The following is a 121,896-nucleotide window of genomic DNA, read 5'->3' on the forward strand; positions in this document are numbered from 1 at the left end:
AATTCCCAGGACACGAGGATTCACCCCTAGCTAGGACGGCTTCTGGAACATGCTGCTAAGTTTGTGACTCTGTAGACATAACCAGACAATTACCTTCTCACCAGTAGGTGAGAAGGTAACAAACTCCTGGAAATTTCCTTGAGCTCGAGGTGATCCTGGGACCTCCCTCCCACAGGGGAAGACCTGGGCACCCTTTAATCTTCTTAGAGCAAAATCCACTGGGTAAAATTATAATTTGATATGGATGCACTCAGCCAATAGAAACTCATAAACCGTCTTAACATCATAATGCATCGTGAAAAAGAATCGCTAAGTACCAGGAAACATATGAGAACCCCAGGCTTCCATTCATCCCATCTCTAGCTTTATGCGAGGGCAGCATATTAAAGTGATTTCAACTTCAGAGCAGAGCTCCCTGAAGAGTGCTCCAGTCTTAATTAAAATGTCAATGAAATACAAAAGTGCATAGGGGACATTCTCAGAAATCATTCCCTTTTAACTTCCTTCTGGCTGGCCACTCCTTCCTTCGAGCCTGCTAGCTTGGTCACTCAGTACAGGTACTCAACCCACCCTTGTATTCTGCCATGGGGGAGCCCTGGTCCAGGCGTTCCCATCCCCCCGGGGAGACCAGAGGGAGGTGGCCCGCAGATTCTGCTTGAGGCTTTCCTGGATCTTGAGCTGCCCCGCGTGGAAAGCATGGAGTAGCCTTACTTGGGTGCAGAGGTCAGAGCTGCAGAATAAGGGTGGGCTGGAAAGGTGGGGGGGAATAAGAGAAAACATCAGCCTCAGACCAGCTGGGTGCAGCGTCAGTGAACTGAGAGAAACAAGAGGGACATGGGGATTTTTTTTTTTTAACTCAGGAATTGAAAATGCAGATATCTATGGTGACATAAGGGAGGCTGTAGAGAAGGGGCAGGGGAGGAGGAAGGGGTAGAGATGGCCACGAGCTAGAAATCACTGTCCTCTCAAAAGGGGTCCCTACTCAGCTTCAAGACGTTTACGTGTGGGAGTGCTAACCTGATATCACTATACCTTCTGAGTGTTTTTTAAGGAAAAATCCAGAAGTCTGCATTTTGCAAATGTGAAATCTCATGATTTTGTATTGGCTACTTATTAAATATTTAAATAATATTTATATTTGTTAATATTATTCAGAATTTAAAATCTTTGCATGGATCAACGTATGACCAAAAGGCAACACATGTGGACGACTTTCTGTCCTGGGAGTGAGCTATTAGGTCCCAGGGATGTCCCTTCCTTAATCTCTGTGCCCATCCATCCATCCATGTATCCGTCCTCCAGTGAACAGTCACCCATGCCTCCAAGTTCAAGTGTATACAATAAAACAGAAATGATTCTAACCACAAATTCAGTCTTCTCTCCAGTCCCATTCTGATCCTGTCTTGGCTTGAGAAAGGGAGGTAGCCAGATATTGTATTTAAATAATATTGTGTGTGTTTTAAGCACAGACCAGGAATTAAAAGGCAAACTTTTTTGATATACCTGTCTTGACTTCTAAGTCGCCTATGACCTTGGGTTCATGCCTTCCTTTCTTTCTCACAGCACAAGCTGAAGAATCTTTTATAAGACTTTTCCATTGTCAGAGCGACCGTTCCTGGTCTGGCTCATGACCTCACTTCAGGCTCCAAGCCGATGGTCACTTTTCTGTTGACATCCCCTCTGGCAAGCTGTCCTTCAGAGGCTTGCATGTCTGAATCATGACTTCCATGTCCCCGCGGGTCCTTGTGCATGGTGGGGGAGGGGGAGGGGTGGGGTTCTTAATAGCAGGAGTAAGGCAAGCCCTTCTCTGTAGGTGGTGGCCTTCCTTTTGGTTGAGGTGAGGGCTTTGGGAAGAAGCCTGTCCTAATTATCCCCCTAATTATCCCGCACCTGATGTCAATGGTGCCTTTCGAGGGCAGGGACCTCCACTTCTAGGGACCTCACTTCTACAACCCCAGTGCCCAGCACAGAGACTGCACAGAGCAGGTGTGTCCTTGGCAGGGGAACTGGCTCACTGGGGTGGGGCGGGGGAGAATACCATTTTGCTGAAGGGGAATTAAAGATCAGAGAAGACAAGGGACTTGCCTGAAGCCCGTTCCTCTCTTGTCCCTCACACCTCTGTCAAAGGAACCCAGATCATGCTAAATACTTAACTGTCATTCGACTGCCCCTTTGGGAAAAGTATCCCTGTTTAGCACGATCTCTACCTGGAAAGACAGTTGCACTGACTGAGGGCGAGGGAGAGGAGGAGGATTCCAGTCATTCCTGAAGTCCCACCTTTAAGGAAGCATTTAACTTCCCTTGAGGCACAAGGAGGGAGCCCAACCAGCCTTGACCTTGGGCTGTCTAATAATGCATCAGCTCAAATATGTCTGGGGTTGCAAAACCGCAACACCGCTTCTGGGCTATTCTGTAGGAAGAGCTCAGAAAGCTGCTGCTAGGTCACGGACGCCTGCTTTCTCTGTGCCTGGTTTGCTGAGTCCAAAGTTCCTGCTCTCCTTATCTGCTTGTCTTTTCCTGTGTAGCAGGGACTGGGGGCCACATATTCTCCTGCGCGTATTCAGGGGGCTAGAGCCTTTCAGGCTGTGTTTTCCGATCGCCCAGCCTGGGATCTTTATTCAAGTGTTTTTCCAAATGTGTGGGTCTGCCTCTTCTTCAGCGGGTAACTTGGCTGAAATTGAATGTGTGTGTTCTTTCCACTGTGTCAAACACTCTCCTTTTATGGGGCCAGCCATGCTTTTGGAGAGGCAGAGCTGGGGACAGAGGCTTAGGTTCACTCTCCCTCGTATGTGCCTGTTGCTGAGAACTAATGTATATTTTCTTCATCTTATCTGTCTTTCCAGCTTTTGATTGATAGGAGTGGGTATGTTTCTTCTGTAAGAGCGAACCACATTTATTCAACAGATTACACTTTAATTTCACTGCCAGGACATCGTATGAACAGATAATCTCCCCCCCCCCCAAAAAAAGTTCTGGATTTCTTAAAAAGTGAATTTAATTATAAGTAGTAATGTGTGCTGGAGAATTATAATTATGAGAAGTCATGTTCTGTAAGTCTGAAATGACAGATTATGTTTCAACGACTTATTGGGGAGGAATTAAAGGACCCCATTTATTAGTTGTAAATGTATGATTATTACGGCTTTGCTTGAACACGCGCACACACACTCACACACACACACACACACACACACCACTCACAGCATATTCTAGCTGGATTTAGCATGCCTAATCCTTTCGACAAGAATCATATTTTGCACCAAAAGCTGCCACTCCGTTAATTTGTTTGTGAGACAGAAGCAGGCAAGTAATCTTTGTCTTCTGATCCCTGAATGGCAATAATTTCAAGTCCTTTGTGGGCATGTTTTTCGGTGTCTCTCCCTCCCTCCTTGCAAAGTGATTACAAAGTTGACATGGGTCAGAGAACAGAAAGGCTGTTGTTACGGAGGAAATGAAGAGGGTTTTGTGGGTATTGGTGGGGAGGATGGGGGTGGGGTATTGGTGGGGCAGGAGGCACGTGGCAGAGGCTGCAAAGGGCCTGGGACGGAGCTGTGCTTCTTCCCAACCGCAAAATATTTACTGAGCATCTACTACACTCCAGGCAGCATACCAGGCACATTTGAGGGGTTATCTCAATTAAGCCTCTCGGAACAACCCCCCACGGTAGATATCTGGTGAATTTATTTTACAGGTGGGGGAAAACTGAGGTTTAGAGAGATCATCGAGCAACTAGTCCAAGGTAACTGAGTTTAGGGAGCAGGCATTAGAAGGGCCAAATTCTGCATGGTCGGCACAGCTCCCCGTTCCCTGCCCCGGGTGAGACACAGGCTCACTGGGGAGGGAAGAGAGTTGTGGCCAGTGGTATAAGCTGAGGGTCTGTGTGTATAGTGCTCTGGGATACAGGAAGAGAAGGAGGGATTCGTGGTGCTGGGTCAAGACGGGGAGAGTGGTGGGGGGCTGGGGAGATCCAAGATGTTCAGGCAGGACTCTGGAGACCATGACATCCAGCCAACACCTGAAGGATGAGAAGGCTTCTCTGGGCAAGGAACACCCCATGCAGTAGACAAATTCTTTTTTTTTTTTTTTTTTTTTTAAAGATTTTATTTATTTATTTGAGAGAGAGAGAGAGCACAAGCAGAAGGAGAAGCGGGCTCCCTGCTGAGCAAGGAGCCCAATGTGGGACTCGATCCCAGGACCCTGGGGTCATGACCTGAGCCAAAGGCAGACACTCCACCGACCAAGCCACGCAGGCATCCTGAAATAGACAAATTCTGAAGTGTGCAAAGAAAGGGGCGTGTGTTTGCAAACGTGTGAGGAGGGCTTATGGTAAAAGGAAAAGCAGGGAAGGAGGAAGGAGAGGCAGAGACAGGACGTAACCCTGGAAGAGTCACAAAAAAGGGCCTCTAGCACCCAGCTAAGGGGCTTAGACCTTCTCCTGTAGACAGTGGGAAACCATCGGTGGTTCACGAACATGAGCTGGTCTTGGGGAAAGACGTAGGCAACTCTTTCGCCTACAGGTGGGTAACATAGGCCTGGGAAGGCTGTAGAAGCCAGAGAAAGCCCACGCCATCCAAAAGGGCAGCCACTCCTTGGGTTCAATCCACTGTGCACCGAGAACCCGGAGCTCCCAACTTGTTACCGGAAGCTAGAGACGCGGTAGCTGGATTGCAGAAATAGTCCCCCCTTTTTGTAGGTTCGTGCCTTGCACAGTGTGACTTGGTCCCTCTTCCCACCGCAGGTTGGAACCTTCCTCCCCAACCCTGGAGCTGCTCACGGACGTCTCCTCGGCCATAACAGAGCCTGGCTTCTGGGCGCCAGTCCGCCACCCACACACACATCGAGGGACCAGAGACTCAGTAAACGTTTCTGGCTCACCAAACATCCGAAAGGGTTCTGTTCTAAGTTGCTGGGGTCTGGGAAGGGGAGGAAGCCCAAGAACAGGTCACACCCTGTCACACCCGCCCTGTCCTTGCTACAGGAGGCGTGGTCCACCCCCAAGGCCGCTGTGGCCTCAGCCCTCAGTGCCCCCAACTCATGCACAACCACAGGCCCCAATGCCACCATGTCTCCCTCAGCCCCAGCCCCCAGGGCCATAGCTGGGGCTGTGACACCCAAGGGCTCTGAGCCCCAAGCATTTGAATCTAAAATCTCTCCCTTTGGGGTGCCACCTTGTTTGAACACTCTGTGGACCGAACAAGCCCTCGGGCAGGCCGCAGGCCGCCCTCCAGCCTCCAGTGGGCCTACGAAGTTCTTACTGCAGGGCCTGCGTCCTGGGTCAGTGAGGCCCAGGGGCTCCGGGCAGGCTCTCAAGCCAGATCCTACAGCTAGATCTTTCTCTGTCCCCAAGGTCGTGCTGTTGCATGAATTGGAAATACTCTCTCTGGGCAGAGGCCCCTCCAGCAGCCGCGGACAGACACAGCAGGTCAGGGCTGGTCTTAGCGGGAGGTAAGCCCCACTCAACCCCCAGCCAGGGTCTATGGTTTAAGGCGCCATGTGACATACATCAGAACTTGATCAGCCCAAGGTTCCTTCCCCCTCTTCAGCTTTCAAGACCCCACTCCAGTGATGCCTCCTCTGGGAAGTCCTCCCTGATGTCCTCCCTTGACTGAGATTGCTCCTTCGGAAACTCTTAAAGCCCTGGGAGCCCCCTTCTTCAGCTTCTGCCTTGTCCTGGGGGGTCCCTCATCACCTCCCAGTCACCCCCCCACACCATGTGACCAAGGAGGGATGCCCAGCTGCCACCCACATGGGTGTCCACAGGCTCTAGGGCAGGAGTGGGGGGAGAGGCAGTCGTGCCTCTGAAGGAAAGAGGGGTTGCATGGAGGGGTCCTCTGGGAATCTGAATCAAGGGCAACCTAAAGGTGTCCAAGGAGGCTGGCCTCTCTCTCTCCCACTCTGCTTTGCTGCAGGTGGCGTGCCTCGCAAAGGTTCCCCAGGGAGACGGGCATCGCCTACAAGGTGCATGGTGGACACCCCCCACCCCATCCCTTTCCTAGGTCTCCCTCGTAGCTGCTCATCTGCATTCCCACCATAAATCCTCCTCAGAGTCTGGCCCAGAGGCACGTACTCCAGCGAACCTCCACCAGGTGAAGGAAGGGGCTTGTCAACCCCTTCCTGCTGGTCACCGAGCGGGGAAGCAAGGACTAGGCGAGTTTGACGAGCTGGAACAGCACCTGGAGAAAGTTCCAGACTTGGAGACTGACTTGGGCATCCCAGTTGGGGCTCCAGGAGCCTGGATGGGTCTGTGGGTCTCTGGGCTGTGGCGGGGAGGACAGGGGACTGAAGTCAAGCTAAGGGGACGGAGGGAGCTGAAGCCCTGGGGAGCAGAGGGGAGCCAAGTGGCATCTGTGGCTAACCTGGGGGAGGGGGAGGTCGGGGTGGTACTTACAGCAGAGGGATTTTCTGGATTCTTAGAAAAACAATAGCCAGGGCTTGTTGCTGGGACAGAAGGATTGGGGTCACCAGCTGGCTGTTAGGTACCGTGATTGGTTCCTGATGCTTCGGAATTCAAGGACAAGAGGCCCTTGGGGACTCCGGCTGACCCTCAGTCTCCCTAGCCTTCTCCCCAGCCCTCACCCGGGGCCCCACAGTATGTAGGATGTCCCGATTGTCCATTCCCCTCTCCTTCTCACTTTGCTCTTCTTCCCCTGGGGCGTGTGGTGGGGATGAAGTCTTAGAGGTGTTTCTCTGAGACCACACAGGCACAGGAAATAGACAAATCATCTCAAAGCCATGGGCTTCTTGTCCTTTGCCTGGGCACCTGCTGAAGGCAATTGCTTGCTAGGCATAGAGTGGGGTACAGGCCTGGGCTTGGGTGAGGAAGGGGGACATTCTGGGTGGGGGCTGGTGGAATAAGGCCATCCCTGAAGGTAAGGGACCAACAACCCCGAGTCCTGGGATCTCAGAAAGGTGTGACAGAGGCATCCCCGGGTTCCCATTGCCCTCAGGGCACAATCCAACTCCTTAGCTCAGCCAAACAGCATCATCTGGCCCCACAACCCCCCCACCCAACTTCATCTACCTTTATTTCCACAATGAACCCTTCCAGCCATTGGGGTGCAAGCAACAGGAAGATATCCTGACTAACTTAAGGGCAATGGGGGTCATTGGGGGTAACACCAAGCAAGAGGCTCACAAGCGAAGCAGGGGTCAAGATGGGGATACCAGTCCATGAGGCCCCACAGCCAGCATGCTTGGGCTGCCAGAATTCTCTATATTTTTCTGTCACTCAAGATCTCATGGGCATCTCATTGGCTGAGCCTAGATCACAGCCCAGCTATAGGGTAGCCAGAGGAAGGATCTGGCTCAAGAAGGCGTCAAGGACTCACTTGGCTGCTGAAGAGCGAAGGCAAGTGCCCCAGTTTACCGTCTCAGCAACAGTCCTCAGTGGGAAGGACATAATTCCCCCAGAGGAAGAGGGGACACGTGTTTGGTGATCAAACCCACAAATGTCCGTTGTGCCTTTCACTCGCTTTGCAGCAGCCCCAGTGCCCTGCTTTTTGTTCCTCAAATACAAGAAGCTTGCTCCTACCACAGGGCCTTTGCACTTGGCATGTTCTCTACCTAGAACACTCTTCCATCTGTTCTGTACATGTCTGGTTCTGTTTCTTTCTTTCTTTCTTGGAACTCAGATCTAAAGTCTGTTCCCCTCAAAGTCTCCCACCCCACCACCCCTTCTCAAGATTTCCCCATCAGATCATCTCGAGACCATCGTCCAAATATCTTCCCACCAGCCCAAATCACTTTATCTGTGGCCATGTCTGCTTTGTGTTGCCTGTCTCCTTCCACTAGAATGCAGGCACCATGAAAGCAGTGACTGTAGTTAGTCATTAAGCCTTTACCATGTAAATAAGCAAATAGGAACAAGGAGACCCAGACAAGGGATGGGCAGCCAGGCCAAGGAGGCCCAGAGAGGAGACCGTGATGGCATTCAGGGTGCAGAAGCCAAACTTCGTCCATGCTGGGACACTGGGTATAGGCTGGCTAGGAGGATGGGCTCCACATCAGATTGCCTGGGTAGGTGCTCACTGATTGTGCCTCAGTTTCCTCATCTTGGAAATGAGAATCCCAGATGTGAACTGGGTGACGATTTTATTGCTGAACAAGCCGGGAGAGGCTACAAAAAAAAAAAAAGAGGACTTCCACGGAAGTCCCTTTAAAGGCATGCTTCTCCAACTTCACCTTTACCAGAATTATAATAACCTGGAATGTCGTCAAAAGGTCCTCAAGGAAGCGTCCCTCCTACCCCAAAATTCTGATTCAGTAGCTCTCAAGAGGAATCCCGGAACATTTCCAGGAACAGCCTCCCACGATTTTCAAGTTGAAACCAAGAGATTATAATTGCGCCTTAATGACACTAGATGGAGCAACGAGCCCAGAGAAATGGTCCGACCCAAGCCGCGCAGAGCTCTGTGGCTGCTTTCCCAAGAGTGGCCACCAGATGGCGTAGGCTGCTTACAGAAGGAGCCGCACTGTGTGCCGCGGGGAGAAAAGGCTTCCCTTGCCTTACAGAATGAGATGCAGGAGGGAGACACACACACACCCTTCCCTGCTAAGGTGGGTTTTAGCCGCAGGGAGGAGCCCTGATAATAAATAAACTCGTCTGTTTATTTCAGAGTGATGGATTTGACCCCTGTCCCGATCAGATCAGTGTCCCATCCGCCAATAATCTCTGCAGTTCTTCCCAGGGCAAAGGCTTTGCATTCAGTAGGTGCTCAACAAAGACCTGATCACTTAAACAGATACGCACACATGCACACAGGCCTGCTTGGTGAGCCCCGTGGAAAACAATTAGGTAGTGATCATTTCATTATTAAGTGCCTACTGCATGCAGGCCAGGCACTGTGTTAAGTGTTTAATACACACTAACAGATCCTTCCCCATAGCCCTGAGAGGCGGCTGTTATGATTACTGGACACAGAAGGGGAATGAGGCTCCACGGGGTTAATCACAGTCAGAAAGCCGTGGGCAACCCTCAAGTGTCGTTGCAGAGCAAGAGCTCTGAACCAAGGAGGGCTTCTGGGGGTGAGTTCAGAGCAGGCTCCAAAGTAGGAGAGAGTCAGGGACTAGCAAAGGGAGGGCCTTGAGGGAACACCCCTGAGCAAAGGGGAAACCATTGGGCTGAGAGAGGTGGAGAGGCCGGTGTTCGGCTGCAGAGGTGCTGGAAGGGGGTGGAAGCCAGTGGGGTGGGGAGCCGGCTGATAGAGGACCCAGTGGCTAGGGAGGCAGCTGCTACTACAGGGGAAAGAGTCAATAGACTCAGGTTCCAGTGCTGTGTGTCCTCAAGTCAAGTTTCCTAACTTCCCTGGGCTCCCTTTCCCTCCTATTCACAGCCCAGTCACAGGTTCACTGGGAGGACTGAGTGTAGCCACCTATGAGAAGGTGCCTGCCACAGTTCCCTGTTCAAAGTGAGCCCCCCGGGGTTGCCGCTTTTCTTTCCCTTATCATGTGACCTAAGCAAATCTTTCTCTGTGCCTCAGTTTCCCCCATCTCTCCAGGGTGGCCGGGTAGAGTCGTGGTTGGGGGCAAGGGGTCTGGTGTCAGAGAGCCCCGGGGGTGTCCTGGTGCTGATGTTGGGTGTATGAGGCATCCGGCTGGGGCATGGGGATGGAGGCTATATGATCGAGCATCAACCAGTCATGACTGCTGTTCCAGGAGGAGGACATGGCCTTGGGAGGGCAAGGATGGGGTAATGAACTTCTGCTAAGCCAGTTCCCAAAGTGTTGACCGCTGGCTCCCAGCATATCAGCAGCTGGCGGCACAGGTCCTCTGGTCCAAGGCGGATGCAAGCAGCACATCAGCCTACCCATTGCAGAGGACAGATTACAGGAGTCCTCTCCGCGGCCTCCCTGACACCAAGATCCCCAGACTTCTTGAATGCCTCCAAGCACAGGGAGCTTACTACCTCCTGGTATTCTGTGCTTCTCTTTGCCTGCTCAAGCAATGGCAGGAATGGGGCCCCTTCCTTGCTGATGCCCTCGTGAGGTGTAAATAAAGAATCAGGCGGACAGACCAGCACCATCAAGTCCATAATCCGCATAGTCTCATCCACTGAGGATGTGAACCCCACCCCACCCCCAGCCCCCGGCAGGATCCTGCCTGCATTAGCAGGCTGGTGGCAGACCCTTCCCAGGTACCACATGCATCACCCAGGACGATTTAAGGTACGAATAACAGAAATGCTACTCAAATTGGATTAAGTCTAAAAGGACTCATCAAATGGAAAAATCCAAGGCAAGATTGGTTTCAGGTAAAGCTAGATCTGGGGGTCTCAACGAGTGTCCCCAAGTCTGTGTCTCCTGCTTCCCTTTCCACTCTCAGATAGAAACTTCCACTCTCAGATAGAAACTTCCACTTTCCACTTTCAGATAGAAACTGCCAAGTGGCTCCCGCACCTCGAGGGGACTCGAGGCTCCTCAGGCCTGGCCTGTGCCACACGGGAGGGAGAAGCCCTATCCCGAGCCAAGCTAAGCACACTGTGAACTCAAGAACAGAGCAGAGTGCTGAGCAGGCAGCCAGAGACCACACATCTGGACAAAGACAAAGGCCGAGGCTGTGCTAATGGCACAGGGGAGAGCCAGGGGGGTGTCGTGGCCCGCACGACAAATCGACCAGGAACATGAGAGTAAGAGGATGGTGAAAAGAAATTAAGAGACAAAGAGATGGGGGCAGGAGGAGCACCAAGGGGGTGTCCAACAGTGCCCATTGTATTCAAGGCTGTGAGGCATTATACAGCTAACAGAAACAATCGTAAGAAAAGTATCTATTTTCAGCTGATTTCTAAAGAGTTTGCAACATGCACAGAAAATCCTTCAAGCTTTCCCATTATCTATTTCCCAAGCACCAATAGCAGACCTTCTAGCGCCAGATGTACTGACTTCAAAGCCACTCAAGACATAGTTTGTGCAAGCACAGCACCGTCTTACCGTGATGTAGTCTATGGCCCCTGCAAGGGCAGCAGGGACCAGCCAAGAACTTCTGACCCCGGCCAAATCATCTCTATCTGACTAGCAAATGTGTGGGAAGTCACGTAGGTGAGTGCGCAATACAGAGCACAGACCCTTTCTCAGTGCTACTCGACTTGATCGACCTAAGCCTTTTGATCGGCTATTCAGCCTTTAAAGGAGGCGCAAGTCTGGCGTGGTTTGGTCCTCATCTCAAGCCTTATCGTGGCCTCCCATATCTCCCCTTTTCTTTTTAAATAAATCAAGCATATGAATTTTGTGCTTGAGTGTGCAGTCGTCGTTGTCCTGCACGAATCTGTACAATGTACCATATTAAAACAAAAGCAAGTGGGGCGCCTGAGTGGCTCAGTGGGTTAAAGCCTCTGCCTTTGGCCCAGGTCATGATCCCAGGGTCCTGGGATCGAGCCCCGCATCGGGCTCTCTGCTCAGCGGGGAGCCTGCTTCCTCCTCTCTCTCTCTGCCTACTTGTGATCTCTGTCTGTCAAATAAATAAAATTTAAAAAAATTAAAACAAAAGCAAGTAATAAAATGAGGAGTCCAGTAAACAACCAGAAAGAGTGTTACTAGTGCTGCTATTCTTGCTATCAACAGACCCAAAAAACGTTCGATTGCAACTGCATTTTAAGGGCAAACTGGTAACCATAATTAGCATACCAAGGTCCTTCTACTTCCACAGGTAATAACATATATGGAGGTTGTATAGTTATAAACACTATCATGGGACCTGTGCCTGACGAAAGCAGGGACATAGGTAGACAATTTATTAACACACAATGGTCACAATGGGTATTATACAATAGACGTCCCCCTTGGAAAGAGGTGAGAACTATTGATCCCGAGCCCGCTACCAGTAAAAAAGGTCTAGGAACATAGGTCCGCAAAGTCAGATTGAAGTCTTTTGTGGCAGTATAACCATTTCTGGCTATTTGCACTCCAGCTGGTCCCAGGGCAGCCATCAGTTTCCAGAGTTCTGCATGAAACATCCCTCTGGCTGTAAGGGGGAGACGTCTTCTTCTCCTCCGCTGATTTCTCTGACTCAGGGTCAGTGTTGCAATTCGTTGCCGCAGGGGCGAGGAGTCGGCACCATCTCTCTGGTATCCAGCGTGCGGTGTCCTCATCCTGTGGAAGAACACAAACCAAACCGCGTCCTCTGCGGAGGACAGGGTCAGGACCCTTCCAAGTGCCCATCAGGGGGTCTTTCCACCTAGCCTAAGGAAGAGGAGAAAAGTCTGGATGCCAAAAGCGTTCAGCTGCTGTGCGACCTATATCATCGACATTCAAAAAATTTAAAACATAAAGAGTTAAAATTAAATGCATATGAGGAGAGTATTTCATTGTTCCCTGTAGTATCTCCCCCTCTTTTAATTTTTTGAGGTAAGATTTAAGGGTATCATTAGCTTTTTTGACAATGGCTTGTCCTTGTGAATTATAGGGGATGTCCACTGAATGTTCTGATTTGTTTGTAAATAAATATTTTTACATTTTGTAAGTTACAGACATCTTAAGAAAAAAAATATCCCTAGTCTGGAAGAGCAAACATTAGAGACTCAACAATGTTTAAAATAAGACAAAGTATTAAGAGACACAACACTATAATCTTTTAGTTTATTTAGTTCTATGTTACTAAATCTGGTTTAGTCCGAATGTAGTAGCCCTTACTTCTGTAAATTTTTACCCATTTTAGTTCCCAGGATTTTAACATATCAAAGACCTGTATTTGTCCTGAAATTTTTCCCATATGAATTTTTTTTAAGGCGAATGTATCTTACAAGAGAACTAAAACAATTATAAATGACAAAACTCAGAATAGATATGGTTAATTTATCAGGTGATGACTTTATCAAAATATTAAAACTTAGGAAATGTATAGAACTCTTAGAGTAGTTACAGCATTTATCCAAATGTAACCCAAGGTTTATTATTGGTTTAGTAGTACTTACTGAGTATTTTAGTATACCAAGGGAAAGCCTTATGAGTCAAAGAGATCTTATTTATAATTTAAATCTTGTCGGCAATTGTTAAAACCTTAGAAAGTTTTAAAATGCATACCTAAATATAATTAGGGATGTTAAACATCTGATAAAACAAAACATAGAAACTGGGTTTTTTGGGCAGGCAAAGAGAAAACCATAACAGATTAATTAACCTAAGAAAACTTTGCCCTTCTAAACAGAGAGACAACCAGCTTTTCTATATCAGTGTCTTTTCTTTTATTATTATTAAGCATGTAGTCTTAAGAGAGTGGGTTTACTGGGTTTCCCTCCCATCATGAATGATGCCGCAGACAAAGGGAGGAGGATCCTTTAGATGTTGTCCTGACCATGCCTAAAGTTCCCTTCCTGAAGATTTCCCCTCACAAACCTTCTACAACTTGCTTTTGTATTCAGGCTTTGTCCCAAGTCATTTTCTTCCAAACAACCTTTCATTTAAGACAAAATTACCTTCTTTTACTTTTAACAAAATGCGATCTCATTCCTTAAATCGTTCTTACATATTTCTTACTTTCTACATATAGGGTTGCTTTCCTCATTTCCACCAGCCTTACAGTTAGCAGAATTTTGCACTCTTAGAAATATCTTAATCTTTAGTGAAGACAAAATATAAACCAATTGTGAACAGTTACAACAGAATTTTTTAGAAGGCAAATTATGAAACAGTTAAGTATAAAACATGTTTATTCTTAGTTTCTTTGTAGTAAGAAGTCAAAAGCATAAACCTATATCAAGTACTTAATGTTTAGTATTTTATTTTATTTGGTTAAGGCCTAGATGTTCATAATTTAATTCTATTTGTTACCCAAAGGCACTCCATCCTCAGAGGCGTTTAAAGGGTCTGATTGTGAACCAGTGAGACCAGCGATTAACTTAGGAGAGGGAGGAGGAATATCTGTGTCCCAGGGCTCATTTATATCCTCATGCTCATCTACTACCAAATCACAGGGGGAATCCCGAGAGGCTATAGATATTAAATCTATAGAGTGTTGCGGATCTAAAACCTCCCAAATATCCTCCCAAATTTTCATTGTTCCTTTAGGGCAAGCACATGACCCCCTAATTTTTAATTGATTTTTAATCTTTTGCCCCACTTTTTGCCATGCATCTAAACTTACAATTCCTTCCTTTGGGAACCACGGACATAACACTGAAACAGTTTCAAAGAACTGCTGCAAGGTTCGTTTAGTCACCTTGGACCCCTGCTTTTTCATTAGGGCCTGCAATGCTGTCAAAAAGAAAGTTTGTTGCGCTGACGGACCTTGCCCCATGTTATTTTACTCCTGTTGTGGCCCTGAAAAACCGGGCTCCTCTTACCTGGCTTTGGTAACTACTTACCTATAAGCGTGCACCTCCTGAAGGTGCTCAAGTCCCTGTTTGGGCGCCACTTGTCATGGCCGGCGCGACAAATCGACCAGGGTAAGAGGATGGTGAAAAGAAATGAAAAGACAAAGAGATGGGGGCAGGAGGAGCACCAAGGGGGTGTCCAACAGTGCCCATTTTATTCAAGGCTGTGAGGCATTATACAGCTAACAGAAACAATCATAAGAAAAGTATCTATTTTTGGCTGATTACTAAACAGTTTGCAACATGCACAGAAAATCCTTCAAGCTTTCCCATCACCTATTTCCCAAGCACCAATAGCAGACCTTCTAGCGCCAGATGTACTGACTTCAAAGCCACTCAAGACATAGTTTGTGTAAGCACAGCACCGTCTTACTGTGGTGTAGTCTATGGCCCATGCAAGGGCAGCAGGGACCAGCCAAGAACTTCTGACCCCGGCCAAATCGTCTGTATCTGACTAGGTCACCTACTAGTCACATAGGTGAGCGCGCAATAGAGCACAGACCCTTTCTCAGTGCTACTCGACTTGATCGACCTAAGCCTTTTGTTCGGCTATTCAGCCTTTAAAGGAGGCATAGGTCAGGGCCTGGTTTGGTCCTCATCTCAAGCCTTATCGTGGCCTCCCACGGGGTGGTGGGCAGGGAGGGAGCCCCAGAGGAGGCAATGACTCAGGGACTTAGAGACCTCAAAGTCGGCATGGTAGGGAGAGAACCAAGGGACTACAGGCAAGGGGGGGAGGCGCAAGGAAGGAAGCCAAAGGCCCATTTGTCTGTCCCTGCCCAGACAGGATCTTTAAGCCATCTGAAGACCTTTGTGTCCACCCGACTAGTCCACGAAAGGTCAAACACATCTTGCTGTCTTCTGCCTTGGCCAGTTAAGGAGGCCACTGTCTCAGTCTACCTCGTGGACACTTTAAGGTCTCATTCCATTTTTTCCCTCCTGTTGGGAAGTTCTACCTGATGTCTACCCTAACTTTCTCCTGCTCTTGGTCACAAATGAACAACTCTGCCCTCAGACTCCCTAAAGTCTAAAGTGGTCTGTCCTCACCTCACGCCACGTGGCAGGAAGGGAAAACACAGGACTCAGTCCTGGCCTTTCTACCACAAGAGAAGACGCAGAGGTTTGAGTTATCCAAAATGACTTCGAGACAACCCAGTTCAGAGCCCTCATGTGCTCCTTCTGGCCTCTACTTTTACTCCAGGGACACCCCATCACTGTCTCCCATGGTTACTGAACCTTTTTTCCCATGTCCCCACATCTAGGGGAAAATAATTAATTAATTCAACCGTTTATTTGACACATATAGTACCTTCTTTGTGAAAAACCCTATTCCAGTGCAGGAGTCAAGAGACAAATGAGAAATTAAAGTAACACCTTTGCTTCAAGGCTATTGTAACTTCCAGGAAGGAAATAACATGGGTGGGGGGTAGTATCCTTCTGGGGGATGGTCAGTCCAGGAAGGCTTCATAGAGGAGGCAGCATTTGAGCTGAGACCTGATAGAAAAGAAGTGTGCAGGCCAAGAGGGATGGGTGTGTCAGTTGGGTAGTCCAGGAAGTACATTCTAAGACGGAGTTGGGAGTTCTGTTTGCCCCTGCAGAAGGCGCTCCAACCGCCCACCCCTATGCGCCACCCCTTCCCAGAATGCATGGCCCCAGCTCTGTGACCTTGGCTTTGGGCTGCGGAGCCCAGCTAAGGGCTGGAGGGAAGAGAACAAGATCAGGGAATTCGTTCCTGGGTCCCTCCTCTCCCCAACACCAGAGAGGTTTTTGGGCACCTGTTCTGTGCAGTTCTCTCTCCTGTTGGTTTCCTGTGACCCCCCCACCCCCCGTCCTGTCACCCCTCTGGGCCTGCAGTGGCCACAGCCCTGGAGCTTCTGGCCCAGGTTCCTGTACCTTGGGCTGGCTTCCCTAGCACCCCGCCCACAGGCTTTGGATTTAATCCCTTGGTCAATAAGCTTTCCTAGAATTATCCTCCTTCAGGAGGGCCATCTGCCCCCTCCCGGGTCCCTGACTCCAGGGGAGAGGCCATGGCGGGTCAGGGAGTGTTCCCCAGGCCGTGGCAAGGAAGTGGGTTTTTTTCCTAGTGGGTTTCAGTCGGCAATGAGTTTTAAGCAGAGCATAGCCAAACCTTCCGAGCCTGGCAACCACAGGCCTGGGTCTATTGACCGAAGGCTTACTGATAACATAAACAGCAAGTGAAGCTCTTTTGATGGTATATGTATGTATGATATGCTATATTCTTACAACAAAAGAAGCTAGAGACAAGAAAACGCTATTAAGAAAATCATAAAGGAGGGGCGCCTGGGTGGCTCAGTGGGTTAAAACTTCTGCCTTCGGCTCAGGTCATGATCCTGGGGTCCTGGGATTGAGCCCCACATCGGGCTCTCTGCTCAGCAGGGAGCCTGCTTCCTCCTTTCTCTCTCTTCCTGCCTCTCTGCCTACTTGTAATCTCTGCCTGTCAAATAATAAATAAAATCTTTAAAAAAAGAAAGAAAATCATAAAGGAGAGAAAACACATTTATAGTCTTGAATTGTATTTATGGAAAAAAAAATCTGCATACAAGTGGACCCACACAGTTCAAGCAAGGGTCATGCTGTTCATGGACCAGCTGGATTTCCCAAGGAGGACACACTGACTACAGATCCTGGGGGTTAGGGTTTGATCGTATCCTGTTGGTAGAGGGTGGGTCACAGTTCTCTCCACTGTACAACCCCTTTACGCTAACCTATATTAGGATTGCCTAAAAGATGCTGTGGTCCCAAACATAGCTCCAAATCTTGGCGGCTCTCATGCAAAAGTTTGTCTGGTTGCTTTTGTTTTGTGGTTCCACCACACCAACATGGGGCTACCAGGATTAGCACGGTGAAAGGGGTACACAGGGAGCTCATGTGGTCACCAACAAGTTCATTACCACCAGACCCAGCCTGTGATCTCCAGGCACCTTAGGCCCGAGTCGCTGTGGGGCACGGCCACTCCTCCCTCATTTCCGCAGCTGATGCCATCTCTAAATGGGCACCAGGCGCCTAAACTGAACACCTTGGAATGCCAAAGCCACAGAGGGGTCAAAGGCACATTCATGGCACCTGGGTGGCTCAGTTGCTTAAGCGACTTTTAGATCAGGCCATGATCCCAGAGTTCTGGGACTGAGCCCTGCGTGGGGCTCCCTGCTCGGTGGGGAGCCTGCTTCTCCCTCTACCCCTCCCCATTCTCTATCTTACTCAAATAATTTTTTTTTTTTTTTAAAGAGGCACAGTCAAAGCTACTCTCTGCAGAGGAGCCCCAAAGCTATGTTGTTTAGGCCCCCGTGTCTTAAAAAGCCTTCTAAGAAATGATCAAACCCTGAATGGCGCCTGCGATGTAAATGAGCACAGCTGAGCACGCGGAGCCCCACGTGAGGCAACAGAGAATGGTGGGGACTGTGGCAAACCAAAGGCCACACCTCATCTAAACCGGGCAGCTGTGATTGAGCTCCAGCTACTGGCTGCCATGCGAAAGTTGGCACCAAGGACTGCCAGATCTTGGGGCATTTTTAAAAGAAAGCCAGAAAGTCAGATTTCTACATGAAGTTACCCAAGTTTCAAAATGCTGTTCAGGCTGGATTCAGCCCACAGGCCACGAGCTTGCAAGCCGGCTTTAGTGAGACAAGTTTTTCCATCTCCCCAGCTCTCCACTCTACAGCCTGGCTCTCTGACTATCCACAGGACATGGACCAGTGTCAAACAGGGGCAGAGCCAGCAACAATCCCCTCCCCTGCTGACCTCAGACTCACCCTCCCTCAAATAGCCAGGGCCTCTCCCGGTGGGTCAGGCGGATGGGTTTGACTCCCCCTCCCCCAATTCTGGGACTAAGTCCCTCCCCAGGGCCTCCTTTCAGAATGAGAACTGGCAGGCTCGCAGCAGCACCGGGCCTCCAGGCAAGCCTGTGCATGTCCGAAGTCCACTGGCTTTTCTGGTTCTCAAGAGAAAGTCCAGACTCGTCACCATGACCCCAGAAGGCTCTCACTGGCAGATGGTTCCTGACTCTTGCAGCCTGTGACTTTGTCCCTCAAACGGGTCCCTGCTGACCCCAGTGCCATTTCTTCACCCTGCCCCCTAACCCCAACCCCCAACCGTATCCATTTGGGATAGAGGGAACTTCTTGATGTCTGTCTTCCCTCTGGACCTTTGCAGGACTGTGCCTGAAACATCCCTCCCACCACAACCTCCACCCAACACTCCTGTGTTTCTGTAGGTAATAGCTCAGAAGCCACATGTCCCTTCTTCCAGGACGCTTCTTCGACCATGTGTACTAGTTTAGGGGCAGAGGACAGATGTTCCCACAGCCTGCTGGAGTTTCCCCTTAGGGCTTAATTCTCTTCCCTGAGACAGGGAGAGGACAGAGACAGTAACTGCTGTGTCTCCAAGTGTCTTCCAGCATCACGCCCGAGGCCAAGCAAATGCTTCAGTATCTGCAGTAGGAAGAAAGGACGGAAGGAAAGAGGGAAGGAAAGGCGGGAGGGAAGAGGAGAGGGAGCGACTTTCCCTGTTTCCATCTCTGTCTCGTTCCTTTTCTGTCCATCTCTCTCCCTGCTCTCTGTCCTCATCTCTGAAGTTCTGAAATCTCCCCTGACAATGCAGCGGATCATCTGTTTCTGAGTGGGCCTCCCCATCTTGGCCCAGCAGGCCGTCTTGCCCTCGCCACCCCCACCCCACCAAGGCGTCCCTCCGGGAACGCTGCTCTTCAGCCTCAGGACGGAGCGTCTGGGGGGGGGGGGGGGGGTCGCTCCAGATGTTTCCCCGCAGGGGGTCCTGAGGCTGGACCGCAGGGGTGCAGAGGTCGCGCATGGGACCGGGCACGCCACGGCCCCGGAGCAGCGGGGCTGGCGGCGGGCGGTGGGGCTCAGAGGCGGGGAGAGGAGAGAGGGGAGGGAGGGCGGGGCGGCGCGGGGCGGGCCTGAGCTCGCCCCGCTCCCTGCGCAGCCCGCGCCCTCCCACCCCAGCAGGCCACATCTGGCGGCTGCCCCCTCCTTGTTTCCGCTGCATCCAGACTTCCTCCGGCGGTGGCTGGAAGCTGCGCATCTGGGGCTAGAAACATACAAAGGGAGCTGCCAGGACCGGCGGGAACGGGCTGCGGCGGCGGCGCGGGCTGGGGACTCGGGGGCCGGACCATGCGCCGCTGAGCCGGGCCAACCCCAGGCCACCGAGTCGAGCGGCCCCTCGGAGCGCAGCGCAGCGCCGCGCGGCGGAGCAGGCGCCAGCCAGGCGGCGACGCGGCCACACGCACCGAGCCAGCGACCCCCCGGGCGACGCTCGGGGCCCGGGAGCGCAATGACCGAGGCGCGAGGGGCCCGGGGCGCGCTCGCCGGCCCGCTGCGGGTGCTCTGCCTGCTGAGCTGCCTGTGGAGCCGCGCCGCCACCGCGCCGTCGCCCATCATCAAGTTCCCTGGAGATGTCGCCCCCAAAACGGACAAAGAGCTGGCTGTGGTGAGTCGCAGCGCCCGCCGGCGGGAGCCAAGTTCGGAGAGACTTCGGAGGACAGGGGTCTCCCGAGCGGCCGTCCCCGCGGTGGGCACGCGGCGTGGGGAGGAGCTTCGGGAAATGGCTTGGTGGGGGGGCTTTCTTTGGGCTGGCTGAGGGAGGGATCTCTGGCAAACTGTAGGGGAGCCTTAGTAACTGGAGAAGGCCTTTGATAAACAACTTGGCAACTGCGGAGACCGGCAGGGTGGGCTTCTCGCTGGTGGTGGTAGGCAGGGGACGCTTTGGCAAACAGCTGGAAGGGAGCTCCTCGGTAAATAACGGCGGCATTGTCTGGTATCTGGGGGATCTGGCACGGGAGCCGCTCCGTAAACAACTTTTGGACACATCTGGGAGGTTGGCTAACAGGCCCTTGGCAAGCGTCTTCCTAGGCCTTTGGCCAAAGGCCTGAAAGGGGTCTCTTTTGAAAACGGAGGATCCTTTGAACCCCTGTGAGATTTTGGGAAGAGGGTCCTTTGGCACACAATTTAGGTTAACTTTTGCACACGTGTGGCTGGGAACTCAGGGCAGAGCAGAGCTTGGCCAACGTCAAGGCACCTTTGGCATACATCTGGAGAGAGGCCCTGAAGCGGATCTCTTGGCAAGTTTGGGAGGCAGGAGGGAAGCAGAGAGCGCATCTTTTTCACCTGGCTCAATGGACCAGTTGGCCAGAAGGGTCAAGGGTTGCACCTCGGAAAGTTTCCTCGAACTTCTGCAGCGGGGGTTGGAGAACCAGAGGACTGAACTGGCCACTGGCCGGCCAGGCGCCGGGAGGGGCGGGTGCACAAGGGCCCTGGCGCGTGGGGCGGGGGCGGATGGAGCCCCGAGCTCTGGAGCTCTGGTCGGAGCGCCGCCAGCCCGCCCTCCCTCCTGGCGGGGCTCCTAGCTGTGGCTCAGAGGTTGTTTTGCCGCAAGCTGGGATGCAGGCCGGCTGGCTGGAGGAGCTCCCCACTGCCCTGCCACAGACCGCAGAGATACACAAGGGGGCTGGGGGCATCAGAGGCGCACTTCCTCTCACCCTGTGAGCGCCTCAGGGGCAGGGACCCCTCCAGATGTGCCTTCCAGCCCTCGAGACATCTACTTCCTTACTCCTTCAGCCACCAGAGAAATCTATTCTCCTGCATCCTTGTCCCCAACCAGCCTAGGACAGGACTTTCATACTCTCTGGTCACCCAAGGAACCCCTTCTTTTTTTTTTTTTTTAAAGATTTTATTTATTTATTTTGTCAGAGAGAGAGAGAGAGAGAGAGAGAGAGCACAGGCAGACACTGAGTGGCAGTCAGAGTCAGAGGGAGAAGCAGGCTCCCTGCCGAGCAAGGAGCCCGATGTGGGACTCGATCCCAGGACGTCAGGTCATGACCTGAGCCGAAGGCAGCTGCTTAACCAACTCTTCCTTGCATACAGGGCTCTGTCCCTGCTGGGCAAATGGGTGGGGAGACCTTACATTTTTAGGGGGCTCCTTATTTCAGGGGCCTGAAGCTGGCCTGCGCCATGAGATGGCTGTTGGTAGAGGGTGAGCTCCGGAGCCTTGAAAAATCTTGATGGGTCCCCACACTTCCTACAGCATGGGGAAGTTGGTGTAGCCTGGAGGCCATGCAGGAGGAGGCTTGAGGAGCCTTTTCTGGACTTACATTGCCTGGCTTCACGTCGGGGAATCACGAACAACTGGCCTCCTTGGGGAATGCACTTCACTTCTCCTCAGCTGCTTCTGCAAACAGCATGATGGTGGGGTCTCGGGGTTAAGGGGAAGGTCATCCGGGACACCTTGAAGGGTACCTGGGTCATGGTAGACACTCAGCAAGAGATATATTTGTCATCATTCTCATTGTCGCTATTATTATGGTCTCTATTCCCCTTTCCTAACTACCCCCCCCCCAAAAAAAAGGTTAGGACCCCTGTAATAAAGTCTCTGGGTTCTTTTCATTATTCCGACATGGCACACATCACACATCCCATTTTCCATTGACTGTGGTCCATCTGCCTCCCCACACGGGGGTCTGAACCCTGGAGACTAGAAACTTCTGCCGCGTTCACCAGTTTCTCCCCAGTACTGGCACAGGGCTTGACACACGGTAGGAGCCAAAAAGCATTTGTTGAACAGATAAATGAGCTCGTTCGTCCCTGAAACTCCCTAGAGGCCCGTTTGCTTTAGACCTCAGCGAGCACAGAGGACGGGAAATTTTCTTTTTAGAAAGGACCTCTCCAGGATTTGAACCCAGGTCTGTCTGCTCCTGGAGTCCAGACACTTAAGTCTTGAATCTCTTTATAAGGAAAGTGAGGGAACCAGTCCCGCCGTCATCAGCTGTGGGGTGAATTAAAAGAGTGGGCAGAGGTAAAGAAGAGAGGCAGAGAGTTAGGAGTTCCCAGCATGGGCTCCGGAACTGGTTGGCTTGGGTCCTAATCCCCTTCTGCCATAGGTGAGCTGTGGGTTCTTAGGCAAGTTTCTTAACCTCTCTGTGCTTTAATATCTTTCTCTGTATGAGGGAGGTAGTATGAGTAACGCATTATGGAGTTGCTAGATGGGGCATAAAGTAAACACCCACTCCGTGCCCTGTGTTACAGCTTTTCTGTCACTCAACTGGTGGGCGACAGAGCGGGTTTGGGATCCCGGGAGGCTACCCAGGACCGCTGGGTCCCAGACCACTTGGGTATGGGGGCGTCCTCACCCACCTGCTGGCCTCGTGTGTTCATTTCTTCCAGCAATATCTGAACACCTTCTACGGCTGCCCCAAGGAGAGTTGCAACCTGTTTGTGCTGAAGGACACACTGAAGAAGATGCAGAAGTTCTTCGGGCTGCCGCAGACGGGGGAGCTCGACCAGAGCACCATCGAGACCATGCGGAAGCCACGCTGTGGCAACCCCGACGTGGCCAACTACAACTTCTTCCCCCGCAAGCCCAAGTGGGACAAGAACCAGATCACATACAGGTGCCAAGGCTGGGTGGCTGGAAACAGGGCCCCGGAGCTGCGGGACACTGGGTCTCTTTGTGCCTTGACTTCTCCCTTCTTGGGGTCCTGGGGAGTAGTTGGTGAGGGCCTGGCCCCTTAAGTTCTGTCAATAAAGTTCTTAGGAAGTGGCGTCAGACCAGAGCTTGAATCTCACGCTCTTGCTGGCTTTGGGGCAGTGGGCTCCTTAGGTTGCGGTGCGTTGAGCCTTGACTTTCCAGTCAACAGAATGGGGCTAAAACCTAACCTTTTTTGTAGGTTCTCTGGGAACTAAGCTTGGTCCCATGTATAGTGGGATATCAAGACAGACATCAGCGTCCAGCATACAGTGAGAGCATAAGGAATGCTAGTCTCTCTTGTTCTTAGACAGGCTCGCTAGGGCAGGGTGGAGGGAGATGACTGGCTGCCGACTGAATTTTATATTCTGTCATTGAGTTGTTACCACGGGTCGTTGGCTGGGCTGAGAGCTCTGTTCTGTATGGCTCATGCCGGATTCCAGGGGTGAGCTGTCTGTCCCGTAGCCTCCCTGCCCACCAGCCAGAGGTGAGAAAGGAGACTCTTGAGCTGGGGGCATGGGGTTGCGGGCTGGTCTAGGGCTCCACAAAAGCTCAAGGCATTCTGGGCGGGCTGTTCTCCCAGTGAGCTCTGCTCCACATGCCCACATACACCTGCCCACGTGTACACACACACTCATGCACTCAGACTTGCACACAGCAACTTGTGCACTCCTCACATACTCAGGCACATAGGAGCGGCACGTGGGCATGCACATTCACACCCGTTCCTGCATGGTCACACAGCGGCACACACACGTTTGGTCACGTACGTGCATGCTTATGTGCGGGTGCACCCTCCCATTCCCCCGTGCACACAGACACACTCGCATGCATTTCTACGCCCTGCAGGATCATTGGCTACACACCGGACCTGGACCCCGAGACGGTGGATGACGCCTTTGCCCGTGCCTTCCAAGTCTGGAGCGATGTAACTCCGCTACGGTTTTCTCGTATCCACGATGGGGAGGCGGACATTATGATCAACTTCGGCCGCTGGGGTAGGCAGAAGAGGGGTGCAGAGACAGAGGGGCAGTCTGGCCATCTGGGGGGCCTGGGATACTGAGCAGAGCTTAGACAGGAGAGTAGAAGGCGTAGACACTGGGCAGCCACACTGATATGGGGTCAGGTGACGAGACAGTGGGTACAGAGGGTGTAATCCTGAAGGCAGGCAGTCTGTCTGCCCCGCCCAGCATGGTGGCCACTAGGGGCACAGGGCCATTCACATTTAAATTAGTTAGAATTAAACTGAACTGGAAATTCCATTTCTCCATCACACTAGCCACATTTTGGCTTCTCAGTGGCCACATGAGATCAGTGGCTCTTGAACTGAACGGCACAAAGAATACCCCATCATCACAGGGAGTTCTCTTGGCGAATGCTGGAGGACATTGAGGCATTCTAGATGCGAGAGTGAGTCAGGAAGAGTGGAGCAGTGTAGACTCGGGAGGAAGTGGGGCTAGATGCAAGGACCGAGGATGCCATGTGGGTTGGTCCTGTGAACGCTGGCGGCAGTGTGGACCTGAAGGTGGGTGGTGTGGACATTGTGAGTGGTGGTAGCGTGATGTGGGTAAATGACACGGGCACAGGCAACGGTGTTGACACGCGGGTGGGCGGCGTGCTCCTGGGTGGCAAAGCAGAGCTGAAAGTTTACATTGTGGATTTTGGTGATGGGATGACTTGAGGGTAAGCGACAGGGCTGGATGGGCAGTGTGGGTGTGGGGTAGGTGATACAGACAACGGTACAGATGAGGGACAGTGGAGAGTGGCGAGGACATGGGTGGGCGTATTAGTCTGTGGGTAGGTATGATGTCGCCGGCCGTCGTGTGGACAGTGAAGGTCAGCGGTAGAGATAACGGGGAGCCATATAGACTTGAGGGGACAGCGCAGACCATCGGATGGTAACAGTCAAGTCAGGAACAGAGATGCTCTGTTCCCGGGATTGAATAACCACACCGGACAGGGAAGGGGACGGATGTCAGGGCAGCTAAGGACCCACGGAGGGGAGTGTGGCCGGGTTTCAGGGCCCAGCTGGGGCAGTTGGAAGCCGACACCCTGTGTGTTGCAGAACATGGAGACGGATACCCTTTCGATGGCAAGGACGGGCTCCTGGCTCATGCCTTTGCCCCTGGTCCCGGCGTTGGGGGAGACTCCCACTTTGACGACGATGAGCTGTGGACCCTGGGAGAAGGGCAAGGTAAGAGTGAATATCTGGGTCACGCCCGGGTCTCCTCTCTGGTCCCCCGCATGCCTCGCTGTCCCTTGACCACAAGGACTGTGGCTTCTCTGGCCACCTCGGAGCCCTCTATCTGCTCTGATGGGACCAGGGAGCTAGCCGTGGGAGGGAGGTCCCATAACCCGGCTGAGTCAGAATCCCAGTCTCCAAAGAAGCGCCCGGAGGGGCTGACCGCCCACCCTGTGTCGCCCTCAGTGGTCCGAGTGAAGTATGGGAACGCCGACGGCGAGTACTGCAAGTTCCCCTTCCTGTTCAATGGCCGGGAGTACACCAGCTGCACAGACACGGGCCGCTCCGACGGCTTCCTCTGGTGCTCCACCACCTACAATTTCGAAAAGGACGGCAAGTACGGCTTCTGCCCCCACGAAGGTGAGCGACCGCCTGGCCCCAGGCTTTCCTCCTCAGCCTCCACCTCCCTGGGTCGCCCCCGACTCCCATGTCCACTCCTCCATAGGCTTGATGCTGCCCATCAGCCAGCATCCCCCCCCACTGCCTCATTCACTCAGCTCCCCCCCACCACACGAGCCACAGCTGTGTCCTTCTTGTCCCCGCATTTACGTGATGCTGTCATTAAACCAGTTGGTTCGTTGGTTTGTTTTGCCGTTAGCAGTAATAGTTGTGAAATCACAGATTTGATGTGCTAATTATGTTTTTTCTAGTATGTGTGAGAATGAACTTGGAACTATTCAAATGCCCGGTGGTTCTCTGTAGAATCACTTTCTACCCCCAGACCAGGATTGGGGGGTGGGGTGGGTGGGGGGGGTGTGCCTCAAGGACATGAGGAGAGGCTGGGGGATGGATTGAAAGCCCAGCAGTGGGAGTGAGAGGCAAGACTCAGACACGAGGCTGGTACCCAACCCGGCTTGGGGACTCTGGCCCTGGGAATGTCAGTGATTGTTCCTGGTCCTGATGCTGACTCTTCTAGTGTGTGTGTGTGCATGTGTGTGTGTGTCACACACACATGCACATACACACACATCTGAGTGTGGGAGTGGTTTCATATTTGTCTGAGTCTTTGTCTTTGCTTGTGTCTGCATCTCTGTGTCTTGGCAAAGGAAGTAGGCCTGACTCAGTATTCTCGTACGTGTTTTTGCCAATGCTCGGGACACGACATTTTCAGATATTTTGAAACCATATAGAGGGAGAAGTTTTTTTAAAGGGGTAAGGTACTGACCTACACACTCAATCCTTTTTTAATATATTCTTCACAGTGAGACACACTCCGTAACCAGAAATCATAAAAAGACAGCATGTACATCTTCATACGTGGTCACGTTATTAGATTGGATGATTCTAGAGGTCAAAAGCCCTGAAAACTGGGGGGGACACGGGAAAAAAACCCAAAAATTAATTTTGTGGATATGTGTTTCTTCTCCATCCTGTAAAGACTCTTTGATCTATGCCTCTGTCTTTTCAGCTGTAATTTGACGAGTTTGTGACTCTCTCTGACCCCACTGCAACTGAACGCTGAGCACCAGCCGTCTTAACAGAAGGGAGGGAACAAAGAGCTAGTTAATCGTGTTCCTGTTTACACTTTTAATACCACATCTCGCACAATACTTTGTATTAAGTAAGAGGTCAAGCCATTGACCATTCATGAGTCAGAAACTTTTAAACAAAAGTAGTTTATGTATGTGGCTTTTCCCTGGAGGGATTCAAGCAGCCTTAACCCTGCCATGTGTCAGTCCCTGTGATTAGAACAGAATGCCTTGATCGTGCAAGTGGAAACAGCTGTAATTCATAAGTCTGGTTTTCCCTGCACTGGCCATTAGCCATTTACTTGGTCTTTAGCCAGATGCAAATACGTAGAACACGCACGGGTTTGGGTCTTGGGATAGATGTTCTGGTTACTCAGGCCCTCCTGACTGCTGAGTCAGTGGCTGTTTGTCTTTCTCCTTGTTGGGGGCTGGATCTGAAAGGAGATGGGGGCTTTCCTGGGGGGTAGACCTGCAGCTGTCGGGAGGCCAAGGGCAGAGGCTGGCCTCTGTGGAGGTTAACACTTTGCCTTTCCTTCTCTGAGGCCACCAAGGCATCTGGCTTCAGTTTGGGCTCTCCCCGGCGTCTCATTGTTTCTGGCCTTGCGGGGGAAGGTCTCCTGGTTGGGGTGAGGGGAGTAGTGAGGATATGGGGCCCTGATCCTGTGATCCCTGGCCCCCATTTTGGTCATGGTGGAGTTAACGGGGGCCGATGAGGTCACTTCTGGCGCCTTTGCGCAGACTGTCCTTGTTACGCACTTGTGGTTTTGCTCATTGGCAATTCCGGAGACACATCATTTTGTAGCTTTGGGGTGGATGAAGGCACGGGGGAGTGGGGGGAAAACCCACGCAGACGAGCCCAGGCTCTGAACGCAACTCTCCCCCCAATTCTCCAGTCCTAGCCTCTGTCCTGGGGAGATCAGAGAGGGAGCTCAGAGGGCGTGTTAAAAGGTTTCTGAAGATACGACCTCCCTTCCCTTCCCTCTGTCCTCCTCTGCTCCTCCTCTCTGTCCTGCAGGACCACAGCAGGCCATCCAGGAAAGCCCCTGGGTTTGAAAGGGAGGTGAAGCTTCGTGCGTGCGCGTGCGCGCACCCGCACGTGCCCGCGCACTCACATGCGCACATGTGTGCACACGAGTGTGTGGTAAAGACTGTGATCAAGTGAGAGAGGAGGACCAGGAGCCTTCTCAGAACTGTTTTCCTATCTCTCCAATGGAAAAACTCTTATGGTCCTGCCAACCGCAATCTGCATGGCGTGGGCACAGCCAGTTATCTTGGACCGTGACCTTGAGGTGTGGGCCGGGCTCTGCAGACCCTGTGCTGTGTGCCAGGTTTTAACATTTTCATTATTGGGAGGAGGGGGTTTGGGTGCATTGAGGCAGGCATCCCTAAGGTCTCTGGGAAGGGATGGAGCCATCCTGGGAGGCAGGGATGCTTTCCAGGAGCCCGGAGAAGCACCAAGTCCCCCACCACTGGAGACGGTTTTGAATATTCTCACGATACTGTAATCTCGCTGGTGTGACCTGGCCGCCAGCGCCATCCCCACGCAGGCGCCCAGCTGATCCCCAGCCAGGCAGGCGGGTGGCCTCTCACATTCATACCCTTCCCCTCTCTCCCTGCCTCCCCAGCCCTGTTCACCATGGGTGGCAACGCTGACGGACAGCCCTGCAAGTTCCCGTTCCGCTTCCAGGGTACATCTTACAACAGCTGCACCACCGAGGGCCGCACGGACGGCTACCGATGGTGCGGCACCACCGAGGACTATGACCGTGACAAGAAGTATGGCTTCTGCCCCGAGACCGGTGGGTGTCGTTGCCTCTTCCTGCCCCTCGGGGCCGGCAGCCTGCCCTGCGAGAGAAAACCTACCAGAGCCTCTTCCCCACCCCGACCACCTTTCCCCAGGACTGGGGTGCCAGCCAGAGTGCTTAGCGGTTGGGACAGCATGGGCACCCACATCAGGACAGACAATGCATGGGCACCAGTAGCCCGTTGAGCTGAGTTGGGGATGCCTAACATCCGTCCAGCTCAGAACCTTGTCTGAATGGTCCACATTCCCTCAGCTTCCCGGGTAATCCTCTCTCTCTCTTTTTCTCTCTCTCTCTCATTCTTTCTCCAGCTCATCTTCAAGTTTTTCTTTCCTGCCTTTCTTTGCTCTCATCCGCATCTCTAGCCTTCAGTTTCTGTTTTGCAGCAAGGACTCCCTGCTTCCTTTCTTCCTCCCTCTTTTCCTTGCTTCTTTCTGCTTCTTCCAGCAGATCTTTACCGAGCACCTGCTTTCTGCAGGAGACCCAGGTAGGTCCTCCCCAGGACCCTGCATGAGGGCGCTCACTGTCGAAGGAAGTATGTGGGCACCGTTAGCTCTGCCCGGCCCCTTCTGCCTCGGGTCTCTCTGGCCCCATCCATGGGAGGCTGAATAAAGCTCTGGAATCTGGCTGTGTGGGTTGAGTCTTAGCCCTCACACTTCTGGCAATAACTGCTCAGGCAAGTTTCTCTACTTCTCCGAGCTCCATTTTCCCATCCATGAAATGGGGGTAATGAATGGTCCCTACTGCCCAGGGTTGTCGAGACATGTATAAAGTGCTTGCTTCAGGGCCCAGGGCTGAGCGAGTACCCCAGACTCGTGACCCATTGAAGTCCGCATTGCGTCATTTTCTGGTGGTGGCCACAGATGCCTTACTGCCCCCTGACCCATGTCCCTCCCTCCACAGCCATGTCCACCATTGGCGGGAACTCAGAAGGTGCCCCCTGTGTCTTCCCCTTCACCTTCTTGGGCAACAAGCACGAGAGCTGTACCAGCGCAGGCCGCAGCGACGGCAAACTGTGGTGTGCGACCACGGCCAACTATGACGATGACCGCAAATGGGGCTTTTGCCCCGACCAAGGTACAAGGCTCTGACCACTGGGCAGAAACACCAGACACCGCCCCGCCCCTGCACCAGAAACCTTCCAGGGCACCCCCACCACTTATGGCATAGACTTGTGCTGGTTGAGACACGGTGGTGGCGGAGGTCCTGCCCAACCATGGAGATGCTGTCTTTCCCCTCCGGTCTTGACCACCCTTCCAGTCGGGTTCTTACTACCCCACACATTCAGCACTGGGCACAGGGTACCCTATACCAGAGAATGATTCCCCTATGGGACAGCCCCACCTTCAAGGGGCTGAGTGGGCAGGGGAAGGGAAGAAAACGGAGGTAACCTCATTCTCCAATGCCACTGTCCACACAACACAAGAGAGCCCTCCGACCCTTCCTTGCCCCTGCGACACCATCCTTGGCCAAGTTGTGAATGGGGTTCTCTGACAGTGCTGAGTGCTAAGGATAGAGCCACCTGAGACAGCTCTCAGCCCTCCAGAGCACACAGGCTGAGGCAGGAGAGTGACCAGGAGGTAGGCCATGACCTTACCATGTGGTCAGCTCAGTGAGGAGGCTGCCTGGGGGTCCGATCTGATGGTCCCGATGGCCAGGTGACAGGGTTGGTCCGTGGCTGGTCAGAATTCGATCAGCCTCTTTTTCTGTGACTTTTCTTCTGTTTTACTCACAGTGAGGTGGAGTTTGGATCATGCTAACTGAGAGAGGCTGGACAAAGGAGTTTTTTTTAACCCCTATCAAACAGCATGTTGGGGCCTAGCATCACCCGCTCTGCCCTGGTTTCTCCTTAGAGGCGGGAGTCTCCCTCTGCTGGAAAATGGCGTGAGACTCTGGAGCTGGTGTGACACCTTGGGGTGGACGTTAGGTTCCCAGGGCTGCCTTAGCCCAGTGCCACAACCTGGGTGTCTTAAAACGATAGGAATTATTCTCGTGCATTTTAGAGGCTACAAGTCCAAAGTCGAGGCACTGGTAGGGCTAAGTTCTCCTGGAGGGCTGCCTCTCTTGTCATGTGGCCTTCTATGTATCTTCTCTTAGTAAAACGGCACGGTCATTTTGGATTAAGGACCCACCGTACCCCAGAATAACCTCATTTTCACTGAATTTATCTGCAAAGAAGCTATTTCCAAATAAGTTCCCATTCCTAGGTGCTCAGGGTTAGGCACCCCACAATTTGGGCTGCCTTCTCTCTTTTTGGGGAGGCTCAATTCATCCCACAGCAGTGTATGACATGGGGTTTGCTTTCTGTGGCCGAGCCTGGGCAGCCACTCCAAGGGAGAGTGGTTTTTACTGCTTCCTGGGGGAGATATGGCAGACCCACTCTCTTACCTCTTTGGAGACCCGGCATGCAAGGTTTATCCCTACTCTTTGTAGAGAAACACATAGAGCCAGAGAACGGGGTTTTTAACAAACGGGACTTGAAATCGAGGATTTGCAGCTGCTTCTTGCTCTCCTTCATAGCTCCCAGGAGTCCCACCCTGGAAGGGGACAAAGGGACTTTGGCTGACCTTATACTTGAAGGCAATGGGCATAGTCTCTTGGTCCCGGAACTCTTAGGAGAAAGAAGAATGGATATGAGCCAACCGCAGAGCTCTCAGCCCTGCTAAGGTCCCCATTGCTGGGGCCAAGGCCTCGCTGCTCTCTTAGCTCTCTCCCTGTCTCTCTGCCCCTACCCCCCCGTTCCCTCCTGCGGCCCTCAGGGTACAGCTTGTTCCTGGTGGCAGCCCATGAGTTTGGCCACGCAATGGGACTGGAGCACTCGGAGGACCCTGGAGCCTTGATGGCGCCCATTTACACCTTCACCAAGAACTTCCGCCTATCCCAGGACGACATCAAGGGCATTCAAGAGCTCTACGGTAACTGTCAGCATGGGGGCCTCCAGGTGGGGGTCTGGGGCGGTCATGCAGCCTGGGATGGAGGCCCAGGGTTCTCCAGAACTGCAGGAGACAAAGGCAGGTGGCAGGAGCGTTGGTCTGGCCTGGGAGTAGCAGAGCTACTCCCCCCACCAGGTCCCCAAGGGTTAGCCCCTTTCCTTTGGATGGTCCTTTTCCTTTCCAAATAACACCAGCGTTCACACCCCTCTTGGCTTCTCAGAGCCACTGCATGAGGTCGGCAGGGGAGAAACTGGTTCCCCATTTTCTAGGTGAGTAAACTGAGGCCCAAGGAAAGTGACCCTTCTGTCAGGGTCACCAGGTTTAGAATCCAGGACAATCCCGGGCAGAATTGCCCAGTGTATAGAAAGACCCTGATGATACAGGGAATCAAAGTGCCTGGTTTTCATGCCGATTTTTTTTCTTCTCTTTTAAGACTTTATTTATTTATGTGAGAGAGAGAGAGAGAGAGATAGCAAGAGAGAGCATGAGCCAGGAGGAAAGGGGGAAGCAGGCTCTCCACTGAGCAGGAAGTCTGACTCGGGGTTTGATCCCAGGATCCTGGGATCATGACCTGAGCTGAAGGCAGACACTTAACCGACTGAGCCACCCAGGCACCTCTGATTGTTTTTTGTTTTAATGTGTAGTAAGCACAGTTCCACCAGAGCTAGAAACCAGTGCTAAATTTACTAACACTTATAGTGAGGTTAGAGTGGGCCCATTTAAAAAAAAAGAAGGTAGCTATAAAATGGTCCTGGACCAAGTCACAGCAGCAGGAGCGGTGCTGGGTAACAGGGCTGGGGGCACATGGATTTGGGAATGAACACCAGATCCAGGGATAGACGCCCGGTGCGCATAGTCCACCACTCACCAGCAGCAAGAGAGGGAGCAAGTCTTTACCTCCCTGGACTTGTTTTCCTCATCTCTAAAGCGTGGCCCGTTGCCATGAGGGGCAAAGGGATGAATCCTGGAGAAAGTTCCACACATCCAGTGCTGGACACAGAGGTGGCCACGGATGTCCCTGACTGTCCTGCGGGCTTGAGAACCTGAGCGTGGGGTTTGAATGGTTGGGCGAGTTACTCAACCTCTGTGGGCCTCAGTTTCCCCATCTATAAAGCAGAAGTAATAACGGTAGTAATAACGGTGGTGGGGACTGGTCAGGGTGACATCCGCAAACAGCCTCTGTCAAGACTCAGGTTTCTCTTTACTGTCCTCCCCGTGCCACGTCCAGGCGTCCTCTCTGTGTCTTCCTCACGCTCACTCCAAGGCCAGAATACTATTTTTTCTGACCTTTCGCAGGCAGGGGTGGGTGGTCTTGGGAGCTCAGCCTGGTGGGGATAGTTGTTAGACCTGGGAGGGTCTGAAGTCACGTCCTCCTTCTCCAGGGGCCTCCCCTGACATCGACACGGGCACTGGCCCCACTCCAACTCTGGGACCCGTCACTCCTGAGATCTGCAAGCAGGACATCGTCTTCGATGGCATCTCTCAGATCCGTGGGGAGATCTTCTTCTTTAAGGACCGGTGAGTGCGGGAGCATGCTCCTTGTCCTCGCCCTCTGCCCATTCCCTGAGCAGATTCTTGCCTCCCCAACCCTCGGTCAGGGAGCCTATTGGGGTCTTCATAGAATGCCCTGTAGAGACACTTTGTCCCATGTTATCAGACAGCCCCCAGATGTCAGTGGCTTATGGCAACAGACACCTCTTTCGCTCTCTCCTAGTCTCTGGGTCTGCTCTGTTTGCTTTGGTTGTCTGGGTTTCAGTCTGCGGTTTGGGTTAAGGGATGTTCAGCACGTCCCTCATTCTCCTGGGGTTAGCAGCTGCTCGTGGCAGATGACAAGCACAAGAGGCCGAATCAAACCACGTGAGCACATTTAAAGCCTCCACTCACATCACGTCTAAGAATTTTCCATTGACTGAAGCAGATCACACGGCCAGCCCCAACCCCTGCTGTCGAGGGTGGTGCTGTGAGGTCACCTGGGATGTAGAATTTTGAAATAGGGGTGGAGGGAAGAATGGGGAACAACAATCCAGGCTCCCAAAGGCTTTCTCCTGGAATGGCCTTGACCCCAGACAACCAGATCGTTCCTTGGAGGGGGAGCAAGTAACCACAGGGGAGATGTGGTCTCCTTTGTGCTAGAGATAAAGGCCCCAGCTCAATCAGCCAAAAGCTGAGACTCACCCAGCCGCCCTAGCCCTCCCAGAGAATGGCAGACATAATGTAGGACTGCATTAAGGCGTCTGTCCATCATCCATCTGTACATACATACATGCATACATACACCATCGTTTATCTATTTGCCCATCCTCTATCCATCCATCATCTTTTTATCTATTACCCATTGGTCTGTCATCATCCATCCGTCATCCATCCACCCATCCATCCACACACCCAGCCAGCCAGCCAGCCATCCATCCATCCACTCATCCATCCATCCACGCATCCATCCACTCATCCATCCATCCATCCATCCACCCATCCATCCACTCATCCATCCATCCACTCATCCATCCATCCATCCATCCACTCATCCATCCATCCATCCATCCACTCATCCATCCATCCACGCATCCATCCACTCATCCATCCATCCATCCATCCACCCATCCATCCACTCATCCATCCATCCACTCATCCATCCATCCATCCATCCACTCATCCATCCATCCACCCATCCATCCACTCATCCATCCACCCACTCTCCATCCATCCATCCATCCATCCATCCACTCATCCATCCATCCATCCACCCATCCATCCACTCATCCATCCATCCACTCATCCATCCATCCATCCATCCATCCACTCATCCATCTATCCACTCATCCATCTATCCACTCATCCATCCACTCATCCATCCATCCACCCATCCATCTACTTATCCATCCATCCACCCATCCATCCACTCATCCATCCATCCACTCATCCATCCATCCATCCATCCACTCATCCATCCATCCACCCATCCATCCACTCATCCATCCACCCACTCTCCATCCATCCATCCATCCATCCATCCACTCATCCATCCATCCATCCACCCATCCATCCACTCATCCATCCATCCACTCATCCATCCATCCATCCATCCATCCACTCATCCATCTATCCACTCATCCATCCACTCATCCATCCATCCACCCATCCATCTACTTATCCATCCATCCACCCATCCATCCATCCATCCATCCATCCACTCATCCATCCATCCATCCACCCATCCATCCACTCATCCATCCATCCACTCATCCATGCATCCAGTGTGGTAATTGACAGAATGGGCTCTGGACCCAGATTGCTGATCTGGGTTGGAATCCAGGATCTGTGGCTTACTGGTTGCGTGAATATAGGCAAGTTAATTATGAGTCTTCTGTGTACCTCGATTTCTTCATCTATAAAATGGGACTAGTATTCTTACCTATTTCATGGGGCTGTTTTTGGGATTCGAGGCTGTAAGATTAAATGCTTAGAATAATGCCTGACACGGGGTAACTGTATGCGATCACACTAGCTAGGATTGTCAGCAATGAGCCATCTGGGACCTACGGTGCCAGCTACTTTGCTTTAAGAACTGGGGTGGAGGTGCTGTGCTAGGAGCGGATGGGACGCCTAATTAGGGGACACCTAATGCCTAGAGGAGCGTTCTCAAAGAGAGGTCCAGAGATCTCCTATGGCAGAGCTCCCTAGTGAGTTGGGTTGCTGCCCCTGCCCGCAAGCCCTCTGGCTGAAATCTCTAGGATTGAGCCTGAGCATCTCCATTTTTGCAAATTCCCCATGAGTCTTAGGCGCACTGAAGTGTGAGTAGCAGCGGTCAAGTCTGGGAAACAAAGGCAGGGAGAGCTGACAGCAGTCCGTAGCCGAGTGAAAGGATGGAATTGCAGAAGCATTTGGGAAATGCTTGCCTGGACAGCCTCGAGTCGGGAAAGGCTCTGAGTAGGAAGCAGCACCTTAGCGGGCCTTTAAACTAGAAGCAGATCCAGGGGGAGTGATGAGCTCACAGGTTGGGAGGGTGTTTGGGTCAGGGGGCCCTGTAGGACTAGAGCCGCAGAGATGTGAGAATTCCTGGCTTGGGGGAGGGAGAGAGGGAGCCTGATGAGGCTAGAAGGTGTTCTGCAAACTTTAGTGAAGGACCTCCTCCTCTGGTCCAGGCCCTGGGCTAGGTGCTGGGGGACAAGTGCCCTGCTTTTTCCAGAGTCTTCTGGCCCACAGGGAGATGGCCAGGATGCAGAGAGAGAGACAGGGGAGAGACTCAAAATGCAGTGAGAAGTCAGGTACCATCGGGCCCCCCACCCCAACAGACTCCTTTAACCTGGAGCCCTTCCCGCCTGGGAGGCCCTGACCACATTCAGAGCTGAGACATGCAGACCTGGGAAAGTGTGCAGAGTACAGGCCTGGGTTTGGAGCCATCCCTGGCTTGACAAAGCGTCATTTCATAAGGAAGTTGATGCGTGTTTGATGGGTTCATTGAATTAGCCAGTAAATACTTAAGCACCGCCCATGTGCAGAACGAGTGGTAGGCACTGAATTGGGGGCGGGGTCAGGGGAGGGGATGAGAAGGGTAATAGGCAAGAAAATTAAATTCAAATCTTGGAGTCAGATCTGGGTTTGAATCCTGGCAATACCATAATCTCTCTGCGTTTCATTTGTCGGGTAAAGATGGTGATACCTTCTTATGGTATCAGGGTGCCAGGAAGAGGGAACCCTAACTCAAACCAACTTACACAGCAGAGAGAAACTGCTCTCATGTGGTATGAAGTCTAGAGGTAGGGCTGCCTCGCAGGATGGAAAACGTTTTCAGTGATTCAGTGATGCCTTTGTCCACTGCTATCCTCTGCATTGATTTTCCCTGAGGGCTGGGTCCCTCATGGTCACACAGTGACTGCCAGGGGCTGGAGTGGGGGTGCATGGAAGGGGCCACAGGCTTCCTTGGCCACATCCAGCAGGAAAGAGTGAGAGGTTCCCCAGCTGTGAATTCCAAGTCTGTTCAATCTCGTGGGCCCACATGAATCATACAATCACTGCTGAATCAATGCCAGTTGCCAAGAAATGCTGATAAGCTTAGACCAGCTGTTCTCAAACAACGGCATGAGTTAAGATCCTCTGGAAGGCATGTTAAGACAGATTGCTGGGCCCCAAGCCCAGAGAGTCTGGTGCATAGGTACCTAGTGGGACCCAACAAAGTTGTGTTCCCCAGTTCCCAGATGATGCCCAAGCTGCTGGTCTGGGGATCATACTTGGAGACCAGTGGCTTAAGCTCATCAGAATGGGGATGGTGTCCAAAGTTGGGCAAGCTTGGATCATAAATATAGGAGTGGGGTGAGGAAGGTTGATAGGGAAACAAACGTATCACAGATGCTGGTAGACTACCAAGAGCGCATATTATCTTGTCGTGAAGATTGCATTTTATAAGACACACAAAGTGCTTGGCACTTAGTAGGCGCTCCATAAATAATAATAGCTCTCACCCTTGCCAAAGTGCACGTTTCCATTCCACTGCAATTCAGGAAATATTTTGAGTACCATCTGCCCCTGCCTCAGTGGACTTCTGGTTCAGAAAGAGACATTTTAACAAACAAACTACTATTCCAAGGCACTCAGTGTTAAAAGCCTCAGAGGAGGAAGACTATGGTAGAGACAGAGGTAGTTAGGGAAGGCTTCCTGGAGGAGGGAGCAAGATAGGGAGCAAAAACGTGGCTTCTCAGCCCTGGCATCTTGCAGAGGGGGCTCTGTCCATTCTCCAGTCCCTCTCAAATGTGCCTTTGACCTTGCCTCCCCCTCTGGAGATACCACCACTGGGAAGTTTTTGAGTGGGTTTGGGGAGGCGTATGTGGGAACAGTGCAGAGTGATGGAAGGTGTGGTTTCCTTTGTCCTCTGCCCCCCACCCCAGGTTCATTTGGCGGACGGTGACTCCACAGAACAAGCCCATGGGGCCCTTGCTGGTAGCCACATTCTGGCCTGAGCTCCCAGAGAAGATCGATGCCGTGTACGAGGCCCCACAGGAGGAGAAAGCTGTGTTCTTTGCAGGTGTGTGGGAAGGGCTCTGCCTCGCCCTCAGCTTCCCAGGGCTCTGCACCGGGGTTCCTGTGCACCTATGCATACTCCCTGTCCTTTCTGGATCTGTTCTCCCAGTCATTAGTTCCGGAAGCATGGGCTTCAGGGAGAAGGGCTCAGACACCCAGCATCAAACAGCACTAGCCCATGGAGTGAATGTTCCATTACATTGTAATTTTCAATCCTTCCAACTCCTCTTCTAGAAGTAAAATCACTGTTCAGTGCAGCGTCTCTAACACTTTTCCAGTACTAGAGCCTTCGGCAGACAGAGATTTTAGCTGGAACTTTTTAAAAGGTCGTATCATTTTTAACATTTAAAGTGAATTTATTTCCAAAAAATAAATGTCTTTCTATGGATTATAAGAATTCCTCGAAAGCAAAGAAGGAATAAATAATAGTATGGGAAATCTCTGTAAGTGGTAAAAACAACCAAGGTAGGGTCCTGTGGCCAACGTTTAGGAAACCCTACTCACCCGGGTCTCATCGGAAACTACCGTGTTACAGGGGTCCAGGCCCTGACTTCACGGAGCTCATAAGCTAGCAGGGGAGATGGAAAAGCAGGCTTTTAAGAAGAAATGCAGTAAGGCTGTGGCTGGGGAGGGAGAACCCACAGGAGCCTGCCCTGGTCTGAGACGTGGGCCCAAAGGCTCGGCAGCATGACAGGTACACGTTCCCCCAGCCAGCTTCCCATGTCCTCCATCCCAGAGGGGTCCTGGACTGTGGTGCCAGTTAGGAGAAGGTCTCATGGCAGGGGTGACACTTACGGTACGTGGCTTGGTGCATGAGCGAGGGCTGGAGGCACCCCACTGCCCCCACTTACCTCCTCGGCCAGATAAGCAGTTTGTAAAACCATATATGGGAGACCAGATTCTCGGCACTGAACCGGAAGTGAGCAGGACCCTGTGTCCCCATTAAGAATGGCCACAGCGGGGCCCCCGGCAGTCAGATGACGGAAGGAACAGGCCAGGCTCAGGGATTGCAGCTCGAGGAACCAACACAACCTTTGCTTCCGCCCCAGGGAATGAATACTGGGTCTATTCAGCCAGTACCCTGGAGCGAGGGTACCCCAAGCCGCTGACCAGCCTGGGGCTGCCCCCTGATGTTCAGCGTGTGGACGCGGCCTTTAACTGGAGCAAGAACAAGAAGACCTACATCTTCGCTGGAGACAAGTTCTGGAGGTGAGGGGTGGGCGGGGAGGGCGCCGAGGCGGGGGGCGGGGCAGTCGAATGGAGGTCGGTGCGGCCAGTGTGCAGACCTGGAGAAGATGCTCTGTGGTTTCCAGCTTCCTGTGTTAGGGTCGGCGGTTTGGGGCCTCAGATACCCCCTTTCTGACCTCTAACTTGACAGGGCTGCAGGCCCTCTGAGAGGTCCCCGAAGGATGAACAGCACACTGCTGGTACGGGGCTGGTCGGAACCTCCTTTCCTTTTCCAAAGGCTTTGGGATAGGGCCCACGTCGGCCTGGTCTGGAGCTTTCCATTTGGGGGTGACTCGCTGCAGAAGGGGATAATAAAAATAAGGCTAACAGCTGCTACTTCTGACTCTATACGCCAGATGCTATGTCAAGGGCTTTATGAGATCATTTATAGTATTGTTACTAGTATTGTTACTAATTATTATACTAATAGTATTGTTACTATTATTCCCATTTTGCAGTTGAGCCAACTGGAGTTCAGAGAGGTTAGGCATCTAGCTTAAAGTCACCCAGCCACATCATGGAGGGCTGGGATTTGAACTTTGGAATTCTGGCTCCCAGAGAACATGTTATTTATTCTTTACTGTCCAATGCTGTACCTAAGATAGCAGGGTCCTCTGAAATAGCGGTGGTGAAGGCAGGGGGAGGGCAGAGGACGAAATACGATGAAGACAGAGATGGGTGCACCAGCTGCCTGCAGGAACATCCAAATTGGGCCCCCCTGGGAAGCAGCTGGTGTGTCTGGTGTGTCTGCCACAGCCGCAGTGTCTGTGGGCGCAGACTGGCAGGGGGGCCAGTTCAGAAGCAGGTAGCTCCCTGCTCTAGGTCATCAAAAGGGAAGGGTTCAATTCCAAGAGGCCACAGTCAGGGCTACGGGTCAGGGAGCCCGATATCCAAGAAGGGTCAGTGAAAGGCCGCCCAGACTTCCGGAGTTTGATTATAATTCTTCACATTTCCCAGACAAGGAAACGGTGGCCCGAAGAAATTAAATAACATGGTCTATGTTACTTAAATGCAAGTGTGTTGACCCCAGAGCCAGGAGGATGACCGCATCTCCTGTGCCCTAACCCCACGCTCCTCCCCGGTACCCTCAGGGTCATTCGGTTAGTGGGAAGGGGTGGGGGGAGCAGGGGCTGGTTCCTGCATTCCTCCTGTGGCTGCCTCTGGTGGGCCCTTTGTCTGCCATTCCTGGAACAGTCCAGCTTCCCTCCCAGGCCTCTCTCTTCTCCCCCTTCCCTGCGCCCCTCCACCCCCGCCCCCAGCTGCCCTGCATTCAGAAGCTGTTTGCCGGTGTCAGGGAGGAATTCCAGACATATTGCTAAGACACTTAGCAACTCAAGCTGATGGATATCTCAAGCCTCAAGAAAGAACACAGTCAGCCAGAAAAGCTCGGAGCGGGCTTTCCGCCCACAGGCTCCGGAACAATCCTGAGCACAAGCACATACTACAAATGGCCTTTCTGCACGGTAGGCGCCCTGAATCCCCTCTCCAAATCTTAGAATGAGGACAGTGGGACACACAAAAACGTGGATCTCAGAATTCGATCATAAAGACAGGTGTCTATGGCTCATGGTGTTGGAAGGACTTCTCTAATCTCCCTCCAGTGCCTCCTGGGGGATTGGTAAACCACACAGGACAGATGGGGTCATGTGTGAACGCAAGGGTGTGCACGTACGTGGGCACTCGGGCTGTGCTGGTGTTTTGCTGGGTTTCGGGGAGAGTTACCTGCTTCCCGGTTCCTTTCTGCAACAAGCCCACCTTCCCAAGTTGGGGTCCTGGTGGCCCTGCTTTAGGTCAGCGACACTTACTTAAAACAGCCGAGCCAAAGGCCTTACTGGATGCTCTGGACTGGGTTTCCTGAAGAGGCAGGTGTGTCTCCCAGAAGAGGTGGTTGATGAACTTGACACTGTTACTGGAGCTGAGTCTGCAGAGGGCCCAGAGGAGAAGGACAGAGAGCCCCCGATGACAGAAGACAAGCGTCTGTCTCCAGCCTGGCATCTCCCTTATGCCAGGGAGTACTCAGCTTCTGCTTCTGGAAGCTTCCACTAAACCCACTGACATCCACTCAGCATCCCCTTTGTCCCAGGCACTTAGCTGGGTGCCGGAAGGCAGTAGTCAAGACATAGTCACACTTTAACTTGTGGAGCTTAAGCGAGAATGCGGGAAATAGACATAGGTGCATTTCACCTTTATTTCTTATTTAAGGTAGATACTATTCTTAGCCCCGTTTTTCAGGTTTAGAAACTGAGGCTGAAGTGTCTCAAGGATACACACCTGTGGAAAAGTTGAGATGCCGGTGTCTGTGTTCTTAACACCTGCTCTACACTGCCAATTCCTGCAGCTGCAGGGAAATACAGGGTGTCACAGAGAAAGAAATTTTTTTTTTAAGATTTTATTTATTTATTTGAAAGAGAGAGTAAGAGAGCATGAGCAGGGGGAAGAAGGAGAAGCAGGCTCCCTGTTGAGCAAGGAGCCCAATGCTGGGCTCAATCCCAGGACTCTGAGATCATGACGTGAGCCAAAGGCAGACTCTTAACCGACTGAGCCATCCAGGCGCCCCAAAAGAAACCCTTTAAAAGACAGCCAGCAAGAAACACTGTAGGAACCTGGGGACAGAGCTAAACGAAGAGCTCCAGATCCCTGCAGAGGCAGCACCTTCTGATGCCATGATGCTGTGTTCTTCCCCGAGAAACAGAACCTGGAACCAAATCAGTTCACTTCTCTAAGCCTTCGTTTCTGCATCTCTAAAATGGGATTGCTTCCTGCCTTGCCTGCCCTCTGCGGGCAGACTGGACACTAGCAGAAGACACATATCTCCGAGCGGGGGCATCAGGGAAGGTGACGTGGGTGGAGTGCTGAGACTCTGAGATGCACACTTGAGTTTGGGACGCCAGGTCACGAGGAAGTATGTTAGGTTTTGCAAGCAGCCTTAATGATGCAGATGGGAAGGCTTTCTGGCCGTTCTTGGGGTGATGAGGAGAGGGGGAAGCGAAGCCCCCCTGTAGAAGGGAGCCTACAGGGGACATTGTTGTTGGTGTCTCGGGTCAGGGTGATCGGGCTGGCCATGGGGACGGGGACCCACTCTGAGGCACGGCCGAGGAAAGCCTGGCTGTCACCCGAGCATCATTCAAACACAGGTCCGTCTAGACAATGAGCTCCTCAAGGCCAGGACTTTATCTTGACTAATGCAGTAACCACAGGCAGACAGTGGGGGAGCTCATTAAATATTTAGGGAACAATGGATAGGTTGAGTGTAAGTGGAGAAGCAAAGGAACCAAAGGGATCCCAGCATTTAAAAAATTCTCCAAAATGAAAAAGGTGGCGGCATAGCCAGGAAGAAAACTCTGCCAGCTAATACTCAAGGTATTTAGCTGTGTAACAGGCACAGCCCAGCATAACTACTCACCCTGGTAGCTGCAGCAGGGACAGGGGTGGTGGGAGGCCCGCCCTGTGACTAACAGGGCTTAGGTTCCCGAACCACCTTGCCCTGTAACCACCCCTGGCCATCCCGGGTGAGATCATCTCCTGGGATGGGGACTGTCACCTCCACCTGATGGATAAAGCAGCAACAGTTTGTCCAAGCCTTCAGCCTCTCAGTGAAAGAATAATGAGGCTGGAACCCGTCCTTGGGCTCCTAGTCCAGTGCTCCTCATACTGCAGCAGGGATCAGAGTTTAGAAAGGGACTAACATTTCCCAAATACCTACGAAGTACCAGATATGGAGACAGACACTTTGCCTATGTTCTCTCATTTGCTATGTTAATTAAATACATTAACTACAGCCCCATTTTACAGTTGGTAAAGTAGAGGCTCAGAGAGCAGCTCACAGCCCTGGAGTCAGACAGGCCTGGGTTGGATTACCACTTGGAAGCTGGGTGCCCTTTCGAAGTCTCTGGTCTGTGAAATGGATATTATGGTAATAACTGTGTCCTGGGATTGTCACAAGGATTGACTGAGAAAGTATATGGAAAGCGGTTAGCACATTGCTTTACACGTTAGCAATAATCACAAGACTGCTTTTATGGGACTGTTGAAGGTCATGTAATTAGTGAGTAGTGGAGTCGGGATCCAGACCCCAGTCTGACTCTCTGGCCTTCCACTCTAGCCGGCTGCCTCCCTGCAGGGCTAGGTCTGATTTCCCAGGCTCAGCCAGGAACTGGCTGCTGGGCCCTCCCAGCCAGGTTTGGAGAAGGGCTGGCCTTTAGGGAGGCCCCATGGGTTCCTCATATCCGTTTCCTTGCAGATACAATGAAGTCAAGAAGAAGATGGATCCCGGCTTCCCCAAGCTCATCGCTGATGCCTGGAACGCCATCCCAGATAACCTGGACGCCGTGGTGGACCTGCAGGGCGGTGGTGAGCTGCCCGAGCCCCTGTCCGCTTTCTAGGACGTGCCTCCCTGCCCCCAGCCAGGGCCCAGCTCCTCCCAAGCACACACTCCCTCATTGTGCAGGGAGACAGGCGGTGCTCAGGGGGGAAAAACAAACCAGCCCCTTCAGCCCAGTGCTGGGAAGGCATCCAGACCCCTGACCTCCGCTCACTCAGCCGGCTCCAGGCAGTAAGACCCAGAAAGGCCCATCACAGCTGCAGGGCCTGGAGCCAGGAAAGGGAAAGGCAGGAGGCCTGCTGGAACAGGAAACGCGGGCTCTGTGCCCTGGATTCATTCTGGGGTTTGGTCCAGGCCCTTTCAGGTTCCATAGGAGGCCTTGTGACTGCTTCTCATTAGCAGAACGATGGCTCCATTTGAGATAGGACAGACTTTGTCATGCCCTGCTGCTGATGTGGCAAAGATCTCCCACTCACCTCCATGTGCCCCTGGTCCCTCACTGAGTAAAACACAACCATTATCAGCAAGGGATAGCATTTGGAGTTTGCAAAACATCTTCCTGGGGAGGCTTCTGTGAGGTCTGCAGGGGTCTGGAAAGGGGTCCCAGTTTGGCCTTCTTAGAAGAGGTTGCATTTAAATTCCTCAAGGATTTCTTTTGAGCCCCTCTGCTACGCGAAGCCCATGGCCCTAACTTCCGGTGGTAAAAGGTCTCACACGTTCGAGAAAGACCTGTGTATTATCTAGAGGGGGCTGGGTTAGGGATTATCTTCAAGAATAAACATTTAGGGAGCACCTACTAGGTGCAGGGATTTTCAAGGAAGTAAAAGGGCTCATGTATGTCAGGGGTCCTACATTTTCAAGTCCGTGGGGGCCAGGCCAATAGCGCCAATGAGCAAGGCAGGCAGGCAGACAGGGGTCTGCGGCAAACCAGAAGGCACATGGGTTATTTACAATCACCTGCATCTCCTGGTTGCTGCAGGAAAGGTGGGGGTGTGGGAGGGGGCGTGCCGTTAAGATATTCTAGCTATTTTAAAAGGAGGTGAGAAATGTATATTTTCATGTAAAATTTCCAGATGTTTTTGGGTTGGCAGCTTACTCAGAATTCAGAACAAAACAAAACAAAAGCCTTTTGGTGTGAGCCAAATTCAACCCATCTGTAGGCCGGACAGAGCTAGAAGCCTCCTGGTGTTCCACATCTGGTTTCTGGGAAGTGCTTCGTCTGTGCCCGTGCTCGGTGGAGTGTTGTTATTTATATTTATAATAGCACATATTATCTCATTTAATCCTTGCCACAAGCTCGAAGAGGTTGGTATCTTTAGTCCCATCTTCAAGATGAAGAAACAGAGATTCCGAGCACTTACTTCCACAGCCATTCCCCTTCTACTGCTCTCCAAGGGATCTCCTCTGGTTAAAAAGCTTGTTCCTTATGGCAGGTGACTCTCCAAGCTCCCGGGAACCTTCCATGTCTCAGGACACGGTGGTGACAGCCTCCCCTCTTTCTCCTGCCAGGTCACAGCTACTTCTTCAAGGGTGCCTATTACCTGAAGTTGGAGAACCAGAGTCTGAAGAGTGTGAAATTCGGAAGCATCAAAACCGACTGGCTGGGCTGCTGAGCAGGCTGTGTCTCCCTGCCCTGCCCCTCCAACATCTGCCGACCGAGCCCTGAAGCCAGGGAAGGACCCGGATGGCCTGGCAGCCTTCAGCTCTGTACTTAACCAGCGTGCTCACCCCTCCCTAGTAATTTAAGGTTCTGGAGAGTGGCTCTGCCCTGTGCCCAAGGAACGGTGCTGATTGTCCCCCTCCCAGCTGCTTTCACCTCCCCACTCCGTATCCCACCAGCCCTCCAAAGCCACCCCCCAAAGAGATGCTTTGATGTTCTCAATGCAGCCCTGCCCTGGGCTGCCCTGGTGCTCCCACACTTCAGGCTCTCCCCCCGGCCACGACTTTCTGTGACTGACAGCACCCTCAGAGCCAACAGACAGAGACTGTCTCAAGAGGGCACTGGTGGCCCGACAGCCCGGCCTGGCAGTGGGGCAGTGGGATGGGGACATGGTCCCGCGGCCGCCCCACACACCTGGCTTCTCACTGCTGGCTGCCTTAGGAAACTCTCCTACCTTAGCAGATCGCTTTGTACGCACTTTGTTCTTTTCTTTCAGTTTTTATTTTTCCACTTTGACGTTGTATTTCTTGACAGAAGGACTCAGGTTGTCTGAAGTCACTCCACAAGGCATCTCAGCCCACTGTCGGGATGGTTCTCTCATTCGCTCTATTTAGTACGTCCCTAACCCATCACTTCCTCCACTGGCTGGAGGAAACCCCTCTCAGCCCCGTCCCCACTTCCCTTCAACAGTTCCCCATGGGAAATGTCAATGAGTATGAATAAAGACACCAACTGCGTGGCAGTGTTTGTGGGCTGTTTTGTTTTGCTTTGTTTTTTGCGGAGTCTAGAGAGGATGGAGGATAACAGTGTAAAAAGTTTACATCTCTGCTCCCTCTGGAGCTCAGGTGATCTTTGCTGCAAAGGCCAGAGCTGCCAGAATAAATAGCAAGAGACCCTCCGAGTGGGGTAGCTAGAGTCCCTCTGTCCTGTGGAAAGAGCCTTGAGATAGGGGTTCTGTCACTTTGCTGGCAGGGTCTCGTTCAAGGCTACCTGTCTTTTTGAGTCTCTGTTTCTTTGCTGACAAGAACGCCAGTTCTAACGCTGCTACTACTAACAGTGAACAATAGCAACATCCCTTCCATCAATAGAACGCTTGCTCTGTGCCAGGCCCTTGATGTGCCTCACTTGGTTTAATCTTTATGACAACCTAAAGAGGGGGAAGCTATGATCCCCTTCTCTGGAAATCCCGGAGCTGCTGGGATAACAAGTTGAAGGCCCAGGATTATTTCAGAGCCCCCTTCTGGCTTTAATTAGACTTATTGCTTCAGGCCTCTCATGGTGGGGCTGGTGGGGAAGGGGACAAGGAGTAGACACGACTCTCTGAGGGTGACCTTAGTGGGCCAAGAGTTGTCTTTTCTCCTCCCTGTGGCTTGCCCCATGGCTCAGGTCCTTGAGGGTCCTAAAGAAATAGTCTTCGGTGCAAGTTTCTGGCCAAAGAGCCATATGGGACTGCCAGCCCCTACTTGAAGACCCCCAAGGCTTATATTGTGACTGTAATAAGCTATTATTAATCTATTAATATACAATTATTAACAATTAAAAAAATTGCTTCTGCAGCCCTGTGGCATAGACATTAATCTTGCCCCATGCTTCGATGAGAGTACAGGCTCGGAGAGGTTAATCAAGGAGCTGCAAGCCACACATTTCTCTGGTGGGGTTGGAAGATTTTGAGATTCTGCAGTAGCTGAGTATGAAGCATCGCTGAGCCAGGGCCCAGATTCCGATTCTCACCATGCCCTCCAGCCTGATGTGAGCAGTTGACCTGTAACTGTAAATCATTCCCCATCTTCAGCCTCTGCTTCTCAGCACTCAGGGCTTGACCTGCTGACCTCGGGCTTATCTTACCCAGCCCCCTCCCCCCATCCATCTACGTCCAGATAGGCCCCTGAACTTCCTCAGGGTGAAATGGAGTCACAGCCCAAATCATTTCCCTTTTCAGGGCCAGGTTCCTCATCAAATGTGGAAGGCAAAAGTTGTTTCTGCCTTTTTCTAGTAACAGCATTAGGAAAGCTCAGTTTTCCTTTGGACAGCCATCTCCCAGGATCAGTCCATGTTTTGAGGGGAAGATTCCACCCCAGGTACCAATCTCTCCGTTGTCAAGGCTCTTTCAGCTGTAAATCTGAGTTCTGTATATCCCCATGTTACAGAAGGGGCCAATTGAGGCTCATGGAGACATCGATTTAGCCAAGGTCAGCCACAGAGCCCAGAAAAGGGATTGGTACTCTAGGTGGGCATGACCCTCAAGCAGAGAACTCTGCCTAAACTGTCACTGGGGGTGCCCTGCTCTGAGGGAGAAAGTCACCTCCAGGGGGCGGAGCTATATGACCAAAGAGGAAGAGCCCATACCTTAAGGGGTGTGGCTAGCGCTCAGAGGGTGGAGCCAGGCCGGAGCGCCCCGAGTCAGAAGGGTGGGGCGAGACCGGACTGTGTCTAGGTGACTCGCGCCTGCGCGGAGCGCCCGCAGCACCGCCGCGGGCTGGGACTCCGGAGAAGCCTCCCCTGGGTCTCCCGGGGCGCTAACTCCCGTGTTTCGCATCCGTCGCTGGGTCCGGTCCGACGGCCCGGCTGGGCCATGAGCCAGTGTGCGGAGGCGGCGGCGGTGGCGGCCACCGTGCCGGGCGCGGACATGGGGAAAGCCGGGCTGCGGCCGCCTATGGTGCCCCGCCAGGCGTCCTTCTTCCCGCCGCCTGTGCCCAACCCTTTCGTGCAGGAGACGCGGATGGGCGCCGCGAGATGTCTCCAGGTGAGAGCGTGGGCCAGGGGAGGGGCGTGGGTCTGACGGTGGAGGCGGACGCAGGTGAGAGATGTGGGACCGAAAGAGGAGGCAGATCCGGAGCGGGATGTGGGTCTGAAAGATGAGGCAGATCCAGGGGAGGGGTGCGGATCTGAGAGGGGAGGCGGAGCCAGGTGAGAGAGGTGAGGGATGTGGGTCTGAGAGAGGAGGCAGGTCCGGGGGCGGGGCCTGGATGGGGGGGGAGCTGTTGTCTGAGGGGCGTGTGGATATGGTGGGGAGGTATCTGGGGTGGGGGGCGCAAGTCTGAGAAGCAAAGGCCATGAGGAATAGAGATGTGGATCTGCAAGGTGAAGGCTTTTGAAAACCATAAGTCTGGAAGGGGCAGAGATGTGCGTATGAGAATTGAGGGCACTTGGAGGATGGTCCAAGGATGTGTGAGAGGAGAAAATGCAAAGAACATGTGGGTCTGAGAGGCAGGTCCTAAACAGGAGAAAGCTGAGCCAGTGGCAGAGGAGACATTCCATGCCGAGAAGGGATATCAGTCTGTGACAAGAGCTTCAACTTGAGTTTGTTAGAGTGGAGGGCTGGGCAATCTACAGGAGAGTGGGCTTGGGAAGTTTCTTTCTTTCTTTCTTTCTTTCTTTCTTTCTTTCTTTCTTTCTTTCTTTCTTCTTCTGCCTTAGGGAAGGAGTGGAGTCAGTCTAGGAGGTGAAGAGTCTAGGAGGTGGAGGTCTGGAATTAGAACAAGTAAGGCTGGGATGATCTAGCTGGAAAGGAGCAGCAAGGATAGGAAATCAGAGTCTAGGAAAAGGGATAATGTGGGTCAACTTAAGGTGTTCAGAAGTCTTCATCCTGATTCGGTCCTGAATCAGTCTTCACTCAAAAGCTTCTAGATTCAACACTTCTCCAAACTTTCTTCCACTGTTAAAAACTGCTGAATACAAAAAGGAAGTTTCCTTTTCTTTCCTTTTTCTTGTAAAACGTTCTTTTACCATTAGCAGTTACATTTGGGTCTGTGGACTTCCTCTTTGGTGCAGTTAGCGATCAAAGAACAAGATAGAGTGTGCAAGCTACGTTTGTCCTGTTGCTGTGCATGAAAAAAGAGGTTTTGATGTTGTCCTGTCCATCTCACATATTTCTTTACTTTAGATTGGAAATGGTGTTATTTTTGCATAGCCCACTTATATGCACTGAGACTTGTCCCCCGCAGTGGGTTAGAGTAATGGTAAATGGGTGTCTGTTGCAGAAGGGTGTGAGAGAGGAAGAGGAAGATAATGTAGTAATATCTCTTTGTAAAGAAACTAAATGTTTAAAAATTTAATCTTCATGTCTTTAAATGGACAGATGCCCCCTTTGTATCTTAAAACTTCTGAAACATTTGTAAATACATGGACTATCACTCAAGATTAATTTTAGTCTAATTTGGTCAAAGTAATCATTCTTAAATGTAAATATGTCTATTTGGCTTCATATTTTGGAGAGAGGACCAAAGTGGTATATTTATAAAGAGACTAATTGTTGGTGTTGGTTTTCTTTTTCTTTTCTTTTCTTTTCTTTTCTTTCCTTCTTTCTTTCTTTCTTTTTTCTTTTTTTTTTTTTTATAGCATGGCCTGTTACTATTTGGAGAGCACTTTCGCATAGCTTTACGAGAGCTATAGTATGATGGAAAGATCACTAGTCGTAAGTCAGGAAACCTGCTCAGGCTGTGCTGTTTATCAGTTCGTTATATGACTTTGGCCAAGTCACTTAACTTCTTTGAACTTCACTTTTCTTATTTATTAAATTGAAATAGTCTTACACCAAAGAGGGGTTAAAATTAAGTGAGAAAATGTGTGAAAAAATCTGGACTGTTCGGTGATTTTAATATTGATAGTTATGCTATACTATGTTGCCTACAAATCTTAAACTGTATTTAAAATTTACAATTTGTATTAAATGGAATTGAATAGGTCTAGGTTTTTTTGTTTTGTGTTGTTTTGTTTTTAATTAAAAATGTAGACCAGAGATGGCTACAACAATGGCTTGAACATCTACGCAAAGGGAAGATTTAACCAGACATGATTGAAAAACAGTATTGTCTGTATTATCAAGTTTAAAAGATCGATATGCTTTCACTTAAGTATGACTTACTGTGATCAATTCAGACTAAATTTAACCTTGAATAATGATCAATATGTTGCTTAAGGGCTGTAGTCACTTTTGTATCTCCTTGTAGGACTTAGCTTTGCCCTTCCCCTTCTCTTTTTGACAATTTAAGGTCCTGCTGCTTAGTGGCATGGAAACAAGTAGCCTAGCTTTCATTTCCTCAATAGAATATGGAATTGAAATAAGCGTTTGGTAGTAATTGTGGGTCATTTATCATACCAGAAGTATTTGTTAAATATCATTGTGTACCAGGCACAATGCTAATTTCTGGAGATATAGCAGTGGACAAGAGAAACAAGAACTCTGCCTATGAAGAAAATCCAGAGAAGAAGATTACATTAACAGAATGTTGAAAGAAGGTCTCCCTCCAAAGATGATGCATTACCAAATGAGAATATGATGGGGGATCCTCTTATTTTGTCAAAGAGTTAATCAAAGTTGGTTTATTTACTGTTAAATACTATTATTTGTTGCAGACCTGGAAATGGCACACAAAAAATTAGCCCAATATTTGACAACTTAATTAAGGTGTTCATTCACATTTTGAATGTGAGTTAGCTTATGTGAATATACTATAACCTCACTCTAACTCTATCTTCAGGATCTATGCTATGGCCCTTTCTTGCAGTAAAGATTATTTCTAGGTCATTTGCAAGGCTGTTTGCAAGGCTTATTTGACCTGCCTTGGAGGGCACCCACTGCAGTCTTTTCTCTGGGGGTGTTTGCCAAAACAATCAGAGGCAATTGCTGAACGTGACAGCTACCTGAGGCAGTGACTAATGATTGGAGCAAACAATAGGCTTAACCAAACAGCTTGCAAGAAGAAGCAAGGGAATGAGATGCCCATAAGGGTTTGACATATTCATGGGAATCTAGAAGGGTATCTACATGTATAGGTCTGTGTGTATTCCCAACAACAACAACAACAACAACAACAGACTATCCTAAGCTCTCATCTCTACCTAACCATCAGGCTTTGTACAAAGAGGAGGTAAAAGCTAAGGCAGAGCTGTGGACTTCCACTTGGCTGTGTGTTGAAGGTGTGTTCCAACATGTGCACAGAGACTCTTCACAAACATTGAGGAACTTACTGATTCCAGGCACTGAAGGAAATCTTATTTAATATTAGCTGACTCCCAAACTAACTGGTCAGAGACTTCAGTAGCCACACAGGACACATGACAAAGAATACAATCTTTATAGAATTACATCATAACAGTTACTGAACAAGCAAATAACAACAACAGATAGCAATAACAATGCACCTTGGTGATGGAAGAGAATCTGATTTTCAGAGTTGTTACATTATTTTAAATGTTTGGTTTTCAACAAAAAAATTGCAAAATATGCAACAAACAATAAAGTATGTCCCATAATAGCAGTCAATAAAAACTGTCTCCAAGGGATCCCAGATGTTGGACCTACTATCCAAAAATTTTAAGTCAGATATTTTAAATATGTTCAAATAACGAAAGGAAAAAAAAACCATGTGAAAAGAACGAAAGGAAAATATGAGACAGTGAATCACCAAATAGAGACGATCAGTAGAGATAGAAATTATTTAAATTATTTTAAAAAGAACCAAAAAGAAGTACAATAACTGAAATGAAAAATTCACTAGAGGGACTCAACAGCAGACTTGAGCAAACAGAAGAATCAGCAAATTTAAAGATAGTTCAATTGAGATTAATTGATCTGAGGAACAGAAAGAAAAAAGGTTGAAGAAAAGTGAACAGAACCTCAGAGACCTGTAAGATATTATCAGGTGTGTCAACATAAGCAGAATGGGAGCCACAGAAGGAGGCAAAGAATTTTTGAAGAAAAAATGGCTGAAAACTTGCCAAATTTAGTGAAAAATATTAACACATTCAAAAAGCTTAATGATTTCTAAGTATAATAAACTCAAAGATATCCATACCTATACATATCATAATCAAACTGTTAAAAGGCAAAGAAGGAAAGAGACTCTTGAAAGCAGAAAGAGAGAAGTAATTCATCATACAGAAAGGGATCCTGAATAAGAGTGATGTCTGATTGTTCATCAGGAACCATGGAGGCTAGAAGGCAATAGGATGATATACTCAAAGTGCTGAAAGTAGAATATTGTCAACTAGGATTTATATAGTCAGAAAAACTATCCTTCAAAAATAGAGGAGAAATTAACAAAAACAGAATTTGTCACTGGTACACATGCTCTGAAAGAGATACTGCAGGGAGACCTTTGGTTGAAATGACACTAGAGAGTAACTCCAATCCACATGAAGAAATCAAAATACTGGTAAAGATAACTACATGTATAAATATAAAAGACACCATAAATATAATTTTTATTTGTAAATCTTTTGTCTTCTATGTGATCTTTTTAAAAATTAATTAATTAATTAATTTGACAGACAGAGATCACAAGTAGGCGGCGGGGGGCGGGGAGCAGGCTCTCCGCTGAGCAGAGAGCCCGATACGGGGCTCAATTCCAGGACCCTGGGATCATGACCCAAGCTGAAGGCAGAGTCTTTAACCCACTGAACCAACCAGGCACCCCTGTCTTGCATGATTAAAGGACAACTACATAGGGGCACCTAGGTGGCTCAGTCAGTTAAGCATCCAACTCTTGATTTCAGCTCAGGCCATGATTTCAGGATTCTGGGATCAAGTTCTGTATTGGGCTCCACACTCAGTGGGGAATCTTCTTCTCTCCTCTCCTTCTGTCCCTCCCCTGACTCATGTGCACACATATGCTCTCTTTCTAAAATAAATAAATCTTTTTTAAAAAGACAATCACACAAAGCAATGTTTAGAAATCTGTGTTGATAAATATACAATGTATAAGATGTAATTTATATGACAAAATTAGCAAACAGGAGGAAGGAGGAAATAGAGTTGAGCTATTAGCGCACAATTTTTATATCCTGTTATAATTAAGTTGGTATTAATCCAAGCTAGGTTACTGTAAATGAAGTTGGGAACACTTAGGACAACCACTAAGAAAATTAATTTTAAAAGAAGTGACAAGGGAATTAAGATGGTACACTAGAAAATATTACTTAACATAAAAGAAGGTAATAATGGAGAAATAGAGAAATGAAAAAGACATAGATATGTAGAAAGCAAGTAGCAAAAGAGCAGATTTAAATCTTACCAATAATTACATTAAATATAAATGGAAGTGAGAGATGGAAGAATTGATAAAAATACACAATCCAACTCTATACTATATAAAAAGACACACTTCAGATTCAAAGACCCAAATAGGTTGAAAGTAAAAGAATAGAAAAAGATACACCATGCAAACAGTAACCAAGAGAGAACTGGAAGGGCCATATTAATATTAAATAAAAAAGACCTTAAGACAGACATTGTTACTAGAGGTAAAGGAAGACACGTTACAATGGTAAAAGGGTTACATCATCAAGAAAACAATTAGAACCATATATGCACCTAAGAGCAGAGCACCAAATACACAAAGCAAAACAAATTGAAGCAGAAAATACACAATTCAACAATAGTACTTAGAGACTTCAGTTCCCCACTGTGAATAGTGGTAGAACAATGAAACAAAATATAAACAAGAAAAAGTCTTGAACAACACTCAACTAAGAAATACATAAAGAGAGCAGTCCATCCAGCAATAGCAGAAAACACATTTTCTCAAGTGCCCAAGGAATATTCTCTAAGACAATTATAGTAGGCTATAAAACAGGTTTCAATAAAGGTAGGGGGATTATAATAATGTATGTCATCCAACCACAATGGATTGCAATTAGGAAAAAATAAGAAATTGGGACACCTGGGTGGCTCAGTGGGTTAAAGCCTCTGCCTTCGGCTCAGGTTATGATCCGGGGTCCTGGGATCAGGCCCCACATCGGGCTCTCTGCTCGACAGGGGGCCTGCTTCCTCCTCTCTCTCTGCCTGCCTCTCTGCCTACCTGTGATCTCTGTCTATCAAATAAATAAATAAAATCTTAAAAAAAAATAAGAAATTTAGGAAATTTACAAATAAGTGGAAATTAAATTACTGCTAAATAATCAGTAATTCAAAGAAGAAATCATAAGAAATATTTGTAAGTACTTTGAGATGAATGAAAACGAAGACAGTGTGTAAAAAATATGTGGCTAGCATTACCTTGAAAACAGCATCTGAAAAAATATAAGAAAGGGTTAAACTGGGGGTCCTAGCCAGTGCAATGAAATAAGAGAAGAATTACAAGACAGAGAGATGAGAAAAGAAAGTGAATTTTCTCAGTCAGAGAAAATCAAATACCTTGTGATTTCTCTCATATGTGGAATTTAAGAAACAGACAAATAACAAACAAAATAAGCAAAGGGGAAAAGAGAGAGACAAACTGAGAAACAGACTCAGAACCATAGAGAACAAACCTATAGTTGTTACCAAAGGGGAAGTGGGTGGGGGAATTGGTAAAACAGGTGATGGGGAGTAAGGAAGGCACTCTTCCTGATGAGCACTGGGTGATGCATGGAATTGTTGAATCACTATATTGCACATCTGAAACTAGGAGGACACTGTAATGTTCCCCTAACTAGAATTTAAAATAAAATTTTAAAAAATTAAAAATACAAAAAGAAAGAAAAAATTCTAACTATTTATTTCACAGATGTCATGTTTGTATATGGAGAACATTCTAAAGAACCTACAAAGTGGCTAACACCTAGAACTAGTAACTGAACTTGGCTAGGTTGTAGGACATAAGATTAAAACTTAAAACCAGTTACATGTCTGTATACTAGTACCAAACAATTGCCATGTGAAATTAAATTATCTTGTTTATAATAGCAATAAAATAACATTAAACAATTAGGAATATATTTAACCAAACCATTGAAAACAACAAAACACTGTTGTGAGGAATTAATGAAACTTTACATAAGTGGAGAGATATGTTATGTCTGTAAATTGGAAGAGTCAATATTATCATGGTGATAATTCCTCCTAAATTGACCTATAGATTCAATGAAACCCTAATAAAAATCCCAATAGACTTTTTTGTTGGGGTAGAAACTGGCAAATTAATTCTGAAATATATGTGAAAATGCAAAGGAACTAGAGTAGCCCAAAAAAAGTTTGAAGAAGAAAACGCTGCAGAACACAGTACCTGATTTTAAGACTTATTAAAATACACACACACACACACACACACAAAACTTGCAGAGTTGAGAGAATGGGGTATGGACAGAAGAGCAGATGAACCAAGCAACGAAACATAAGAGAGAGCCCACACATATGTGTTTGATTGATTTTTGATAAAGTTGTCAGGAAAATTCATTATCGAGTATCAAGTCTTTTCAACAAATGGTGTTGGGACAACCAGATAGAGGCTATGGATGAAAACTAACCTCGATCTCTAGCACATACCACACACAGAAAGTAATTTAACATGGATCATGGACTGAAATAAGCTAACACCATACAGCTTCTAGAAGAAGAGAATATAAAATATCATCATGGCCTAGAGGTAAGTAAAGATTTCTTAGAAGCGACACAGAAAACTAAAACTAAAAATTGATAAATTAGTCTACATCAGAATTAAAATTCTTCTCATCAAAAGATACCATTAAGAAAATGAAACGGCGGGGCATCTGGGTGGCTCAGTGGGTTAAGCCTCTGCCTTTGGCTCAGGTCATGATCCTAGGATCCTGGGATCAAGCCCCGCATCAGGCTCTCTGCTCAGTAGGGAGGCTGCTCCCCCGCCTCCCGCCCCCGCCTGCTGCTCTGCCTACTTGTGAACTCTCTTTGTCAAATTAATAAATAAAATCTTAAAAAAAAAAAAGAAAAGAAAATGAAAAGGCAAGACATGGGCTGGGAGAAAATATTTCAGTACATATAACGACAAAGGTCTTATATGTGGAACATATAAAGAACTCCTACAAATTGATAAGGAAACAATGAACAAACCTGTAAAAATGGGCCAAAGACTTGAACAGACACTTATGAAGAGTTAAGGGAGTGACCAATAAGCACACGAAGAATGTGTGCAACCACACTGTTCATCAAGGAAATGTGCATGAAGGCCACATGAGATATTATTTTATACCCACGTGAATGGCTACAACACCAAATGTTGATGAGGACGTGGAGCAACAAAAACTTTTTATACTTTGTTGGTGAGGTAAGATGATACAACCATTGGAAAAACAATGGGGCAGTTTCTTATAAAGTTAATCATACCCTGGGGCGCCTGGGTGGCTCAGTTGGTCACGAGTCTACCTTCGGCTCAGGTCATAATCCCAGGGTGCTGGGATTGAGCCCCACATAGGACTCCCTGCTCAGTGGAGAGTCTGCTCTCTCCATCTGCCTCTCCCCCTGCTCATGCTCTCTCTCTCTCTCAAATAAATAAAATCTTAAAAAAAAAATAATAAGTTAACCGTACCCTGACCCAACAGTTTCACTCCTGATGAAGTCAAAATCTATGTCCACACAGAGACTTGAACATTAATGTCCATGAGAGCTATATTCATAATAGCTAAATGTCCATACAAAGAAGAATGGATAAGTGAATCATGGTATATTCATACAGTGGAATAGTAACTCTGCCATTGAAAAGGGTTCACTACTGGTACATAATGACGATGTGGGAGAATCTCACATTTGAAGGGAAAGAAGCCAGACATAAAAAGAACACCTACTGAGTGATTTCTATATGACAATCTAGAACAGGCAAAACTAGGGTGAAAAGGAGCCTGTCACCAGCTTCCAAGGGCCAGGGAGGGTGTTTCGACTGCTGAGAGGCATAAAGGAACTTTTTTGGGTGATCGGACTGTTCTGTATCTTGACTGCCGTGGTGTTTGCTTAGGGAAATATATTTGAAGAACTCATAATCTGGGGCACTTGGGTGGCTCAGAGGGTTAAGCCTCTGTCTTCAGCTCCGGTCATGGTCTCAGGGTCCTGGGATCGAGCCCTGCATCAGGCTCTCTGCTCAGTGGAGAGCCTGCTTCTGCCTCTCTCTCTACCTGCCTCTCTGCCTACTTGTGATCTCTCTGTCTGTGTCAAATAAATAAATAAAATCTGAAAAAAAAAACTTCATAATCTGCACACTTAAAGTAGATGCATTTTTATTTTATATAAATTATGCCTTGATAAAGTTGATTTTTTAAAAAAGCATCCTAAGACCAAATGTTGGCAAGTGACCAAAATTATCCTACGTTGCCAGTAACACTTGGAACTATTACAATCACTGTGGAGAGTACTTTGGCAGTTTCTTATCAAGTTGAACTGTCTGTAACCCAGCAATTCCCCTCCCAGGATGAGAAAGGAAAACACGTATCTGTGAAAAGGTTTGTACAAGAATGTTCATAGGGGCTTCAATCATAAGAGCCCTCGACGGGAAACAAGCCAAAGATTGATCAACAGAAGACTAAATAAATTGCCCCATATGCATACAGTGGAATCATATTCTGCAATCAAAAATAATGAATTACTCATTTGCAAAATCACATAATTGAATTACAAAAACAATACGTTAAGTGAAAGAAGCTTAGACACATAAGAATGCATAATGTATGATTCCTTCATATGACGTTCAAGAACAGACAAAACTAATCTCTGGTGATAGAAGTCTCGCATTGGTTGCCTAAGAGGGTAGGAAGAGACCCGAGGTGACTGGAGGACAGGCATCGTCTGTGTCTTGATTGCGGTGGTGGTAGGTACAAGAGCACACATTTATGAAAACTCACGAAGTTGGGCACCTGGGTGGCTCAGTGGGTTAAAGTCTCCGCCTTCAGCTCAGGTCATGATCCCAGAGTCCTGGGATCGAGCCCCACATCGGGCTCTCTGCTCTGCAGGGAGTCTGATTTCTCCTCTCTCTCTGTCTGCTTGTGATCTCTGTCTGTCAAATAAATAAATAAAATCTTTAAAAAAAAAAAACCCTCAGCTATCTACTGAAGAGCTGTGCATTTCCTTGTATAATTTTGACTTCAAACACGCACACATGCACACACATAATTTGACAGAGATCAAATTAGATGTTAAATCGTCTGACAGAAAAGTAGGATCATTTTAGTGTTCCTCATAAATTATTTGATGATGCCCAGATTCACATTAAGGGCCAGGAAAAGCAGAAGGACAGCGCTGTTTGAATAGTGTGGTTGGCTAATAGAAGGATAATTTAGCATGCATGAAAAAAGTCAATATGGTGGGACGCCAATTAAGCATCTGCCTTTGGCTCAGGTCATGATCCCAGAGTCCTGGGATCCCGTCCCGCATTGGGCCCTTGCTCAGCAGGGAGCCTGCTTTTCCCTCTGCCTCTGCCTCTCCCCCTGCTTGTGTGTGCTCTCTCTCTCCCTCTCTCTGACAAATAAATTTTTTAAATCTTTTAGAAAAAAAAAGTCAATATGGTATAGGATTAAGAGCAAAGGCTTTGTAACCAAGCTGCATTCAACCCTTCCCCCCACTCAGTAAGTATGATCTTAAGTAGCATCACTTAAGTTCCTTTGTGCCATTCTTTTCCCATATATAAAACAGCCTAAGGTTATAGGAATCAAATGGGTCCCTATATGCCAAGTGCTTCTTGCGCCCATTATATAATAAGCATTCATGTATTATTGGCCATTCTTACTAACTTTCATTCTTATTCTTACTTGTTTTTTATTTTATTTTTTCCTTCTCCATCTTCTTACTGTCGTTAGTTATAAAGGACTGGCAGGTCTATAAAATAACGCACTTATGGGGCGGCTGGGTGGCTCAGTGGGTTAAGCCTCTGCCTTCGGCTCAGGTCATGATCCCAGGGTCCTGTGATCGAGCCCTGCATCAGGCTCTCTGCTCCGCGAGAAGCCTGCTTCCTCCTCTCTCTGCCTGCCTCTCTGCTTACCGGTGATTTCTCTCTGTCAAATAAATAAATAAAATCTTAAAAAAAAAAAAAAACGCACTTACTCGTTCACACTCTAATACCTTCATTAACACTCTTCCTTCTATTGATAGCTCTCAAAAACCAATTTCCCCTCTTACCTTGCTAGCTTCTGCTTGTCTTTCAAGACCATTCAGCCTTCAGCTCCTCCAGGAAGCTTTCCCTGACTGTGTAGTGAGATACTGCATTTCCCCAACATCCTCTAGTCACTTTCCTTAACGAACAGATAAGATGTTCTTATAGTGCCTGGTTTTCTTCACTGTTGCTTTTGCTACATTGTAGGTGGTGTACAGCAGGATATAGTACATTATTTTTCTTTGAGCTGAGATTCATGTCTGGCGCGGGGTAATATTCATTTCATCCTTTAATGAACACATGAATGACACAAAACGTTGCTCTTCTGTGTTTCTGGTTGATAGCCAGAACATTAAAATACTGTCCATTCATCTATTTTTTTTTTTTTTAACTTTGTGCTTTCAGATTTTCTTTCTTGGAATTATCCTGCTTCCAATCCGCGTCTTGTTGGTCGCATTAATTGTATTACTCGCCTGGCCATTTGCCGCCCTTTCAACTGTATGCTGTCCCGAAAAGCTGACCCATCCAATAACTGGTTGGAGGAGGTAAGAAAGAATAATGTCTAAATGTTAAGTAAATCAAATAAAGAAGAGTTTACCATAGTTCAGTCATCGATCGATAGCTTTAGCTACTGCTGCCAACTCAGTAGTCACCATTTATTTCCATTTCTCAGATGAAACGATTATTAATTAATCATTTGGAGAAATTGCTGCCTGAGCACCTTGGGATAATCTGGTGAAGCTGTAATTTCCTAGTATTAAAATGTGGTTTTCTGAGTTATTGCTGAAAAGCGATAGATCCCTTGTTCTGGAAGACCCAGGTAGTAGGCCTGAAACTATTACAGCTGAAAAATGCCTTTCTTCTGCTCTCCCTCAGTCTTGACATTGGCTTTTGTCCCTTCATAGTAACTACGTATTTTCTGCAGTGGCATAATTAGGCAGGTCAGTTACAGTGTATTGAATACTTCAGTGATTATTGTTAATCACAGTTTAATTCTTAATCAGTAGAGCCTAGCCTTTTTAAAACATCAGCGTAGAAGCAGAATGGAATTGCTTCTCAAGCATTATCTCCTTAGGGGGGTGTTAGAGAATAGACTTAGCACAAATTAACAAAGTTACTGGTCAAAGTTCACTCCCCTGGGACAGAGCCAACTTGTTGCCTTATGTTTTATCCTGAGAGTGAAGCCTTTTAAAATGTGCATTCCTTGGAATGGGAAGCCATTGCTGAGTTTTAGGGCACTGTCGAACTTTCTAAAATTGTGCACATTTTTTTTTCTTTGTACGCAGGGTCCATTCCTTCCATCCAAATCTCAAAAGAGAATGTCCTCCAAAAATTTTTGAAAACCACTGTTCTAGAAACTTTTAAAAATATGCAATTCACCATCCAGTTCATGTTCTAGTAAATAAATGTCAACATTCAGCCCAAGGCTGGTTACTGAATCCAAGGCTGGCAGTGTCCCCAGAGAACTAATACTACCTCAATCCTTGGAAATTGCACTGCTTTGTTTTAGAGCTCAAGGTTGTATGTCACTAAAAATTACTTTATGAGAGGTTCGTTTTTTGGGTTTTGTTTTTTGGTTTTGGTTTTTTGTTTTTTCCATGATGTGCCCATCCCTTTCAATTACCCCTTTGGTTTCTATCGTTAATGGCTTATGGAGCCCTATAATGATGGAGGGAATAGTCCAAGAATCCAGAAAACAGATTTAATAAATGTTAGGGGAAAAAAAAAGTTCTATTTTTGCCTATTAAGCAAGTATCTCTACTTATTCTCAAACAGGTAACATTGACGTTAATTATGCAGCACCCAACTTTTAGCCTTTTTGAAATCATTTGAGTGGAAGTGTCCAACAGCTTTGAACATGGGATATTTTAGAATGCAATTGTCAGAATTTACATCGCTGTAAATCAAAAATAGTAGGTGTGGAAATTTGGTTAACGGGGTGAGCTTTTTATTCTTAGGTAAATAGACATCTGAACTGGAAAGAGCAAGAAGGAGAGATACAGTCTTTTCCCCGTGCCCTCTGGAAAAGTGTTTTGGTTCTCTGTGTCTTACTTTCTCCTTACAGCAAAACTTCCTCAGTGGCCGGTTGCTTCCTAGCCCCTCGCTGCATTTGACAAGACTGTTGAGAGAGTTAGACAGGAAATGTATTTTTTTTTAAGATTTTATTTATTTATTTGTCAGAGAGAGAGAGAGAGAGCACACAGGCAGACAGAGTGGCAGAGGGAGAAGCAGGCTCCCCACTGAGAAAGGAGCCCAATGTGGGACTCGATCCCAGGACGCTGGGATCATGACCGGAGCCGAAGGCAGCCCTTTAACCAACTGAGCCACACAGACATCCCAGGAAGCCTATTTTTTAAGCCTCCCATTAGCTGTGTTATGGGAAATGCACATGTTTTGCTTTCCATGAAAAGCTGTATGCTTATTCACAATCTCAGATGCCTATTCTGTGTTTGCATTTCTAGAAGTGGGTTTTTGTCTTCCTACTCAGTTGAGCTACTCAAGGACTAAGACTGGGTCTTATTTGTCTCGTGTGTCTAGTGCAGGTCACCTGGGCACAGTTCAATGAATTATTTTCTAATGACAGAAATTCTTTTTAAAAAGGAAGCAATTCGATATCTGAAATTAAGTGCATCTATGTTCCAAGGAAGTGAGATGGCGAATTTACCTTCTAAAATATTTGATGATGTCTAAGAATTATAATGGTCTAGGTAATAAGGCTTTAAAAAAAAAATTACTCCGAGGACAGATTCAGCACGAGAGTTCCAAAAGTCTTTGGGGGAGATAGTAGCATCTTTATTACCCAAATGTACGTTCCCAAGGTATCTGCTCTGAAGGACTGTACTCACGTGGGCTTCTCAGTGGGAGATGTGTGTTGTCAGTGGAGTCACTTACTAGCCATACATCCTTGGGAAATTTCGCTTCTCTCTGCCTCAGTTTCCCAGCAGCAAAATAAGGGTGCTAATAAATAATACCCATTTCATAAAATTGGGCTGAGGATTAAAGAAATCTAAAGTCCTTAGAATAGTGGCTGGTGGAAAGAATGCTTCGTATGACTGCAAGCTATTCTTAGCTCATATTTTAAAATGAAGTATTCTGACACGTTTGGGTTTTTGTGTTGTGTTTTAGAGCAAAGCCCTGCTGTTAGCTGAGATTAGCAAGACTAATTGTGTCTTTTCTTTTCTTCCTTTCTTTCTGTCTTTTTTTTTTTTTTTTTTGTATTTCTTTCCAAAGGAAAATCAGTCAACCAGTTTTGAAGATTCTGGGTCATGCCATGTTCTTGTCAATGGGGTTCATAGTTACTGTGAAGGGAAAGGTGGCGAGACCCATGGAGGCCCCGATTTTTGTCGCTGCCCCCCATTCCACATTCTTTGATGGGATCGCCTGTGTCGTAGCCGGGTTGCCCTCGATGGTCTCTCGAAACGAGAATGCACAGGTTCCTCTGATTGGCAGTAAGTACTTGTAAGACAACATAGATATTTTCATGCTCATGGTTCGCCTTAAAACAAACACCAAACTATCGTTTATCAGTGGGCTTTTTAAAAACTCTCAAATAATGAAACACTTCAAAACTATTTCCTTACTTCTAGTGAGGAACTATATGAAAGGAAGGAATTTATGGTAAAGGTTAAAGACCTCCCTGTCTGTACCCTTAGAATTCTTTCAAATTCTTATTTTTGTCACCGTCCCATCACTGCTTAGTGTTTGTATACCTAGCTAGAAAGACCAGCTTTCAAGTCCCAAACGTGTTTGGTTTTTCGAGAGAGAGAATGTAACTGAAGAATTTGTGAAAACACTGGTTACATGCTATTTCACGAATTTCTCTTTGGGGTATTGGGCTGATAGACCCATGAAGTCTTTCCTCTTAACTCTGTTTGCTTATTATTGCCCCAGAGTCTCCATGAGGGACCAACGTGAAACTCTTTGAAAACTATGATGTGGAACAAGAAGTGCCTCCTGCCATAAAAAATAATGAAGTCAGTGAGATGTGTATCCCACCAGATGCTTTGGTCCCTCCCTAGGGTGCGGGTCTCTAAGCAACCGCTCCCAGTCGTCCCAAGGTTATTTCAAGCATCCAGTGGCGAGAGAGTAGGTGCGGAATTTGCCTGATGTTACCTTGGCACTCTGGAGAAATAGCATAGTTCCTGCTACTTTGTCACTCGGCTAAGAAAAACGCACATACACACTCTTTCTCTTCTTTCCCTCTCTCTGTCTCTCTTTCTTTTCCCGTTGTAAGCACCTTGCTTTGTATAATATGGCATTTTCATGAAAAACTGTTTAGCAGTAGATTTTCAATAAATTGGGACACTTGAGTGGCTCAGTCTATAAGCATCTGCCTTCAGCTCATGTTGTGATCCTGAGGTCCTGAGTCCTGGAATCAAGCCCCACATTGGGTGCCCTGCTCCCCCTGCTTGTGTCCCCTCTCTCGCTGTCTCTCTCTCTGTGTCAAATAAACAAATAAATAAATAAGCACGTTAAAAAAAAAAAGATGTTCAGTAAACTGAGGTTTATTATGCCTGTATGAGAAAGCTCCCCACTTAGAAGACTGGCGTGCTGAAAATGTTAATAAAATTAATAATTGCTCCCTACCTGTGTGTACTCTGAATTCACCTAGTCAGTTGTCAGGCTATTCCTAAAATAAAACAAGATAATCTTGTAGTATATATTCCAAAGGTTGATTGTCAGTTGAGGAAGACGACCTTCAGGGAGAAAACTGCATTTGTTCCCTTTCGTATTCTTGCCGCTAACTTCTGTTATACCAATGATATCCTTGTATTTATATAAAAAAACGCAAAACCCTTCTTAGAAACTGTGAATTAAAACAGATTTTTTTAAAGTTCTCTTTGATTTGCTATATTTTAACTTTACATAAAAATTGTTTTATGATTTATCCAGTATCATTGCTCTGATAGCTTTAGCCAAAAAAAAAAAGACTTGGCTCTGACCTTTTGTTTGTCTTAAAGGACTGTTAAGAGCTCTGCAGCCAGTGCTGGTGTCCCGGGTGGATCCGGACTCTCGAAAAAACACAATAAATGAAATAGTAAGGCGAGCAACATCAGGAGGGCAATGGCCACAGGTAAATGTCCATTTAGATATATTGCGAGTTTACTTACTGCATACGTGGAAATCATTTAGACCCACAGATGGCAGCATCTGGGGACACCCGTGCTGGGTGTCTTCAGCATAAGAGAAACAGAACAAATGAGTAAGTATTAAAAAGTCCTCTTCCCTATGAGAAACTCCATGGGATTAAATATATCATTCTCTCTTATCCTCCAAACTCTGAAACAATTTTTTTGCTTTATGTCATAAAAAGTAATTCTCTACCTCTGAATTTATTTATTATCTTAAAGACAAAATATCAAAGCTCAATTCTGCTCAATAATATGGTAGGTTTACTTATTTTTTTTTTTAAAGCGATTATCATCTTAATCTTGTCCAAAGTTTATTTAGGCAGGGTTTTTCACTTCAGGGGGTACATCAGAATCACTTATAGAACTTTTTCAGACTTTCAGACCATCTTACTAACCCCATCACCTAGAATGCCTTTTGAAGTTGAGGGGGGGCGATATTTTCTGGATAAAGGGAGCCTCCTGGGTAATTCTGGTCAGTAATACTCTACCTTGTCCTCGGTATAAGCAGGGGACTCTAGCAGGACTCATGATCTGCAGTGATCTGGCCACCCATGATGATGAGTAGATGTTAAAATACCAAGAGGAATATGTGGGTTTCTAAATCCACCAGGAGGTTTAGAAACCAGGGCATGTGAGGAATGATTTTTAAAAAGTGACCAGGAAGAAACAGCACTTGGAATAGAGGGTTCGGTTTTTCTCTTTGGATCCAGGGACTCTATCTAGGACTGGTAGGCCAAAGTTAACAAATTGGTAAGACTTCAGCTCATCTCAAGGAACTTTCTGTCCAGATGTACAATGATCTGATCTGAAATAGTAAGAATTTTCAGGCACTGACTAAGCAACCACTTGGGGGGGATATTGTAGAAAGAATTCAAGCATTGGCATACTGGATGGCTTTTAATGCCCCCTTCCAGGTCGGAGATGTTATTATTTCCACTGTATCTACTCATTAATAGAGTAGCTATAGAGTTTCCATTGAAGGAACCATATTTGATATCGTAACCAGTTGTGATAGGAAACCTGTTTTTGTTTTTAAATTGGGGGGTAAAATTGCATACACTTATCATTTTTATTTTATAAATAACCCATTGTGGTAGCACTTTTGCCTGATAATGTTTTCCCTTTCTAATTATCATTTTAAAAAATACCAAATAATTACACATACTAACTACTGTGGGTACAGGAACTTTCTGTTTTTATTTTATGTAGTTATGATTCAATCATTGCCAAATTCTAAAAGCTTCAGAAAATCCAGCTTGTTCACTTAATGGGGAAACTAACTGTACTGTGTGACTTTCACATGAAGAACAGAAAAGACTATGTTAAAAGCTAAAAATACTTTCTCAAAAAAGATACTGAATTGTATTCCATATGTCTACTAACCCAAGTAAGCATAAAGCGTGTTGTAAGTATTTTCTCCTTTTTCCCTCCTCCAAATATCCCTGAACTGTATGTTGTAGGAGTGAAGATCCTTGAATGGGAAAACAGAAACAAGGAAGTAGTAATGATTCGGTTAAGGATGAATAGCAGAAGAGGAAAGAATTTAATATCCTCTTTGGCCATGACCTAGGGCGTGCATCTTCTTTTAAGTTTATCCAAATCATTAGCATCGTCATTAAGAAACATTTATTAAATGTATTTTCTATTCAGAGATTTAATCCATTTACTAATTATACCAATTGGTCAGACAATAGTGATTTTAGAGGAAAACTGGATAATCCGATTCTAACTTTCCATAGCATCAAATATTAGCCTTTTATTTCACTTTTGTATTATAAGAATTGGCAGCTCTTTGTGAATTCATAAGAATGAGTAAAGAGGTAATCTATTAATTAGACTGAAATATTAAATCTATGTATTCCTTTTCTCCCAAGATACTAGTTTTCCCAGAAGGTACTTGTACTAATCGTTCCTGTTTGATTACTTTTAAACCAGGTGAGATCAATTAAATTATGTACTATAACAAAATATGAACGGTTTCTCAAATGGTTTGATACTAATACACAAAACAGCTTGTTTGTGCTGGGCATTTCCCAGTAGAAAGTTTTTAACATTGCAAATCCTCAAAACTCACTCCTTTACTTTCTGTTTTAGTTTCATAACCCCTTCTTCCTTGGATTGTTGTGCATATTTGCGTGTGTGTGTGTGTGTGTACGTGTGAACCATATTTGATATTGTATCCAGTTGTGTACGTGTGCACACACATGTACACACACAGAAACCACTGACAGATTTTTCTTTTCCTCCAAGGATACTCTTATAGGCACTCCAGTTCCTGCATTATCCAGTACAAAACTATTTTGGTGATCATTATAAAGCCTTCAGATGCATTCTTTGCTTTACTCCTTTTTTTATAAAAAATTATAAAGTCACTAATTTCATAGTAATGTGTAATTTCATACATAATTTCCTAGTAACTGGTAATGCTTTAACATGTTTTTGTATTAGCTACTAGAATGCCCAGAGCCAAAGTTAGAACTCACTTCTAGTAAGTGGGATAGTCTTTGCTCCCAGGTATTTGCTTTTATTTACTTTTTATTTTATTTGTATTTTATTTTATTTATTTGTTCTCCTCAGTTTCTCTTGGTCTTGTAAAATAATGAGTATTTTTTTGAATAATTATTTTTTTACAAAAAATTAAAAATTTTTATATTTTTATTATTAAAAATAATTTAATAATTTTTTTTGAATAATGAGTATTTGGAAAATGAGAACACGTGGAGATGTAAATAAATATTTTCAGCAACTTGGGCATAACATAAATATTTCGGTTTCATAACTCTGAATTTTAGAATGCTTTCGTTTTGGTAAACACCAGGGATTTACCAACCTTTAGCAAATAGTTTATGTGTACTCTTAAACCAGTAAAGAAAGGTATATCGCTTATTATTAATTTTCTTCACTGTAAACTGTATAGTCCTATAAGGAAGATGCTATAATATTTCACTGTGGTTATAGGAGCCTTCATTCCCGGAGTTCCGGTGCAGCCAATCCTCCTCAGATATCCAAACAAGCTGGTAAGCATAGTGTTTTACAGTGGCAAAAATCTCAGACGTTCCCAACAGCACAAATTTTCTAGCAAATCTTTTAACAAATTTTCTTTTAATCTTTGAATGTAGTCCTGAATAGACTTACTGTGGATGAACATGAGCAGACCCCATTCCCCTTGCCATGTGAAGGATTTAGAAGTTTGCAAGATAGGCATGTACTTGGGACACCAATATTATATTCTGTCTCTGCTGTTACTAAGCTCCAGGAAAGCATTTCCTTAGCTTCTACTCTGTTGTCAAGGTAATGGTACCAGTAAGTCTCAGATTCAAGGTCTTCTTAGACTGGGTAGCAGAAGACTTGCTTATAGTTTGTGATTTTCACTAAGCCCCAAAGGAGACTTTTCCTGATTCAGTGGTTATTGCTGAAAGGATAACTGGTGTAGCAGGATAAATTTAGGGTTGGCTTGGTGTTTCATTTCTGGCTCAATACTGACTAGCTGTGTGACTCTTAGCAAGTAACTTAAATACGAAGATAGATAGGGAAAGAACCTGTCATCCTACAGAAAGTGCATAGTTGGCTTAGGAGACAGTCTCTCTGCTCCAGCCAGGTACACTGTCGTCCTCTGGATATGGACAGTGCCACCATTTCGCTAAAGAAAGATTTTCTGGAATCTGTTTTGGTTTTTAGAGGAACTTTCCCTACTAGAGACTTTACATAAAAAGGCAGGCTATAATTAGCTACCTGTGTTATTTAAGGTCAAGAGTTCTTGCTCAAGTCAGCTTTTCTTTCAGTGGCTTCTCAAACTTTTGATATCCGTGGTTAAAAAAATTAGAATCCATCAAAATTTACTTATACTTCTGCCTATTTGACACCTACTGAAATTCTTTCACTATGTATTACTTTAATCTGTTCCAAATACCTGCCTCCCCCACCGCCTTTGGTTGAGAACGGTTATATTCTGGGTTTTGTTAGCAAATTAATTACCTAGCTATGTTCATATTAGGAGAAAGATAGCTAACATGCACATAATTTTATTAAAAATTAAGAGCAACTTAATTCCTTAAAAAGATAGGTGTTTACATATGGAAAACGGATTTTGGTATGTCGATACATAATCCAAGAATTCACAGAGTAATGCCCTGCTGATAATAGTCTCGTTTTACATTTCAACATACTGCTTTTAATTCAGAAGGAAAGTATGTGAATACCAATATTAAAATAAGATTTTTTTTAAAGATTTGGCTTTTATTTGGCATTTTTTCACTGAACTGACAGTCTAAATACTTGTGTTATTATAGGATACCGTGACTTGGACATGGCAAGGATATACATTGTAAGTCACTTCTCTTTATTATTGGTTTATTTGAATTTTATTCAAGTGAAGAAAAAAAAGATCACTTATTCCTTTTTTTTAAAATAAGCCTTGTTTTTCTGTAAAAGTAAAGATTTCTCTTTTTTTAAGCTTTTATTTGTTTATGTATTTATTTGAGAGAGAGAGTGTGTGTGGAACTGAGGGGTAGGGAGAGGGACAAGTAGACTTCACCCACTGAGCTAGAGTCGGGGCCTGATGCAGGACTCGATCTCACAACCCTGAGAACAGGACTTGAACTGAAATCAAGAGTCAGACTCCCAATGAACTGAGCCACCCAGGTACCCCTAAAAGTAAAGATTTCTAATCAGCTCCTAAAATCTTGTCACCGAGAAGTCTCTGTAGAGAGCATCACTCTCTTGCCCGTTAAACCCCCAACCCCTCCCATGTGCAGAATTTTGTCTGCCATGTCTTATGGGTCTCAAGCATGTATCTACCAATTCTTAAGAACCCGTCCAGTGACCTGGTTTGCATCCTACTTAGCTTTAATCTTGTAGTTTTATTTCCATTGCTGGCTTGACATGTTAGCTGGTGTCTCCATTGTTGTTTTACTCTATCGGTTTAAGCAGTCCAGGGCCATTGCGTCATAGGGCCTGAAATAGCCGTGATGTGTCTGATCTGAGCTGAGAAAATAGCTAAGCTTTCAGTTCCGTTCTTGGATTCTAAAAGCATGGGGATCAGCAGTTTCTATAAACATTTAAGAGAGGAGAGAAACAGCTCACCAGTAAGCCAGCTGAAGTGAAACAGGCCTTTAGAAAGAACAGAACATGTAGAAACTTACTTTCCCTCAAGACCTTTGATTGACTTCCCCCTGGATTAAGTCTGAGCCCATCCACACTGCGGTGAGAGCCTTGGATAAAATGCCTGGATTGGAGGGCTTTGCCTTGGGCCTTCCCCAGCAGTGCCTTTTGATACTGAGCACAGAGTTTACATAACATTGTTGATGCACAGACAACCACTTGGACATATTTAAAGGGAATCCTCATTTGCCTTGTGTAAGTACCCTGTGACTTCCTTAGATCATCCCAATAACATATGAAAGTCTGATTTTTTTTTCTTTTACTGCATACCGATTTTCTCCATGTGTGAATTGCACTGAAATAATAAGTTTAAATCAGAGTAGGTAACTGACGGGCCAGTTATATGCATTAGTGGTTATTAACACATGAGGCACATATGTTCCTATTATGCTTGGGTCCTTCATAGTCAAAGTAAGTGACACTCAAAATAAAGACCATCGATTGCGAAGGACATCTAGGCATTATGTGATCTTTAACTCCTCTGGAAATCGATTTATTCCTTTGGCCAGAATACATGTTTTGTGTCACTGTTGATCTTGAGTTCCTGGTTTTCAGCTTTTTAGACAAGGGCCAGTGAGGAGGATCAAACTGTATGAAAGCATTATAGAAAAGGAAGTGCCTAAAATCTGGGTGTCCTGAGGTGTGTGTCCTGAGGTGTGTTGTCTTCGTGGCCTTTACAGTTTAAGCTCCTTACGGCCACAGTGACCTGCGGGGTCAGTGTGCCTTGTGTAACTTGTGTGGCAGCACAAATACAGGAAGGCCTTCCTGGAAGGGGAATCAGGATAGAAAATGGAGTGGCTGGGTTAATCCAGCCTTTTAACCTGGGACGTGTGTGATAAAGGGAAAAAGAAAATAGAAGCCGGCGATCAAAAAAGAGAGGGAAAACATTTTTCCAGAGGTGAAGATTTCTTAGGACCGATAAACACAAAATCCTCAAAAGGCACGATTTTCTTTTGTCCAGATGCCACATGGTGCCTGCCCGGGGTGACTCTCATTTCCACTTCTATCTTCCAGTGGGTTTCAGGGCGTATTTAACACTGGGCTGTTACTGTCAAGTCCGTTTCCTCAGTTGCCCTCGCTCTAAGGGCAAGTCTAGACTGAGATTCTAAGGAAGAGAGTCTGTACTAAGGCAAATAGCCTAAGGGAGAGGGGTAGTAAACTTAGGGAGTACACTTAGAGAAGGGGAAGCTATGGAAAAGCTTTTTTGTGGGGGTCCAAGAGGTGTTTGGTTTGTGTGTAGTGTAGACAACACAGCTTGAATGAGGTCTTGTGCCTGACTCCTTCCTCCATCCTTGGCCCCCATCTCTCCCATCCACCTTGCCTTCCTTCCTGTCTTTGTCTGTCTTTCTTTCTTACAGCAGTCAGAACAGATAAATCTGTTTGAATTGCTAAATTCCAAATCTCAATTTAGATAATTCAAGAATAATTTACTTCATGGTAAATAATGTGGATTGATTTTGCTTGCTTGTGGTTGATAGTAAAAGATCGTTTTCCTCTCAGATGGAAAATTTGAGAACTGATACTTACATTCACAATTTAGAATTATATGTGGAATTGGTACATCTACCTAAATTCCTTCTTTTAACTAAATTCCTTGTTTAAATTTCTGAATCTCTTCTCTGAAGTAAGTCCTTTAAGTAATTTTTTATAGATAAATCATATTTTAGTTTCTTTCTTTCTTTCTTTCTTTCTTTCTTTTTTTAAAGAGAGAGATGATAGAGCACAGGAGTGGGGAGAGGCAGAGGGAGAGAGAGAATCTCAAACAGACTCCCCACTGAATGGAGAGCCTAACATAGGGCTCCGTCTCAGGAACCTGAGATCGTGATCTGAGCCAAAATCAAGAGTTAGATGCCTTCAGGGAAATACAAATCAAAACCACAATGAGATAACACCTCACACCAGTCAGAATGGCTAAAATTAACAAGTCAGGAAATGGCAGATGCTGGCGAGGATGCAGAGAAAGGGGAACCCTCCTACACTGTTGGTGGGCATGCAAGCTAGTGCAGCCACTCTGGAAAACAGCATGGAGCTTCCTCAAAATGTTGAAAATAGAACTAACCTATGACCCAGCAATTGCACTACTGGATATTTTCCCTAAAGATACAAACGTAGTGATCCAAAGGGCCACATGCACCCGAATATTTATAGCAGCAATGTCCACAATAGCCAAACCATGGAAAGAACCTAGATGTCCATCAACAGATGAATGGATAAAGAAGATGTGGTATCTATATACACAATGGAATACTATGCAGCCATCAAAAGAAACAAAATCTTGCCATTTGCAACAACATGGATGGAACTAGAGGGTATCATGCTTAGCGAAATAAGTCAATCAGAGAAAGACAACTATCATATGATCTCCCTGATATGAGGAAGTGAAGATGCAACATGGGAGGTGAAGGGGGTAGGAGAAGAATAAATGAAACAAGATGGGATCAGGAGGGAGACAAACCATAAGAGACTCTTAATCTCACAAAACATACTGAGGGTTGCCGGGGGTAAGGGGGTAGGGATAGGGTGGTGGGGTTATGGACATTGGGGAGGGTATGTGCTAAGGTGAGTGCTGTGAAGTGTGTAAACCTGGTGATTCACAGACCTGTACCCCTTGGGCTAATAATACATTATATGTTTATAAAAAATTTTTTAAATTAAAAAAAAAAGTAAGATGCTTCACCAACTGAGCCACGCAGGTGCCCCAATTTTAGTTTCTTAAGAGCAAAAACAGGTTGGCTGTTCTCTTAAACATGTAGATGAAGCCATTCAGCCACCTCATCTGTCTAAATGAGGTGAAATAAAAATCCCATTGATGTCGCATCCCAATAGTCTAAAGATGTATTAGGAAACCACACATAGAAACGACTGTCCCAGAAATGTTCCTTGAGAGGGTTGGTTATAATCACTTTAAAGCCTTGTCTTTTGTCTAGCTTTGCAGTGAAAGAAAATTTCTCCATAACTAAAACACTGACTATTAATTGGGAAATTATGATAAAGTTTCTGCTGTTAGTGAAAGGCCCTCTGATGTCTTTTTTCTTTTTCTTTTTCTTTTTCATATCAGAAAAGAGTTTAGAAATGTAATGTTCTACTCATAACACATTCACATAACTTAAATGTGGCCTCGGTGGTTCCTCTAGGGTCTGGGCCTACGAGCCCAAGTTGTCAAGGAGACCTCAAATTGGGGGGTTAGTGTGCTGAGCCGCAGCTCTGACTCACAAGGACATATTTGCTATTGCATTTGGTGATTTCACTTTTGAACATCACAAACACTTGTTAAGCCCATGCTACAGCGGCCCGGTGACACACATAAATGCGGAATATATATGAAGTGTGACATGACGGTGCTCGTGTACAAAGAAAGGAAAGTTGAGTAATAATATTAGTTGATACTTGTCTTACCACATAAAGATGGCCTGCTCTTTTTCTCTCTTCAGCATTCAGCTTTGTATGCTTACTTTCTGCCAGCCCTTCACAAAGGTGGAAGTTGAGGTAAGTCTGTCAACACGCAGCCTCGGAACCGGACATTTGGCCTTCCCTTTTCTTTCGAACGTCTAGTCTAGGGACCCCAGCTGTACAGAGAGGTTGAAAGTTAAACCCACCCCCTAAAATGAGCTCTGGTCTTTTACATATTGTCCACCTGGCTCTCAGATCCAGCCCTGAATACCAGGAAGTATTGCTAACTTCTGGGACCTTCCGCCCTTAGCCGCCCTTGGCTGACTAGATTTGCATAATTGTTCTCTCTCTTATTCTTTTCAATGCTGACCTCTGCCCTGGGGATTGGTAGGCTTCACTTCCTCACAGACGAGCTCTTGCAGTTGATGGAGTCCTAGCTCTAGCTCCTGGAAGAGTATGTTCTGTCAAAGCAGAAGCCCTCACTTTGTGAATCCTTGTACACGCAGAAGGCCTGGGGAAATTCTATTTGGGAGGCCGCTCATATCATCATGAACAAGGCAGTCTTTTAAGTGGAGTTGCAGTGGCAGGCAGTGGGTGGGGGAGTAATTCGATCTTCCCGAAAATTCTGACCAGATTTTTAAGACTCTGAAGGTTGGTTCCAGAACCATTCTCAGATTCTAGGAATGACGCAGACTGGACACCTCAACGCAGAATTGAGTTGGTTTTGGTCATGCTCTCAGGTCGCCTTTGAAGAGAGAGGGTCAGAGGGTGGGGCAGACTCTTAATTTCATTTTCCAGTTGCATCCATAGATTGGGTAATGGGAACGTGAAGTTTGCTATATAATTCAGAATCCTGAGTGGGGGTCCACATTCCAAGTGACGGGACTTGGAATTTAAGTCACGAGAATACTCTTCTTACTTTGCTTTATAGCTTAGTCATTTAGCCATGTAGAGGTTGTCAGTAATACCAAATGGCACAGGAGGGCAAATTTTATCTCAAAATGAGTCTCACCATGGTTGAAATTTTTCTTGAGACTTGCAGGTTGCCTGCCTGCCAGGAAAAGATGTTTCTTAATTATATGCCACACTTCCCCACATTTAAAACCAACTTAGTATCTATCAGGGTGACCAAAAAACATTCGTTCTTGAAATGTGCATAGATGTTTCTAGAGAAAAACACTAATCTGTACCCTAATAATTAGTTTAAGAAGTACCAGGGTAAACACAATGAATCAGATTTCTTTTCTCAAGAGCTGTCATTATCTTTGAGGTGGTTTGACTACAGTACCCCTTTTTCTCTGGATACCTCCTGAAACAGGTATTCTAGAGGAAACATTCTGGGGGACCCTATCACGAAGTAATATTGTATTATTTCTAAGTACTCCAAGCAGGCTTTTCCTTCTTTAACAGCTGTTCAGATCAACTAGCCCTGTGTTCTTTCTCTAAAAAAAAAAGAAAAGAAAAGAAGAAAAGAAAACTCATACTTGAAACAGCCACGCTGTCTTCTGTGCAAATTTGAAAGATACTGTATATATAGTATATATGCTCCTCCTAACCACGTACCCCTCCCCAGCTAAAACAAGATCTAGCAACAGATATGGAAATACACATACATACTTCTTTTTTTTTTTTTTTTAAGATTTTATTTATCCATCTGACAGAGAGATCACAAGTAGGCAGAGAGGCAGGCAGAGAGAGGGGGAAGCAGGTTCCCTGCCAAGCAGAGGGCCCAATGCGGGGCTTGATCCCAGGATCCCGAGATCACGACCTGAGCTGAAGGCAGAGGCTTAACCCACTGAGCCACCCGGGTGCCCCAGAACTGTACTTCTTTTGTCTACATGTGTCAGTGGTCAAATTGTTACAACAGAGGTAGGCAAAGTGCTCTTCTCTTTTTGCCCTGAACATTATTATCACATTTCCTTTCTGTGTCATGGCCGGCCTGCCTACCTTCCTACCTTTCCTTCCTTCTTTCTTTTTCTTTCTTTCTTCTTTTCTCTTTATTCCTTCCTTAGGCCTTCCTTCCTTTCTTATTACAATATCTGCTTTTTCCACCCAGTTCTTAGACCAGTCTGTGTAATATTTCCTGGCAAAGAATATATCCCTTGATAACATCACAGACAAAATGGCTACCAGCCTGTGTAGAATAGAAGAATCGGTGAGATTCAATGTATTAGAATTGTGGCACATGGCAAGAGGATGGGAATGGGTGGCCTTTCAGTTCCGTCTTCTTAGTTTAATTATATTTATTTTAGATTTACGGTGCAACCTTTCACTCTGGGCACTCCTCGCTACTTTATGACTTTTGAATATTTTCATTCCTCCTAGGTTGGGTTCAACTGAAAAATGCATCCCACAGCCTGTCAGGGGCTGGGTGTATCCACACCCAGCTCAGAACTCTGGAGATCTGGGCACAGCCTCCAGGCTTTTTGTACTATGTCCGAGGAGGCCTGGCCTGAGCTGCCGCACATGGAGCTTACATGGAAGGCTCAGTGCATTTAGTTGCACCAATGTCAGGTGACTTGGTTACTCAGAATCCCCCTCCCCTGCCCACCACCACCTCCATGTACTTTAAAACTATTGGAAATCGGGGCCCCTGGGTGACTCAATTGGTTAAGTATCTGACTCTTGATCTCAGCTCAGGTCTTGTACTCCAGATCATGAGCTCAAGCCCCACACTGGGGCTCCACACTGGGCGTGGAGCCCACTTTAAAAAGAAAACAAAACTTGGTGGAAATCCTAGTTATTGTTTTTTTGCATGTTTTTTAGAACTTCGTGAATATTAGGTAAGCCTGGTTGAAGATGTGTCATTCAAGAATTTGGTCTTAGTTTCGTGGTTTTTTAAACCACTCAAGTTAATTGAGTGGATCATTTGGTGTCCTTTTAGACTCTGTCCTGCTGAGTCTCAGGATGCAGAAGGCCTTATTCTTTGATTTTTTACAAGTCGTCCCTCACTGATGACCATTTCCAACTCTGTAGTCCCCAGAATCACTGGATCATTAAAATCTACGGAGTGTCATATTGAGGGGTGTTTCCTCATCTCCTCTCCCCGCTCCCTCTCTGCTTCCTCGACAGAGACTTATTTTCAAAAAGACCGTCATTTTCTTGACTCTTGAATGTTAAAAGTATAATCACTTCCAAACCGCGCGCCCTCTGTAATAGATCTTCCGGCATCCTTGAACAATGGGGTCACGTGTATCCACGGAAGGTTCTACTGAAAGTTATCCTCTGGGTCATAGTGGACTAGTGGGTGTGTGTAAAGTGTCTTTTAGTGGTTTCTTTTATTGGCCAGCTCCTTCCCAAGGATGCCTTTATAAGCAGGTGGCTTAGGGGCATAAGGAAGAAAGGAGATAGCTACTAGGAAGCATCCCAAAATGTGACAGAAATCAACAGCCTGCTAGTTGTATCTCATGAGAGAGGATCCACACAAAACTGGACTCTCAGGCATTATGTGAGCAGCAACTGGTTTAATGAATGGGAACAGGGCGTTCACGGCGACCATCAGTCTGTTTCCTCCTTCTTAGGCTGTGTCTCCATTGTACTCAGAGCCACCACATGAAAATGATTTGTCTTATAGTTTTGAATTTAAAATGAATGGACGTTTTAGAAAACCTTTATTACATGAACACACACACACACACACACACACACACACACGCAAAACCCATATATGCCCGTTCATGTACTTGTTCTAACAAAGCTAATTTCTTCTGGAACTTGGTAGAATTCTGAAATTTCTAAGTAGTACCAGAGAAATGGAGCGTTATATCTATATTTTCATTTTCTTTGAGAGACTGCATGATTGGGGTGGGGGAGGAGGGGTAGAGGGAGAGGGAGAGAGAGGATCTCAAGCAGACTCCGCACTGAGCACGGAACCCATCCTGGGACTCAGTCCCACTACCCTGAGATCATGACCTGAGCCGAAATCAAGAGTTGGATGCTTAACCCACTGAACCACACAGGCACCCTGAGAAATGGAGTGTTGTAAAAAAAAGAAAAGAAAAGAAAAGAGTACTAGCTAGGGTTTTGTTCCAATTCTGCTGCTACTGATCTGTATGTGCTTGAGTAAATGAGCCCGTGTTTTCACGGGGAAAATCGGATGTAACACGTCTTTTCTAGGGTGGTTAGCATTTAATAAGGCGACGTAAGTGGGAGCATGGGGTAGGTGTTCAATAAGCATGCACTTCTGTTTCCCTCACCATCTCAATTGTTCTGTCCTTTTGGGAAGAAAGCAGCAAATGTTAGTTCCCAAATACCTTCCTTTGTTCGCATTTGCTCTTTTGAAGCCATCACAGAAGAATCATGGGAAGAACCAGAAAGGCACATCTGTGGAGACCTACTCATGAAATCCTTTTCTGTTACTTGGAGAAAGGAAAGGCTGTTGGTAGTAACATCATTCATCAGTCCTTCTCCTTTTTTTTACAATCATTTATTTAGTAGAAAGGAATGTGCTCAGTGTGGTCAGGAAACAATGAATAAAGCAGCTTTTCTGGTCCCAAGTGTTCATGTGAAGGTTTGGCTCTGGATATCTGAGCGCCTTCAAAACAGGCTGAAGAATTCTGACTTTTTCTTGTGTGTAGCCTATGGCCCGAGAGATGGTGGAGCACTGTGGGACCAGAAGGGCAGAAGGGAGTGTTCCTATGGGCAACACATCCGTTAGCCGCCTCCTTATATGGGACATGATGGTGCAGAGCTGGCAGGCAGAGGACCAGCGCACCCTCGAGTGAAGAGGGCAGAGGCACTGGGGGCCAGTCTCAGGAGAGATGGAAAAGAATTAGAGACATTCACGTGGGCCTTTGTGGGGAAGGCGAGCCTTTCCTCTACCCACCTATGTTCCATAGCTGGATCTGTAAAACGATCTCACCTCAGGCAGATTCGTATACAGATTTATCCATTTTTAATATGTACACAAAGGCATCCAAGGGGATAAAAAGTGAATGCCCCAGAAAGTGGTGAGGAAGGGGAAGGAGATGTTGACCGCTCAGGGGAGAGTCCGTGACCATCAGGAAGGACAGATGGACCCTGGGAAGAATAGCTTGGGAGCTATGATAGTGCGCGGTAAAGCTTGTCTTGGTGTGATGTCACCTTCCAGCCCCATCTCCTGGGATAAGAGTCCATCCTCCCTGTTTGATGAAAGTCCCCTAGGAAGGAATTTATGACAACCGAGTTCCTTTTGGAGGAGCTGACTTGAGGCAGGTAAGGGAAGTTCAGAGAAAACCTGTCTCCGCATTTGCCATTTTTCAAGTGCCTTTACCTCAAAATAATCAGTGCACCAAAGTGGTACGTTATGAGATAGTTTGTCCTGAACTCTTTCACAATTTTCTTTCTAAAGTTGAGCGTGAAGTGCCATTAAGGGGAAAGGAGAATCGGGCCCCTAGAAGCATGGACTGTGTCCGAAACATTAAACTATGATGGCAGCAGGTCCCAAAGGCACACCCCAAGCAGCCACGAGGTCAGGTCAAGTCACGTGATCCTCACGTGTCACGGAGACATAAAGGAAACAGACTCAGGATTAAGATCCCATCTGGGGGCACATGGGCATGAGTGAGAAGATAAAGGAAGACCTTCCGCAAAACAAACAGAACCACTTTTGAATCTGGAGGCAGTATGGTCGTCTTGGAAAAATAATGTAATTTTTAAGCAGCCATGAAGACCCTGTGGAACATGACATGAATTTGTGGTAGACTCAACCCATGAGACCATGGCCCTTCGTTTTAGCACCCCTCAGTTGTCTCTCACGGTGTGGGAAGGAAGGAGCAGGAGAGGTGATCACCGGCTTGCAGTGGCGCCATGAATGTGGCAGAAGGGGGAGATCCTAGGTGACAGAAAGCTGACAGGGAAATCCAGTGAAGACAGGAAGCCAGCTGTTACCAGGAGGGAGTGGAGGAAGAGGGACAGGCCTGGTCCTGAGAGTGACCAGCAGGTTCTCACAACTGTGTGGGACCGGGTTAGAGAAGTGAACAAGAACTCATCAGAGGAGATGGCCGCCATCGTCATTGTTATTGTCTCTGTGTCCCAGGCACGGCTGAGAACCCATGTGGCCAGGTGAAGGGGCTGTGAGAGCAACAGGTCAGATGAACCATCTGTGTGGACACTCGGGATAATGAGAGAAGAGGAAGGTGGAAAGGAAAATTGGGGGTCCTGAAGTGACTAGGGTATCGAGCTATGTGTTAGGGGACAGTAGTAGACAATGGCAATCATGTTCCTCTGCCTTCAGCCGATCTTCCTTCCCAAATAAAAGATGTGGTTTTGCTGTGAGCCTTAAATGACCACATATGAAATAGAAATGTGAAAAAGAAGGCAAGATCTACTCTGAGAAGTGACTTTTTATGAGAATTTCCATTGTATTGCTTCTCAGGAGGCATGGGGGGCCTCCAAGGCCCGTGAGGGTCAAATCCAGTTTTTTAATTATTTTGTACTCTCCGTGGAATTTTCTTCGAGAACAAAATGCCGTACAATATGAGGGTTATTAAAAACCATTTTATGGAAAATATTACCTGCACTAAAAGGAATTAAACCCACAGCTCATTGTATTGGTTAACAGTTGTAGCAGCAATTTATTTTTCAGGGTTTTCTCGGTACAAATTAAGCATGTTACAAACAATCATGTGGCTTTTTTTTTTTAATCAAGAATTATATGGTGGCTTAAAACTATCATTTTATGTTGTTAGAGACTTTATGAATGTTGATTTTAACATGCCATTTTCTTCCTTGGATTTCATATGAAGCAAATACAAGAGAGGAAAATCTAGAACAGGATGGAGGGCATTTTGAGAAATACTGATTTGCAAAGATCTGTTGTGGCCCTAGATAGAGAAGTATTGTGGGGACCTCTGGTGGCTTAGTTTATTTTTCCATCTTGAAGAGTAGATCCTGAGTGAAAAGCTAGATGGAGAATTCCAGTTGGAGAGGGACTTTGAAATCATCGAGCCAAACTTTTGGATCCGGCAAGAGAGGGCACTGAGTGACCTCAGTGATTCAGACCTGATTCAGCCCTGTCAGGGCTGAATGACTTTTCCAGGATCTTATGGCAGAGCCAAGGCCACAGCCAGGCCGAGTGCTTTTTCTGCAGCATCCCTCCAATCCCGTGGGAGAGAATGTTCATCGCGGTACGTGTCACACAGCAAGCTGTCCCGTGATTCGGATCCATGTCATCCTAAAATGCCACTTGCCTCCTTGCTGTCCTCTGCGTCCGCACGCCCTCTCTTCTCTCACCGAGTGCTTGCCGTAGCTTCCCGGGCTACTCCCTGCTCTTAGCCTTTTCCTCTTTGGCTCAGCCATTCCCTACCGCGGAGATTTCCGCTCAAAAGCTTGGCCTTGGTCACCACACTCCCTTGCTCAAACTTCATCTCCACATCGCCCTTGCCCAGAGGCGTCTTAACGTGACTAACGAGATCTGAAAACAGGTCCACAGGAGTCCAGAAGTGGTGTTATTTATACAGATCTTTCTTTTTCTTTCAAATCACAGTCCTGCCACTGGGGTGTGGCCTTGGCTACATGGAGTAGCCTCTTCAAGCCCTTCTCCACCCAAGTGATGAAAGTGGTAAAGCTGGCCTCCAGGAATTGTGGAGAATTAATCTTATAAATAACCCAACATCCATTAGGTACCTAATGGATGATAGCTTTTACTGGTGGACTTGACTCATTTGTCATGACTTCTTACCCCACCTCCCTGAGGGCTCCTTGATGGTAGGGGCTTCCTTGTCCTGCCTTTGGGGCTTAGTGCAGCATCTGGTATACAGTAGGTGCCAAAGCAATATTTGTTGAATGTAAGTGGGCCATGAAAACTTGAGCAAATCATTTGATCTTTGTGAACCCCAATCCTAAGGACAAAAATTGGGAGGACTGGTGAAATGAAATAAGGTATGTAAAGTGCCTAGCACAGTGCCTGGTTCCTGGTTAGATTTCAATGAACAGTAGCTACTGGCAAGGTCAAGTATTAGCTCTTCTGTAAAGCCTCTTTGGCTGTTTTTCCCTGCCCCCCAGCCAAATTAATCATTTCTTATCCCTCGCTCTCATATTCCAGGAAGGATGGGTTAGTGGGGAAAACAAGGGTTTTAGAATCTGACCGAACTTGGGCTGAGCCCTGGCCATGTGGCCTGTATAACACTAAGCTCACTTAATGAAACTTCTGAGCCCTGTCCTTGAGGGTAATGATCCTTAGCACATGCTGTGTTGGTCTGTCTTTTAAAGTATGGGTCTTTTTTGGGAGCAGGAATGCAGTCCTGTTAATCTTGCCTGGGTTAATGGTAGGTGCTCAAAAACGATGTCGGAACTTAAATATAGCACCACAATCTCATTAATGTTCAAAAACTATAAATAAAACAAGGATGGCACCAATGAGGCACCACCAAATATCAAGTAGAGAAAAAAAAAAGTAAGATTTAAAACGATAAAGCAAAACACAGTGTTGGGCCAAAGCTAGACAGCCCATACTAAGGGTTAAAAGAAAACTGAAGAAATGACAAAACATGACACTTGAACAAACAATAAACTGCCACCTGCACGGGAGTGGGTAGGGAAGATAAACCATAAGTGACAAGCTACTACCTGTACTGACGTTTTCACACAGAGGGCTAGGAAATGCAGTGTGGAGAAGAAGGTCTTCCTACCTACAGCTTTACAGCTTCCAGAATTCTGGGCCGTGGCTCAGTTCGTCCTCATCACAACCTGGGCAAGTGGATGATCATTGCCCTCTCGTCAAAGTCCAGGCGACAGTGAAGAAGACCAGGGACAGCCTCGTGAACACACAGAAAGACCCAGGGCTTGGCTGCAGAGCCCCTGAATCCAAGCACAGTGTTCTTTCCACGATAGCATATTACCTATGGGCCGGAAGGGCGGCGGGGGGGTGGGCGGAGTTACTATAATGATAGCTAGCTTATAGATTAATATATGTGCCATGTAGCATCCGAGGCCTCACTGTTGTAATGGAAAGGAATGCTTGTCTTTCAGTTTCTACCTGTTCAGGTACCAAACGATGAAGAAAAAAGTGATCCTATCCTTTTTGCTGGTAGAGTCCGGAATTTAATGGCAGAGTAAGTGTTTATATGTAATCGCCATCAGCAAATTGTTTTTAAATGATTGGTCAATGGCATTTCATGTAGTTTTAGGATTTGGGTGTTCTGTTTTGTTTTGTTTCATTTCATCCTGACGGCCTCATTCCCTACCTCATTCTGGTAAGTAAAATAACGTGCCTGGGATATGTGGTCGGAAAGACAATCTACAAACATTTTCCCCAGATGCAGCCCCAAACTCAAAGCCCCGGTCTTTGCCAGAAGGGGAGCAGGGAGGCTTCAATAAGCAGGAGAGACCAGCCAGTGACTTCCGCAGGGTGGGTTCTTCTAAGCTGGCCTGTCTCTGTCACACATTCGTGGCTCGCCTTCTGGGTCCCCGTCTCCACAGAGCTGCCAAGGCCGGGTGTTTCAAAAGCATTAGTGATTATAGCCACACAAAGGAGAAAGTTTGCAAGGGAAGGCAATAGATGCACAGAAAAGGGAGGAAAGTCACCCCCATTAAGGGACGCCTGTAAATTTAGAATTCGTAAACTGTAAACATCAAGCAAATATTTTCCAGCACTTAAAGGAGTTTTAGCTGGCCATGATCCTGATTAGATAAATCACCTTTCATCCTGTAATGAAAGAATGAGTGTTGTACCGACCTACCACCCAGACAGCCCTAAGAGCCTTCCCAGTGTGCACCCGACACCAGGCAGCAGCTTCCCCTTCTCATTGCAGTTAGTGAGCTCCGCACGGGTAGGCCAGTAGTATGTATTCCTAGTAAAAATCCAAATGAGAAATCTGAATCTAGCTTCCAAGCGGAATTCGGTTTTATAAACAAGATAGTATATACATAAATTCATATTTCACAGCAGAATGACTATATGTTCACAACAGTCTAAGTGTTCAAATGCTCAAAACCTTTTTTTTTATTACATGTACTTGATTTTCCCAGCTTCTAGACTGGCTACAAAATTTGTTTTGAGTTGCTTTTCTTCCCTTTCTTCTCTTTCCATACCAGCTTATGTCCGAAAGTTAGGGACTAAGATCGATTTTAGGAATTGAGAGAATTCATACCAGAAAGTTGGACTTCCCAAAAGATGTCTATGAAACAGAGTGGCGGGTTGATTAGGCAGGCTTTTCCTGAATTTGGAGGCATGGAGGCCAAAAGGGCCTTGAATAAAGAGGAAGAAAGACCTCGATGAGCTCCACAACCATGGACAAGGCCGTCTGTGGCTCCTTTTCCTAGTATTTAAAGTCGGAGTTAAAGTCTTTGCCTTGCCTTTCTCCTAGTTTTGGTGATCATGAGTCTCACGGCGGAAAAGTATATGACAGAAGCATTTGAAAATAGAAAGATGCAAATCAGCAGTGTTATGTGACTCATCATGAATATTTACCCAATAGTGTGCCAGGCCATTTACTCAGGATATCTAACAAAATCTTCATAGCAACTCTTGGAGCCAAGCAAGGAAAGTGAGACTCAGAGGGAGATACCGTTTGCCCAAGATCATAGCAGGTAGTGAGGGTCTGGGCTGGGACTCAAATCCACGTTCCCTATTACCCAAACCCCAAGCTCTTAAAGGGCATCTCTACTGTCTAGGATTATAAATTATAAATTCCTGAAATATTTAAAATATTTATTTTCCCAAATAAAAATATTTATATACCAAAATATTTTTAAATCAAAAACAGCCTATAGTTATAGATAGAAAAAAAAATTGTTCTTACTGCATCTGTTGAAAATGTAACATTCTTAACAGTGATTCAACAAAATCAACAAAAATAGTTTAAGACAGAACTTTAGGATTCACACTGAATATCTGTGAATAAAAGTTCTGTGAAAAGGAACCTTCAGGAAATTATTTTGGGTACCGCTCAGGCTTTTTTCTTAGGACTTAGTGTTTTTTTCAAGTTGTTGTTAATATCTGTTTTTTTCAAATCAAGTTATTAGACCTCTGAGCAGGAGGGATCATGCCCTCCTTTGAGGATGGACGATGTTTAGGTTTGGAAGAACTAATGAGCTTATTCTCAGTTCTCTTTCATATTTTCAGAAGACTGCTATGTAGCAAGTAATGATCTCCAGGTTTGAGAGATGAAAAAGCTAGCGATTGAAGCTAGTTTCAAGCTGAAGTCAGCTAGTATCACGGTCCCAGTTAAAACACAAAACAAAATGACCAGCCCACCAAAGCTTGCAGACAGAATGGAATTAACTCGGCCACAGGAAGTCTGTGCAGAAGAGAAGTATGTCTCTTTGGCAATAATAAGCCAAAGCTACTGCCTTGAAAAGTAGTAACTACTTTCCATTTACTGATGTTTGTTGACCAGTTTAGGCCTGATGAAAAAATCATTGCCTTTAAAAAAAAAATAAATTGAATTTGTTTGCTTTTGAATGCTTCTTAGAGCTTTGGGAATTCCAGTAACAGACCATACCTACGAAGACTGCAGATTAATGATCTCAGCAGGACAGCTGACATTGCCTATGGAGGCTGGATTGGTGGAATTTACCAAAATAAGCCAGAAATTGAAGTAAGTATGTTTTTAAATTGCTACACTTTCATAAAGGCGCCCCCCAGAGATTTCACGTCTTGTTTCTTTTCTCTAGTTTCATTCATGCTCAGCTCTAGAGCATTTATTCTAGACCCTGTGGCTCTAGAACCCACGGGTTTTTTTTTATTAAGGAAACCAGGACTGTGATTTCATCTCCCATGTAGTTCACCTAGTTGTGTTTTTTTTTTCAAGAACAGTTAATTCAGGGGGTGCCTGGGTGACTCACTGGGTTAAGCCTCTGCCTTCGGCTCAGGTAATGATCCCAGGGTCCTGGGATCAAGCCCCATATTGGGCTCTCTGCTCAGCGGGAAGCCTGCTTCTCACTCTCTCTGCTTACTTGTGATCTCTCTCTGTGTGTCAAATAAATAAGTAAAAATCTTAAAAAAAAAAAAAAAATGGTTAACTCAGAAGCATGGGTGCTGGTCATAGGAGGAGCCCAAGAGATAGTCGGTGTGGACCAGCACAGATCTGCCCTTCTCAGAAGTGTCTCAGAGCAGTCAGTCTGTCCTGTTGCCCCCTTTCAAAAAGGATGACTTAATTAGATGGTCCTGCCAGGTGGCGGTCAGACCTCCTGTGAAGTCTCAATTGATTTGTGGGGGAGCAATTCTGACCCTCCGACCCCTTAAATACTTACCCTCAACCTCCTTTCTCTTCAGGGTGCATTTTTTTTTTTATGGCAAAACCCCTTCTTTGTACCTTTATAAACAACGCCTTTGAACCATCTGCTATTGAAAGGTATCACGACTGATTCCCTTATTACTGTTCATTCTGTTTTCAGCATATATGGATTTGCAGAATATATTGATTCAGTAGGTTTTGGCATCCTCCCAAGGAGAGAGCTACAGAACTGGTTATTATATTAAAGGTCAATATTGGGAGATAATATTTTGATAACTGATAGAGCAAATAGGATTCATATCTTCTAAGTAACAAGCATGGTTGATATTATATTCACAAAATTCGTGTAATTTGATTCATTTGAAAAGTTTAGGTAGTTACTGAAATCAGATACAGAAGAGCGCAGCATGTGTTAGGTCACCTGTTTAATTGGACAAGACAAAGACAGGATGTGATGTGAGCTATGGTACGTTTTCTGGCATTACGGTGTTTCAGTGTTCTAGAACTTCGCTTGGAGGAAATGTGTGTCATCTAATGAATCTCCCTATCCCAACATTTTGCGCAATGCGAATTCATCATCAGCCTAGAAACTTTTAAAAGCAAGAATTGCGTATCTTTTTTTTTTAAGATTTTATTTATTTACTTGACAGACAGAGATCTCAAGTAGGCTGAGAGGCAGGCAGAGAGAGAGAAGGGGAAGCAGGCTCCCCGCTGAGCAGAGAGCCCGATGCGGGGCTTGATCCCAGGACCCCGGGATCATGACCTGAGCCGAAGGCAGAGGCTTAACCCACTGAGCCACCCAGGCGCCCCTAGAATTGCATCTTTTTTTTAAACAACCCAATAAGTACTAAGTAATATTTAGATTCAAATACGATTTCTTACTTTCTTTTCACAAGTCATTTCTTATTTCCCCACACTGCTCCTGTTCTCAGTTACTTCCCTCTTCCTTAGGTCTTTGAGAAAACTACAGTCTCACTAATATCCTTCCAAAAAATCAGAAGCCTGTGTACACATTCCATAAGTACTCTAAAATACCCATTTTATTCTCATTTCCAGATATAACACTTAAGATATCGTTCCTTCAGACGGTGACTCAAACACCATTCTTAAAATGTCCATGTGGGTGGTAAAGGGCTGACCACACGTGTTCATGAGTCTTTGTTTGTCTAGGTTAGACTGGGATGGTGTTCGTAAGCAGTTGGACGAGTACGCAGTAATTGCAAGTTCTTCAAAAGGAGGACGAATCGGAATTGAAGAATTTGCGGAGTATTTGAAGCTGCCTGTTTCAGATGTCCTGAGACAACTCTTTGCACTCTTTGACAGGGTACGTTACAATGTCATCTCTAGTGCCCAAACATCTTTACTCTGCCGGTCTCCAGGGAGCATAAATCAGTAGGTCATTAGAAAAACTCGGCAGGTGACTGTTAGAGGAAGCAAGACTGAGCCCAAGTTTAATTTCATGATCTGGTTTTCCCTCTTAAGTTGTAGCAGCGGTAGTAATATAAGTGTGTGTGTGTGTGTGTGTGTGTGTGTGTGTGTGTGTTGCAACAATTATGATGGTATCTAGTTATTTTAAACACCAGGTCAGAAATAAATAGTGTGACCATAAAACTACATTTGTAATATAGAATTGGAAAGGCTTCTATAACTAGCAAGAATCTGTCTTTTTTTAAAAGATTTTATTTATTTATTTGACAGACAGAGATCACAAGTAGGCAGAGAGGCAGGTAGAGGGAGAGGGGGAAGCAGGCTCCCTGCTGAGCATAGAGCCGAATGCAGGACTCGATCCCAGGGCCCCGGAATCATGACCTGAACCGAAGGCAGAGGCTTTAACCCACTGAACCACCAAGGTGCCCCAAGAACCTAAGTCTTTATGTCAAAATTCATTCATGGACGACAGAGGTGGTATTAGCCTATCCTGAAGGCTTCTGGACTGCCCCCAAGACATGTGAGGACCAAATGGATTTTATTTTCAAGTAACATTTTATGACAAAGATTGCAAGTAAAGCTTGACCATTCGCCATTATATTAGAGGTATGATTTTCTGCTTATGAGGATGTAAGTACAAGCAGTTAGATAACCGAATTGTCAGAAAGTTTCCCTGAGAAAGCTGTATCAAGATTTCAAGCTCTCAATTTTTAATGTGTTTTTTTAATGTATAAAGTTGACAATGAAGTTTATCTTTTTGGTGACAGTATTATGAGTGTTCGTAAATGAACTAAGGCATGTAACTCCATTCAAGATACAGAACACCTGCAAGAAACAGCTGTAGCCACCCCCTTTGTAGTGAGATCCTTGCCCTCCCCCCGTTACCCCCAGCAATCACTTCTCCTCTGTAGCTTTGCCTTTTGTAGATGCCATGTAAATGGAATCAGATAGTGTAGACCTTTCTGAGTCTGGCTTCTTTCACTCGGCATAATGCATCTGAAATTGGGCCATGCAGTTGCACATATTAACAATGTGTCCCCTTTCCTTGCTGAGTGGCCTTCTGTTGTATGGACGCCTCATTCTCGGAGTCCCCAGTCCCCAATGGAGGAGCATTTCAGTTTGTTTCCAGTTTGGGGCCATGATGAATACAAACTATGAATATTCTTCTGTAGGTTTTTTTTTAAATAAATCTAGGCTTTCGTTTCCCTGGGGGTACAGACTTAGGATTGTGATCTTGTTGCTGTCTTATCTGAGATTGACTTGACTTTGCATGCATTCCTAAAGGATATTTCTTTTTTTATTATTATTATTTATTTATTTGACACAGAGAGGTCACAAGTAGGCAGAGAGGCAGGCAGAGAGAGAGGGGGAAGCAGGCTCCCTGCTGAGCCGAGAGCCCAATGCGAGGCTCAATCCCTGGACCTTGAGATCATGACCTGAGCCAAAGGCAGAGACTTAACCCACTGAGCCACCCAGGTGCCCCCTTAAAGGATATTTCTGTTGTGAATAGCATTGACTCGAGAGTCCTTCCCTTTCAACAGGTTAGCAATGAGGTCCTGCTGCCTTCAGTCCTCCGTGGTTATCTGTCTTACTGACTTTTCTTTAGTTTTGGCTCTCCTCACCAATCCTCCTTCTACGGCAGTTTGTCCACAGGTGGTTGCCTTTTGTATTTTGACTAGAATTTCTAATTGTAATCGAAAGGAGAGATGGGCTCGCCCGGGCTTTTTCCATCCTGGCTGGCTCCAGAAGTCTCGGTTCTCTGTGGACCACTGGGAAAAGATTTTGCAAAGAAATCATAGCTTGATGACAGAAACCAGGACACTTTTTTTTTTTTTTCTCTCTTTACCCAGAGCACTGGGTACTCATGATCCTAATGACTCATTCTCTGACCTCTGAGACGAACCATCCTTCAACCTGATGCAGGGGAGCAATCTTCTTCTCTCTGGAGTGCCTGGTCCCCTGTTCTTGGCTTGCTTGCAGCACACAGACCATCTTCCCTTGTCCCGGAAACAGTCGTGTGCCACTGCAGTTGAGCTCCTAGAAAGTGTAATGAAGGTTTAGAAGAAAGGAGAAGTAAGTTATTGGCTATAACTGCGCAAGTTGGGAAAATAGAAGCACTTCTTACTGGTACTATTACCAGTCTCTCTGTGAGCTTCATGTTGTCTCATCTTCCTTTTTGGCTCCAGAAACCAGGCAAGTAATTTTATACGAAGCTTCTATAAATATGAACTTGGTGACAGGAAGGAATATGACAGGGATCAACAAACAGGACAGGAGATAGGGGAATGGGACATGAAACGAGGGCTAAGGAGGAAACGCAGGGCATATCTCAGACGTCCGGTTCATCAGGATTTTCCATCAAAACTGGAAATTGTATCTGTGGAGGTTGCCGTCCCTTTTCAGGTGTCATAGTGTCATTGCTGGCAATTCCATGAACGTTAGGACACCTGTTCTGTCTTTCAGTGGTTGATGATCCCTGTCGTTTCTCTGGTAATCTTAAGGATGGGAAGATTTGGGAGTAGGGAAGGGAGGGCACAAGGATTGAAATAACCCCCAGTTAGCCTGGCTGACTCACTCGGAACTAGAGCTTACAGCGAGCCTTGGCAGCGAAGTTGGCCAATCACATTTCTGCATGGACAGCTTCCACCAGCACACACGCCACTTACAACCATGAGTGTGACTTTGTATAGTGTGACTTGGCTCTCACCGGAGACCGCGAGATGGTCTTTCCAGCCACTTTTCTTTTGATCTCCAACATACCGGAACGTTGAGAAAATAGGCTGGAGAATGAGGGACTCATGCATGGGACCTTCCTTCCTCTCCTTTCCTTTTCTCCTTTCTTTTTTCCTCTTTCCCCTTTCTGTCTTTGTCTGTCTGTCTTTCCTTTTCCGTCTCTAACCTTTCTGCATGTCTGTGCCTGTGAAGATGTGCTTTGTTTTGAGAAGGCAAATTATGCAATTGTTGCCACGCCCTGGGCACATACCCACATAACTCCCAGGCTAGGCTTGTTTTCTGGGTCTCTTGAAGTCATCTAGCTGGGGAATGTTCCACGGGAAAGATGAGAAGTTCAGTAATGCCAGTTTGTTTCTCTCCGAGTAGCTTATCTTGCTAAACGCTATGCTTAATGAGGGGTGGGGGGTCAGACGGGAGGAAGGGTGGGAACGAGAAAGGGCGGGGTGTTCCTGTGGGTCTTCCAACAGCTGTAAATGTTTGCAGTGCCGACAGCTGCCCTCAGCCTCTCTGTCTTCCCCCAAGACTAATGAGGTTGTGTTGGGATTTGGGGGATGGGACAAAGACCTGAAAATCTCTCCACATTCCCTAGCTCCTTCTTCCCATGTACAGTCTTGACTGGTCTAGAAAGACTTCATAATGGTCTTGTCTCAGTTTGTCCCTAAAAAATACACTGTCTCTTCGGCTCCTGCTGACATCCTGACATGTCCTTTCAGGTTCTTGGGGGAATCTGATGACAAGTAAGGTCCCACAAAAACATGACATTCGCCATCCCAAGCATGGCGTAGTTCTCTAGTTTTTAGGACCATTGCCTTTGGAGAGAGCCTATCTCTCTGAAAAAGATAAACGAACGTTTTTATCTTTGTGTTGAATTTTGCTTCTTTATTTTTTATGGACGTATCCTGAACTCTCCGCATTGGATGGGTCAGATGTCCAGATGAGTCAGAGCTGAAGGCTAAGACAATGGTTTAAAACAGCAGTGTCTTGACATTTTTTATATTCATTAATTCAGTTTTAAATACGAGACTTTTTGCCAGCACTCCGGAAGGGATTGAAGCTTCTTTAGTGGGATTAAGAAACATCGCTAACTAACCTGAAGTCATTATAACACAGTCATTTTTCTGGTTCTAACCATGTCTCAGGATGTTTGTGACAGCAAGCCTGTCCCCTGAGCTCTCCTTCAGAGCCGTGTTCCTGAGTCAGCAGTCTCCGATGTACCTGTAAGACAGAGTCCTCAAATGCTTTGGGATGCAGCTTGCCCCTGGTGCTGGCTTGACTAGGCACCGTGTTATCTGCCTCTCACCTCTTACTAGCGGCAAGTTCCATCTCCTCTAACTGTACCTCCTGATAGACTCAGTTTAACATTTCATCAATACCTGTATGCCCACGCGCTGATGACCAAGCCACATTTAGGGGTCAGCACACTCTTCCTGTAAAGAGCCAGATAGTAAATATTTTTTTACTTTATAGCACTTATGGTCCAAAACTTTCAGGGCAGCTTGTACAATCAAAGAGAAAAGTTCATCATAGCCCACTCAGAAAGATCTCTCCATTTTCCCGCAGTCACCTAAGCCACGAAAATACCCTGTCCCAACTCTCAGCAAAAGCAGAAAATCTGCACGCTATAGCACCCTGCCCTCTCCAACAGGAAGGGGCAAGCAAAGATGCTTGTTATTCTTGGCACTCAGGACTTCATGCTGGAACTAATACCAAGAACTAGGCAGGCAGGAAAGAACTTAGGATAAAGAGACGCATTCATTCCACATAATGTGAAACGGTAGTAAAAGATTTACAGAAGTTTACGATAGCCGAAGATGCTGGATTATCAAAGTGCTAAGGCACACACACTTTTCCTGCCTAACAGTTAAACAAAGGATGTAGTAAATGCCAGAAGAACTAAGTACACGTTAGAAGGCCGAGAGAGGGAGAATCGTGATGGTTTTCAAAATTATTTTACAGAATGGAGAGAACAACCACTTATCTAAATTTTATCAGGTGATGGTCTGCTTTGCAATGTTATTGGTAAAAAAGGCATGAGCTCGTGCTAGACTATATGTAGCTGAGGAGTTAGAAAGGAGTCTGTCTAGTCGGTGAAGACAGATAGTATGAGACCAGTAGAAACGAGGGAGGGTATTGGCCAGAGGCAGAGAGGGAAGACAAGAAGAAAGAGTTAGAGAATTACTTTTAAATCAGATGGGAGGTTCCCTACCAATTAAACGGTGGTCACTCTAAGGACTGACTACAGTCCATCTATCAGTCCTTAAACTTTACCAACCTGCTTTGTCTTCATCAGCTTCGGAAACAGAGCAGCAGTCTGCAAACTACAGCGGACTGGGCCAGATACCTGTTGCCTGATGCCTGTTTTGCTAATAAAGTTTTATTGAGACACACCCATGCCCATTTGTCTATGTCTTGCCTGTGGCTGCTTTCTGTCTTCAGTGGCAGAGGTGAACAGTAACCAACAGTTAAGTCTTCTATCCTTTAAGTTTCCAGTTCAGGTTTGATTTGTAATATAGTATTTCATAGTTCATGTGAAAAGAACTATTGGTTGCAATCTCAGTTCATCAGCATTTGTTATGTGAAATCTACCCATAACTTACATGAAGCAATTGACAGAAAAACGCTATACTCGTCTTTCTATGTTGTTGTATGTGTTGTCCTAAATGTTCAGTGGTCCTATGTGTCTGACCATTTCCCTGTCCATGTCCCAGGTTGACTTAGCTACTCCATTCTGCCCATTACAGTATTTTCTTTCACCGAGTGTTGTTACATGAGAAATCTCCCTCTTGAGGTAAAAATTGGGAGATGCTTAGAAGGAACAGGAAAGAGCCTGCAGGAGTTAAAGCTTAACTTTTTCTTCATAAGCACAAGTGAGCAATGTCTGTCCTCCATGAGCACAAGGGAGGATAAAACAGAGCTTTGTAAAGACCAAATTGTGTCAGACCAATTTAATTTCCTCCTATGATAGAGTGACGGTCAAAGATGATAAAGAAGAAGAAATAGATATTATCTGTATGGGCTCGAGAAAGGCTTTTGATTTCATCCAACATGACATCCTCATCAATAAATTAGGAAGGTCTGGTCCAGATCATGCCGCAGTTGGGCGAAAGCCCCTCTTGACAGAAAGGCTTTGCAGCAAGTGGGAGCTGTATTTCCTTCTGGGTTCAGTGCTGCCCCCGCCTTGGCATTCTGTTTGGAGGTGTACCATACTTGATAGGATGCCACCCAGAATAGTTGTGAAAACCAGACTCAACCAGATGATACGTCAAAGCAGGGATAAGAGTATATCCTTAAAAGGGGTGGAACCATACCCAAGAAAAAGGAAGGTTAAATTCATTCAATGTACAGCATGAGAACACTTGGGCTGGAGAAGGAAAGGAAATGCCACCACCACCATTTCAGGACATGTGAGGATCTAGACTCCCCGAATTCTAGAGCTAAAGGGACCTTTCACATCCAACTGCCCATCTTCCTCATTTTGCAGAAGGCAGCCAGCCTGAGAGAGGAAGTGAGTGCTCGAGGCTACACAGCTGGTTAGTTGTAGGACTGAGACTAGAACGGCTGGTCCGTGTCCTTTTTACTTCAACCTGCATTGTTGGCTGATACACACACACACACACACACACACACACACACACGGGTTCGTGGGGCATTTTTTATACTTCCTATCGCTCACCCATTTCAAACCTACAGTTCTATGATTTTTTGAGTAAATGTGCCAAGTTGTGCAACCATCCCCATAAATCAACTTGAGAACATTTCCAGGACCCCACTGAGTCCCCTGGTGGCATTAAGGGTTAGATCCTGCCACCAGCTTTCTTCCAGCCCAAGGCAACCACAGCAGGGTTGTAAGTCCTTTGGTGTGATTAGAGACCTGGTCTAGAAGAGAGACTTTCGGTCTCTGTGGATTTGCCTTTTCCAGACGTTTCATGTAATGGAATCGTACAGTAGATGGTCTCCTGTGTCTGGATTCTGACTACTTTGCCTAAAGTTTTTACCGTTCACCCATGCTGTACATGTATAGGTGATCTGTCCTCTTTACTTGCCAAAAAGTATTCTGTTAAGTGGACACCTTGTATTTTTTTTTTAAGATTTTATTTTATATTTGACAGAGAAAGAGATCACAAGTAGGCAGAGAAGCAGAGCAGAGAGCAGGGAGGGGGGGAAGCAGGCTCCCTGCTGAGCAGAAAGCCCAATGCGGAGCTCAATCCCAGGACGCTGGGATCATGACCTGAGCCGAAGGCAGAGGCTTAACCCACTGAGCCACCCAGGCACCCTGACATGTTGTGTTTTATTTATGCACCAGGTGGTGGACATTCAGGTTGTTTCTAACTTGAGGCCTTTATGAGGAATGTGGCTACTAGCGTTCATGTTTCTCTCTTTACTTTTTTATATTCAGTAACTTTCCCCCTTCACGTGAATCCATCAGATGTGTCCTCTTCCCCTACTCTTTTTCCATCCTAATATGGACAGTAGAGTTCCCCCAGATGGCAACCCAAGATGTTATTAATGTTCTAATAAATAGCCTCGGGGGATTCGATGGTCCAGAGAAGAAAAGGTTTGTTAATCTAATAAGAGTCTTTTATTCCAAGATGGCTTATGAGAAACTATTAGCCAAATGCCCTCCATCTCATAGGAAATAAGTGAGAGGAATTGAATTTAAACCTCAGGGAAAACCACTTCAGCTGGGCACGAGGAGGCTTGTTTTATGTGGCAGTGGTTGCTATCAAGTTAATTTGCAATATTATAAAAACAAAACCCATGTAATGTCCTCCGAGAGCAGCTCCTGTGAATGGGTTTACATCTGTCTGAGGCCTGATGACCTTGTGATCCCCTAAAAGGAGGACAGTCCTCTTGGGGTGCTTTCTTCTGTGTGGTGAAGGAAGACATTTGGCCTTTGGTGTTCACAGAGGCCATTTCATTGTGCCCAGGAGACCAGATATTGGAGTCATTGTGTCATAAAACGAGTGGTTGGAGAGTTATACACAAACCACAGGGTGTGGTGGAAGGACACATTGCTCCCGTGCCCTGAAGAGAGCAAGGTCTCCCAGCTGCTGCTCCCTCCCTAACGATAGCTACTACAAGAGTGGTTGTTTAGTTCTAGAAATTGTACAGCTTGCAGTGTAATTTCACATCTTCTCTCCTTTTGACTTCACATTCGAGCCTAGAGAGCTCCCACTGAGAGACCGACCATCACGCGGCCGTTAGTTCAAAGCCCTTTCCAGCCCAAGTCCGTTCTGCGGATCTGCCCCTCTCTGCTCTTGAGCCCAGAATGGACCGTCATCACGATGCAGTGTTTCTTAAAGACCACACATCCTTTAGCTCCTCTGCATTTTTGCTGTGCTCTCCCTTCACATTCCTTGTCTGTGCAGAAAGCTCTGGCTTGGCTCATAATCAGGCCTGCACGTTATCTCTTGTGTAGGTCAGTGTTCTCCTTGGCAGAATTCATCACTCCTTTTTGGGGTACCCACAGTCCTGGATAACAGAGCACACCACATATCCCCAGTAGCTCATCTTCCCTGACTCTTTCTTTCCTTATCACAAATACTTTGTCTTTCAATGGAATTCTGTGGAACTTAAATACCGAAGAATACTATATACAAATGTAATAGTTTGGTATTAATAGAAATGGGGGAGACTCCTGGGTCGCTCAGTCAGTTAATTGTTTGCCTTTGGCTTAGGTCGTGATCCCAGAGTCCTGGGACCGAGTCCCACATCAGGCTCCTTGCTCAGTGGGGAGCCCGCTTCTCCCTCTCCCTAGTGTTCCCCCTGCTTGTGTTCTTTCTCCCTCTCTCTCTGACAAGTGGATGGATAAAATCTTTAAAGTAGAAATGTGAATATAGATATCAGGTTATAATTACAACTAGTTTTTGGTGGGTGTTCCCAATCCTTGAGCACAGCAACCCTAATAATGTATTTGCCTTCATCTCCTAAACACTGAATCCAAGTCCTCATACTTAACAAGTGAGATTGAATTATTGTGAAGTGGGCATAATGAGATATTACCACCTCGTACACATTAGGATGGCCAGTCAGGAAGGGAGGGAGGGGTGAGAGGAAGGAAGGAAGGAAGGAAGGAAGGAAGGGAGGGCTGTTGGCTGGGCTGTAGAGAAATTGGAACCCCTGTGCACTATTCGTAGGAATATATAATATCTACTGTGGAAAACAGTATGGTGGTTCTTCCAAAACTTAAAAACCAAATTACTCTATATGATCTGAGAGTTCTGGTAGAAGCAACCCAAGCATCCACCAATAGACAAGTGGATAAACCAAATGTTTCTTATACATACAGTGGAATATTATTTAGCTCTGAAAAAGGAAATAAATCCCGACACCTGCTATAACATGGATGGACCCAGAACACATTACATTAGGTGAAAGAAGCGCATCATAAAGGGACAAATCCTATGTGCTTCCACTGATGTGAGGTCCCTAGAGCAGTCAGATTCATAGAGTCAGAAAGTAGAACGGGGCTTGCCAGGTCCTAGCAGGAGGAGGGAACAGGGAGTTCCTGTTTAATGGCGACAGAGCTTCAGTTTGGGAAGACGAAAAAGCTTCTGGGGATGGACAGTGGTGACAGTTGCACAATGATATGAATGTACCTAATGCCACTCAGCTGAACTCTTACAGTTATGACAGTAAATTTCCACGTTACGTGTACTTCACCACAGTTTCTAGACATTTTATTTATTTATTTATTTATTTATAAAAATCATTTATTTATTTATTTATTTATTTATTTATTTATTTGACAGAAGAAATCACAAGTAGGCAGAGAGGCAGGCAGAGAGAGAGAAAGGGAAGCAGGCTCCCTCCTGAGCAGAGAGCCAGACATGGCGCTCGATCCCAGGACCCTGGGATCATGACCTGAGCCAAAGGCAGAGGCTTGAACCCACTGAACCACCCAGGTGCCCCTGTTTCTCGACATTTAAATTCAAAATATTTAAATTTTTAAAAACAAGATGCAGAGAAGTCTCTACTGGTTGGTTCCATTTGTTCAGGGCACGGCAATCAGTTGATGGTGTTTGATGTTGAGATAATGGTTACCCTGGGGAAGGAAGAGTAACTAGAAAGCAGGAGGAGGTTCTAGCGTATGGCCATATTCTATCTTTTGATCTGGCTGTTATCACATAGGTGTGTATGGTATATGAACTTCTCCGAGCTCTCCAGTTGTGACTTGTAAGGTTTTCTATGTGTCTGTTATACTCCAAAAATAATTCCAGAAATGGAGATCCTTAGAGCCACAGCAGACTATAGAGTCAGACTCTGTGAGGCTGGGACCAGGGGACCCTGCATCTTAAAACCTTCCCTTCCAGGTTTTTCTTAAGAGCATTGGATTTGGGGAATCTTCACTAAAAGAAAGGGATCGGAGAAACAGCCCAAGAACCCCATTCTGCACTAATAATAAATATTCCTTAGAAAAGAAATTCTTGATATCTTGGAGTCACTTAGCTTCCCCGGTTGGGAAAACACCTATCATCTTTCAGGTGCTGAGAAATCAGTGATGTAGAGAAAGGTGTGAATGTGTATTTTAATATATTACATTTAAAATAGTATTTCTTATAATTTGTCATACGCACAATGACTCGCGAATATTTTGAGGCCCTCTAAAAACAGGCAGGTGCTAGGACCTAATGGAAGTCAGGCTTTCAGTAGGAGGGGAGACAGCACTATGGGGTGTGGTCTACCTGGAAGCAGGTACAGAAAAGCCAGTTCTTCCACCTGGAAGCTAATGAGACTCCATTTCAACTCTCTCCACACCACCTCCGAGACACCAGCAGCTTTCACACTTGCTTGTCAAACCAAAAGCATGTTTCTTGCAAAGGCTTTATTGGAAGGGGCCGATCGAGGTCTTGGAGAAGCTCTCGGAGGCCTTCTTAGAGGAGGTGGTCAGAGAAGAGGAGGAGGAGGAGGAGGAGGAAATATCGGAGGGATAGTTGGAGGAATCGTGAATTTCATCAGCGAGGCCGCGGCAGCTCAGTACACCCCAGAACCGCCTCCCACTCAGCAGCATTTCACGACCGTGGAGGCCAATGAAAGTGAGGAAGTTCGTCGGTTTCGACAGCAGTTTGCCCAGCTGGCGGGACCGGACATGGAGGTGGGTGCCACCGACCTAATGAATATTCTCAACAAAGTCCTTTCCAAGCACAAGGACCTGAAGACCGACGGCTTTAGCCTTGACACCTGCCGGAGCATCGTGTCCGTGATGGACAGTGACACGACTGGCAAGCTGGGCTTCGAAGAATTTAAATACCTCTGGAACAACATCAAGAAGTGGCAGTGTGTTTATAGGCAGTATGACAGGGACCACTCTGGGTTCCTGGGACGTTCCCAGCTGCGTGAGGCCCTGCAGGCAGCGGGTTTCCAGCTAAACGAGCAGCTTTACCAAATGATCGTCCGCCGCTATGCAGAAGAGGATGGCAGCATGGATTTCAACAACTTCATCAGCTGCCTGGTCCGCCTGGATGCCATGTTCCGTGCCTTCAGATCCCTGGATAGGGACGCAGATGGTCTGGTTCAAGTGTCGCTCCAAGACTGGCTGCAACTGACCATGTATTCCTGAAGCCGGCCCCTCCCCGAGGACAGGACTCCTGACAGCCTCGCCCTCCCGTCCCCACAGCGGCTGATGCCCTGTCCCAGAGTTGTCATTTCCTGCGAGCTCATATATCTCCCTGCAAGCTTCTGAACTGGGACTGCCCCTTGGTGCTCAATTAAAATAGTTTTTTTTTTTTTTTAATGAGAAATGTTCTGAGTGGTTTGTATGTCAGCTCTGTGAGATACTGGATGTGTAGGGATGTATGTATGGGGTTGGGGGGCGTGGGGCATAGCCCCCTTGGAATAGATTTTGATAGGGCATTGCTTATTTGGTGAGCGAATTCCAAGAAGCAGGAAACTTGTTGTCATTGAGAATGAAATCTTGAAAAAAGAAAACCCTGGAGTAAATCAAGAAAGCCCTCAAGAGATCTATTTTTCCCTTTAAAAAAGGTGAGGAGGAGTGATGTTCAGAATCTGTTTTTCTCTTAATTTCACATCTGGTCTTTCCATTATGAAAAAAAGAGAGAAAAAAAGAGAAAGAAAAAGTGTTTTCCTGGAAGCCTATTTAACTGTATAGAAACAGGTTCAGAAATGAGAAAAGAAGCAGTTTCACGTAAGGGAAGTATATATAAGTTTTTAACAATGGAGAGACTGTCTGAAATTCCAGAATTCTTTAGTCCTGTTTCTCTACTAAAATAAGCACGCAGCAAATTTGTTTTGTTTTGATGTATTTGTAAAGAGGGTCAGGGCATCGGGGAATGAAGGGTGGACCCGTAGCCCAATATGTCAGTCTCAATCATTCTTCCACACGCTTCATACAAAATCGGGCTTGCCCAACGCATGTTGGCCGGCTCTTGTCGTGTCTTGCCCTGCCTCAGAGCTAGGAATGCTTTGTTGTTGTTCCTTTTGCGAAACTGTGGACAGAAGAAGCATAAGCGAAGGAGCAAAAATAGGTGTTGGGGGGAGCATAGAGTGATCAGTTATTTGGTATATAAAGGAATCTAGAGATATATAAAGATGTTTAAGTACTGCTGAGTGTCACAGGGGTTCTCAGTCCGGACCGTGATTCAGAATCACAGGGAGAGCTCTTGAGGAATATTGACGGCTGAGTCCCACTCCGGATGCATTGAAGAACAATCTTTCGAGGTGGGGCTTGGAGACGAGTATTTTTAAAGCTCCCCGGGTGATTCCAGTAAGCAGCCGAGGTCACCAGCCTGGGCTGTCGTCCCTTGCTTGTGTATGTATGGCCCTTGGTTTGGCTCTGTCATTTTGATTCAGGCGGTGATGATGGGGCGGGCAGAATCCAGAATGCCCAGCTAGGCAAGTAGACAGAACCACGGCGGCTGTGTATGCAAGGACTCAGTAACCCTCCCCTCTCCCCACCCCACCCCTGCCCTGCTATTGAATTGGTTCCCACCACTCCCGTGCATTCCCTCCCTCTCCAAAGGCTAGTTTAGAGGGTCCTCCTGAGTTTGAAGATCAATTCTTCCTTCCTCTTTTGACCCATTTCAAGGAAAGTTTTAACTCTGGAACTGATGTCATTCTCCTGTTAACAGTCCGCAGCGGCAGGTGAGAAATCCCCAGGGCCAGTTGGGAGAGGTTGGCTTTCGGTCTCCGTGCTCACCATTGTCACCATCGTCACTCTCATGGGATATTTATACAACACTACGTGCGTATCCTTCTGCGCAGAGTCAGGCCCAGGGACCGCGTCTGCCTTCCGCGAGGGACCTGTACGTGTAAGCTCGCTCCAGTGGGCTGCCCAGCCAGCTCTGCTCATACCAGAAGGAGGCTGCTGCCAACATCCACATGTATTGATTTCAGGATCCCCATGTTAGAATCAGCCCATTCATATGTCAGGCGCGAGCATAGGCATCTAGCCAAGAAAGGGGAGAGCTGCCAAGGTGCCTTTTAAGGCCTCAGAACATTAGGTTTATTATTTAACCTTTCTACATGATGGCTGCAGAAAGGGCAACTGAGCCTTACCCTGGTGGTCCTGTTATTTCCAAATATTTTATGAAAGTTAAGGCAGTTGCATCGTGCTGGGGGATGGTAGTAAGTATTTTTCTTGCTCCTCGGGTCAGGGGATTTTCTGCTCTTACAATTCCCTTCTTGCCCGCCCAGGGCAAAAACATCCTGAAGTCACCTCCATGTCCCTTCTGTTCTCTTCTGGATTTGTATAACGTTTGTATGGGTCACCCCAGACATTAGAGAAAATGCTAGAAAATCCAGTCTAAACTCCAGACTTTGTCAAGTACTCAAAACTTTGGCATTGCAGAGAACCGAGAACCTGACGAGTAATTGAACTTCTTAGTATTTTTTTTTTTTTTTGATGAACATTTTTTTAATTTATTTATTTTCAGCATAACAGTATCAGTATCATTATTTTTTTTTACCACACCCAGTGCTCCATGCAATCTGTGCCCTCTATAATACCCACCACCCGACTTCTCACCCCCCCACCACTTCAAACACCTCAGATTGTTTTTCAGAGTCCATAGTCTCTGTCTGATAGCCATTTGTATGTCTTTTTTTTTAATTTATTTATTTTCAGAAAAACAGTATTCATTATTTTTTCACCACACCCAGTGCTCCATGCAATCCGTGCCCTCTATAATACCCACCACCTGATACCCCAACCTCCCACCCGCTGCCCCTTCAAACCCCTCAGATTGTTAGGGGAGGTGAATCATGAGAGACTATGGACTCTGAACTTCTTAGTTTTTATCCAGTAGTTGACATTTTCAAGATAAGGGGGAAGAATATTTACCTGATGATTTTTTTTTTAATTTTGTCATTTCTACATGGAAGCCTCCTTATAGGCTGAGACAAGGGTCTTTGATTCGAATCATTCCATCCCATGATCTTTGAGTTTCTAACATGAAGCAATACCATTGATGTAGTAAGTTGAAAATAATACTCAGCGATTTTAAAAAGCATGTGAAGTTGCACAGTCTCCATCTTTTAAATTTCAAAATACCCCATATGATTTCGAAAAACACCTTTATCTTAATGTGATCCACGGGATTCTGTAACCTGTAACAGCAGGAAAAAGAACGTAGGTCTGTACTTAACGCACGTATGCTGTGTACCTAAGAAGAGCAGACCTCCAAGAATATTCTAAATGTGTACATCATCTTAAAGGTCACATTTTAAATGTCTTGAGAAGTGGTGCATGTGTTTTTCAGAACTGCTTTTTTTTTTTTTTTTTTAAGCCAGAGATTTCATCAGTAATATTGCACAGCTAACCTATGCTGGGGCCTTGAAAAAATATTCACGGATACACCTGCAGGGCCCTGATATTTAACACGTCTATTGATCTTGAGGTGCTTTCAGAATTACTTCTTAAAAGTGTCTGTGTTTAATGCTAAGTGGATTAAAGCAATTTAATTCTGAGAAAATTGGTAATGCAATTATGTATGTGGGTGGAAATACGCTCTTAATAAGCGTATTTGAGTAAACAGAATACCTCTTCCCAGACTCCTCTGGAAAACTGCAGAATTTACTGGATTTTGATAATCGTACTCTTTTGGATTTGTAGTCATCTTCAAAGACTCAAAGATTTTTTTCTGTTGGCTACTGCATAGTAGCTTCTGTTTTTAGGTGAACATCCCTGAATTATTTTGATGGCATTGATTTTCTCTCCTTTGCAGGGATGATATCAATTATAACACACCAAAGACAAAATAGACCTATTCCTTGGGAGTTTACCATCTCTCAGTATATTCAGAACTGTATCCTTACGTGTTGCTGGACTTGGAAGCTTGTAAACTATATCCAGTTCAGTAAGAATGAAAATGTTGACTAAATCCAACTAGGAAAGGCCTTAAAGAATGGCTACCTGAGAATCAAACACAGGAACACCACCATTTGTTCCTTCTGGACTTCTAAATGGACCATGTCTGAACACGTGGTCTGCCTTCCCACTGGTCCAAGAAGCCAGCGTTGTGTGGTTATGGGGATAGCATGGTGCGGGGGCACTGGGAGATCACGGTGACCCCCAACTTTCACTTCTGTGCTTTTCTGATCTGCTGACCACCAGGGAAGGGGTGGGCCCCACCATCTAGAGTTCCAGCCAGGCTCAATCATCCTTTCTCTTCGCAGTGACCCAAAACAAATCCGTAGTTGCTACTCAGGGCTGTCCTGGCTTCCAGAGTAGGACCGATAATGGAGGGATTAGAGTCTCCTTCCAGAAAGCTGGGCTCCTGCTTTGAAATGTGGCCCTGCAATATTTTCAAGTCTAGATTTTTTGTTAAGTTTATGACTCTTCCTGAAAAGTTTAGTAGGTTTTTAAAGAAAAGAACCACAGATCTGAAGGATAATTTTTATCATGGAACTGATTTGAAATTTAAAAAAAAATAAAGGAGTGTGTTTTGTTGTGTACTTTTAAATTATCTGTTTTTGAATGGATTTTATTAAGCTACTTGCTTTAATTTGAATGATTTAGAGTCCAATTATCTAAATTTTCATTGGAGTTCATGGTAATAGCAAGTTTCGTGACCTCAAATAAAGCTTATGACTCATTCTTTTTATTTAAAGTCAATTAATTAACATATAGTGTACTATTAGTTTCAGAAGGAAACTTTAGTCATCAGTAACATATAAGACCCAGTGCTCATTCTATCACGTGCTCTCCTTAATGCTCATCACCCAGTTACCCCCTCGCCCTCCCCCAACCCCCATCAACCCTCAGTTTATTGCCTATAGTTGAGTCTTTTATGGTTTGTCCCCCTCTCTGATTTCATCTTACTTTATTTTTCCTTCCCTTCCTGTATGTTCATCTGTTTTGTTTCTTAAAGTCCACATACGAGTAAAATCACACAGTATTTGTCTTCCTCTGGCTGACATAGTTCGTTTAGCATAGTTCCCTCTAGTTCCATCCACATCATTGCAAATGATAAGATTCCATTTTTTGGATGGCTGAGTAATATTCCATTGTGTATGTGTATGTATGTATATATCCAGTAATATTCCATTGTGTGGTATGTATATAAATCTATACACACACGCAACATCTTCTTTATCCATTAATCTGTTGATGGACATCTGGGCTCTTCCCATAGTTTGTGGGCATCACTGCTATAAACATTGGGGCTCAGGTGCCCCTTCAGATCACTACGTTTGTATCCTTTGGATTAATACCTAGCAGTGCAATTGCTGGACCATAGAGCTCTCATTTTTTTTTATTAGTTAAAATGAATTAGTTGAATGGATTATTTCTAAGATTCCTTCCAGTTCAAAGTTTTATTATTCTGAATTGGGGAACTTAACAATGTATTATTGTATTGATCCTATAATAAAATACCTGAGAATAATTTCCATGCTGCCTTTTCCCCTTCCCATTACTAAGATGAAAACTTACCTATAATTTCCTGTGGGATTGTCAAGGGTCTGCTTTTTGTCAGTCAGAGATAAGACTGTTAATGAGTATTAGAGGTCCAGAATATTACCTTGTTTTGTGAATAGTGGTGCTATGAAGGGTTCTTTACACTTCTCTTTCTCCGTCTGCAAAATGAGTCATGGTGCTTGACTTCTGTGTCAGTGGTATAGATGAAAATTGTACATCTCACCATAGACAACATAAATTCAGAAAAGTATTTACAATCATACAATTATGATTGCATCCTCATTGTCCATTGACAATTCTTCTACTCCTTCTTCAGACCTTCCATTCAAGACTTCTGTGTTGCCTCATAGAGGAAGCCAATTGAGGAACTAGTGCGTCTATTGGGAGCAGTAGTGTCTGTGGTTCAGTGAGCTGCTGGGGCATCTCAGCCCTCGATGGTGTGTAAGGAAATGAATGACAGTGTCCCAAGAAGGAATGATGTCCTCTTAAAACTCCACCGCCTCTAAAATTGCTGGGGTCATGAAAATGTAGCTATTGACTGTGCTGGTGATCACCCTATGAATACATTTGTCGAAACAGATTAACTGTACCCTGAAGATGGGTGCTTTTCATTGATGTGAATGATACTTTTTTTTTTAATTATCTTCCTCCCCCACCCCCAAAAAAAGTGTTTCAAGAAAAGGAAGAGAGGCGCCTGGGTGGTTCAATGGGTTAAGCATATGACTCTTGATTTTGGCTCAAGTCATGATCTCAGGGTTGTGAGATCGATCCCTGCATTGGGCTCCATGCTTAGTGGGGAACCTGCTTGAGATCTCTCCCTCTCCCTCTGTCCCCGCTTTGTGTGCTGTCTCCCTCTCTCTCTCTCTCTCTCTCTCTCTCTCTCTCATATAAATAAATTTTTTTTAAGGGGAAAGAGGGGGCACCTGGGTGGCTCAGTGGAGTAAGGCCTCTGCCTTCAGCTCGGGTCACGATCCCAGGGTCCTGGGATCAAGCCCCGCATCGGGCTCTCTGCTCAGCAGGAAGTCAGCCTCCCCCACCCACCCACCTGCCTCTCTGCCTACTTGTGGTCTCTCTCTCTCTCTCTCTCTCTCTGCCAAATAAATAAATACAACTTTAAAAATAAAGTTGGTGGTGGGGGGAGAAAGGGAAGAAACCAGCTCCTTTGTAGATAACCAGACAAAAATAGAAGTCAGTTGACCTGAGTTGTTGTTTCAGGAATAAACCCTGTTCCTTAAGGGAAATCTTTAAAATATCTTTGTTTCTAAGGTCTCCGGTCGGAAAGGGAAGTTAAATTGTTCCTCCTTTTAGTTCCCACCCGCCGTAAGATAAAGGAATAATATAAAAGTGACTCTTAATCTTTTGAGTCTTGGTTGCTTTGAGGAGCATGGTCAGAGCTTCAATTTTTCTTCCCTAAAAACATGTACACACCAAAACTACACACCTTGTCAGGGGCTTCATAGCCTCCCCTTTCGCCAGGCTCATCTGTGAAACCACAGTGAAGAACACTTGCCTTAGTTTTAAAGTGAACCCAACGTAGTGTGCTAAGCAATGGAAACACACCGCCACATAAAGAAGCCAGTCCTTGCCCTGAAGGAACTCCTGATGGTGGAGATGCCGATCCTTAGTCACAGTTAAAGACTACGCTCTTACTGACGCCAAACATCATTTGTTCATCTGTCAAGTGCTGCGCTAGCTTTGTTGTTCCTAGTTCACACTTGATCTGGGAATTCATCACTTGAAGATTTGGCTGCCAAAAGGCTTCTGACACCTGGGATTATCATCACAGGGCTTGTGTGCAGGTCTCTTTCCTTCTCCCCACTTCGTCCTCAGGGTTCCTGTCTAGGTGAGTGGTTCATGTGTAGGAAACCCTGCTTTCGGTCAGCCTGACTTAGAATCATCAATGCCTTCTTCGTTGCGGTCATGAAATACCTCCTGCGGTATATAGAGAAGTTCAGGGTCTCCTGGGTCTAAATGCTTCTGTTCATTACTAAGCAGAAATATATCTTTCTTCCTTCTGAATTGGGAACAGGTGGACCCCTGGCTTGCTGTTTGCTCTTAGTGCAGAGTTTTTCCCAAGCAGGCTCAGAGCGTGATGACACTGAGCTGTGTGACATGCCTGGGTTTCACCTTTGGGGCTGTGATTAGTAGTAATTCAACTAGTGGGCCCGCTAATTGATTTCTCCCCTCCTTCCACAGAATCATGACGGCAGTATTGACTTCCGCGAGTACGTGATCGGCCTGGCTGTCTTGTGCCACCCTGCCAACACAGAGGACATCATTCAGGTGGCATTTAAGGTATAGTCAGCCCCCCCTGAAAGCCTCTCGGTCTGCCTCGTGAAGAAGCGTTGACGCGAAGCATATTCTTTGAAAATTAGTGAAATCTGATAGTCGAGTTTATAGATCCGCTGTGCCGTGTACATGGGAGTAATGTGATGACGACCGTGGCTCCCAAGAATAAAGAAAACACAGCATAGGGAAAGCATCAAGGGAAGGCATCGAGACTGGAGAGCAGGTGATTTCACAAATTAACTTTTAAAATGATTTCTGTCCAGCCTCTCCATTTTGAAGCCCCAAAGTTCAGTTTATAAATAAATACCACCTGTCACCAGCCAGCCTAATTCACCATCTGGAAAGTTCCCATCTATCCTGATTTTCTCACTCTGTGTGCCAGAGATATTTTAAGTGCTCTTTTCCAGGTGGAGTTGATGGTGTGGTGATGGGGTCCCATGAGCTTCCTAATACACGTCCCGGGTCCCCACCCTGTGTGTTTTCCCGTAGTATCATGTGTATTTCCACAGCGGCATCAGGGAAGGGGGTGGCCGATGAATAAGACCCCGTCCCTAGCAGGACTGGTTGGAGGGCTGAAATTTGAGGACTCAGATGCCTGTTTATCCTGCCCATGCCCAAGAGATAGGGGGAAGAGACACTCCCAAAATGTGTTTTTCGTTTTTCTGTGATAAATGGGGCTTCTAATTAGTCTTGGAACTAATTAGAATTAATTAGGTGTCTAATTAATATTTAGGGAGGATGTTCCTAAGGTTGTGTAGTCTGATCTCAAGTGAAACAAGACTTGATTTCCCTGCTTGTCTGTGTACCGAGTTGTAGATACAGACCCATCCTGACTTGGCTGTCTCTCCGCTTCCATCCGCCATGACACCCGAGGGCCTTCCCTCTTCCTGTTTCCTACTGTCCTCTCTTCCTGGTTTCTGAGAAGAATATCCCACTGTGATTCTGACGGGTTTTCTTTCCCCTCTATCATCTAGAAAAACCCTCTTTCTCCAAGAGTCCTTTGTCACGTTTTAGAGGCCGCTGGGGCCCGCCTCAGGAATGTTCCCGCATTCTGCCATTGACTGAGGAGTCCCCGGGCTTTCTTTTTATTTCAGATTGGTTTAAACTGAGTTCACTGCGAGGCCCGTAAAGAACTAAGTGGTTGATGCTTAGCAGATGGTCATAAGGCAAGGTCCAGAACTTTTTCCAAGTTTAAAACGTTTGGCTTTTACAGACTTATTCATCATAAAACCTAAAATTATACACATAGCTAACTTATTCCAATCCAGATATTTCTGTCTGTGTTTTGGGATTGTATTCGTAATTATAAGTTGAGCTGAGCAAACGGTCAGTTTGGGTTTACCGATGAAAGATCCGATAGAAAATTTGGCCCTCGAGCCCAGTAATTATTGTTTTTAAAGACGTCGTGAGATTTTTCTCTAGCCTAGACCTTGGTCTGGTGTGGAGGAGGGAAGCAAGGAGGACTTAAAACTATAATTAGCTCTTTTTCCAGTAAGACTAGGATCGTGCTCTACGTTGCTTCCTTTTGCCACGTTCTCTGTCAGGGGTGTTGGATGTTTTTGAAACTATTTTGGCACACTGGTATTTTTTAATGGAGTGTTGTCCTTTTCTATGCACAGGACCCTGTCACTTCCTTTTATCTGGGAAGGCCTTCACAGTGAACTCCCAATCCCTGAGCCTATTTCGTCGTCACAGAGACCTGCAGAGCTAAAGGATTAGCTAGAGTTCTTCAGCCATGAGCAATGGACATGCGCCATGGCCGAGACACCTGTCCTAAGGCCGGGGAGGGGGCTCCAGCCAGGGTCAGCTCGGAGGCAGCGAGCCCGCAGGCCCCGTGTGTGAGTGTGAGCACCTCCGCCTCTGCCCTCAGTCACACTCCAGGGAGGGTCCAGAGGGCCTGCAGTTCCGTGCTTGCTGGACAGACAGGATGTCTGGGCTGAGGGTCCCGCCGTATTCCAAGCAACGGACAGATCTCATTACCCAAAGGAAACTGGGTTCTTGAGCTTCCTACCAGGGCCCAGAGCGTGGGATTTACCTTAGATCTGGGAACCCTGTAGCCGAGAGACCATCAGGAGTGATGAGTGATGCGTAACAGAGGGAAAGTGGGCATTTCTCTGAGGGGCCCAGACGGGGCAGTCATGACGAGGCCACACATCATTTAAAACCATGAATGCCCAAAGGGAGAGAAAGAAAAAGCACCCAGTAGGGACACACAAAGGGACTTTGCACAGAAAGGAGAGCCACCAGAGCACCAGACGTGACAGACGGAGTGCAGAGGATCATGTCAGAATGGAAGGCCTCTCAGGAAAGCTTAGCGCCCGTGAGGAGTGGGCTAGGCTGGCTCGGGGAGCGGGGGGGATCTCCTGGCAGTTACTGCTGGAAGTCCAAGCCCATAGAGAGCCCTGGGCTGCACTTCGTGCAAACAAATGCTAAGCCACTTTTCACTCTGTGGCTGTCTTGTTCCTCACATGGGGGCTGGGGGACAGAAAATGAGCAAGCCCCTGCTTTCTCAGCTGGGGCAGCAAATCAACAATGTCAAGTGCTAGTGTTTTCTCCCACTCTGGTGGACAGTTAAAACACTAGTCAGTTTGTGCTTGTGGTTCTTTTTGTGATGATCACACCTTATCTAATGCCTCTGGTCGTGTGTTTGGTCAGAAGCAGAGGCCTTAATGGCCAGCGCTCTAGATGTTGCCTGCCAGCTCCACCACCGACCAGTTGGTGACCTTGGGAAAGGGACCCCACTGTCTCGGGCTTCAGCTTTCTTGTTGGGAAGCCAGGGCTAATGACGGCACCTGCCCAGCATGAGACCGTGGTGAGGATGTCATCGGGTAATACAAGGACAGTGACTTGAACACTTCCGGTCGGGGCCTGCTGGGAATCGGAGCTGGCATCATTTAAAACCATGAATGCCCAGGAGAAGATTTTGAATATGGGATAGTAATGATCTAACAACGATCAGAGTTTGGCTGCTTGACTTTCAATCCGTCCCACCTACTGCCTTTTCCTTTCGGCCTATAAACACGTTCAGACTCTCCCTTCGTAAAGACAGCCTCCTTCTGTGCTTGGCCAATGCCCCCCTTCCCTCCTTCCTGTTATTCCAGGAGCCCATGCTGGTTGTCTGCACCGCTCACCTCTCTCCGTTCCCGGCCTCCCATGACCACCTGGCCTCCCGTTCCCTGAAGCCGCGCTTCCCCAAGGCACCCGGACCTCCTAACTGCCATCCTGGCAACTCTCTTTGCTTCTCGCCCGGCCTCACTGTGGTGTTTTGCTCAGTGGGCCTCCACCGCCCTCAGAGCGTCTCCCTCTTTCCAGAAAGCCCTCCTGAGTCCCAGTGGCACACGATCCTCCTTTCCCGTTCTCTCTGAGGACTTCTTCTGAATCTTTTTATTTTTTGTTGGCCAGCTCCTCTTCCCTTGCTGCTTGAACCCACACACTTGAACCCTTGCTGCTCCGGGGCTTCCTGTCACTTTGCGCATTCTCTGCAGATAAGCTCTAGTCCCCCCCCCCACCCCCCCCCCCCCCCCCCCCCCCGCCGAGTTGGCAGTACTTACCGGAAGTCATGGTTCCAGCCTCGACCGCTCTCCTGGGTTGAGGTGCTCCCTCTCGTACCTCCCCCTGGCACCTCTGACTCAAGTCTAACCTCTCCAGGTCCAGCTTTCAATCTCCCTCTCTGGGGAGCGGACCCCCACTTTCCCCCAGGGGCCCAAGCCAGAGCACCGCAGGCCACTCTCGCCCCTTCTTGCCGTCCCCACAGGGCCCCGACTGCTAGCCAAGCCCCACCTTTGCGTCCTCGTGAATTCTGCCCCTTCCCTTCCTTCCTGCTTCTCCACCCCCGCACTGTTCATTGCTTTCTCTGCCTCTAGACTTTCCAAACTTCTGACTCTCATCCATCCTCCACACTCTCAATGCCACACTGTCATAATCCCACAGGGTGAGGTGAGGCGTCCTGCCGCCATCATGGCCTGATTCCTACTTGTCCATCCACCCCCCCGGCTGAGCCCCCGGCAGTCACTACCAGCCCTCGTCGGTTCCAGGAGTATCTCTTGGTGTTCTAAGACCCAACTCAACCTGTCAAATGGGTAGAGCTTTCCCTGACCTCTTTCAGGGGATTCATCTTGTTCTCCCCAGGACTCCCACGCCCTTGGGTCTCACTGTTGTTGAACCCCGTGCTTTCCTTCTGTCTCTTCCCACGACCAAGCCAGGTGTTTGCGAGGGCAGCAAAGACCACTCTTCCTTCAGATACTTCTCCCTCACCCCTGGCACAACTGATCTGCGAATTACTAGACTTTATTTTCTGAGATGATTCCGTACCATATTGCTCTGCTCATCCTTATGTGTTATTTTCTCTTTCCTTCAGCTCTTTGATGTCGATGAGGATGGCTACATATCAGAGGAAGAGTTTACCACCATTTTGCAGGCTGCCCTCGGGGTACCCGACCTGGATGTTTCTGGTCTCTTCAAGGAGATAGCCCAGGGGGATTCTGTGTCCTACGGTGAGTAGGCAGTCTGGTTTCTACATTAGTTGACTAGGAGGGGAACCAGAGTATGGATAGACCCTCACGCAGGAGTGTGGTTTCCCTCCCCTAATAGAATCAACCATAGAAATAGCAGGAATGCTGATGACAACAGCAACAGTAGCAGTAGTAGGGTAAGAGAAGCTAATTAATTACTGAGAACTTACACGCTGAGTACTCTTCTAAACATTTTTAAATAAATCTTTACAGCAAGTTTGTTTAATCAGCACATTTAATATTATTTTATTGAATTTATGGAATTTGACTTATCATCAGCTAGAGAATGTCTGAGCCAGGATGCAGAAACCAAGAGTCTGGTTTAGAGCCGCTGCATCTTTCCCACCTTCTCTCTCATCAGCTGCCCCTCCTGGAAGCGTCTATTCCTTTCTGCTCTCACTGTGGTCAAGCAAAACGGAGCAAGTGAACTAGAGTGGTTGTAACTCCACTAGAGGGGGACAGACTGGGACACCAACAGTCACTACAGCGGCAAACCTGTCACCATGTTTGTCGTTAGCAGCTTAAGTAAGCTTTCACGTAGGCTCGTTTTCTCCTGCCCCTTGGATAGCACACCTGTGAGGTCAGGACCATCATGGCGGACGAAGACCCCATGGCCAAATGGCAGGTCTGTGTGTCAGGGATCAAGCTTTCTCCAGATGGCTTGCTTGGTCCACACGTCAGTTTCCATGTATTTCCTGGTACAGTCGTTGAGAAAACCACACCTGAGTGGAGACGCCTAGCTGACTGTTTCCCTGTCTTAGCTTTGATGTGGTCATTCATGTCAGGTTGGCTTCTCTTCCCCCAGCCTTTGCCCTCACCCCCTCCCATAGGCTGTCGGGGGATTCCTCTGGAACGCCTCTTTCCTCATGGTGTTCAGAGAGTTTTCGCTGTTAACTTTCATGGAATGGGGTAATTAGATCACACACTTCTCTTACTCTCTGTTGTTTTTTTGGGTTTTTTTGTTTTTTTGTTTTTTTGTTTTTACTATCATTCTGCATGCCCTTTATTCTATTTGAGGTAATTAAATGCCTAGGGCACTTACTCTCCTGAGTTCATGGAAGGAAGGAAGGAAGGAAGGAAGGAAGGAAGGGGAAAGGAGGGGAGGGGAAAGAAAATGGGAAGTACACACTGAGAGAAAATGCAAGAGTCATAAACCCCATGTGCACTAATTCTCTGTCGATTTTCCTTTCACAAGTAAGACTCTTTATTGATCTGAGCTGCCAAATATGGAACACTTATTTGAAATGACTGTTTCAAATAATGTGGAAGTTACACCACAAATGATTTGTTAGGTAGGCATAACTTTACCTGTTGATTATAACAAATTTTTAGGGAAATCTGCTTTGTTTTTTGGAATTCAATCTTTTAGTTTTAGAATACACACGGTATCTCCCTTTCCCCAATATCATGCCAGTTTCCTTTTTGGCAGCAATGCTTAGAGGTGTGTCAGTAAGATTTTATGAAAGAATAACTACTGAAATGTGTCAGAATATGACCATCTAAACTGTTTTCCTTCTCAATTTTCCATTTAGATAAATTAATTGATTTCCACAATTCTACAGATTAGCCAATTCACAGCACTTCTTCTAGAAATGAGTTACCTTTTTTGGGAAATGAATTACTTCTTAATGCCACTGACATCCCAAAAAAGACAGAGACCTTGATCTTTTGAACAGATCCCAAGTCTTGAAAGACAGACTTTGTTTTCAGCAGATCAACTCTCATGTGTCATTTCCACAAAAGTCCTCTGTGCTTCCATCACTGAAACAGACTCATGCAGGTGAACCTTTATTTTGGATGTTAAGAAAAAAATATCTAAAGACCATGTTTGTAGCTTGCCTGATTTGGAAACATAAAATGGTCTTTGAATGCAAAATTACGTTGCAGTTGCAAAGAATGATTCGGACTCAGTCCAATGGCTTCCTTATTACTGAGACCTACTTCTGTCTTGAAGAGTTGTTAGTGTAACATGCTGTGAAGTAGACTCTGGGTTATCAGAGGATTTAAAAAAAAAAATAAATAGAAATAGATCATGGGGTTAAAAATCCTTTTATTAGAGAGCCAAATAGGTTGCGGATTCAAAGTCTAGGCTCCTTTTGCTGTATAAGCTCAATAAAGTTTTCTCCATCCAAACAGAAGAGGAGAGAGGGATTTCAGAGTGGAGGGGAGCAGCATGTTTCAGAAACTCCAAGGTATTGGAGGCTCGACATTCAAACTCTGCTGGTTAACTTAGTTAGCCTTCTATAGCTCTACCCTAGTTCCTAAACCTAGAACACCCAAGACAGAAAGGGGCCCACCACTCCACGTTCCCGTGATACGATCATTATATATTGTATGTTTTACTTGCCTTTATTGCTCAGAAGTCAGGGCTCAGCTTTTCAAGACTGTGTATTTGTAGACCAGAATGAAGGGTGAAAATAGTTTTAAAAACCAGTACGAAAAAGTCACAGGCAATAGCATTTTTAAACATTTTGTATTATAAAAACTGGTAGCCATTCAGTAAACTAAATGAAACATAAACACAGAGGGTAACAGGGTTTCATAAAGCAAGCAGTTGTGTTACTCCTGCTCAGGTCAAGAAATAGAGCTTTTCAAGAACTCTGGAGGCCCCCGGGCTCCCTTTCCCAGCGACAGCCCCTTCCTCTCTCCTACAGGGAGGCATGGCTGATCTGACTTTAAAAAGAATACTCTCCCTTGCGTACTTTTCAGCACATCACTGCAAAGTCTTTAAGTATTGTATGTTAGTTTTGCCTGAGTTTTTGCACTTCACAGAAGGGACTCCCATAGTGTATGTTGTTTGGTTTTTGGCTGTTTTCACTCAACATTATGGCTTTAAGGTGTATCCATAGTGTTACAACACAGCTGTTCCTTCCTCTTCATTGCTGTAAAGCCCTTATGTCCCAAGAACATGCTACAAGTCTCCATTTCTGCTGTTGACAGACACCTGAGTGGTTTCATTTCTCACCTGTCATAAGTAACTGTGGCTGTGAACTTTCTTGGGCATGTCCCCCAGTCACAGCGGGCACACATTTCTCTAGGTTATACACTTTGGAATAGAATGAACGGGTCATGGAGTATGTGAGTCCTCAGCTTTTCTAGATAATGGAAAAATCATCTTGCAAAGTGGCTGCACAGTTTCTAAGAGTGGAGTGATAATTGTATTGTATTGGCGATAATTGTATTATTAAGGTCATATATGAATCTGTCTCATGTCAAAAGAAGATTCACCTCTGTTTATTGGAGTTTGTTTGTTTTTCCCTCCCTTTCAGAGGAATTTAAAAGTTTTGCCCTAAAGCATCCAGAATACGCTAAAATATTTACAACCTACCTAGACCTCCAGACGTGCCATGTGTTTTCATTACCGAAGGACGTCCCACCAACTCCCTTGTTCGCCAGCAATAAAGTCAGCCCCGAAAATCATGACGAGAGCCCCTCAGACAAAAAAGATGACTGAAAGCAAATATTCACAATAAGGGAAGGATTTTTCCTTGAAATTGCGAAGGCATTTGTTGATAGTGTTTTCAAAGTGATTTCTGAGTAATGGTGTTTAAAATGAAGAGCTTTTTTAAAAAAATAAAAATGGTAGCTTTTCTTATTAAAATGCTTTTATCCACGTATGTGTATTATTAAGTAATATTCCCTTTCTTTTATGTTCTATTGTGTTGTACCGAGGGGTTTCCTGGTGACAAAGATGTTTTTATGGATTTTCCAGTTTAATTTGCAAATGCAAATGAATGAAATGATCTCATTTATTTACTGATGAACATTAATCAGTGCTGCAGAGAGTTTTAAAAAGTGCGAACACTCTTTAATCTACTTCCCTCTAAGGACATGAAGTGGGAGTGTTATCTAGAACCCCTTCCCATTCCGGAAATAGGAACGCTGCGGGATCTTATGCCTCTAACTTCCCAGATGGATTCTTTCATTTCTAGTTCAGTTTCTTGGATGACGGAATATGATGGATTGGAAGGGAGAGCTCCCGTTAATTCGATGAGACTTCTTAGAACTCATGTCCTCTTAATTGCAGATTTCCTTACCCACCTGCAAAGGAAATCATATCGTTCTACAGTTTAGATCTTTGTGTTAAAGAGCAAGGCTCTGGCCAAAGGCTAAGTGGGAATTGCCTTATTGCAGGTAACCATGACTGCCTGCCTGGTGAGAACATGAATCACTTGCCACGGAGGTGGCAATTCAGAATGCAGGGCTTCCCGAGGAAGGTGAAGCAACAGCTTAACCTCCTGGCAAGAAGCTAGGCAGTGACCCCTTTCCTTCAGGTGACACAGTAATCTCCCCCAAGTGCCGTTTTTATTGGATGTCACGCATCATACCTATTGTTAATGTCACCCGCATTTGAAATTTTGGGAACAGAGTATCAATTTATATAATGCGATGTACAAAAAGAATAGTTGGTTCATTTCCGAATTCTGTCTTTGAATTCAGTCTCCTTGTATTGGTGGTGTTTCTGAATATATTGCCGATTTACCCCCAAACTCATTTTTTAAAGCCATTTGTGAAGCAGAGGGGGGACTCGTCACAAGGGGTGAGTCATCATTTCAAACTAGTTTTACACATTAAGCTATGAGTGTTCTAATTTAATGAATGAATTTGGATGTTAAATGTGTTATCCTTCCGTGTACAGGGCTGTTTGCTTTTTCTCTGTCTTAAAGCTGTGTAGACAGAATATTGAATGAGCTGAAAACAGTTGCTTCAGTAATTAGAAAAATACCTCTTTATAGTAGTGTCTGCATATGCAGTGAGAAGGATGTACTACTCAGGTACCCTGATTGCTTTTTATCATAGAAAAGCCACACATTACTCCTGTGACTTATGAAAAAGTAGCATTCTAAACCAAAAGTTTTCTATGAGGCTCTTGAAAACGATCCCTTTGTTTTACTGTCTTAAAATAATACCTTATGCTCTTGAAGTCCACTTCTGCCAATGTAATATTCCTATTTTATTATGTTACTTGAATAAACAAACTTGCTACATAAAATTTTTGGCAATTAAAAAATTCTGTTTTTGCCATTTTGTCTCAAAGGTAATATTACCTTTTTAATATCATGGTTTGAACGTGTTTGCATATTTATGACTGTGATTCATCATTCTTGTTTGCATTTAAGCTTTATGAAATGTCAGGCATGATATGACTGTAATGAAAAACTCAAATTTTAGCCAAAGTTGTAATAGTTAGTATCCTTAAGGCAGCTGACTTTCAGCTGGTGGGGCGTGTGTGATAACACAGTCAAAATCATTAAGGTCCCTGTAGCCCAGGCCTCTCCTTTAGATTTCCTTCCAAGAGGCTTTTTTCTCCTTTAATTAGGAATCAAATTTCATTAAATCAGGTCAGTACACTATGGTTTCCTATCATCGCTTAAAAAAAAAATAGGTTACTCTTTGAAATGAGAAATACTAGATCCTAAGTCCTATACACCATAAAAATTTCAATCAGAACAGTCCTGTTGCAGGGTAATGACGTGCTACATGCTTATGGACCCAACGGCTAGCATTATGTGTATTTCATACTCCTCTGCCACTGTTTCTAGAGTTTTGGAAGGCTGGCTATGACCGCTAGCAGTGGTCCCTATCACGGATACGGAAAAGAGATGCCTCCCTTTTAGAATTCAGGTGGGCTGCCGTCTGCGGGAACACTGGCTCCAGACTGGGAAACTCTCCCCTTCACACTACTGCAAATGCAAGGTGGGAAGTTGGCACTCCAGGCAGGGTGGACAGGTAGGCTCCCTACCAGAAAAATCCTTGTGTAGGGGTGCCTGTAGGGTGGCTCAGTCGGTTAAACTTCCGCCTCTTGATCTTGGCTCGGGTCATGATCTCAGGGTCATGAGATTGAGCCCCGGGTTGGGTTCCGTATTCGGCACAGTTTGCTTAAGATTTTCCTTCTCCCTCTCCCCCCTACCCCCATGTGCTCTCTCTCCCTCTCTATAAAATAAAATAAAATAATAAAAATTTTTTTCAATCCTTGTGTGTTTGTTTATATTTAGCAATCGCCAAAGAGGATTAAAAAAAATCATGAGAAGGGAGTTGGGGGAAATTGGAAGGGGAGGTGAACCATGAGAGACTATGGACTCTGAAAAACAATCTGAGGGTTTTGAAGGGATGGGGGGTGGGAGGTTGGGGTACCAGGTGGTGGGTATTATAGAGGGCACGGATTGCATGGAGCACGGGGTGTGGTGCAAAAATAATGAATACTGTTATGCTGGAAATAAAAAATAAAATAAAATAAAATAAAATTAAAAAAAAAAAAATCATGAGTCAGAAACCATTCCCTAGGAAAGGAGACATAGTCAGAGTCTCCCCTGCCCCGGGGCCATTTCTGATCTCTTAGATAAAGTTCCATTTTTTTGTTGTTGAAGGGTTATACGAGGGGGTAAATCGGCGCTGCTTGTGATCTGATAGAGGTGAAAGCCCACAGAGTTCTTGATCCAGTATATAGCTCACAGACTTGAGCAAATACGGTCATACCCCCCAGACCTCGTGTCCCTTCCGGCCCTTTTTATGTAGCGCTTGTTTCCAGGTGACCCATAAACCTCTTGAGTGTGTGTGTGTGTTGGGGGGGAACGTGCTCTAACAAGTGTCTCCCCTACACTGGGATGCCAGCTTGCTATTTTTTCTAACATGGGAACCTCAGCATGTTCTTTTCATGCTGATGAAAGAGTCTGTGTGCAATAGAAAAGATAACAAAGAAAAGAACAAACAGAAGAATCGTGGTTACTTCTACTGCCCCAAATCTACAATTACTAATTTTTTGCAATGTTTCATTGCACCCTTTTTTCTAGACACTCTTACATTCTCAAGGTAACGATATGCCTGTTACTTTATGCTCTGCTTTTTCACCTTTTACGAGGTCATTTAAAAGGTCCCATAAAGGTACATTTTACACTGTCCCTAATATTCCATCAGATAGCTAGAAGATAATACGTGTGTGATATTCTCCTCAGACTGAACACGAGAGTTTGGTTTTCATTTGGGGATATTACAAAGATCCGACTCAGTACTCCATAATGGTTCATAATGAGAAATAGTTTGTCGATGGACTTATTTTTGATTTCCAAATTCTAAAACGAAGATTTCACTAAAGATATTATAATTATTAAATTTCATCTTAAGCTAATTTTATTGCAGGAAAAAATTGATATTGTTATCCCAGATTACATAGAGTTTGGTCATTTTGACGTCATGTAGGGGTTCACAAGTTCATGTCTTTCAAAGGTAAGTACGGGGGTGCCTGGGTGGCTCAGTGGGTTAAGCAGCCTACTCTTGATCTCAACTCAGGTCGTGATCTCAGGGTCATGGGATCAAACCCCACTTGGGCTCTGTGCTGGGTGTGGAGGCTGCTTAAGAGTCTTTCTTTCCCTGTCCTTTTGCCCCCACTCCCCAAAAGGTAAGTACATTTCATCTTTTTAAAAATATTTATTTTTCCCTTTGCAAAAGTAACAGACTTACTAATTATTGTAATAAGTAATAACAACAATGGCCACCAGTCTGGAGTGCTTACCATGTATTAGGCATTGTGCTAAACGATTTACAAGTATAATTCATTTAAAGACTTAATGAAAAATTGGCACTGAACAAAATTTAGAGCAATCTTTAAGTCACTCATTTAATGGCAGAGCTTGGAATTAAAACTGATTTTGTCGGACTACAAAGGCCATGATTCTAATCATTTACATATAGCATCACCGTTGCCATATCTATAGAATTTATAGATTAGTATCTGCTATATACATTTTCCTACTTGTGGGTCTTAGATACCAAATTTTGACTGAGTACTTAAAGGGAAGAGTGACAGAGTTGGTTCCAAATGGCTCTGGGCAATGGTTGATATTGGAAAAGATGGGTAAACTGAGGCCCAGGATAGGGCAGCTGAAAATCCAGAAACCTTCCCATATGAATAATCCAAGTTGCTGTAAATCAATGGAGAGGTCAACTTCAGGATCCTATGGTCATCTTTTCCTTTGTGGATAGTGAAGGAGCATGGGTGCTTTCCTTCTTATGGGTCCCTCTGTTGTGGGTCACTTTTTAGTCACGTCTCTGCTCTCAGAACAATGTTACATGACCAGTAAGGTCACGTTGGAAGGAACTGAAGACCAAGTCAAAATAAAAATACCTTCATCCTCGTTGTTCTGGAGGCTCCCCTTTGCTGTTCTCCTCACTTATACCTTTGCCCTCCTATAAATTCCCTTGCCAGACCGAGAGCACCATGATTGTCCCAAAGCATAAACTAGTTACCACTTCTCCGGTAAATGTTTTCAAAAGCCGCCCATTGCAGTTTGGACACAATCCCAAATATTCAACATGGCCTTCAAGGCCCTACATGGTCTGGCCTCCCTTCTCTGGAGGTCTAGATCTTGACCGTCTTCTGTCTCTCCCTCACTGAACCCCTACTACCTGCTCTTTCCTTTCCTCAAACTGACTAAAATCCCTTCCAGCCTTAGGGGTCTGTGTAACTGGTTTTCTTTCTAGTTACAAGGCTGCTCACCTGCCTTTTTTTTTTTTCCACCCAGATTAAAACAAAACAAAACAAAAAAAGCTTCATTGAGATGATTCACACATATAATTCACCCACTTAAAGTGTGCGATGCAGTGCTTTTTTCTATGTTCCCAGACTCGTGCTGTCATCACATCTGATTTTTAAAATAAATTCAGATTCCAAATCAAACATCATGTCCTCAAACAGGAATCCCCCACTGTCTGATCAAAACAGCCCATCCTGTCTCAGACATTCTCAGTCCCATTACCCTTGTGGCTGGGCTTTACACCCCTGGGAAATTATTTGCTTATATATTTATTGTCTGTTACCCCTACCACTTCGGAGGCATGCCCAACATGGAGCAAACACTATTTGGTAAATGAACAATGATAACGTTAGGTTTTCTTGACTGTGCCTCGCATCTCATGAGAGCAAAGATCATCTTTACAACAAAGTTGAAAACCTGGCATTATGACATCCCTAACATTCATGGAGAAATGGGCTGGGAGAGGTTCTGTCACTTAGGCCAGAGTTATATAACTGGTGAGTACCAGGGCTGGAATTCAAACCCAAGTCTGTCTGGCTTTGAATGAGGGGACTTCTGATTAGGCGAGGTAACTTGAACCCATAAAATAACTAAAGGATATTATATGACAGGTTTCAGTTTCCAGAAACATGGATACTAGATATGGCCACAAAACCCGTAGAATGCTGAGCAAAATGTCACAAACATTTGAAATGTTAGCTGAGCATGCAAAACACCAAGGGAAACCATCCCTGGGCAAAAATGAAAAGAGAGTTGGAAACTGGAACTGAATGAAGGGATAAAAGTTCTAAGGGACACGTGGATTATTTGTTTGTCTCAGTAACAAAGGGGCTCAGTATTTTGCAGCTCTACAAGGCAAAGCACAAGGTTTTTGTTTGAGGTGGGGATCTGGGACCAAGATCTCCAGGGAGAAAAACAGACATAGGAAGGGCTATGCTCTCGGGAAAAGAGTAAACCAGAAACATTCAACTTCTGGCAAAGGATGACGGAGGAAATGTTTCTGTCTTGGCCTGGATTCTAGGCTGGGGTTGAAAAACCTTCCCTCTGATCTTTTAAAAAAATTTTTTCATATCTGTTCTTTTCAATGTTTTAGAACTCATGTTATAGCCCAGCCAATGGTGTGTCTTGGTGAAGAGTCTCATGGGTTCTTGTAAAGAGAATGAGTGTTCAGCAATTGCTGGGTGTAATGTTCCATGAATATAAGTCAGACCTGGTTCGTGGATCACTCAAGAAGTCCTCTTCTACCTGACTAGTTTTGTATCCCTTTCTTCTAGCAGTTATTGGAAGAGGGCTATGGAAATCTCCAACGATATAGTTTTATCAACTGTCATTTGTCTGCAGCTTTGCCACTTGGCTCATAATCGTTTTTGATTGTTACGTCGTTTTGATTAACTGACCCTTCTGTCGTGATGAGTATTTATTTCTTCCAGTAATACCACTTGTCCTGTTATTAAGCAACTGCTCAGCCTTGCCAGCGTTCTTACACTAGTGTTTGCCTGCTTTATCTCTTCCCTTCCTTCCTCCTTTTAACCCATCTGTGTCTTTATACTCACAATGCATCTCTTAAATGACTATTTTGTGGTCCATTCGGCTCTTCCTTTTTATCTTGTCTGGCAATTCCTGCCTTTTCATTGGAGCATTTGGTCTACTTCTAGTTAATGTAGTTATTGATATGATTGGATGTGAGTCTACATCTTGCTTTTTGTTTTCTATGTTCCATCTGTTCTTTGATCTTTTCTCCTTTCTGACTTCTTCTGAACTAATTTTTTTTTTTTTTTAGTATTTGTCACTTGGTGTTTTCTTTTGGTTTATTAATTATATTTATTTTACTTACTTTTAGTGGTTCCTCCAGGGCCTACAATATAAACCTTTCCTTTAATATCATCTACTTTCAAATACTAATATGCTTTTTAACTTATAATGTAGGAAGCTTATAATATGCTTCTGTTTTCTCCTATCCTATCATTTGTACTATTGTCATGTATCTTCTATGTGTCTTCAACCACACAAGACACACTTATCATTTTTGTTCTAAAGAATCAAGTGAAATTTTGAGGAAAAAAAAGTTCTATTTATCAACACATTTACTATTTCCAACTCTCTCTTTTTCAATTTCTTCATATAATTTCACCTTTCCATCATTTTTCCTAAGCCTGAAGAATGTCCTGGAACAATTCTTAGAGTACAAAACTCCTGACAATAAATTCTCTCTGCTTTCTTTTGTCTGAATATGTCTTTATTTTGCCTTCATCAAAGACGTATTTTAGCCAGATACAGAATTCTGTGTTGACTTCTTTTTTCCTGTCAGCAATGTCAAGATTCCATTGTTCTCTTGCTTTAATTGTGTCTGATGAGAAATTAGAAATTATTCTCTTCGTGGTTCTCTTGTATATAATGTATTTTTATCATTGGGCTATTTTGTTTTTTCTTAACATTTTTTTCTTTATTACTAGTGTTGAGAAATTTTATTATGATTTTCCCTCAATTCTAACCACTGTAGAATATCACAGCTGGGATAATGACACGGATACAGTCAAGACACAGAACATTTCCACCAGCACAAGAATTCGTCATTGGGTTCTTTATAGCCCCTGCCCCTGCCCTCTGATTCCCACCTAACCCACTTTAGTCTCCGACAACCACTCGTCTACTCACCATGTCTGTAGTTCTGTCATTTCAAGAATGTATCAATGGAATCATAGAGTATGTAATGTTGGAGAGACCTGTTCTTTTCACTCAGCGTTTTTCTCTGGAGATTCATTCAGTTGCTGATTCTATCAAGACTTTGTTCCTTTCCTGTCGATGACATGAGCGTACCATAATTTATTTCACCCTTCACCCACTGATGGACATCTGGGCTGGAAAACGGGAACAGAAAGAAACTTCTTTAACCTGACTATCTGCCAGGAATCTCTAGCAAAAAGCGCACTGAATTATGAAAGTATTCCTTCAAAATCCAAAAGAAGGCAAGAATGTCTGCTGTCGCTGCTTCTAGTTCCTGTTGTAACGGAAGTCTTTGCAAGCACAGACAAATGGGGAGAAGATCAAGGAATGAGAGGACAATGTAAGGTATAAACAATGTAAGAAACTCTACAAATAAATTATTAGAATTAATAAGAGACACGGATACCATAAATTGCATTTCTACATATAAGTAATCATTAGAAATGGAAATACTGAAAAGGAAGATATCCGAAAATAAATTGGAAATACATTTGTAAGAACTTGTGGATGAAATTATGAAATACGAGTAAAAATATGTTAAATGAGGGCCAGATAGAAAGCATAGGAAGATCTAATTAAACTTACAGGCTGACTTGACATGATAAACGTGTATTTTCCACCAATATTTACATCAATTTGAGCAATTACAATCAAGAGCCTTCTGTGGTATGGGGTGTGTGTGTGTGGTATGTGTGTGTGTAAAAGACAAGCTGATTCTAAAAAGCTTATTGTAAAATGTAGACAGAAGTACAAAGAGTCACCTATAACAAGTTCCGAAGACAAAGAAACCAAATTACATGTGCTTGCTATGGGGTCCTGCCACCTCTGATATAAAACAGGATTGTAAAGCTATGGTAATGAATGCAAAGTGAAATCACGCCCTTGTAAAGTAGACCGTGGACTCATAGCAAGCCTGGAGAAAGATCTCTCCTTTACTCGTCTTACTTTCTCCATTCATTTACCTTCAGTAATAACTATGTATCGAGCAGGTAATTAGTGCCAGGTCCTGATATAGATCCCCGGCATACAATGGTGAACAAAACAGCAGTCCTTGTCCTCCTGGGATACAGTCTTGTAGAGACAGATCATTCAAAAGTAGAAACGAACCTGCAATGGGCTTACGAAACAGGAAAGTACAGTTGCTTTGTGAAGATATCGAAGGGTACCGGTACCCAACATTGAGGGAGGAAGTCCTCCCTGTATCAGGAAGGAGGAGCAGAAGTTAGAGAGTGGAGGAGGGAGAGTTTCTTCCAGCAAGAGCAAAAGGTGCAGGGGAAAGCCAGGCTTATTCACGGAATTATCAGAAATCTAGTTTGTTTGGGAGGTGGAAAGATCCCGGGGAGACCGACCTCTTCGGATTAATTGCGTTGCTTTTGAAGAGACCTCTTCCTCAGGTGTATTCCCTATACTTGAAAGGAAAAACAAGACATGCCTCTCACCTCGTCTGAATCTTAAAATCCCACCTTACTCCGGGGATGTGAAAATCCCCTGGACATGGAACAAGGCACCCGCTGGAGTATGGATAGAGGCATTAAGAAAGTGAACGGGAGGGCACCTGGGTGGCTCAGTCCTGATCCCGGACTTTCAGGATCGAGTCCTGCATCAGGCTCCCAGTTCCTTGGGGAGTCTGCTTCTCCCTCTGACCTTCTCCTCTCTCGTGCTCTCTCTCACTCATTCTCTCTCAAATAAATAAAT

General features: G+C 45.9%; 3 protein-coding genes and 1 long non-coding RNA gene across 4 annotated transcripts; 3 read left to right on the forward strand and 1 right to left on the reverse strand.

Annotated features, from left to right (window-relative positions):
• Nucleotides 1-11,937: 11,937 nt before the first annotated feature.
• Nucleotides 11,938-14,370, reverse strand: LOC116579961. Its single transcript, XR_004281480.1, has 2 exons — nt 14,294-14,370; nt 11,938-12,083 (listed from the first exon to the last, which is right to left on the reverse strand). It is a non-coding gene; the product is annotated as an uncharacterized LOC116579961 (long non-coding RNA).
• Nucleotides 14,371-19,260: 4,890 nt separating this feature from the next.
• On the forward strand, nt 19,261-45,203 carry MMP2 (matrix metallopeptidase 2). The gene is made up of 13 exons (XM_032324584.1): nt 19,261-19,762; nt 22,492-22,718; nt 23,642-23,790; nt 24,858-24,986; nt 25,221-25,394; nt 28,129-28,302; nt 29,209-29,382; nt 31,065-31,220; nt 32,621-32,756; nt 37,121-37,257; nt 38,303-38,462; nt 42,721-42,830; nt 44,311-45,203. Exons 1-13 carry the CDS (start codon nt 19,607-19,609, stop codon nt 44,412-44,414), a joined length of 1,986 nt encoding a protein of 661 aa, XP_032180475.1. The 5' UTR covers nt 19,261-19,606; the 3' UTR covers nt 44,415-45,203.
• A 1,647-nt stretch (nt 45,204-46,850) lies between these two features.
• LPCAT2 (lysophosphatidylcholine acyltransferase 2) lies at nt 46,851-112,547 on the forward strand. Its single transcript, XM_032324097.1, has 14 exons — nt 46,851-47,204; nt 58,675-58,814; nt 61,501-61,718; nt 63,231-63,343; nt 65,276-65,336; nt 66,360-66,418; nt 67,691-67,725; nt 71,993-72,047; nt 80,901-80,983; nt 83,345-83,470; nt 85,280-85,433; nt 104,343-104,441; nt 108,793-108,928; nt 112,216-112,547. The coding sequence occupies exons 1-14, from the start codon at nt 47,034-47,036 to the stop codon at nt 112,398-112,400; spliced, it is 1,635 nt and encodes a 544-aa protein (XP_032179988.1). The 5' UTR covers nt 46,851-47,033; the 3' UTR covers nt 112,401-112,547.
• Nucleotides 95,186-99,102, forward strand: CAPNS2 (calpain small subunit 2). Its single transcript, XM_032324098.1, has one exon. It carries the CDS (start codon nt 95,940-95,942, stop codon nt 96,828-96,830), a length of 891 nt encoding a protein of 296 aa, XP_032179989.1. The 5' UTR covers nt 95,186-95,939; the 3' UTR covers nt 96,831-99,102.
• Nucleotides 112,548-121,896: the final 9,349 nt, after the last annotated feature.

This window comes from Mustela erminea, chromosome 19, assembly GCF_009829155.1.
Source record: "Mustela erminea isolate mMusErm1 chromosome 19, mMusErm1.Pri, whole genome shotgun sequence".
Taxonomy (NCBI): domain Eukaryota; kingdom Metazoa; phylum Chordata; class Mammalia; order Carnivora; family Mustelidae; genus Mustela; species Mustela erminea.

Bases quoted from the DNA above. Each gene is read 5' to 3' on its own strand.
- MMP2 (XM_032324584.1), top strand. From the start codon at position 19,607: ATGACCGAGGCGCGAGGGGCCCGGGGCGCGCTCGCCGGCCCGCTGCGG. The intron at 24,987-25,220 runs GTAAGAGTGAAT...TGTCGCCCTCAG, and splicing joins GACCCTGGGAGAAGGGCAAG to TGGTCCGAGTGAAGTATGGG. The intron at 28,303-29,208 runs GTGGGTGTCGTT...CTCCCTCCACAG, and splicing joins TGGCTTCTGCCCCGAGACCG to CCATGTCCACCATTGGCGGG.
- LPCAT2 (XM_032324097.1), top strand. From the start codon at position 47,034: ATGAGCCAGTGTGCGGAGGCGGCGGCGGTGGCGGCCACCGTGCCGGGC. The intron at 61,719-63,230 runs GTAAGTACTTGT...TTTGTCTTAAAG, and splicing joins ACAGGTTCCTCTGATTGGCA to GACTGTTAAGAGCTCTGCAG. The intron at 108,929-112,215 runs GTGAGTAGGCAG...CCTCCCTTTCAG, and splicing joins GGGGGATTCTGTGTCCTACG to AGGAATTTAAAAGTTTTGCC.
- CAPNS2 (XM_032324098.1), top strand. From the start codon at position 95,940: ATGGGGTGTGGTCTACCTGGAAGCAGGTACAGAAAAGCCAGTTCTTCC.